This window comes from Colias croceus, chromosome 14, assembly GCF_905220415.1.
Source record: "Colias croceus chromosome 14, ilColCroc2.1".
NCBI lineage: Eukaryota > Metazoa > Arthropoda > Insecta > Lepidoptera > Pieridae > Colias > Colias croceus.
This window is the reverse complement of record NC_059550.1, coordinates 917,368-1,061,546: the sequence shown is the minus strand read 5'-3', so window position 1 is coordinate 1,061,546 and position 144,179 is coordinate 917,368. Positions and strand designations below refer to the sequence as shown.

General features: G+C 33.9%; 2 protein-coding genes across 2 annotated transcripts; both read right to left on the bottom strand.

Moving 5' to 3' along the window:
* Nucleotides 1-5,362: 5,362 nt before the first annotated feature.
* Nucleotides 5,363-22,393, bottom strand: LOC123697126 (neuroglobin-like). Its single transcript, XM_045643542.1, has 3 exons — nt 22,090-22,393; nt 10,462-10,693; nt 5,363-5,650 (listed from the first exon to the last, which is right to left on the bottom strand). The coding sequence occupies exons 1-3, from the start codon at nt 22,266-22,268 to the stop codon at nt 5,492-5,494; spliced, it is 570 nt and encodes a 189-aa protein (XP_045499498.1). The 5' UTR covers nt 22,269-22,393; the 3' UTR covers nt 5,363-5,491.
* Nucleotides 22,394-27,570: 5,177 nt separating this feature from the next.
* LOC123697127 (neuroglobin-like) lies at nt 27,571-123,154 on the bottom strand. Its single transcript, XM_045643543.1, has 4 exons — nt 123,060-123,154; nt 57,627-58,134; nt 29,543-29,774; nt 27,571-27,875 (listed from the first exon to the last, which is right to left on the bottom strand). Exons 2-4 carry the CDS (start codon nt 57,812-57,814, stop codon nt 27,729-27,731), a joined length of 567 nt encoding a protein of 188 aa, XP_045499499.1. The 5' UTR covers nt 57,815-58,134; nt 123,060-123,154; the 3' UTR covers nt 27,571-27,728.
* Nucleotides 123,155-144,179: the final 21,025 nt, after the last annotated feature.

The following is a 144,179-nucleotide window of genomic DNA, read 5'->3' as shown; positions in this document are numbered from 1 at the left end:
TGGCCATATCGTGAAACGATTTCTTATCATTGATCTGCCCAAACCACATCATGATGTGGCCAAACTAAATTGGCCATTTCACGATATGCGACCATTTCGTGAAATGGCCACTCATATCATGAAATGATCAAATCTACGATATGACCACGACATATATATCTTCTCAAAACGGCTTTTTTGAAGGCAAGTTTTTGTAAGGTAAGTAGTAGAAAGTATAAGGTAAGTAGTAGTACAATATTTCTTATTCATTAATCTATATCAATATGTAGATATGTATGTAAACAATCCATGTTTATTTAATTAAATCAAATGACATTTTACGTGTGTTTTATTGAGTTATGGATAAGCTATATTATTTTCATTGTTGATTATGTACCTATCCTGTGATGAGAAAAAAATAATTAAACCCTTTATGGAATTTCTTCACTTTGATTTTTTTAGAAATCCACTGTTTTTTAGAACAAAGTCAAAATAATAATGATATTTCAAAACATTAAACTGTATTCCGAATATATAAAAAAAAATTGTGTGCGTGTACTAAGTAGTGTACACACGTAAGAAGGGAAACTTCTTTATGACCTTATTTTTCAAAAAACAATTTACTATATGCAACTTTACAGAAATACGCGTGGTAGGGATACGAAAAAGATGGCGCGTAACGGAAAAATGTCACGCGTAACGAAAAAATGTTACACTAAATTTTTTTCCAACCCCGATAAAGAAGTTTCACTTCAAAAAATTATCTGTATCTCACGCAACGACATCTCTCCGACATTCATGCAAAGGCTCTTAGGATTAAAATATTTACGTAAGATATTGCTTTAAGCGAAAATTTAATTAAATTATTTTTGATATCTCGTTTAAGAAATAAACTGTTGCTTCTAATTAATTAACTTTTATAATTTAGAGCTGTTTGAATATTGATCTTTCTCACACACCACACACATGTACCTACCTAAATATCTAGATAATCTTCCAATTTATTAGTTTTACACAAATGTAGAGTTAAATGTATCTAAATGATAAAGGATTTAAATGAAAAAAGACAATTATATTTTTAATTAAAGACCTTCTATTGTATTAAAATACTACTTTCCCCCACGGATTCGATCGCGTGTTCTTCGTGTTATCACGACATGTCTTCAAATAAATTTCCACCCCTTTATTTCACGCCCTTCGACTTTTGATACAAACAAAAAAATAATCTTCACAAAACACCTATCTCTATATGTATAAAATTCACCGTTATCGGCTTAGAAGTTACAAACGTAATATAAAGACAGAGCCATTATATAAATAATTTGCTGTGCCCCGCGGTTTCACCTGCGTTGTACATAAGCCTTCTTCACTGAAGTACCAGTTCCCGAAATTAGCGAACTCAAACAAACTCTTCAGCTTTACATTATTATTTATTACTAGGATATAGGTATGCAGATTTAATTGGTGGTTTAAGTGTGAATTTTCATTTCTTCAACCAAGTGGAACCTATTACCACATCACTCGTAATTCGTAACCCTGCGAGAATCACATTACTCCAGTAATATATTGTAACACCTACCTTTACGTATCATTGAAGGATTTAATTACCATGTCCCCGGGAGGGGGCTATTTTTAGACTCGCTCGATAATTTGCACGCTATTCGTCACTGCATGATTAAATGAAGCTAAAAGGACGGTTTGTTTATAGATGCACTAGCTATTTAACGCGGCTTCGCCCGCGTAATCAAAAGAAACCGAAATTTCCGTACCCATGGGATTTTCGGCATAAAAACTATTCTATGTGTTAATCCAAGTTACCCTCTACGTGTGTCCCCAATTTTATGAAAATCGGTCAACAGTTTTTGTGTGAAGGAGCAACAAACTTTTAGAAACGCATTTAGGTATAATATTAGCTTCATAATAATTATTATGATTCGTGAAAAGAATGTGAAATGTTGTAGCTCCACTATACCCAAGGACATAAAAGTCCTGAGTTCCCTAGTATGGGTTATGCATTCTATATACATCTGTTTCGCTGATCGATTTTATTTAGGGACTTAAGTCTTGTAGGTGATCAGCCTTCTGTGTCCTGTAATTACCTGGAATTTTTTCTTCGTCTTCACGATAAAAATCGACCCCATGGCGGTATAAAACTTCTCATATATCTACTTAAACACACATAATATAACATTCTAATAAACTTTATGAGGAAACTGAAAATGTAGAATCGACGATAAATGTAATAGTCCAAACCGCCTTGGGCCGTGGTAGATTATGACCCAAACCTATAATAGACATGACAATATGAGTATTATGTAACCTGAAATATTCCGACCAAATATGTACCCATATAACATCTTATAACTGCTTGTCAATTACAACGGAAAAATAAATATTTCTTAAACAAAGAAAATGTAGCTTGTACCTTTAAAAGTAACAAAATTATCGTCCATTAGTTTTCTTCTCAAACTCGATATTTTAAATGCAATTAGCTATTGAGAAATTTGTTATTTATAGTGTAAAATACTAGATTGCTAAGTACGTAGGCAGGGCTTTATAGAATTCTAAGAAATAGATAAAAACAGACACTGGAACTTCGTCGAAATTGCTTCAATGCCCACGCTTAAGCTTTTCATGATGGAATATGGAAAATTATCAATATTTCTTTTGATGTTAGAATGTTTTAAAAGGTGTAATTTTATTTTCTTCTTAGTACTCACATTACTATTTAGAGATGTATTTTTTTAATAATTTGAGAAGGTTTGAAAATCGGTCGAGTAGGTAATTTTTGTTAAGCAATAAAAATACTTTTCTTATAATTTTCGTAAAGATTTAGATATAAGGACATCTTTCTTCTTTTTGGAGTTCCTTGTACATGTGAAATTTGTATAATTTTCAAGCTTTTACTATGGTTTTTTGTAAACAATGAAACAACATTTGTAAAATAAATATTATTATTAGAAATACTTTTATTTAATAAAGAAATAATAACATTACAGAATATCTTCTTCATAAACTAGTGTTGAATAAGTGGTGGTATTTGGTCAAAGGGTAGTAATCTTTTTAACGTTTTTATCGGTAATATGGCAGATTCTTATGTTAAACTATTATTTGGCTTATAATTATCCTAAAGCTTTATTCTCATAGTGCAGTATTATAAAAATATAAGATCAATCTTCACTCATACTACATGTGTAATAAATCTATGTTTCTAAACATATATCAATAGAGTTGCCATAAAACAACTAGAGTTAATAAAATCCCACCAAAAACATAAATGTAAAAATTGGAGCCGAGTTCAATCGTTGACTTAATTTGCCAAAAAAAGAAATGAGATCTAAATGTGTGCCAAGTTCTGCAGACAGTCCAGAAATTTATTTACAAAGATGTATTAAGTTCTTAGGTTGACTGAAAACTCAATTGTTTTATTTTCCCTTAGAGAACAATGTTTATTCCAAAATATAACTTTTTTAATTTGAATAATATAATTATTTTCACAAAGCAAACAACTAATGACCTATTGAACCCCATAATTTGATGAGGCTAGTTTTTAGAACCTCACAAAATATAAACAGTACCTATGTAAAACTAGCCTCATCAAATTATGGGGTTCAATAGGTCATTAGTTGTTTGCTTTGTGAAAATAATTATATTATTCAAATTAAAAAAGTTATATTTTGGAATAAACATTGTTCTCTAAGGGAAAATAAAACAATTGAGTTTTCAGTCAACCTAAGAACTTAATACATCTTTGTAAATAAATTTCTGGACTGTCTGCAGAACTTGGCACACATTTAGATCTCATTTCTTTTTTTGGCAAATTAAGTCAACGATTGAACTCGGCTCCAATTTTTACATTTATGTTTTTGGTGGGATATCATTACTTTTTGTACAGAAAATTACTCTGCAAATTTGATTTACTTTATAAATATAATACTTTTTATTATATACGATTTTTTTTTCTTGCGGTTTCTATGTATGGTTTGTTTAGTATTATTTTCTATATTTTCTTGTATGTTATGAATGTCAGCGCACATTGCCCCGTCATTATCTGCAATTTTTTAAACTCGTTTTCTGTTTAAAAGATTACATGATTTTCTAAACATCCAGCGTGAATTTGTACACACACTATTCTTCTTCTTCTTCTTTTTTTCAAATAGCAATTCCCGATCCTAGTGAGGACGGATTCTGCCAATGTCAGGTTTTGAACGGATGGTCAGTTTAAGTTAATGCTCATGTTAAGCGTGCTCTCACACACTATTACCAAGATGCAAAGATCGTTGTAGAAGAATCATCGCCTTACTCCATGACGTTACAGTATTGCCATGACGCGATCTTGAAATTTTACTCTAAACGCGCCTAAAGATGTTTCACTCATATTAATATTACGCAAATTAAATCATTTCGACCTTCGACGAAGCCTTCTTCCATTACACCATTTATGGTAATTATTTTTGCATGCTTGTATTGGCTAAACATGTTTGTGCTTTATTAATATAATTGTATCACCATTGAATACCATGTTTGAAGCAAAATAAAGATTTTATTTATTTATTTACACTGAAATTAAAACTAAACTAAACACTCATAAATAAAGAATAAATAAATGTGAATATGTAAAATTATATATTATTTTTAACTGTATGAGAAATAAAGGCAATATTTTTATTACAATTTTCTTTTATTTTACGTTTAATAACAGTTTTGAAAAAAGAAATCATGCAATCGAAGTAATCCGCCCTAGCGATACTAGCGCGAGTGAGTTTGATGTCAGAGGCGCTTCGAATCTACAGATGTTTCGTCCTAAAATATGTAAACTTCAATAATCTATATCTCAGTCATTTATTGATGGATTTCAAAATTTTTTTCGGCCACTGATTAGTTTTGATCTATTTTTTAAGACTAGTAAGGTGAATATACTATTTTCTTTTTTTTTAAACTTTTCCATTTTTCCATACAAACAAAATTTATGTCATTGAAAAAAAAATTAGGTACAAATAAATTCAGTATTTTCTGATTTTTTCCTTTGTACACTCACTATTACCTAGTTGATTACAAAATTTGAACTTTCTAGGACATCTGGAAGTGGGTTAGGTTTTGTATATGTCTATAAGTCAGTCAGTCTTAAAAATTGCGATTTTTGGATATTAATATCTACGCAACTGTTTAATCTGTATTTATGAAATTTAAGGTTCTTGTTTATCTTGAGGTCCTCTTGATATGTACCAAATTTGGTTTATATAACTTAAATAGTTTTCGAGTTATAAGGGGGTGAAAAGTGGCTCGAAATGGTTCGTGTAAATATACACACGGCTGCTGCTCGCCAGTTCTCTTCGCTTGAACTCGGCTTGACACGCTGCCGCGTGTCTAGATTATTATTAAAAAAAATTGCTTGCAAAATGACACTTATGACAAACATAATTTATTTGACAAAATTACATTTAGCAGAGGAGTGAAAGATCTAACCTAGGTATTCTATGCCTTACATCTAGAGCGCTATAATCCGACCAAATCAAGTTTCACTTGTGTTCACAGGGGCGGCGTCTTCGTAACCCTTCACCAGATTTTCCAGGATAAATCGGATGGTCAGTTTGTAGATATTTTCGATGTTTGGTGTATATCTATCGCCAAGCGTTGTTTTTGCTGCTTCCAGGAATGGCTGCTCTATTTTCTGTAAAAATTACATATTTTCTGTAAAAAAAATAGTTTTTATTTTTATTGGTATTGATGCTTAGTTTATTATGGTGATAGGTGAAGTATCAATAACATTGAGAAATCCTAAAATAACGAAAGAAGTAAAGAAAGAACCAGTTTTTATAAGATTTAAAATTATACTCTATGTAAGATTAGATTATTAAAAACTTGGCAGTTATTTTGAAAACTATTAAAAAGTTATATTGTAGCCGCAGTTTACTACTTCTGTAAGCAAAAGTAAATAATATATAAAACCAACTTTCCGCTCGCGGCTTCGCTCACATGCAAGGTTGCACTTAACGTTTAATCATGCAGCAACCTTTGATATAATAATTGTAAAATATTGTGCTTTATTTTAATCCTTTTAATATTATTTTCACGTCTACTGCTATGCTAATATTCATCAAAATCAGTTTCGCTATTTATTAATTCCCTCGTATACTTTCTGATATGTAATATTAGAAGAAACTTTTAGTAGTTTTTATACAACTATACCTAATTTTACTTGTAATTTATCCTTTAATTTTCAACTCGAAATAATTTTCTAAAATACCGAATACTGAACAAAACACGATATTTTTGAGGGAATTATAATTACGTTAATTGGGGATTACACGATGAATGGTTAATTAAGAAAACTGAGTATTTGAAACTCTTTCAAGTTGAAATGTTTTATAATTAATAAGGGTTATGTAAATATCATTTTCTATGTTTCGTTGTTCTATTGTTTGAATTTTCAATAAATATTTTTATATCCATAAATTAATTATCTAAGTACCTTTATCACTACATAGTATAAAACAAAGTCGCTTTCTCTGTCCCTATGTCCCTTTGTATGCTTAAATCTTTCAAACTACGCAACGGATTTTGATTAGGTTTTTTTAAATAGATAGTAATTTATTGGGTTTAAGTCGAAGCAGGCGAAGCCGCGGGTGGAAAGCTAGTTATATAAATCAAAGCCATGTTACACCATATAGGTAATAATATAAATAAAATAACTGCACATACCTACTTCCATTTTCATACAACGAATGCCTGTATTTTGTCAAACAGTTGAATTTTGTAATTAATTAGCAATGAACGACTTTACATAATAACTTTTCGAATATAATTAATATCGCATTCACAACAAAGGAAGTATCCATTGCTATTAAATTTGCTGAAATATTATCCGAACCATTTATTTTATACTCTATGAGAGTAGCGGACTTTTTAATTTTTGTTAAATAAGGCGAAAACTCGAGCCTTTGGCGGGTTAATTAAAGTCGTTCTTTCCGCTACATTTCGCTCGGTTTCATTTTACACTGTTGTTATAAGTCTTCTTAAGGACTTCTATTGGGTTCTAGATGCTTGAATGGATGTCTTAGAAGTTTGTTATCAGAAAAATTATATGTACAAGATATCTGAAAGAAAGAGTATGAATATCAACTAGGAAAAAATGTGTAGGTACTATAAGTTTTATTTATGACGCCTATGACCTACGCCCCGTGGTTTCCGGCATTGTCCCGCTTCTATATAGGTCATAGCGTGATGAAATTATAGCCTTTCACGATAAATGCTATCTAACACTGAAAGAATTTTTCAAATAGTAAGCATAGTTCCTGAGATTAGTGCGTTCAACCGACCAAACAATCTTTTCACTTTTCAGCTTACCTATATAATATTCAAACTCAAACTCAAACATTTATTTATTCAATTAGACTTCTTCGAGAAGCACTTTTGAAACGTCAATACATATTTTTATCATTTACCACCGATTCGGAAAGCAGTATCTATGGAGAAGAATCGGCAAGAAACTCCATAGTTGCTCCTTTAAATCATTTCAGTATTACAATTTAATTTTACAAAATATGTAAGTAACCGTACGTATATATTATCATAATATGCCAAAGAACTGTCCTGCGGTTCTCACGCGACAACCCTCCATGGGTTTTTATCTTCCATATATTCCCTAATGCCGTAATAGGCTCTCTGAACTAAGACGTTTTTTACATAATTCTTAAATTTAGCACTACTAAACTCTTTAATACTATGAGGAATTTTGTTGTAAAAAAGTATACCTTGACCCATAAATGAATTTTTAACTTTAGCTAACCGGTAAAATGGCATTTCAATTTTATTTCTGTTCCTTGTGCCATAACAGTGTCTATCTCCTACTCTTGTGTGTGAGTCTGCGTTTTTGTGTACATATAAAATATTATTAAATATATACTGTGATGGTACAGTGAGGATACCAGTATTCTTAAAGAGATCTCTTAGTGAGTCCCTAGCACGTAAATTATATATAGAGCGTATGGCTCTTTTCTGTAATATAAATATAGTTTCAATATCTGCAGCCCTGCCCCATAGCAGAATTCCATAGGACATAATGCTATGAAAGTAGCTAAAATAAACCAATCTAGCCGTGTCTACATCGGTGAGATGCCTTATTCTTCGAACTGCATATGCAGCTGAACTAAGCTTAGCAGCGGTGGCGGCAACATGGGCCCCCCATTGTAACTTCTCATCTAGTGTCAATCCAAGAAAAACAGTAGAATCCACAGGGTATAATACCTCCCCGTTTAAAATAATATCCCTTTTCACCTTTTTTACATTTGGAAGGATAAATTCTACACAATTTGTTTTTTTTGCATTCAATAATAAATTATTAGCAGTGAACCAATTGGATATGCGTAAAAGAGCAGAGTTTACTTCGTCAACGTTTGAGTCATGTCTATCCACATTAAATATTAATGAGGTATCATCTGCAAACAGTACTATTTCACACATATCCTGCAAATAATAAGGTAGGTCATTAATATATACTAAGAACAAAAACGGTCCTAAGATAGATCCCTGCGGAACACCTATGTTAATCGGCGCACCGCGAGATTTCTCTCCATTAACAACAACGGTTTGTACCCTGTTCTGAAGATATGAAGCTATGAGGTCCTGAGATAAACCTTTAATACCATAAAAATTTAGTTTCCGTAATAGAGTGGTATGTTCTACACAGTCAAAAGCCTTAGAAAGGTCACAGAATATCCCTAAAGCATTCTTTGAATTTTCCCATGCTTTATATATATGTGACAAAAGAGCTATTCCAGCATCAGTAGTAGAGCGCCCCTTTGTGAAACCAAACTGTTTGGCGTGCAGTAAACCATTTGATACAAAATGACTACATAATTGGTTTAAAATTAATTTCTCGAAGACTTTGCTCAAAGTTGGTAAAATGGAAATTGGCCTATAGTTATTACAGTCTTCTTGGTCACCACTTTTAAATAAAGGAATTACTTTACTTAACTTTAATAAATCAGGGAATATACCACAGTCACAACATTGATTAAATATAAACGCTAAGTGGTTGGCAATGTTTTCTATAATATTATTTACTAAATTTACAGACATTCCCCAGAGATCACATGTTTTTTTTAAGTTTAATGTTTTAAAAGTTTTAACAATTTCCTCTGCAGTCACATGTCGCAATTCAAATAATACATTACACTCAGCAACATGGTCCCTCAAGTAGGACTCCGCAAGCGCTGATGAGGAATTTAATTTTTCGGTAATACTAGCAGGGACACTACTAAAAAAGTCTTCAAAAGCAAGCGCAACATCAGCACTTTTGTCAATGACCCTACCAGCATTAACAAGTTTTATGGTACTATTTGATTGGCTTTTGCCCATTTCGCCATTAATAATTGCCCAAACCGTTTTAACTTTGTTATCAGAGTTTGTATTAGTACATAACATAGATTTATTATAGACTACCTAAAGTCCGTGGTTTCGCGTCGTACCTAGATATAATTTTAAAAGTCTTAGTGCAATTCTAGACTATAATTTAAGTATCAGAATGATTAATATGAAATTAATAGGAACCGATGACCTGTTTTTGCGTGAAAATGTAGGTAATAAACATCTATTCATCCTAAAACGATTATTTCTTACAAATTCTTGCGATTAAATTTGTATTCAGATGTTTGTCAAGTGATATGTTTTAATATTCAGTCTATCAATTTACCCCACAGGCATACATTATTATCTATAGATAAATTATTTCGGAAAATTTTGATTAAATTCACCAAAACAAAAGATATTAAATTTGTCGAGCCATAAAAATCGCCGTTAGCCCCAAGCTTGGCGAGGAGAATAAAATGAATAAATGAATAAAGATAACTGGTAAGGTATTCTTTATAATTCGATTCTTGGTTTCAATTTAAAGTCAAAATTTTGATGAATCCGAGTAATATGATTGGACTAATAAAACTGTTGGTATTATTTTTATATCCACTTATACATATTGTATAATAATAAAGTAACTATTTATTAATTATTAATATGTAATATTTATAATTATTTTGCATTGTTAAAAATATTAGAATAAATTTTATCAGTAGCTCTACATTTCACGGAGCACGCAATAGATTCACTTTCCACTATCTTATTTTAAAGAGAGAGATAATTCTAAAAGTTCCATCTGGCTATGAGTATGTCGCAGCCATCTGGTTAAATCAGCTGTTTTATTAATGACCTAGGCTCTTTATTAATCGGCGCACTTATTAGGAAATTATTTTGTGCTAAGTGTTACACATGTGAACGCAATCGTTCGGTTTATATTTCAGCAATGGTACTAGATGCTTTTGCCTTTGTTGTTAATGTTCTGTTAATTATATTTAACCAAAAATTTATACAAAATCGTTTTAACACGTATGTGTCAATGGGATATTTTTTTCAAATCATATTTCTTATTTTAATCAAAAATACTATTGAAACAAAACATACATAATTATATATTATATAACCTCTTACCATAAAATTCTCAGCTTTAAACCCAGGGACCTGTCGGTGCGTACTACCCACGTGTCTCACATACGCGAAGAACGAGTCCATATCACCCAGGCCCTTTATCCCTTCATCCAGGGTATGCATCACCTGGGTCGCATGTTCAGCCAGTTCTGCAGAACTCACGATAGCTTCCTTCGTACGAAGCTCCCGGAATTTCTCGAAGAGGTGCAGCAGGTCTTCGTTCTCTTCGAACAATCTGGAAACAGTGTTATATTTTAGATTCGATATTAATATTATAAAGCTTTGTTTGTTTGCTTGAACGCGCTAATCTCTGGAACTACTTATCCGATTTGAAAAATTATTTCAGTCGATTTATTGAGAATGCTATGCTGTAGACAAATGAGAATGCAATGCTGGTAAATCCGCAGAATACAGCTAGTAATATTATAGTACCAAGGCAAATGTGGTAGAAGGACTGATGGAAAGTGACTATATCATCGCTTATGTGGTGGAACGACTGATTTTAAGCTAATATCACCGCCCATAGAGGCCTACGCTTCTACGTACGAAACACAAGAAGCTTTGATATGAAATTATTTGACGTCGATCTCCGGTGGACGGTGGATTTGGTAGCTTGTTATGCTAACTATAAATTTAGATAATAAAAGCTGATCCGTACTATCTAAGTTTTATTCACATACTTTATAAATCATTTTATTTGCATCTACGGAATATGTAAGTTTTATTTAATTAGAGTGTAGTCTAGTATAGTATTCTGCGATTTAAGTATCTTTATTATCAAGAAGAAGTAAGTATCTTTATTAGAAGATTGGGCGTTCCAAAATTTTATAAATATATTTAAAAGCAATTACTTTATTAAAGTGTTTCGACGTATATTTGCATTTACAACATTATTGTTAAATTAATCAGTGAATGTACTGAATTATTCCCTTCGTTTGCATTGTAAAGCTCATTTCGACAATAAATAGTGTTCAATCTCAATAATATCGATAATGCTCATCTCAGTTGATGTTCAATAGGATATTGGACAGGCCTTTTTTGCATTGTAAAATTGACATGAAATTATCTTATGATATAAGCTATCTTCTACGAATCCCGTCAAAATCGATGCGCTCGTTTTGGAGATTACTTGGTACAAACATCCATATTGAGAAAGTAAACTAACAGTAGTAAAATAAGTAATAAGTAAACTATTTCGTAGTTTTTTAAGAATTTCATAAACATCCTGTTATTTAAGTTCTACAAACGAATATTTATTTTTTATTATTTATTAAATTATAGGTAGGTATAACATTTATTAAATAATTCATTCCTATTCATGAAAATCGTCTGGCAAAACAAATCAAGAACATTAAAATCAATCGTCAAACAATGTAGAATGGAAAATATTATAATAGATTCAAATTATTGTCGTTTTGCTCAACTGCATTATAGAGCTTCGATTGAAGCAAATTTCATTGAAATGTTTTCTAGAATGTTCTATCGGAATATTTTGTTTTCATATTCGCTAGAATGTTCTCAGCTAATTTAACTTTATAATGCATTCCTTTGATTAATGTTTTCAAAGAAAATACACTGTTATAAATACTACTACTTATATTAGCTTTTTGTTTTCGATGGAAGCGGAATTAATTGCACTAGTTAATAAACGATCGTTTATTTTTATAAATATGCTTTTATTAAATATTTATTGACAGAATTGTGAATAAAATAAATGAAGAAATTTAAAAAGTAAAATGTATTTGTTTTATAAATATACCAAATCAAATCACAAACCAACGATTTTCCAAACATTTTATTTCACAGACGCAATATTGAGACATACATAAATAATTTGTAAAAGATAAAATAGGTCAACGACCGATTATATGGATAAGAATGGTTGCAGAGCTTGACCGACCATCAGTGCGTACCGTCGGTCCTGACGATACGCATCAACAATGTGTATGACTATGACACTTACGCGTGCGTATGGTCGGTCTAGCTATGAACGGTTTTATGAATTGCCATACATAATATGAGTATATGACAAGCGCGACTGACGTACGCACTGATGGTCGGTCAAGCTCTGCAACCGGCCTAATAGTACTGTTCTAAAGTACGAATACACATTAATATCTAGTACCTACGCACTTCATACATACCTGAATGGGTCTAATAATGAGCACATACCTTGTTATAGGTCATTAGAGAGGTTCTATTACCCTCAGGTGAAACTCAAGTTTCACTCATAATACTTGAATTTCCCTTAATAATATTATTAGAAATGTCATGTTAAGGGAAGATAATCTTTAGGCTTTTGTGAAAGTAAGATGTATTAAAAGGTTATAATCGAAAGTATCTCTTAGTTGATAAATTGTTCGTCAATATTGATACCGTAAACAGCATAATATGCTAGAAATTTATATACGGTCCTTTTGTATATTTATTAAAACCGTAGTTCATAAACTGACGAATCGATTTTGGTGTTTTTTTTTTATAAATAGTCACTATCTCCCAGTTTGACGTATATTATATTCTATTTTTGCTAAATAATGAATCTTGAAGGTGGAACTGCTTATCTCATAAAACTTTAATAAAGCAGTAACTATTAAACTATTCGAATAAAAGACATCATCTTGGAATACACGTAAGTACAGTACTCCAAAATTAATAATGCGCATGCAGATCTTCGCTAATTATCGTATTTCCAGAAACACCCGAATCACCCCGAATCATTGAATCGTAAGTGCCCTAAACAATGCACTTGCATTTTGCACCTTGTTCAAAAGAAATAGGAGTCAATTCAGAATCATACACAATCGAAAACAATTCAGGCGATAGGTGACGGTAGCCTGTCAGTCAAATAATTCAAAAATCCGTCAGTCGTCTTTATATATTGGTGGTGACCGCACGTATTATCTCTGTATGGAATTATATAGAGCTGCTGTTACATAACCTTCTTAGTTTTGTTTCAAAGTTGAATTTTCCGATAAAATGATTATTTACCTCTACACAGGTAGCAGATAGCAGTGGGGAAAGTGAAAATTAATAAGAGCATAATGAAAGTTCTGATCATTCTACGATATCAAAAATAGAGATAATCCCTGATTCTGTAAATCCTTTGGACTGAGATTTTAATGATTAGATTTCTACAATTTAAATGTAAACCAGTGTTTGAAAATCATTTTTTTAAATATAAACTTTGTCTTATTTTAATCTTCCATACATCCATCATTACGCCAGCTTCAGTAAGACACTTTAATAGTTCTTAGTGTAGAATTTTCCGAGTAAATTAATACAACAAATATATATTCGCAATCGTGTGGCTTATTCTCGCTATTAACTTACATTGAATTATCGAAACAAATTTCGTTACTTATCTCTTTTACCATAAAATCACAATAAAACTCATAATTCTAATATACTATGCATGAAGAAAATAAATTTAACCACTCTATATACATATCATCTTTATAAAATACCAAATCTTCCAGGTGGAACTACAGCATATCCCATAAAACTATCATAAACACGTAGTTAAGATTCACCAACGAATTCCAATTAAGCTCACTTAATTAGTCCAGATCCAAGCTTCGTTGATACTAGATGGTCCGAAGCAATAACATGTATGTAACGAGCGAGTCAATCGTGTGACAAGTGATTGACAAGACGGCCTGTAGTGCAGCGAGCACGTGCTATTGAAAGTACAGGCAGCAGAAAAAGGTCAATAAGTATATTATTAATTAATATACATCAACAGAAAAGTTATGTAATAATAAACAGAATAAGTTAACCGGGTTGTTTAGCAAAAGGCCGTTAACTTGGTTATTATCTATACCATAAATATTATAAAGCTGAAGAGTTTGTTTGTTTGTTTGAACGCGCTAATCTCAGGAACTAGTGACGAGGCACAGTTACTCTACATAATATATGTATTTGTGAAAGTCAATTTTCCTGTCATTTATTCTTTACCGTTTAAACCTTCCCATAATTTCTACAAATGTTTACAGATCAAAAGATATCATATAGTCTTTACGAGAAAAAAGGGCCTCTAAAATAAATTACACACAAAAAACCATAACCTCAAATACATCACCGTTACTCATTTATTCGATACTCAGCTTGTGGCGAAATAATCAACATTCTCTTAGCGTTATATAAATTCAATCAGGATTTTGTATAACATGTTCGAGATCAAAAGAAATTTCTCCGCGACTGTACCTTGCAACTGAGTCCGCGCGTAATTGTATTCCAACCTCCCTCTAGCCAGAGATTCCCAATGTTTGTCTGGACAAAGAGAAAAAGTACGAAAATCGATAATTAAAGAGGTTAACTTAAAAGTCCGAACTATGTAAGTATTTAGAATTGTGTTAAATTAACAAGAAAACAATAAAGTTTCACTTAATTTTACATTCACTATGTTTTCTTTTGCCTTTCTAAAACAATAGAAATAAAGGATACAAAAGAACACTCATATTTATTATATTTAGATTTTGAAGTAAAAATACAGGATCAATATCTATTCACAATATAATCTAGATAAATCTAGGTAATCTAGATAATATTTGTTATTAGAATAACAAATATTATCTAGATTACCAATCACGCCAGAATAAACCAAAACATAGGATAATAATTAATATATAACCAATTTTAATTCTCAGTTTTACAGCATCAAATTGTTTAAAAATATGATTTTTCAAGTAACAAATTGTGTAAAGTTTAAGAACCACAATATCAAATGAAGGGATGGAGCGGTAGATACAAACAAGAACACTTAAAACCTACCTCTGAACACTCCTTTGTTCTTTCACTCTTTGTTTACGTTTTATAATGTTTCAATTTAATTTTAACGTGTATGACAAAGCTTGTATGTGCTAATTTATTAAGAAATACGCGTATAAACAAGTTTGTATTATTTAATTTTCAGAAAAAACAATCATGGTAATATGAGTGTATGTCTACACTCATACTAGATACCATAACATATAAATAAACAAGATTTCCGCCTTTGACTTCGCCCGCTGGTTCAGCTACATACCAAATTTCATTGTAATCGGTTCAGTAGTATTTGCGTGAATGCCAATCATCCATCCATACATCTTCCCATTTATAATATTAGAAGGATTTTGATAATTATTATTTTTATAAACTCTTCAAATTAATAAGTGACTTTCTTAAAATTTTATTACATCACACGCAAGAAACAATTGTATCCTATAAAGAGACTATTTGTAGACTCGTATATAACATCTCAGCTCAAGGCTATAAGATAAGCGTCTACCTACAGCTTAGCTCTATAGCCTACAATGTTTGAATACCAATAGCCAGTCATTTATAAGAAGGACTAGCTTACTGCCCGCGGCTTCTCCCGCTTTCTCTAAAACGATTTGAGATTTAAACTATCGCTATCTCTCAAGTTGGATCGAACTGCACAATATGGTGTGCGAATTTTATTATAATCGGTTAAGTGGTTTAGGAGTCCATTGAGGACAAACATTGTGACACGAGATAAATATATATTAGATTATATTTTAGTAATATAATAGTTTAAGTACCTATTTGCTTTAAGCAAATACTTAAACGCTGCTATGCTGCACTGGTAATAAAATTCGGCCCAGCTCGTTACAAATAGGCTAAAGAACAATTATAGCTGTAAAAAAATATCACCTACAAAATTTATGACCGTGCATACCGTTGTTTAACTACGATTTGTTTTATGTTCGTTGTTATAGAAACAGAAATACATCATCATCCCTGAAAATCAATCTGTTTATCTATCACGGTTCATGCGACGGACGGGCACACAGACAGACAGACGTAGTATCAGGAATAAGGTCCTGTTTGGACCCTCAGGGGTAGGGAACCCTAAAAATGTATTCGAGAATGCTATATATAAACATCGCTGATTTTTAGGAGCCGTACGCAAATAAAGTTTCGTTTTATAAAACGCTCTATGTGTATCTCAGGTTATTGACAGACTAATCGTTTCGATGCAAATGCAGCACAAAACAATAGTTTGAATGGTTTCGTCGCCATAAATGTCTACGAATTCATTGAGTGAACTAAACAAAGCGTTGGTATAATGCTTCATTTAAATGTATCGGGATGTCTCGCTTCCTGATGAGCTGAATTAAGTGGGAATAATTTTGTCGTTTTGAGGACTTGTCCTAGAGGATGTTTTATAATGAAGGCTCTTTACACGCAATTAAGTAGCACACGCAAGAAGGTTTTAAGGTTTATTTTTCCGTGTTTTTCTTAATACGCTTATAATTATTTACAACAATACTAGCGGTTCGCCCCGGCTTCGCCCGTGGTTTTTTTTCATAAAAACTATCCTATCTCTCAAGTTGGATTGAACTGCACATGGTATGCGAATTTTTTTATAATCGGTTAAGTGGTTTAGGATTCCATTGAGGACAAACATTGTGACACGAGATTTATATACATGTAATATTAAGATATTATATTTTGTAACCGCAGGAGAGGAGGGCTAAATATTATACCTATCTTTAATTTTTTATAAGTAATAGTAAATTATAAATAACATAGCAACATGAAATACAGGGCAATACAGGGATTCGATTTAAATCGTTTTCATAAACATGAATCACCTCTGACCGTGGACTAGTATAATTTATGAAGAGGTCAAAACCTCGCCGCAAAATATCCCTATTCCAATTCATTAATCAAACAAAAGCCGATTAAATTTCAGTGTACAAATGTGACTTAAAACCACTTGCGGTTTACGGTAATGTTATAAATTTTAATTATATTATAAATCATGTGCTCTAATAAAGTAGAATGAATTAAATTAACTCTACTGAAACTCAAACTCAAACATTTATTTATTCAATTAGACTTCTTCTAGAAGCACTTATGAATCTTCATTACAAAATTCGTCATTACTTACTACTTACATAGTATTTTTATACTATGCAGTACCTATGTAGTGATATCGCAGTAGTGTTTTTTATTTTGCTTTCAAAATCGCTATCACTCCCTGTCCGTGCCGATACAGTACGATTAGATCTTTAAAACTACTCAACGGATTTTGATGTGGTATTTTTAATAGAGTGGTTCTTAAGAAATGTTTTAATATAAATATATACTTAATTTGTTAAGTTTTCTACAAAGCGGACGAAGTCATACATACCTATATAGTTACTAATAAAATAGAAAAGTAACATGTTTACATATATGTGAAATGTGAATACATTCGTTACTCTTTTATGCAAAAACTAATGGATGGTTTAAATGAAATTTGGTATGCAGATAAACGAACAAACGTTGGCAGTTTTAATTTTGCTGCCACGTGTAAAACCGGGGGTTCAAGGATATCATGCAGCAAATGCTACATTGTCATTTGTCGATATTATAACTGAATAAATAATAGGAGCAATTCTGATTAAAAACGGTAAAAATATTACTGAAAATATTCTAATTTATAAATGTTAGATTATCGTTTTAATCGCTAGAAGTGTTATCCAATTAACGCAATTAATGTTTAAACTTATTCATGAGGAAGTTAACTGTCGAAGTTTTCTATCCTCACTGAGGAATGAAGAAAGCGGAGCGGTATGAATAAAATATTATGAACATTTCGCAAAAATGAAGCATAGGTGTCTGAATGCCCTGTAACTGCAGAATTTTCTCATTGTAACTTTGTAGAAAGCGCAGTTCTGCACTTTTACAGTTTTTGTACACTTTCGATTAAAACTTTTAAATCAAAACATGGCTGGAGATTCGCTGAACTAGAAATGGATTTTATGTTTCTGTTTTATTGTAACGTTACACGAGTCTTGGGTATTTATTCCATTTGATATGCTTTAAGCTTTACTTTATGCATTTATTTATTCAAGGATAAATGTTTTATTTATTTAATTGAGTATACAAACAAAGTGATAAAACTTCGTTAAACCACTGTAATTTCAACTGTCAATTGTAAAGTATTTAACAATGAAAAATGAGCACTTGGTGAATTTAGTTTTATTTCTAATTTTGATTCGTATCGTAATTAGTTATTCAACACATTCGTTCAGAGCGTTCGATACGTTAATTTATTTCCTCTACCGTAGACTACACTAAAAAGATTACTCCTACTGAAGTGAAATAGCAAATGTCACGTTGCATGTAATATACGTTGAAACCAACTCGACAGTTACGTCTTTATTTACATAATCACTAGCTTTCCTCCGCCTTGTTCTCTTTGAGTTGAGAAAATGCTAATTTCTATCCTCATTTTATGTATTTTAGTTTTATTTTATACGACAAAATATATCAGATGTCCGTCTTATAGATCTAATAAAAGGAAGGATTTTTCTATATTTTTTTGTTAACTGTAATAGTTATACGCAAAACTACAGTTTTTTCATAAAATATGTTCATAGATAACACATAAATTATTTACCACATCCTAGATAGAGATATTTTAATCATTAAAATGGCAACAACAATAATTTTTTAAAATGTAATTAAACCGAAAATTACTCCTCCCATATGTTATGAAACTACCTCATAAGTGTTACATTAGTTTAATATCGTCTCCATACTTAGTTCAGTGTAATCGATCATAAGGGTTTACGCTTGACTGTGATGGATGGAGAGAATCGGTTCAAGTTTTAGAAGTATGTGATGGGCATAGTTATGGGGTTTCCATTTCTTAGGATAAATAGGCTTATTATGCAAGATACCAACATCTGCGGAGGAAAATGACGTTATTTTTTTGTTTTTTTTATTATAAACTAGCTTAGTATTTTCTAGGGTTTGATTTTACGCGAGTATTATACATTTAGAAATTAAAGACTTTTTAACGACAGACTGACTGGGGAGTCTCCCCGTGACCACGCTCGCTGTAAAGTGTTCGAAACGTCGGGAAAATAATATAATGATTAAATCGCGTTTAAAATCCGTTAAAAAGTCTTTAATTTCTAAATAAACTAGCTTTCCGCCCGCGGCTCGCCCGTTTTGTCTAAAACTTTATAAATTATATACTAAAACCTTCCTCTTGAATCACTTTAATTATTAAAAAAAACGCATCAAAATCCGTTGCGTAGTTTTAAAGATTTAAGCATACAAAGGGACATAGGGACAGTGCAAGTGACTGTTTTATACAATGTAGTGATGCTATCTGTATAATGTCTGCCTTCTTCGCGCCTAAGCCAGTGAATCGATTTTGATGAAATTTGATGCAAATATAGTATGAGACCTGAGTTAGGACAAACAATAAGGGAAATATGCTGCGAACGGAAAGCCAGTTTTATACTCTTAATTTATTAAAACTGCACTCAAGTAAAAGCAATTAAACCAAAACTACAAAATGTGCCAAAGAAATAATTTTAATCTTGAAATTATTGAAATTATATGCTATAAAATCTGTCCACAATTTATAATTTATTGTATAAGAAAAATATTTTATTCATAGCTTGGTAAAAACTAATCTTGCGAATGAAATAGTTGAGAAGATGCCAAAATATTCCGAATAGAAAAGTAACCATTGTTCTAAACATACTCATATTTTTATTATACTTTATCTTTATTACTCCTTTTTATATCTCGTCTTTTATTGATATAATTTACTAGCTGTGCTCCGCGGTTTCACCCGCATTGCTCCGCTCCTGTTGGTCTTAGCGTGATGATATAGCCTGTAGCCTTCCTCGATAAATGGGCTATCTAACACCGAAACAATTTTTAAAATCCGACCAGTATAAATTTATAAAGAATAGAAAAAACTCGATCACGAGGCGGGACTCGAACCCGCATCCTTCGCGCCATTCCGAAGTGAAAGAACGAGTGGCTGAGTTGGTTAGGCATCCGCCCCGGAATGGCGCGAAGGATGCGGGTTCGAGTCCCGCCTCGTGATCGAGTTTTTTCTATTCTTTATAAATTTATATTTATAAAGCATTTGAATGCCATAAAAACCAAAAAATATAAATTCAAGAAAAGGTCGTGTTCCATCGTTACAATATTGTATTCACTGAAAAGTGCTTCATATTGGTTGAAATGGTTGTTAAATCATCTCAATAGATGGCGCGCGGTGTGTCCCTTAAGACACATAAAACTGAAAGGATAGAATAAATTCGATTGCTCAGGCGGGTCACGAGTGGCTGAGTTGGTTAGGCATCCGCCCCGGAATGGCGCGAAGGATGCGGGTTCGAGTCCCGCCTCGTGATCGAGTTTTTTCTATTATTTATAAATTTATATTTATAAAGCATTTGAATGCCATAAAAACCAAAAAATATAAATCCGACCAGTAGTTCCTGAGATTAGCGCGATCAAACAAACAAACTTTTCAGCTTTATAATATTAAGTACAGAATATAGATGAATCAACTAGCATAGTTTATAATGATACGAAGAAAAATTGAATAATTATTCAATAATCAGCTAATCCGGTTTTAATAAATTTTACAGTAAGTATCTTTAAACATCGATTTCGATCGAGAGATTTGTAAATATATGATGTAAGTACATTATATTATATTATACATATCGATATATCGTGATGTTTTGGGTGTATTTAATACTTAATAGATTACTAGCTTTCCGCCCGCGGCCTAGTCCGCGTTTTGAAAGAAAAACCCGCATAGTTCCCGTTCCCGTGGGATTTCCGGGATGAAACCTATCATATGTGTGCTAAATTTCATTGTATTCGGTTCAGTAGTATTTACCTGAAAGAGTAACAAACACACATCCTCATAGACTTTCGCATTTATAATATTAGTAGGAAAATAGATGACTTTGGGTAAGCTTTAATTAAAGACATACATAGCACTTGTAATAAATTCGGGTTAAATCAAAATAAAGTTTATAAAAGCACCGTTTATCGAGTTCCATTAGAAAGGTCTAATGAGTATCCCTCTGATCGAATTGCTAATTTCGGATAAACTTTGACGTGGTTAAAAGTTGGTAGACTACGTAACCATAACTAAATGGACTTACATTTTAGTCATTTATGAAAGTAAATTAAGTAAAAAATATATTATATTATATTTTTTTTATAAATGTCTAATAAAACAAAGTTATATAAAAAAATATAGATTAGATCTTGACGCGATTTTGCATAGAGTACTTTGTGAATTGTATGGAAAAACTAGTACGTACCTACTTACATTGTGAAAAAGTAATTAATCTACTGTATTTATTCCCCGAAGCATGAAACAATATCGGAAATTTTAAAGGTGGAAATTCGCTTGAATTAATTAAATATGATAAAATTGATAACGAAATGTTAAAATTGAATTGTTCAAAAGATTAACTTTTGTGAGTATGCAGATGATTTTTACTACTTTTTTTACTTGCACTTGGTCTTTTAACTTGAAATAAATAAATTACCTATACCTGATTACAAGTTAAATCAAGTAAGATCTTTGAATACACATAAACACAAAATAACAGTATTTTTTTCTGTCCTAACACAACAGACAAAAATGTGTATGACACATACAATTACAAAATTGTATTGTGGTCTTTCCAAATAGGATATAGTAGATACCTAAGTATATAGTCCCAGATCCCAGAGCGATAAGACATAACTTATTTTCTAAAAGATGAAACTTTAAGTTCTCAGTAGTGTCTCATGTACTGGTATAAATATTATCTAATGTTCGTTAATAGTATCTGTACATTACCAAAAATTCTCCAAACCTACTTGACAAACAAGATGATGCCGGTCCTTTCAATCTGTCTGTATATTCCCTTCCACGAAGCGAGCATGCAGTACTGTTGCTTGGTTGTCAAAGGTGACCGCGGATCTGAGGGCGGTGGTGGTCGGTGGAACGGGTCCGAATGGAACTCTGATGATGCTAATGCAGATAGCTTACAACCCATTGTATAGAAACGATGAAGCGTCTTAGAGATGGCTAATCTGTGGTTTTTGGTGGTCTATGGTCGATAGATTGTCTGTGGTTTATGGTTGTTTAAAAATGTTCGTTGTTGCACTTTTTTAATTTTTTTTTAATGTGTACACTATGGTTATTAAACTTTATACAAACACTATTATTTTTAATAAATTTAACACGTGTTTTAGCACTTGATTTAAAATTTTAGACGCACTCTCAGTGTGATACTTTTAATTGGATATTTCCAATTTAACAGGTTAATGTTATTTGTCATTAAGTTAATGTCGATATCGATAAAAGCCGTTATTCCAATAATCTTATTTTACGTGACTAGTGACGCGATCAGAGCATTTTTTATAACTGAATTTAATATCTAGAAGACTACGAAACCAGTGTTGTTCGCAAGATATTCAAATTTATCGATAAAAGCCTGACACTGATTATTTGTTTGATGGTATTAATTTTATTCAAATGATATGAAAATAAAATCCCATAAAATTAATATTATTATATAATTTAATACAGCCTACATTTATTCAGTTGCACTAAGCTAAGTTTTATTATTTTATATTTGAAGCATTTGTTGTAAGTATTTATTTTAAATAGTCCTACAAATTGTTTGTTTAATTTAGTTTAAGTAATACATAATTAATAATTATGTAGATTGTGATGTTTATAATTTTAGTTTTAAAAACGTTAAGGTATAAAATAAATAAATTTTATCAATGAAGCCACTAAAATAACCTATCCCCACAAAATTTCTGTAAACACGTGTATGCAAACTATAACAATTTGTTAGGTTTGTTATTCATGAACATTCACTTAACTAATAAATTAAATCAAAATTTCCATTACCTATTATGTTATCGATATTACAAAGCACGTCACTATTTCGACTCTATTCGGTTCATGCAATTATATGACGCACGGCAATTGTATGATAATAGTGATGTCCTTTTTTGAAATTATGGCTATCATACGTCATACTATTCTCTCCCCTAATTAGATTGTAGTCCCTATAACAATGGGATAAGGGTCATTTTTAAGCGACTTTGAAGTGCGATATGAATCAAAACTTCAATTGTTTTTTTAATTATCCGCCGCGTGAAAGTTGTATGTACCTACTATGGTTTTGGGCTAAATATAAATGAAACAGATGTCAGTGCAAATGGCTATTTTATATTTCTTTATATTTGATGCACATTATTTTAATAACTCAGGCCCCGGAATCACAGACACAATAGAAAATCTATTGTGTCGTGGACCGATCGGGCCGCTTGGAGCTCAATGGGTACTATTATTATGAAGATGTGCTATTGAGGGAGGTTATTCATGAAGGCTAAGTATATTATAATGACGAGTGAATAAAAAGGAATAGGTACTTACCTGAGTAATCTATACATATAATAAATCTGTAGAAGGGTCAATTCTGTACATTGAAAATATTGAAAAAATAAATAGCAGGGGGTGTTACTGGATCGATACCAAACCCAAATATGTGATTAAAAAAATTTTTGTCTGTCTGTCTGTCTGTCTGTATGTGAAGGCATCACGTGAAAACTAGCGGTTCGATTTCGATGAAACTTGGTATAATTATACCTTATTATCCTGGGCGTAAAATAGGATACTTTTTATCCTGGAAAAATACGTAGAAAAAAAATAATATTAATTTTTCAGTTTTATCCATAGACGTTGTTCCGTAGAACCGCGAACACACGTTGCGTATTATTATAGGCCTAGCCGTATTTGGGAATTGGGTCCAATAGATATTTATAAGATGTTATTGTCAGAGGTATTCAAAATGGATAAATAAACCATCCACGCGAAGACCGACATTCGCGCGGACGGAGTCGCGGGCGGAAGCTAGTAAAGAATAATAGGATAGAATGGAGCAAGAGATAATAAAGAACTACTAGTCGTTTAATTTACATCAAAATCGGTATAAACACAGCATTAAATAAGCCACACACTTTAAAATAATATTTATTTAAATTAAATAACATTTGATACACCAATCTTACTCATAATTACAAACATCCATCATTTAAAGTACTTGGTAAATACTGATTTATCTACTTAATTAGACACACATATATTTAAAATATAGGAAAAGATACTGTGAATTCGAAAAATAGTTCCATCGATTTTTAGGTTTTAGGTTAGGTTATAGTTTTAAATGGAGTTACAAAATGCATGTTTTTTTAAACAAATAAAAGTTATACATACAATATATGATTTTTATCATGGACTTAATATGTATTTGCTTCAAATATATAACCATGTAAAATACATACCTAGGTACAATATATTATGTGTTTTGTTGAACACATTTGCAGGAATAGTATTTTTAAATACATTATATTATTATTATGTTTTATATATTACATATAAATTGGCTTTCTTGTGTCATAAATAAAATTAAAAAATATTAAGTAATAGGTTTATGTAACAATATTAATAAGTTATATTTTTGACTGAAAAACAGTCATGGCGGCTAATCTTAACAGACTAGACAATACAAAACAATAAGACGACAGTTTTATAAATTATTCATTTCTTTACATCATTATTTGTATGTTCTAACTTGATTTACACATTGACTTTTTATGTATATTAATTTATTTTATAATTATTATAAATAAATTAGTTTTGTATACAGGCATGCAAATACAGGGAAGAATGCGCTCTACCTCTACTTTCGTGAACGGTTATAGTAAAGTAACAGGCAGTTAGAAATAAAAAAATCAAAACGCATTTTTAACCGACTTCGAAAAAAAGGAGGAGGTTATCAATTCGGCCGGTATATTTTTTTTTATAATATTATAAACAGTCGTCTTGACTTCTTAAACAATAAAATAATATAAGAAACGTTTCAATCCGTTTAAATTCTAGTATTTCGAAACGTGAAAGCATTCCGGAAAATCAATGACAAAAGAATGCTATTCGCGCGTCTTCAGATTTTCTGTAGGTGCAAAGATTCCTTCGATTCATCGACAATTTTCTTGTAATCATTCAGTCACTTTAAACGAACTTCTTATACATTTTTAAAGAATATAAAAATTCGATCACGACGCGGGATTTGAACCCGCGTCTTTCGCCAATTCAACAAAATTCTTCTCAACCACGTCACCAATTTTGATTATTTTTTGCGCATAATGTATTCTTTAGGTCGGAGAAGAGTTCGTAAAGTACCTATATTTATTCATTTCACTAAGTGTTAACAGAACAACGTTTACCAAGTGAATAACAATTGCATTAAAATCCTCTGTAAATACGAGATTTAACATGTTCTCACAAACATGGTCGAATAAGAAAATACGTTGTAAATCCAGCGAATTTTCAACTGTATTTCTTTATTCACAAAGTCTTGATCTTTCTCTATTTGAACGAACCAAGCTTGTATGAGTATATTTGTAAAACACACGAATCAAACTGAAACGTTGTAAATTTTCTGTAAAATATGTAACGTGTTTTTAGACTTGTAGTTATGTTTTTTATAATAAATAAAAATATTTAAAATGATATAAATTATTAGGTAAGTAGTATTTTATCTACTTTTTGACCATAAATATATATAAATCGTTTGATTGTTTTGGTTTAAATACATACCTATTCCTCCAATAAAAACAGTTGACAGTTTACTAAGAAAGATATTATTTTCCCTTGAAAAATAAGTTTTTTTATTCCCGATTTAAGTAGATATTAATGTTTACATATCATTGCATATAATATATCATAAATTTAACCACATGTTTATTATTTGTTAACAAAAATCACCGATGTTAAGTTGGCAAAGGAGGTCTATAAGAGATCAAATCCAAGTATCTAAAACATTCATATATTTACATATAAGCGTATTATCATACTAATTAACCGCACATTAACACATTTATTATTAAGTAGCTATTTTTAAAACTCATACTCAACTCATATCAGTTTATATTAATTTAAGTTGCTTTTAATAATTTTAATTTTACACAGAGTTAATTGAAAGTACGGGTAAGGGCTGATTTTTCAATCCTTGGTTAAAGCTTATTCATCGAATAACGTATTAAACTACCATTTCAAAAATGTATTCTAATTGTCCGTATATGACAGTTTACAGGTGACATTTTAAAATGTTCGTGTAATACTATATTGGACGGATAAATTTTAACCAAGGATTGAAAAATCGGCCCTTAATTGAATAAAAATTGGAAATAAATTATTACAAATAATGCAAATACATTGACACTGATGTATTTAATTCATACTACAAAGTTAACATTTATTATTAAAGTAATCGTTAAAATGTATATAATTACACCAGCAGTCCATTTTATAATCATATACTTACTTAGATATCATTGAAAATATTTAAACAGTATCACATCAAACATTTCAATAAATTACCAATCTACATTAAATAAATACACATTAAACGATTAAAATGCTTTTCTAAATAAGTTTAATACTTCTATTTACTTGCTTAATTAATAAATATGCAGATACCAATTATTTACTTAAGTTAAATTACAACATGATTTTAAATAAAAACAGCGCTATGTGAAATTATGATAGAGAATAAAGGAGAATAAAAGAAAAAAATTATACAATTTTATAGTTTTAAATGTTCTCCATCAAACAATTGTCACATATTAGTATAGAAATAATTTGTATATGGACTAACTTAGTGGACTAAGTTAGAAAATCTACACTCTACTTTTGGATTCAAAATATATTTTACACAACAATCTTTAAGAAAGCGCCTTACCTAAATTATATTGCAAAAGTACGTTGTTTTTATTTATTTGGACATATGAGGTACCTAAATTTTAAATAATGGACATATTAGACACCTAATCTTTTATTAAAATAATAGATTAGACTACACTCAAGAACCTTTTCAGGAAAACATCGCGAAAAGCAAAGCATACAATTCCTTAACAACTATCTATAGATACACGCTAACTTTATACAAATTAATTACACATACATCGACACCAAGAACTATAACTATTCAACATTTAATATTCATGAATATACAGAGTGTGAAACCAATGTTTATGTATACTAAGCTAATACATTTGCTTACCTTTTGGAGTTTTCAGAGCTCTATTGAAAGATGTTGAATCATATTTGCAATACGCAAGAATATCCTTTTTGATTCTTTTCGGCTATTATTTGAGCAAAATACATAATATATTAGTATTTTCATAGTTTATAAATAAATATAAGTTAGTATATTTTAGGTTATTGTACATTTAAAACACATACTTGTGACACGATAAGTTAAAAAATAAAACTTAATGTACATAGTGTGGCATGTCTCCAATGATACCAACTGCGAACGATATGGCTCCACGAAGAATAGTATAAAATTCGAAAGCGTACCATTACTTTACAAATACACACTGTATCTAAATTGACATCTGTACACGTATTCTAAAATACGAGATTATTTGCCAGTTCACGACGGTTTGGCTGCGTTCTCGTAGCCATCAACTAGGGTCTGTAAGATGAATTTTATGGTTATTTTGTATATGTTTTCCACGTTTGGTGTGTATCGGTCTCCGAGCGTTGATTCGACGGCCGCTAGGAAGGGCGCCTCGATTTTCTGTAACAATGGTGAATAGATGCGGTCAATAACTGTTACGGTTGTTTTATACTGCGCTATGTAGCGCACACTACGCTATTCTGTAGAGCAAAACTGAAATTAATTTTTATTATCTATACTGTTATTGTGTAAGGAGACTAGATATGTGATCAACATACTTATTGTATATCCCTATAATATGTACATGTACTCAGATAATTAGAAAACACAATTTTCTAAATATGTGTTGTGTATGATGTAATAAAGTTACTCATCAATAAGCAATCGGTTAAGAAACAGATAATATTTTAAATAGTCTATTAGCATTATTAGTTGAAACGTAATCTACCTGTTTCCTAAATATTTGTATATTTAAAATTTTATCGCTTTTACCCTATATGAAATTCTACAAAATATTGTTGTGTTGTTTCATTCTAGGCTATAAACCTTCTGTTACTACGTTTCATACATTTCTGATTCAGTTTTATTTACTGCGTGAATGACATGTCACTCGTGAATGCAAAATGTCCGTATAGCTACAGTTCATCGTAACGTTGAAAATTTTGTATCTTTTATTTATTTTACAATAATAATTAATTAATAAACGTAATTTGTGTTTGATGATAATTGATAAACCTACAGCTTTAATTATTCATTTAAAAATGTAACTACTTAAGGCCAGGATATACAAGGGAAATCCGATGAAATAACCGTAAAATATTTTTCAAATCAACAACAGTAGGTAAATATTTCATAAACAATAAAAGTTAACCCAATTAAGTTTTTCCTATCCACCAATCTTGGAAATAAATACAGAACCCAACAATTTGCGACAAAAACGTAGGCAAGAAATAAAAGAGACATAATCAGTAAGCGCACTACGTGAAAATATTGCAAATATTGTAGGTATGTATTCCTTTATATCATTTCACGCGTGACTCGTCCTCGATAGGTATTATTGAGTCGCTTGTGAAAAGACGCGGAAGATATTTATCATTTCTCTTTTGTTCTTAGATAATGTGGGTGGAGATCGTTACATTTTTCGGGAGTAAGGCTATAATATTATGCTATGAGGCTATTCTTAGTATAGAAACTACTAGATTTTATTTTAAAAGAAAAACCCGCATAGTTCCTGTATAGGCTTTCCGAGATAAAAAGTAGCTACATTATATACCTACATACCAAATTTCATTGTAATCGGTTCAGTAGTATTTACGTGAAAGACAGACGTTACTTTCGCATTTATTATAAAAGTTATTCAAAGTTATAAATGTAAGACTTTAATTAAAAAACTGAAATCTAACTTTGCAAGCAAGCATGATATGATTTTCTCAAAAGGCAAAGAGTTATTAAACTTTCTCTCGGAACTTACACTATTATTTTTAATAAGTCTTTACCAAGACTCAAGTCTTATTTTTTATACTAAAGATACCTCTCTTCTTTATAGTATTTTTTTATATCCATACTAATATACTAATAATATTATAAATGCGAAAGTAACTCTGTCTGTCTATTACTCAATCACGCCTTAACTACTGAACCAATTTGCATGAAATTACGTATAGAGATATTTTGATACCCGAGAAAGGACATAGGATAGGTTTTATCCCGGAAATCCCACGGGAACGGGAACTATGCGGGTTTTTCTTATACTATAATTAATACTCAAAAATATAAAGAGTACATACCCAAAAATATTCTACTTTAAAACCAGGTATTTTTCTATGACTGGCGCCGACTTGGTGTATATATTCGAAGAAGTTGTCCAAATCGTCTAGACCCTTTATCCCTTCGTCCAGGGTATTCATGACATTATTGGCATGTTCCGCTAATTCCATTGAATTGATCTGTTCCTCTTTTGTCCTGTATTGTCGGAATTTCTCGAACATATTCAGGAGATCTTGGTTTTCCTCGAACAGTCTGGAAAAAGATGGCGGGTTTAGAGCGTGTTTGATGGCCGGGTGTGAAGACTAATGTCAATAATTTGAGGACAGGGATTATTTTCCATTTTATGGAGGAATATGGAAAAATATATTCTGTAGTATTTGCAATATTTTTTAAATTACTTGTCTATTCTTGGTACTGAAGGTACTGGAATTTCTTAAATATATTAGATTGAAGTGATTACAGGAGGGTTTGACTTTAGCCTTCACATAGGAATATTAGTTAAGCTTATAAATAACCGTTAGTTCTATGTTGTTTAAAACAAAACATAAATCTATTCAGAATATATTCTGTGATTATTTCACAACTAATAACGTAAATAAATTAAATATTAGTATTTTTAGTCGCTCACAAAGAAAAAGAAATCCGATTTTATTTCTAAACTACGAGTTAATAATACCTAGGTTAAGAGTTAAAATAAACAAGGTATTATTATATCTACCATTAAGATTAAACAGTGCACAAAATATTGCTTTGTAAGCATAATTACGTGTTCATATTTATAAATTGATTTTTTTTTTTATTATTTTATATTATCTAATTGTAATTAATGTTTTATAGTCGTAGTGCTTTAACAGCTCAACAATTTCTTAGATTAGTTGCTCCTTAATTATTTATTTATTTAATATTAGATTTAGTATAATTCAATTATACTGGAGTACCCTGGAGTACCTATATCATTTAGCAGACAAATTAAAATTATAGCCAATGAGCTTTATTAATTTTAGTTATTAATGTGTTATCTATAACTAAAATTAATCAAGGGCTATTATTAATATAGATAAACCCTGCCTTATATTTATTATTTTAATCTTATTTAAAGGCATTTGGAATAAGAAGGAATTTTTTATAACTTTAAATTGGTTATTGGTTACTAAGTATTACTTTCTAAAGTAGTTAAGTTATCTATCTACTTTAAGTTTTAAAACAGTTAGACGGATTTAAATTAAAGTTTCGAAACTTAAATGAATAGAAAATAACTTATTTGGAATTTTACTGAATATAAATATTTGACATAATTTAAATCCGTTGTATTCTTTATTTAACTTTATTTTTTATGTTTAAGGTAAAGAAAACGTTTATATAGAGAATCATAAAGTTTGAATTTATACATTTTAGTGGGTCACACACAATCCTTTCTACTAAATGCCAATTATAATCGACTTACTTTTTCTATCGACATCGAAGTTTCTTTTCTTTCAGTTTTTTTTTGTATCTGTTGATTCTTCATAAAACTCTACAAAGTCAATTAGGAGTACATTTTATATAGAAGTTTGTTGTAATTTTTCTTCAAGAACAAGTAAATTTATATGAACGTACAAATATATTAAGGTCTTACCTAGAATACATATTTAATATTTATAACAAACGCCTACCACATTAACCATTAACTCAATAAATTCTAAAATTCCCTTACAAATTTCTAGATAAATTCCACCGGAGGTTTCCTATCCTATAATACATAACTTTAACACATATTATACGTCAGGTGTATTACTATATTTATTCAAATACATACCAAATTTCAGCGAAATTGTATTATAGAAGAGAGTAAATCCGTAATTGCAAATAAAGAGATTTATAATATAAAGAGAATTATCAAGTCTCATACAAAATAAGTATCTTCACATTTTGTACACAGAATCACAATCACAAAAAAAAAAACTGTAAATATTTTTATCCTCATTTTGTTATTTTTTCGTTTGATTTTCCGCTTGCTGTCTTCTGATTGTCCAGAACGCTGAACGAAAAACAAAATGTCCTTACTTTTATATTCACAATTGTGTAAGCTTTTTAATTATTTACAAAGTCTAAGGATTCTTGAACATTTGCATAAACTTTCATATCCCCTGTGGGAGTTTAAAATATGTTCCAAAACTGACTTTCATATCCCCAGGAGTGCAAAATACCAAAACTGTCATTATCCCATAGTTACCCTATTTCCAAGCTTTTCACACAACCATATCAACACTCGGTTAAATAGGCCAATGCCTACATAACCTCAATGTTTCGTTACATCTGCTACAACGCAACGATAGTTTAATGGGCGTCTCGTATGAAGTGTATAGCCGTCTCTATAAATTATAACCAAGAATACTTATTAAGCGCGCTGATATTTTCATATACGTAATATCGTTGTGTCTTTATGAAGAACGTGATCGGAAAGTTTTATTAAATTGATAGTGGTCTAGAATATGTTATATGAGTTTGTGTTGGATGATTGCGAACCAATTTGGTCAGCACTTTATTAGTAACTATGTCGGATATAAATTTATAGTTATGGCTATTTTTATAGCATACTAGTTATACGCTCCCAGTTTCGGCCGTGTTACCTAAAACCTAACAAATAATATTCCTTAAATCTTCCTCTAGATACACCATTCGAGCTATCAAGAAAGATGTACCTATAATTAACGCATTGTTTAAATTAATGAAAATTGATGACGTAGTTTTTTAGTTTATCGCGAACAGATAAACAAAAAAACGTGGAGGACTATTTTTTTAATAATAATATGCTGTGATGATGCTAATATAGATATTAAAAGTAATGATTTTCTTTTATTAACATTTCTTAAAATGGCTATTGTGTTGTTAAATCATTCATTATTCTAACACAAAACTGTTTGATACAAAAAACTCAGATATTGTTTGAGGAAAACACAAAGTTAAGTCCCCTTGTGCGTAAAACAATTTTCATATTATCTGTATCACTGATCGATTTCATGGGCAAGTAGGTTATTGATCGCTAAAGGGCCGTTTCGTTAAAGTATCGGTTGTAATTCTGCTCTCATAGTAAACACTGAATGAAAAAATCTAAATCACAAAAATATTTTATATGTAAATGTAAATAGATTGATTTTGAAGCGCTTTTCGTCATAATACATAGATTAATATTCATCACACAGCAAAAGCAGTTTCTAAAGAGAAGAGCTAGCAAGAAAATCCAAATAAAACCTGTAATGGCATGTGTAAAATTACAAATAAATAAAAAAAGCTCTTTTGAAATCATGCCAGTTGAAACCGAAGCTTTTCATAATATCAAGCACCTATATAGACAACATATTTACCAATTTTTGGTAAGCGAACTGTAAAGTCATATCCGCTACCTTGATGTTTTCATCCTATATTCCCGCATTAACTCAGTACGTACTGTGGAATGTACCTACCTATCTTATATCAAGTACGTAATTTGAAATATTATTTATCGGTACACTAATACATTGAGACGCTAGATATTATTTGAATTTTTATATCATACTAGTTACCTAGCATAAAGGTATTAAAATTAAATATTTAAAAATTAATTCATACGTTAAAAATTGTTTCACGTTCGGCTTGTGAGAGTTGGGAATTAAAAACAAAAGTTATTTTATTATAAAGATAATCAAATTAAATTCACGAAATAAAATAGAGCTCATGAAAACCTTAACAATAATATACAGCGACATTAACGTTTCAATAAAATTTTAACGAATCCAATTAAAAAATGTTAAACTTTTAATTGCTCTTTTATTATCCTCCATAAATTAACATTATCTACTTTAATTTCAGCTGTTAATAAACCCAAACACGAAGCTACTAATTAAAACGAGGCGTTAGATGCGGCATTAGGATGAGATACGCCGGTCAAATCTCCGTTTGCTGAACGGTCGTATCAGTTCAAATAGATGACGTTTTAGCGTTTGATAACCTATATTTCAGCTGTGGAATGAAATCTGAAGTAATATCTATGAAATCCTACTAATAGGTATCTAATATGAACGCGAAAGAAAGATGAATGTATGTTATTTACCTACTTGTTACGTTGTCACGAAAAAACGACGGCACGGATTTGGATGAAGTTTTTCAGTAATATAAACAGCAGAATAACAAATGAGCTATAGAAAAACTTTATTTTGCCCGTGGGTTCGTCTTTGGCTGAATCCGCGCTTTGAATGCAGTAGTAAATTTTAGCAGTGAAAATCTGGAAGTATATTTAGTACACTAATTAATATTGTAAACGCCTTGTTGTTCCTACTAATGATTGCAGTCGAAATAAATGAACTAAATTTTTAAACTCTTTTGCAATACGTGAGCATAAAAAACGACGTGTGGCACTCGGGGACTGCCGCGGTAAAGCTAGCATGCTATGCCTTCAAGCCACACCTCCGCCCGTCGGAGTGGAGAGCGTGAGGTTTTTTCGTTACGGAATTTCTCGATTCAGTCCCCGCGCTCAAGGCCCGCGATAGAAGCTATGCAATAGCTTAAAAATAATATTCTACTAATCCAAAAGAACTTATCGTATATAACCTCCTCAGTAGCGTACAAGGGGAAAACCAAGGGGAAAAATTTAAACCAAAACTAAGAACGTAAGATCTTTAATACATATAATTAGGTTGTGTATTATGAATCACGTAATTATTATTCAGGAAGATACATTTGGATTAAACAAAAGGAAAACGGGTCAACATCATAACATTAAAAGAACCCTTAGGACAAATTGTCAGACATTTTGCACAAAACTTTTCTTGTCAGAGACAACTTATTTACACAAAGATTAAACACGTGTATCTGTAGGAAAGTTAAAATTCATCGCACGTAATATAATATTCAATCTAGATAAAATACTGAATTCGTTATATCCGGGGCAAAATTATAATATTTATTGGGATAATTCACTCACACCTCGATTGGAGTGGAAATGGAATATCTGAGAGGGCTTTTTATATACCGAGTTTCATTATACTATGGCTATATAAAGTTAGTTATTTCTTTCTAACGAGTTGATTAAACCTCGGCAAAAGGAGCAATGTGTGTTTACCCATATCAATGTGATTGAAGCTCTGAATAGACTTGATTATTAATGTGGTTTTCCGTCTAAAGCCGTTTTATCTATTATATCATCGAAGTGCTTTCCAGTTTTGTTAAAATTACAAATCTAGCAACTTCATCATTTAGAACTGTAGCCATGTTACTCAGTACGTAAACCTAAACTTTCCGACATAAATCATATCAAGCACAAACAACTTTTCGATCGTTAAGTAAATTTTGCGATGAAATAAATTCAAAATACATTCATGTAAATATTCCATTCGGGGCACAGTAAAAACTCACACGAAATATTTATAAATTTATCTTATGCTATATACTTAAACAACATTACCTTCATAAAGCTTTCTCGGCAGGTCGTTTACTATGACCGCAGACAAACAAGACAGTCAACTTGATAATAAATGCTGTAGTTCTCTAAAGATATCGAAGATCAACCATATGGGACATAGTTTCACAAACTACACGTACAAACATAAGCCGTAATCAAATTGCTGTTATAAATTATATTCCGGCAATTAGAGAACTACGCGCAAGTTTGGATCAAATTGGACTGAATGTAAACTAGTAACTTTGCAACACACGTGAGGTGTAAAGACTAAAGATTGTACATAATATACATGAGCGTTTGATAAAGTTTTTCATTAGTTATATTATGACGATTTCATTGTATTACGGTTTGGAAAAGTTTACTTTCGTAGATGTAAATATATTAGAACTACTTAGTGATTTTTAGATGCAAACTGTTACTATACTGTTACTTTTCGTCCCATATTTCGTGCATAACATTATAAAACATGTATTAGGTATTGAAATTATTAATATTTCATTCTTTACATTTAAAACTAGCTTTCCGCCCGCGGCTTCGCCCACGCTGTCAAAGAAAAACCCGCATAGTTCTCGTTCCCGTGGGATTTCCGGGATAAAACCTATCCTATGTCCCGGGGTAAAAAGTAGCCTATGTCCTTTTTCGGGTATCAACATATCTCTATACCAAATTTCATGCAAATTGGTTCAGTAGTTAAGGCGTGATTGAGTAACAGACAGACAGACAGAGTTACTTTCGCATTTATAATATTAGTATGGATATTACTAGTTGTTATTGTTACTCAGATAATTGTAGTTTAAATGATATTCAGTGCAAGTAAAGTCCTTTCAAGCAAAAACATCTAAATCGATTTCGAGGAATTTTTCACAAAGTATTCAATAGAGTTATGCTAGACTCGAACTGAAAAATGGAATTATTATTTATACAGGAAAATTCCTAACAAATGAAACGCGATCAACACCTCAAGCGATACGTTAGTTACATAATAAATCCAACACTTCAAAGGATTATTTCAGTCCGTGGATAAAAATATGTCAAGTAAATATAAACGAGGTCATCGGGGGAATTTCACGATCGATTTAAAACCACACTAATATATACGATTAATGATATATTGTAGCAATTATTTATTGCAGAAAGTGTGCTTAATATGTATGATTACTAGCTGTGGCGTGCGGCGTTGTCTGTGTTATATCATACTAAAATATGTAAACGTTTATTTGTCTGGATTGTGTTAATAGTAGTTATTATTGTAATATGTTTAATTGTTGAATGTTTATGCATACACATTGTAAATTTTCATAAACAAATGATCACAAATAATGTAACGAATACAATATTTAACTTTTAAGCATAAATGAATTTGATTTTAACATTTTTTTTTACCTATGTAATATGAACATCGTAAGTCTATTTATTTATACATAGAAGGAGTTCATAAGTCAACATTTCCCCTAGAATATATTATCTGCTTTAAGGAAACATCTGGAAAACTTTTAAGTATAAGGTAGGGGTTGTTAAAAAACAAATTACCTACAAAATACGGTTCCAATGTTGCAGTTACTTAGCAAATAGTTTCGAGTAGTTTTGAAATATTTACTCGCGTCAGAATATACAAAACTTTTGCCCGTAAACTCCGTGTAACTACTACGAGTATTATTTGTTTTTTAAGATAGTTTACAAAAACGTTTGGTAACGTGTATTAAATTTTTTACCGATATGAGGATAAGAACGTGATTGGCAAATCGATACTAATTGTATGTTGATTTTTATCTGAAAATTATAAAAAAACATTCCCATTCAAACAAAATCAATATGGACCCGAATAAAAACCTTATTCGTTTTTACAGACTTGCTCACGAATAACACGATTTTACTACACTTTAAACAGTTTTAACTAATATTTAATTTGAAACATATTATATTCTAGTTTTAATAAAAAGTAATTATATTTTTAAGGAAAAGCCATCTAAAGAAAAACGGGTTTAACAGTAACATTTTATATAGGTACTATTAGAGATAGAGACGGAAGGCTTTTGTTGTGAAACAATCTTGAATGGAGCGTACAGTGCAGGGGTATAAAAAATTGTAAGGAAAAAAAGGAAGTGATAAACTGAAGAGCCGCGAACAAAGTTCAAAGTGGAAAGACATGTTTTATAGAATATGCTGCTATATTATTTTTTACTGTACAATTATATAAAAAAGGTTCAATTCAATCAACAAAGTTCGTTAGATATACTTCTCCGATGTATGTTAGACTTATTAATTTGGTTGTTCGTGTTTCAAAAACTTTTTCTTATTATATGATCCTACTTATATGTATAATAAATTCGAAAGTTTGTACGATTGTTTGTTAGGTTACCTAAACTAATTCACGAAAAAGTGCAGAACCGATTTTCATGAAATTTGTCACACACATAGATGCTAACTTGGATTAACACATAGGTTAGTTTTTATCCCGAAAATACCCCAAGGGAACGGGAACTATGCGGGTTTTCTTTTGACTACGCGGACGAAGCTGCGGGTAAAAATAAAAAGATAGTGATATAATCATACGATCACGTCCATAAACAATTTCAGATACTATAATAACCAATAATACTATAACGTAAAATTATATAAATATGCTACTTTGATGTACATAATATTTATTCAACATATTAATACAAACCGCTCGAAACTTCTACAATAAAACAAAAGCTAGAAAATCGAAATAAGTCTATAATGTTGAATCCACGAACACAATTACCAAGTAAGCCATAGTTCCCGCCTGTACGATATAATATATTCCATATTGAGTTAAGAACTTTGGATTTATGTTGGCTTGATGTTCACACAAGGTCCAAATTCACACTATAAACCAAACTAGTTTGGGACATTAGTTAATTGATTTACTTAATTACAGTAGGGGTTGTTGGAATTAAATATTTGTGATTCTGTTATCGATTTACTGTTATTTATGTTTTGCTGTGATTGTAGCTACATTCAAATAAACAACGTTATCTGCGTTTTTATAACTCGATTTTTATGCTATTGCATATAGCTTCTATCGCGGACTTTGAGCGCGGGGACCGAATCTAGAAATTCCGTAACGAAAAAACCTCACGCTCCCCACTCCGACGGGCTCGGAGGTGTGGCTTGAAAGCATAGCATGCAATAGCTTTACCGTGGCAGTCCCCGAGTGCCACACGTCTTTTTTTATTGTTATCAGACCTCGAAATTGAACGTAAGGTAATTTACATTTTACACTAACAACAAGGCCTAATCGCTAGCCTTAAATTAAAATTAAGTCGAGCTATTACAGTTTTAGAGGTTCTTTACTTACACCGAGTTGTTTTCCATAATATTATATAAACAATTATATATATTTGAACTCAATTATATCTTATATACGTATCTAATACCTTACAATATAATATTAGAAGTTATATAATTGTCATCCAATTTCCGTGTTTGTGAGGGGTGGACTAATCGGCTTCTGTCAAATAACGACTGCCCGGGGAAAGGGCAGTAATATTGTTTGAAAACGTGACTCTCCCGGGATATTTATGTTTGAAATCGGAGTGCCAAAAGGTACGGTATTGTAATCGAATTAGGATTACGATAGAATAGGTACTTTTCGTATAACTTTTAATGGAAACGATGGTAGACGATAAAGCTAAATTTTGTATCTGTAAATAAATAGATACCTACCAAAAATAGACTAACTTATAAAGGTTCAAAATATCATAGTAGCAAAATTTTGAATGATCGCATTAGTAGGTATCACCTAAAATATTTGAGCAATCAGACATTTTTGTTGTTTTGTCGAAAATGTAGAGCCGATATGTGATTTGTTTAATCAGTTAAGCATTGTTTAGCTACAAAAAATAGTTGTGCTAATTAAGTAATTGATAACTCAGTAATCTATATATATGTATATAAAACTCAAAGGTGACTGATATAGTGATCTATCAACGCACAGCCCAAACCACTGGACGTATCGGGCTGAAATTTGGCATGCAGGTAGATGTTAGGACGTAGGCATCCGCTAAGAAAGGATTTCCCGAAATTCTTGCGGGAACGGATAGAAACGGGGATGCACGTACAAAGTCGTGGGCGGAAGCTAGTAGTATAATAATATAGTAAGTAAGTAATTTTATTTAATAACGGTACCATAAAAGAACTGTATACATTTTATCAAACAACCAAAGATTTAGTTATACTAAAATCGCTCAGTGAAATTCAACCGTCCCATCCCAACCCTCCCGGGATTCAGTGCACGTATCACGTAATATATCGATTATTTACGCCAAATACCTGCCGCTCGTGCAAGTCTAAATATCCGATTTCTTGTGTGCGAATTGCTGAAAAGTGACAAGCCATTTCTGCTATATACTATCTTGAATAACGTCAGTGTATGCCAAGTGTATGCATATTGCAACTCATGGGAGCATGACTGATAGATATCTACGTTTACAAGAAAATTATATTTCTATTTTAATATATACTAATACATATTATAAAGTTGAAGAGTTTGTTTGTTTGAATGCGCTATTCTTAGTAAGTACTTGTCCGATTTGAAAAATTATTTCGATGTTAGATAGATTTATCGAGGAAGGCTAGGCTATATGTATGTCGTGGTCATATCGTAGATTTGATCATTTCATGATATGAGTGGTCATTTCACGAAATGGTCGCATATCGTGAAATGGCCAACATAGTTTGATCAGATCGTTAAATCGTCAACGTTTCACGATTTGGTCATCCACATTTGGCCAGATCGTATAAAATATAAAGAGTCCATAAAATATTAAAAAATTTCATAATAACTATATTCTAAAAACTTGTTTAATGTCATTTAAGTTAGTGCCGCGGCAGCGGTCGGCGAATGCCAGAAGCGAATCGTTTTTGCAATAGAAAACATTTAGGTTAGGTTAGGTTAGATTTTGATAAACAACGCACGAGCCGAGCGAGCAAAGCGAGCGTGCCGCGACAGCGGCCGGCGAGTGCCAGAAGCGGATCGCTTTTTAAAAACAAACAATTATAATAATATAGTAGTAGTTTCTTAAATTATTTTATTTAAGTCGCATTTTTTCTTAAATACATATAAGATATCCACATTTTCCATAGTACTCGTACCTCTTCGTCGTAAATTTTTTGCTATGACTTTCTTCATAATATTGTTATTAAACGAATTATGAAGTTTTTAACTGCGAATAATTTAATTTTCGCCAGCGGCCGCCATCTTATCACATAAACACAGAGCTTGCAGCGCCTCTACCAACGATTAATGTAACTATTTTACGATATGATCAAATAATTTTGATCATTTCATGAAAAAACCGTGCGTTAATTGGCCATATCGTGAAACGATTTCTTATCATTGATCTGCCCAAACCACATCATGATGTGGCCAAACTAAATTGGCCATTTCACGATATGCGACCATTTCGTGAAATGGCCACTCATATCATGAAATGATCAAATCTACGATATGACCACGACATGTATATCATTACGCTAAGACCAATCCGAAACTGCGAAGCGCAGCTAGTCTAGTTAAAAAACTTAATCAATTAAGTATTTAATAAGTTAATCAATTTAGTATTTTATGATTTTTCCAGTTATCAAAAAATTTGTCTCGCAAACGACGGCTTTGATACTATTACATAGACGAAATTTATAGACACGAAAAACTATTCACAAAGCTGCCAAGCTCTAATTATGTTAGCATTATGGGCTAAGCACACCTCTATTATGAAGTAATTAAATTTTTAATCTAGATCACAATATGGATCGTAAACTAATCAAGAGTGGAAACTAATTAAGGCTTAGTTGGCGTCACGGGGAAACAATTAAAACTCACCTCGATGGAAGAGGATCTGCTTTGTCACGAATTGAGCCGATTTAAAGAAACAAGAGGTATTGTCACGTTTGAAAATAATATTTTATCGATTAAGGTTAAGATGTTTACATTTTACTGTATGTACCTGTGTTACATACATACGTCACTACATAGTTTAAAACAAAGTCGCTTTCTCTGTCCCTAAGTATGCTTAAATCTTTAAAAGTACGCAACGGATTTTGATGCATTTTTTTAATAGGTTTAGAATATAATTTACTAGGTTTTAGACAAATCAGGCGAAACCACGGGCGAAAAGCAAGTATCGTATAAACCTATAGATTTTATTAATTTAACATTACATTATGTAAGGTAATGCGCTTAGTTAAATAAATATTCAGTTTTAATACCCCTAACTTGGGCAAACTTGTTGAGATATTTACGAGAACTCAAACAGCATTTGTATGTTTCTTGATGTTAAATCTTTACTTCAGTATCTTTGATCCGATGTTTATGAAACTTTCTAGAAGCGTACTTTACGTAAATACGTTTTGTAAATATCAGCGAAAACAGTTCTATAGAGGGTCTTAGAGGACTACAAATCAAATGAGAAAATATACTCGTGTATCATAAAATACTAAGATGAAAACTCAGTACCTAAATACTATTTGTGAAACATTGAAATATAAATTGTAAAAAGAAAATCCGACAAAAGAAAGATTTGTTTGTTACAATTATCTAGAGCGTAATATTTACCCAGAAATAGACTATTATGAATTCATTCTGGGTCAAGAAGCAAGTTTTGCAACATTTATTTTAGACAAAGACAATGTAATAATGTATATCATACATTCGTTTACACTTCGTTTTATATTATAAGCCGACCGTTATGTAACACGATCGTAAAAGCTCGAAAAACACAATTTTTTTAGTTTTTCAACACAACGCTATCTTACCAAAACAACCTATAAATAAAAATGTGTGCGTGTACTGTACGTGTACATGTACACACGTAAGAAGTGAAACTTCTTTATGACCTAATTTTTCAAAAAATAATTTACTATCTATGCAACTTTATAGAAATACGTCGAATCACGCGTGGTAGGGATAAGAAAAAGATGGCGCGTAACGGAAAAATGTCACGCATAACGAAAAAATGTTACACTAATTTTCCAGCCCCGATAAAGAAGTTTCACTAAGTTTTTCACTAAGTTTCACTCACTTTTCAAAAGTTTAGTAAATTTTGTTACCTTTACAAAAGCTATGTAACATAATCATCAAAATGACCTTTAAAATAATCCCAGAACTGTATCTCATTACCTAAATAGAGGCAGGCATGTCGTGTTCATGGCAACTTTATAGCACTCAAGGGATCTCATGTACGTCACATAATTGTATTACCGGCCTTTCGTAAAGATGGCGAGAGCTTGTGGTTGATAATAAGCTTTGTGCTTAGGAAATGTACAGTATTACTTATTAAGGGATTAAATTTGCAGTAATATATGTAGACTAGTGCGTCTGATATACATTTGAGTATTCAAAATTATTCCATCTGCACTTCTCCTCGCTGCTGTCTAGGTGTCGAAGTTAGAAACAATGCAGCTTTCTTCTATCTTTTTAGAAATCTCTTTATATTTTTCTGGTTTAATATCTATTATTAAATGATATAATTGTATATTTATATATGGTATATAAATCTACTACTAGCTGCCTCAGCATACTTTGTTATGCCTTCCTCGTCCTCGTGCCTTTACAAAAATGTTAGAGGATTTGTACGAGCTATTTTAGAGCTCTGCGTGGAGCAACACATACACTATGACGATGATAAACATACCTTTTCTAAGGTTCACATTCGTTTACGTTCGAAGAATTATATTGAAAAAACGTCACCTTTCATTTAAATACCACTGAAATAGAAAGAATAGATGCGGTAACAATAAACATTTATGCTATTCTGTTAATACATCCGTGATTAACCTCCCAGCAAATAATTCAAAACTTAAAACCGTAAAACACTTATCCATACTTATATTATAATAATGCGAAAGTAACTCTGTCTGTCTGTCTGTTACTCAATCACGCCTAAACTACTGAACCAATTTGCATGAAAGTTGGTATGGATATATTTTGATACCCGAGAAAGGGCATAGGCTACTTTTTATTGCGAAATATGTACCACGGGCGAAGCCGGGGCGGACCGCTAGTTCATTTATATGTCAAACTTGAATCTTTCGAATAGAAATGGAAATGAATTCAAACAGAATGGCGTACAATGCGCATTGTGTCTAATGCTAAAACGTTGAAATATTTTCCGCCGCGTTTTTGTGAAGGCAATACGAATGACAGGTATTGTATGGAGAATGAAAGCCACGTGACAAGCTGATGTGTATGGATGTATAGACACATTCAAACACAGCAATGTTGATGCTGTTCACCGGCATAGGATTGATATGAAGAGAGATTTTTTCACTATATATATCGCACGATAGTACATCATTTGATGATACCTACAGCTATTGAAATGTATAAAGTTAATGTTATTTATGTCAAGCTCATCCCATAAAGACAACAAGCCTTCGATGCTAAGTCAACCATATCCTTGGCTATCGCCATGTTTTGGCTTGTCTTTAAAGTATAATAAAACTATTTAATAAGAAGTTGATAGTTTAATTTTAAGGTATAAATAGAAGTTTACTAACGACCTTTCTTAAACAATAATAGTTATCTATTCTTCATTCAAAGCATCAAAATTATATATTCAAATTGTGGTTGTCCAAAAACTTTTAAGAGCGATGGAGCAATGAAAAATATTGGGTTTATGACGAAGTAGTCGATCATAACGTTAATTTTCTTAGGTAAATCTCATACTAAAGTGTGAACTTTACACATAGATTCGAAAATGTTTTATAAATATTGTTTGGCGCCCATTGTGTGTCCCGTTATAATCATTTTTTACAATCCCAGCAAAGGAACAGAAGCATGATTCATAGCATTAGGAATCCTGCGAAAGCGGCTTTTAAATACAGTATTTGTATACAGTTTATTTACTTACAGTTAAATTTAAAGTATTACATCTCGTCTTCATTCACTTCTAGTTCCATTAACTATTCCTTGTTCACATTGTGAATGGCTCAAAATTCAAACACAGTCATGTAATTAAGTTGATTCCGAGCTCAATTCTAACTGAATGCTCGATAGGTTAGCCGCAGACTTGTGGTGCCGGCTTTGACAGTTTTGTAAGGGCTCGGGTATACTTGTGCGTGTTCCCTTTGAACTTTGATCTGTGGACACTGGGCTAATATTGACATGGTGTCGGTAATTAGAATATTGAAATGTATGCAACTTTATTTAATATCGAAGTTAGAATGTTGATTTTAATTATGGGATCTGTTATATTTTGTACTAGCTGCGCCCCGCGGTTTCAGCCGCGTGGCTCAAATCAAACCAGGAGTTCCTGAGATTAGCGGGTTCAAACAAACAAACTCTTCAGCTTTATAATATTAGTATACGTATAGATTTATATAATGCACAATTTTTTCAGTATTGGAACAGGTACATGGTATACATAGAAGATATAAAAGGTATTTTCAGTACGCGCATAGTTTTTCCATAATATTTCATAATCTATTTATTTCAAACACATAACAATTGTTTAATAGGTATGTTCTTTGTTTCATGTTGCGATGTTATTCTAAATCTATCATATGAACATGAAATAACTTTGCGACATATTCAATTTATTAAAGTTGAACTTGATATCAGTAACAAGTTGGTCACATCTCTTGGGAAAATACATCATAAATTGGTTTACTATTACGGCCAAGTGACGTCTGAGAAAACTTTAAGGGTCCGTGTAACATATTATGTTTACAAATAATACTTGATAAACCTAGTTCGAAATCTGAATAGCGGCGTAGACATGAACAATTAACGCGCAGAGTATTTCAATTTTCAACATAAAATGTAGGTAGGTAAAGTATACATTGTTATTTAAACACACAGAGAGACCACTTAAAATATAGGCAAGTATTTTTTATTTGATACAGATATTGATTTTATTTCGCGTGGGCTTAATTCACTTTACAAAGAATATCAAAAAGTGAAAGAATAAAAAGCCTTCCACCGCATTTACTTAGTGAAATTGACAGTACGGTCTCGTAGAAATTGCTTTATAATTTTCTGAGGACGCAATATTTCTTTCAAGTGATACTTTATTGAGTCTCGCTTTATTGCGTGCAAATTATTTTACCGGAACGCCATCTCTATAGAATTAGGGTAGGTTACTTTGATATTCTGTTTCGACGGAAGTAGGGTTGACTGATGATACCGAGCCATGTCTTGTACAAATAATTTCTTGCTCTTTGGAGTAACAGACGTATATGTCTGTATGTCAGCAAGTAGAACAATTTCACTCGAACACACACACTTATTATATATAAGACTCGATATCTTTTAGTAGATAATACTTCAGTAAGTATATCGAGTTAATTTTTTATGTCCTTGATTAGTGTTTCTGCTCATGTTCTCTTGTGCGCTAGGCTGATGCTCAGCTGTACCATGATACTTATTAAAGTGATGGCGCTAGACGGCCTATATAATAGCGTTTTCATTTTTACATACAGGATGCTACTACTAATGCTACTGCTCAAAGATATCATGGTACGGGGGCAGTATACAATTAGTATTCGGGTTATAAAACGATTGTAAAAATTTAGCTACGTTTAAAAAACATAAATGGTTTGGCGTAATTTACTGAATAATGAGGTTACAATTTTCTCTTGAAAGGAGAAATATAAAACTTAAGTTTGTTCAAGCACGAATAAATACAAAAAGGTTCTCATTAAGTAAATTACGAAATAAAACTTTACCTCACCTAACCATACCTCAAGTATTATTTCAAAGCTTTTTGGTCATTATAATTCACTATTTTGATACAGAAATCAGGGAACTGTGACGTTTTAAAGGAGCGCTTAATCCTGTGTAGGAAAGTGATGGTACTAGGTGACCTATATAGCTCTATCATTTCCACACACTGGTATTAGTACTGCTTTAAGCCGTCACGATAGCCTCTAGGTAATATCAAACTTTAATGATTGTTTTGGAATTATCACTCACCATTTATAAACATATCATACTAACAAATTTTCTACAACATTTCACGATTATGTTTACTACGACCACTGACAAAAACATCAATAATATATACGTTTTCGATTATACACACAGTGAGGATGTCAACCTTGATTCGGGATCGATACCCGTAACACTGAAGAGGTTTTATAACAAAAGAACGGCCTTGAAACCAACTCCTTAACTTTTTTAGATAGTAATCTTTAAAACCTGCGATGAAATTTTCTTGGGGCTTCGGTTGTTGCATCATTATTTTTGAGGATGTTTTTCAGTGTTATTGCTTCTTCGTCTTGCAATGTTTTGCTATTTTGTATTTTTTTAATTAATGCAGTAAATCTGTTGATAAAATTAAGACAGATAATCACAACAAATACAGCAGAGGTGAATAAAAAATCACAAACTTTTTGCCTTAGTCGGTGTAACACATGTATCCATACGAAGTCAATTCGTTTCACAACTGAAATGTCATTTTCATTGTTATGTATCAAATACAAAGCAAAACGAAAAAGTACTTTAACTTTGAGAGGCAACGGTTCAAAATCGCATGTATAATAAAATTCATGCTGTTATGAACATCGGCCTTGAATTTTCACAATGAAAGCTAAAAATAAAAGGTTTAACGTGGTGTACCGTTTTGACCTCAACTGTACCTACGTTTAGAAGTGGGTACTTGAATAATTTGAGTAAATACGCCCTTGTTTTAATGGTTATTAACGCTACCTTATATTAGTTTATATTTTTGTTTTCATTATATTCAAATAGTTTGAAATTTGAATGATATATATTACAGCAAGATAAATATAACAGGATTATTACCGCTGTAGTGAGTTATGTATGTAGATTGTAGATATTTTAAAATACTAGAACTCTTCAAAAGCAGAAGTTTTAATTTGCTTGTGAAGTCCATGTCCCCAAGTGGGGTAAGGGGCAGATGCATTATACATCTGTTTCACTGATCGATTTTCTTTAGGGACAAGTAGGTGATCAGCCTTCTGTGTCCTACCAGACCAAGACATTTTTTTTCTTCGTCTCCACCGGGAATCGAACCCAGGACCCCTCGGTGCTACGCTCACGCGTCAACCACTGTTCCAAGGAGGCGGCGGTCAGAAGTTTTAACAATATTCGGATAATCTTTATAGGATCAGCGTTATTCCTTGCAAAGCATGCTTACGATATTAATTTCTACTTTTCTGGTACCTAGGTATGTATTTTAAGGATTATTTGCATCTTATCAAAGCGGTTTTTTTTACTTGTATGTTTTCTATTTTTATGCATATTTAAGAGTAGATATTTAAACGAAATTTATTTAATTTAAAGAGCTACCGTAGTAACAAAACAAACAGTTAATTGATGCTTTACCAGAGATTCTAACGAATAAGTAAAAGCTTTTAGGTTACCTGAGAATTTTCCGCAATCGTCGGTGGTTTACTGTGTAAGTACATTTCGTGCTCGGATCGCTTTTTCAGGGATACAACAATATACAATTATGTAGAAACTTGCATGTGAAGTTGTTTATAGCGAACTGCGAAATCAACAAGTTTATGATTGAATTGATCTGCCAATTTTCGGTGTAAACACAGGTGTAAACGTGGATAACTTTTACAATAATACTTTTTCATAATCCACAATTATATTAATTTAATAAGTACCTTCTTATTAAACCTGTATTATATCTTTTATATGTGTATTTGTCTATCTTAAACGTATTTTCTTTCTTTCTAGTAGGTATGCTTAACAAATCTACTAAAGTGTCATCTTCAAACCCCTTTGTTCCAAGTACCCCATTCTTTTACAAACAAACGTTCGGATCGACCCTTCGTAACAGCTATATAATAAAAACGAGGAATTTCCTCCATACGCTACGATGGAACTGCCTTGCTCAACCGATAGATATGCAGAACTAACCGTAAAAGCATAAAAATCTATACTAATATTATGAAGCTGAAGAGTTTGTTTGTTTGAACGCGCTAATATCAGGAACTACTGGTCCGATTTGAAAAATTTTTTCAGTGTTAGATAGCGCATTGATCGAGGAAGGCTATAGGATATATCATCACGCTAAGACCAACAGGAGCGGAGCAATACGGGTGAAACCGCGGAGCACAGCTAGTATTGCCATAAATTGTATTTGTAGCCTTATGGATTCGCTTTATACGTTGTAAAAACAAAGAGGCTTATCGACTTCTAGAAAGTTGTAAATCTCCCATTAAAGTGGAACACTTAGCGTGTCCTATAAAAGACTCGTAAAGTTGCATTTTTACATAAACCCTAACGTGCTTTAATGGGTTTAGTCGTTGAAAGAAGCGTGCAATGCTTGTACAATTTTTCTTCATTAGTTTTCTGTATCGATACTAGGTAAATAGTTTCCTTTATAATATATACTTTAGTAATCCTCTCAAAACTACCGCCTATGAGCATTCACAGAGGCAGGGAATGTGTAATCAGCTTTTTTGTAATAACTTCATAGCTATTTGGATAAATTTGTATTACGAAGCAGAAAATGACGAGAATTTTTCAACGGAATCATTTTAAAGAAATGTTTTGATTATTATATTTGCATTTTAAAATACAGATGTTTTTGTTGACCATTACAGTTCTTGAAGAGGATTCTTTCTGTGTCATTAGCGTCTAGTAGCTGATATTGAAATGTTTTGAGAAATAAAGTTAAGAATAATCATTAATTGAAAAATTACAACAAATAATAAATAATGAAATTATTGTTGTTTTGAACTACCAATGTACCGCAATTTATGTTACAAACTTTACAAACAACATTCAATCGATCATCGCAAAGTGACGCGTCGCTTGTCGCCTCGTATTAAAACGCAAATTCTAAAGCTAAAGGTCGTCCCATGAAATAGAAATGATAATCAATGTTCCCCTAACGAGACTATACAAACTGTTCAAAGGATTTCAATAAGGGATGAAAATATTCCAGGTAGAAGCTACAGCGTCGCACGATTGATATTTTTCAAATATCCTGGCGATTTTATTTGAACTGCGACATTTGCGTTCGGAATATTGTCATACAACAAATCCTTTGGTATAATATTTTAAATTGGATCGTTTTATGGCAAGCAAAAATATGGGCTCTTGGGTCACTATGCTAAGTGATAAGCAACCTATAAAACCTTTTTTGTGACCTACAGCACCTTTTCTTCACATATATGTATTTTTCTAGGATGATGATATGTGACCCGGTCGTAAAATCGGCGCATCGAGCGACCGTGATGTGATGTGAAATATGAAATTCTGGAATAGTATCAAAATAATTTAATACTTACTATAAAAACTTAAACGAGAAAATAAACGGATTTCGAGGAAAGTATTTAACAGACTTTCTAAACTGAATTATGCCATTCTTAAATGAATAAAAGTTAAATAACACAGTTATATTTACAATAGTTTGAACCTAGAGTTTATAGCAAATTAAGAAATTTCAAAACATCTTCTGAATGGGTGCCAATTCTTATATTTTTGTATAAACAATAACAAATTCGTCATAATATTTGTGCTATAATATGTGTAGTCTAAAACGAAATAGTTGATCGGTATAAATAATGTATGAGCTTGCTTCATACTTTTTGGATTATATTTTAAACTAGCTTTCCACCCGCGGCATCGGCACAAACCCGCATAGTTCCCGTTTACGTGGGATTTCCGGGATTAAACCTATCCTATGTCCTTTCTCGGGTATCAAAATATCTTTATACCGAATTTCATGCAAATTGGTTCAGTAGTTAAGGCGTGATTGACACAGACAGACAGAGTTAAATTATTATTAAATTCGCATTCGCATTTATAATATTAGTATCGATGTGTCTATTTATCTGCACACCTACTGATTTTAATTTATACATTGCTAGATTACAGTTTTGGCATGTATAGGTATTGCATTTATGCCAAATTGTATAATTCATTAATCAATTCATATTTTTTTTATTTGCCATTCAAACATTCATCAAAAGTGGTAAAAAGGTATCAAGGCTAAGTAAATAAATCATTCAAAATAACCTCATTTTGTCGAGTACTCGTACTCCATAGTAATCAGAGAATCTACTCATAAAGATTGTTTAATGTATATCATGTACCTCAATAATTCCTACGTTTAATGGGCATAGCAAATAGGTTAACGGCTTTATATAGTACTAGCGATCTACCGCGGATCCGCCTGTAGGTATTGATGCGAAATAAAATAACGTTATAGGTATCTGAGGAAAAGCGTAGAAGTGTAGTTAAATAATTATTTGCGTTTAAACAAACTCGCAAATAATTTATTAATAAAACCTTTTATCCTTTACCCACTACGGTATGTAGTAAATAATTTTCTATATAAGTAGGTAATGTGCATCGCTAATTCCAACATCTAATGGGCATAGCAAATGGGTTAATCGCAGTACATAATATGAGAAAATTCGTTCATAACATCTCGCGCAGCTTATCTAGGTCATATGATAAACTATAATACTACGTACCTATTCAACTATATTGGTTGAATTCGAATATTTTATAATGAAACAAAGAACAATACAAACATGGTGAAAAAATATTTCTTCGAGTTGAGTACCTCCGTCGATTCAAAATAAAGGACGGACTAGAATGAGATTAATGTTATACTTAATATTCATTTTAATTTGTGTTAATTTTAAAATATAACAACATGAATGATTGAATTTCTGCTAAAGTATTTAGAAACGAAGAAATCTGTTGTGTAAATATAATGTACCTACCTATAGTACATATCTATAGTGAAATCATGAAGAAAATATTTAAACAATAAAAATTCTTCCGTCACGCTTTTTCAAGTGTCTAGAAAACCGTTTCGCACAATTTCAATACCTACCATTAGAATAAATAAATTTGTCGAATCAGTATATATACAGTACTAGCGGTCCGCCCCGGCTTCGCCCGTGGTACATATTAACGTTTTCTCTACATAAGAACCATCCTCGTACTTCAAGGAATATAATAAAAAAAGAATTATCGAAATCGGTTCAGCCGTTCTCGAGTTATGGAATTACAACGAAAAGTGGCATTGATTTTTATATATTAGATATATAGTACACGCGCACACTCTCACACACACACACACACACACACACACACATATACTCACGCTTGTCCACCTATCCAATTCATGTATCGTCATATATATTATATAAATTATAATTAACTAGTAATTTTTATTCTTTAATTGCTTTAATTGTTATTAATCTGTAACTATAATATTCTGTTTACGTATTTAATAATACTTGTATGAACTCTTAAGGGAAGGCACTGTTTTCTGAGACACAGGTAATAACCTAGTTCAGAAGGCAGAGCAAAATTGTGAACTGAATATGTAAAATTTGCTAATAAATATTATTTTATTTTTATTTTATTTTATTTTTTTATATCCCGTTGATTCCCTTGTTCACTGAATAAAAATTGATAGCTGCACAATAAACATCCTGACGGTATAAAACTCAACTTCAAATATTTGTCTATACAAATAGGCTTATTTTTTCCAGGGTTTATTCACGTTTGTTTAGTTAAGCAATAACACCAAACTTTTAAAATAAAAATGTCATTTAAAAGGCAATATAAATCTAGTCTCATATTTGGATATAGGTAGTCCAATGTTGAAAAGTTACATTTGGGGTTGCATTTCTTAGAGGACGCAATTTTATTTTTTTGATGTGTAGAGGGGGTTAGTGTGAAGCTATCACCAAGTTTGTGGGGTCGCCACCCTTGTCCCACGGCCGCCATCTTGAAAATAGCGGAAGATATGGTTTATACGATATATCTCTTAAACTGTTTATCTGATAAAATAAATTTGTTGACATTATTTGTTGCAAATTAAATTCTCTACAATTTTGGTCCAGTAACTTTTTGTCGTAGAACTATAAATAAAAAAGTTATAAGCGAAAATGTTCAGATAATAGAGATATTTATATTTTTCAATAAAACTTTTTTTTATCATTTTACGAAGAAATGATATCACACCATTTTTGTAGATTGTTTTTCGAGGAACAACTTTTACATACAACATTGTTTCATAAAGTCAATAGCTAAGGTTTTAAAGCGCTCCGAAATTAGTACTATTTTTCAGTACTCAGAGACAGAATTTCAATGGACTTGTGCTTCGTGAAAAATCGCGGGAAACTGTCACATACACACATTACATGTCATATACCTACATGAAACATGATGAAAACCATAGAAAGCTCGATATGATACCGAAAAAAAATTTCTGCATTTTTCTAGTGCTATTTACACAAATCTAAAAATAAGTATTGCTTTTTTATCTCTTTCAGACAAATTGTTTGAACTAATTTCTATGTAATATCTATGAATCATAATAAGAGTGGGATTGAGGCAATTTCTTTATCTGGCATGTAGATAACAAATTCGTTATTTTATGAGCTACCGTCACACAATGTTGCTATAACCTATAAACTTAGAAAGTCTGTTTGTATGAAGGGAGATATAAAACCAATAAATTATACTACAATTACTGAAATAAAGTAGATTTTGTTGAGTGGATTAATGTGTATATAACCCTTTAATAATCATCACTACAAAGTATAAAACAAACTCATGTATGCTTAAATCTTTAAAACTACGCAACGGATTTTTATGCGTTTTTTTTTTAATAGATGGAGTGCTAAGATGGAGTGATTCAAGAAGAAGGTTTTAATACATAATTTATTTGGTTTTACACAAAGTGCGCGAAACCGCGGGCGGAGAGATAGAATTATTATATTTTGAGTATTGACGGCTTCGTTATTTATTTTTAAGAATTTACGAAACTGTATTTGGTTTGAAATGATCGAGAATTTTCTGCAAAGCGGGATTACCATTTACCGATACATGGAATTGACTGCTTTTTTGTGAAACGTTTTGCTTTTCGCTTATGAATATTTCCAGAACATGTTTGGTACAATCGGTACCGGATTTTCCTTTAATATTGTTCGCAATATTGTAGAAGAGAAGTAACTATATATTCTTTTTAATGTCTCGTTGGTAACGGAAACAAAATTTTGTCTCATTTGTTAGTAACTACCTATCTAATAATATATCCTTTTTAACCGACGTTAGCAAAAAGGTATACCGTATATACTGTTTCTTTTTTTTTTAATTTTTTTTACTCGATAACTACGTGGGTTTTCAATCGATTGACGTGATTCTTTTTCAATTAAAAAAGGTTAGGTTTTAGGTCCGATCTCCAATTAAGGTTAAAAATGTTGGGGCTGTCGGATTATAAAAGGACTTTACCTATAAGATAAATGCAACGTTATCAAAGGCCTTTGTATAATATTGAAAATAACTTTATTGTTAAATTGAACCATAACTCAATGAAACCTTACTTTTAAGCAAATAGTTTTCGGTATCTAATAATATCATAATAATATTCTACGCACTTGATTTGTTAAATTTAATATTCACCATAAAACTTGCAGTAAAAAATATACAATTTTCTTAGAACCATTAATCAAGAAAAGCAGACCGTGACATTTTTTGTTACGAAATTTGTAACAACATAATTCTCTTATTTAATCGAAGGATAACAATGAAATAACTCATAAAGTACAATGGAAGGGTTATTTGTACAAAGAACTTTACAAAGGGACTTCATTATGAGGAAAATCATGAATATCTTTTTTTATTTGCACATGTCTTTGAGGAAATCTACGGAAAAGACACCGGTAAATATTCATTTGTCAGGTTCATCGAAAATGCGTTGTGGAAACACGATAAACACATTTATTTCTTGAAACATGAATTCTAGAATAAATTGAGTTTTGTTAACTTAAGACAGCTACATTGTTTAAGTTCTGCAATACCGCTTGATAAGGGTTGGCAACTCATTCACAACTATGTATTAACAAATGATTATTTAACACTAGCTTACCGCCCGCGGCTTCGCCCGCTTTGTTTAAAACCTAATAAATTATACACTAAAACCGTCCTCTTGAATCACTCTATCTATTAAAACAAAACCGCATCACAAACCGTTGCGTAGTTTTAAAGATTTAAGCATACAAAGGGACATAGGGACATAGGGACAGAGAAAGCGACTTTGTTTTATACAGACTACTATGTAGTGATTATATTCCACCAGATGGTCTTAAAAAGAAAACACATTGTATTATGCAATATTCAGTTGCAAATATCCAACTGCATAACGGTATTAGATTTTAAAATTGCATATTTTAAGAACTTAGTTGTTGAGGAAAAAATGAGAGCACATTATGAGTACCCTTGAGTATTCTTGACCTGTTTGCAAATGCATACTAGAAACGCAATTGGAACACGCTTCTGCAACCAATGGGTAATGCTATTTACTGTCGTGTAGGTACTAATATCTCAAATTTATAGTACAAACATACAAACAATAATTATATAATTAAACAATTATTATAATATAATTAAGTATTAAAGGTTGATAATCTTTATACTTTAATATCATTCACACACAACATTCTATCTTCAAAAACGGCACATTTACGCACACCTAGTTACACACACGTCGAAGATGGCGTGTTTCAACCATCGTGAGCAAAAGGGACAACTGAAGTGAACTGTGGCTAATTAGCTACATCTCGACGTGCCACTACCAGAACGCAAATCATAGTCTATCCGCCGTTTTGCATAAAGTATTATTGGTCATTTATATGTATAATTTATTTATTATTTATTATTAATTTATTATTTAATTTTTCAATCAGAGTTACAAAGTCATAGTGACCTCGAGGAATATGGTGTAAGGGCATGTCTGTTTTTGTCATGCAAATTTTTGGCACAATTCAGGCAATTTTGTTGCATGGAAATGTTTTGGAGTACCTACAACAGGAATGATTAGGTACAATGTCGAGTTAAACCATGGCACAATCCGAGGTTACATATTTTATTATTTGAAAATATGTCAATATTTTGTTTCTAAAATACTCCTATTTAAAATAGGAGATTTTACGAACACGAATTTTTGAAGGTAAATTATAATATTTGTATTCTTCTCATTGTATAAATGTTATTTTTATTTCTTTTAACTTACAAATTAGGAATAAAATTAGAATTAGGGCATGTTAATTTTGCAAACCGAAAAACATTTGGTGAACGACATTTTCTCTTCGAAATTTAGATGACTTCTTATCAAATAAACTTTCTTTATCGAGTTATTTTCTTTTATGTCTCGTCTACGTTAACAACTGTAAGACATTTTTCCATTAAGCCTTATAACAAAGCAAAAGTTGTTGAACTAAAATGGTCCCTTGAAGAACTCCGTAATGGAATTTTTACCGGACTGATTGAAATGTTATTATGTAGCTTTTCATTTATTACCTGGCCCTTAGGCAATGGTTTGAATCGGAATCATTAATGTTTCGGTGGCAAAAGATTTCGTAATAGACAAGAATTGCCCACAGTGACTGATACTAATTATAGAAAGCTTATTAAAGAAAACGGGAAATACCACATATATATTTATTTCCATATAATTTTTGAATAATATTTGTCTATTGCCTATTTTTATCACTACCTATGGTCTGAGAGTCAGAGTGGTCATATCCTGTTATTTGCTTCGTAAAATATCAAGTCAATATAATAAATAAAATATGTTCTTTCTGTTTATAAATTTATTAAAAAGTATTTAATTCCCAGAGTATAGTACTCGTTTAAAATCAAACACAAGAAAATTAACATTTAAAAAAAAAGATTGTACGTTTAAAAAGATTTCATTGAGTTTGATAAGATCTTTAGAATTTATATAGTTCTGAATATCAGCTGTGCAGATAGCGATTAATGTGAAAAATTATACTAAACTAGCGGTCCGCCCCGGCTTCGCCCGTGGTACATATTAACGTTTTCTCTACATAAGAACCATCCTCGTACTTCAAGGAATATAATAAAAAAAGAATTATCGAAATCGGTTCAGCCGTTCTCGAGTTATGGAATTACAACGAAAAGTGGCATTGATTTTTATATATTAGATAAAACATAGTAAGTGATATACTAAAGATTCTACTTTATGTTCCCTTTTATGATGACCACTCTCCTTATTGAGGTTTTAGACTCATGAGTGATAAGCCAGCTAAAGTAGCAGCATTTGACGACACTGTCGTAAAAAGGTAACTTCACAATAGCCCTTAAAGTAGTATAAACTTCAAGAATAACTATCACTTCAAAACATAACGAATCATATGTACTTAGGTATTGTTAAATTACCGTACTGTGTTAAATTTATAATTTTAAAGCTAGGCAAACTAACTTTTCAAGGTGTAAACTTGGTAGCGGATAAGAAAACTAATTAAGCTTCTATTATTTAAAGAGCTTGGGTTCTATCGACTTAGTTTGTTGGTCTTATTAATTTTATAAACGAAATTTAATAGGCCATAGAATATCGGTGTTTTAATCTCCTATATTCTAACATTAAAATGGTAAAGAACGAGCAATTATTTTTAATCCACTCGCCAAAAGCGTTCACTTCAATCAAAAATTGGAGAAAAATAAACAAGTCTGGATTTGGCACATCACACAAACCTATTTACCCGTAAATAAAATCTATCCGTGTGGCAGTTGTGAAATACATCTATCCCACTACAAAGGAACAATAAATAATTCTGAAATGATATAAAACCACTTAACGGATGAATTATGTTAAAGAAAAATAAGATCATAAAGATGTCCTAGCTACATTCCAATCACTTTTGTTCTAATCTTGTTTATTTGTTTATACGTAGAGCTTAAAGCGATGAAGCAAACTCATTAGTTCTAATGATATAAAGTTTCAAGTAACTCAACTAAGCAACATTGTCTGGAACTAGACCACGCGTTACCTCAGCGACTTCTGAAGTCGAAGAAAGTTCTTGTGGAGTTGTATTTGCTATAGTTGAATCACGTCGTGAATAAGAGGTGTTTGTTGTCCTATTTATTAAAATGATAGAGAAACAATAGACTTTATCGTCCCTTATGAATTTAGAACACACAAAAAGAATTAATTATTCTTTAAAAAAATCCTGCGACTAAAATATCATCTTGTTTCATTTGGAGACGAAATTATTTCTAAAATTCTTTATAATAGATGTTTATGTTGATTAAAATGGTAACATTATGTAAGTAAAAACAATTTCAGTGGTATAGAAACAATTAATATTATGATAAAAATATGTCTTTTTCATGAGGATGAAAGTCCCTTCGCAATGAGTAACGTTTAATTTGTCACAAATTACAATAAAGTTAGCAAGAGACCAATCTGTAAGGTGCTTACCAACAGGAAAACTTGGATATCAATTTTGATAAAAAAAATACCAGTGCAATTTGCTTTTTTGTGGCAATTCCTACGAAATCAGCTTTTTTCATATTCCTGGCAAAATATCGTCGTATTATTTAAAGAGCGATATTTCCTCGTCCTTAATTGAAATATTAGAATAATTACGATTCGATTTGTACACAAATTTCTTTTGGCTCTGTCTCTGGGGTTCGTTTTAATTGTAACTTAATTTTTCCTTGAGTTTATAACTATACCTGTAAGTAAATAATATAACATTGTCGTACAGTTTGTTACATTGAATACTGTAATATTTCCTTAGTTAATTTTGCACAACTAACATTTTGAATATCCTAATGATCATCCTAAATATCACTCCGAGGGTAATATTGCTATGCAAACAAAATTATTTGTACGAGTACTCATATATGATACGCGAGCGTTCTTAAACAAACGACTAATTAACGAACAAACATTCTCATTACTTACTTAATGAACATGCAAATTCCAGTTTTCTCCATCGCTCGTGATATTCCCTTCCACGAAGCTACCATTGAGTACTTTTGTTTCGCCGTCAACGGTAGCCTCGGGTCTGTTTTCGGTGGAGGGCCATCACCCAGGGCCTCTGTCCCCGCTCGCCGTTCAGAAGCCGCCAACTTTCCCAACTGACAACCCATGTTTACTTTTTCACTTCACTTCACTACACTATCATTATCTTCCTCCTCACTGAATGTTTCATAGCACTCCCATAATTGATTATACCACTCGTATAACGTTTAACATTTTATCAACCTAATTCATGACCTCGTTAACCACTTCACTATCTGTTACGTTTATTTTTTTATGAACACGCAATTCAGAGATTTTAACACTAGATTTATTTTTAAAATCACGAACTCAACATCTATTATCACCAACTGAAACTTCGTTCGCGTCTACAAGTATCCAATGTAGTGGAGCGTCGCATCCTTATCTAATCTTATCTCGTCCATGCTACCTGAAAAGAGAAAATTGTATTGTAATAAGATTTGAAAGGGACTGGAAATTGGATCAGTCGCGACTCGCGTCGCATAATTTTTATACTCTGAATTAGAGAATGTGGATTTGATAATGAAGTTATTATGTGAATAGTATTTGATAGATTGCTTTAATCAAATATTGAATGTAATATATTCATCCTATGGCTTATATTACTATAAATTAATCTTCAGTCGATCTATTGTCCAGACACTAGAACAAGAGGTATAGCCAAATGCTTAACCCTTCCCGAGTTAATTGAAATAGGTTGGAACCTCGCCAAGATTGCTGGCCAGGCCAATATTAAAAGCTTTACTTAAATCGTTTGGAACTATCTCCGCAGATTTTGTAGATTTCTTAACTTTTGCTCCGATTTTTCTTAAGTTGCTTGGGTAAAGTAAAATGTATTGAAACTGTTACATAAAGGAAATGTCCTTAAATAATTGCATTAATATATTTTAAATCGGTTCTCATTTAAATACCTCATATCTTTGTTCATATTCATACCGCATTCACATTTTACATGTACACCACAAATTGTTTTACTCCAGGGTCCTGGACGGTAATGAAATTACCCCAGAATTTACGCTAAAAATCTCGTCCCCGAGGCCGTAAACATGAATAACTTCGTAATGTCCGGAAAGCTTTGGAGTTTCGAAATGTAATTATACTTACGTGCGGATGACAGCATTTAGGTGACGTGTGTGTGTATGAGAATTAATTACAATACATGCGTTAATATTCGCAGAAATCTTCAAATTTTGGGTTATACTTAGATTTTCATTTTCAACGAAGAAATTTGAGTTTTGATTTATTGTGGGTGCCATAATGGTTTTGTTTTATAAACATTGTTTCTGTAGAAAACAACAATTAGTCTCGCTGAAAGGTTTGGCGTATACACAATTAATTAATTACGCTAATTGTGGGAGTGTTTACCTTTATCATTAATAATTATTATCAGAACGCGACTTGGCTTTTCGACATTGCCACGACAAGGCAACGACGCATTGTGAGCGTTTTTATTAGAGTCACAACATGAATTTCGCCCTTTTACTGTGACCACAACGCGTAGTGGGCCTTTTTTCGCTCAATGAGCATTTTCTGCCTTGAGTATGACATAAAAACAGACACAGACTAACTACACTAACATAGAGCTACGAAACGTTAAACAGGCTAATTCCTAGTTGTATTTAAACAAGCTAATTCCCAGTTGAACTTAAGCTTAAACAATCTGCAGGCTTTAACAGTTATCGCATTACACATTGCACACGGCCGATTCTCCAGTGAATGAGCATCAAATGAAATGTGTGCAAAAGTTGTTCATGCGAAAATGTTTTATCTTGCCTCACCAGAGCCTCGAACTCCGAGTTTCGGAGCAATTTCCACTAATGACAACATTTAACACACTCCAAATGTCGGGCAATTCATTGCAAAACTTTTTACCATCGTACTTGAGGAACGCTTCACGGGATCTATTGTTTTTATGTTCAGGATATATTTTGGACCTTTGAAAACACGTAATTTTTGGACGAAATTTGTAAATATTGTTTTGATGTTTGGGGGTCGTCAGAAAAATAGTTATTCGTTGTAACAAGGTAATTAAATGGAATTAATTCCATTCCTTTTGATAAAACAGAAGAATTCCATTTATTACGTTAAATTATTCTAAATATTAGACTTATAGCGTTTGTAAAACGCTTTAATTTACATAAAATTTGTTTCCCTGTAGTTAACTTTCTTCATGACATAACCCACGGCCCCTTCCCCGGAGGCCGTGGGTATCTATGCAAGATTTCCCCACTTAAAAAAAAAGGTCAAAAAATGTATTTTAAAAAGGAGCAAGGTTTTAATGAAAAATATCAGTGTACTAGAATTGAAAACATCGGCTTAAAATACATCAAACGCTGAATATTAATATTAATTTATGAAAGCGGACCTAAAATTGACGAATAATGGATCTCACATAAATTGTTTATTTTTATTGAAAATTCAGTTATATTTTTCATTCTGGGATATAATTTCACGTGATTTTGTTAACAGTATGTTTGTGGGCGGGAAAATGTAGTGTACCTGACTGATGGTGAACTTATAAAGAATATAAATCAACTTTTTGATTGGATTTATTCGAATTTTGTTGAAGAGCAGTCTTATACTTTTTAATGAGAAATGAGTAATACTTTAATCAAAAATTCATGCTTAAACGGGTAAACAAATCTCAACAGATTTATTATATCCTAATGATCTATACATATAATAAAATCGTAGGAAAGTCAAAACTGTACATTGAATATTTTTTTAAAAGAATACCTGGGCCGTGATCTATAATCGATATAGAAGCCAAAAACATAGTTTTTAGAATTTTTGTCTGTTTGTCTGTTTGTCTGTTTGTCTGTATGTTTGTCCGAGCTAATCTCGAAAAGTACTGCATAGATTTACTTCAAATTTTGCATGAATATTACTAACAGGACGGGTGAGGCTATAGGCTACATATTATTAAGCTATCACCTACGGGGGAGGAGCTGTGAACCTTTATTTTTCTTACGTATTCCGTGTATTACGACAGCGTACAATCTAAAGACTCATGTTTAAATGTTGGTTTCGAGTAAGCCTATAAAATTATTATCTAGCTTTACAAAATAAAAACTATGTCATTTACGTAATTTGGGCAGAGAAACAGTTTAATGAATTTAGTAGTATAATAAAGACAAATTAGAAACAGCGCCATCTATTAAATGTTATAAAAATCAAATCAATTTACACGTTAACTATTGGAAATTAATAATCAAATGACGCATATATAAATGTTGTTTGACAATATCTAGATTGACACTATAAAAAATTATGCCATTTAAGTAACTTGGGAAGAGAAACATAGCTTAAAGAATGTAAGTTGTATAATGTTAATTTTGTAACAGCGCCATCTATGAGATTTCGTAAAAATCAAATCAATTTACATGTTAACACTACTGAACACAATGTTAAAAATTAATAATTTAAATATAATTATGTTATTTATTTATTTAACTCTTTAACCCATATCTTCCGTTCCCTATAAGATATATTTCGTGTAAATAATGAACTACATTTTTTTTAAAGTGAGGGTAGATGTTTATTATTTTAAGTAAAAATAGACACCATTATCTACAGTTAATCTAATGATTGTGTTCCAAAGAGTATAATAATATATTGTTGTGTTCATTAGTTACAATTTTAAAAATCTTCGTGTTTTATAAATTTACTAGCTTACCGCCCGCGGCTTCGTCCGCTTTGTCTAAAACCTAATAAATTATGTACTAAAACCTTCCTCTTGAATTAGTCTATCTATTAAAAAAACCGCATCAAAATCTGTTGCGAAGTTTTAAAGATTTAAGCATACAAAGGGACATAGGGACACAGAAAGCGACTTTTTTTATACTATGTAGTGATATTTATAAAGCAATTGAATGATATAAAACAAAAAATAACAAATGCAATCTTCGTGTTTTGTGAATTTTCACCATCATGCGTTCCCACAAAAGGTAAGTTGTTGTTGTTTGTTGGTAAGTTGTTAAATGAAATGAAATGAATGATTCTTTTATTATTTTGAGGTGCATTGGGAACAGAAGTTTTTGATAAAATTTTATTTGTAAGTAGCTTTTTTTATAGATTTACAGTTAACTTTTGATTTTTTTATTTACAGATTCAATGCTAATAAAATTATATCGCCTTTGGAAGACGATTTCTGCTGATATTTTTACTACACCACTTGAAAATTGATGATTTGATGATAAAGACAGTAGCAGCGAGGATTAAGTGGAAATTAGTAATCATCCGCTTCGTCAATTTTTGACTGAAGTTAATGTCCAACGTCCAATGGTTCAATCATTGGAAGTATCTCGGGAAATTTTGGAGGATATTTTTCAGGAAGGAGAGGAGGGGCAGCCAACCACATATCAAACAGTAGTTTGACGTAGTAACGTTTTAGTACCGAAAAAAATGTTATTGCCAAATGAAACGTAAATTTTGCACTCACAACTTTACAAGTAATGTTTTAAGTTATCAGATAACCGCAAAGTCAAAATTTTATTTTTATTTTGACTTTGCGGTTATCTGATTATAATATTTATCGTTATGGCTATCGACGTACCGACCGTACTGGGATCAGAGTAGGTACATGATATACAGTTCATCATCCAGGATTGCTTAGAGCATTTTCACACTGAAAAAGATGTTTTCTTTGAATCGTAGTTGCTTCATTTATTTATTTTTAATCATTTTACATAATATGTTTTATATTTTATAAATATATCATTTTCATTATTTAAGTAGATAAAATAAATTATGTAACGGTTTTATAAGAAAACACATTATATTTGTTAGGCGACGGTGATTTCTTCCAGGCAAAAGATATTCATCAGCTCAATAAAATTGAACAGTATGTTGTTAGTTATTCTTTAGATTCACAATTGTAATGAGCATTTCCGCATACAAGTTGTATCGTAGTTTAGATATATCATAGTTTTTACATATTAAAGTTCCAACAAAACCCTCAAATTTTTTAGTAGAGTTGAGCAAGATAATTTGAAAAATGTGCCGTGTTAAGTATTATAGAAAAGGTTAGTACGTTGGTAATTATTATTTCTTCTTCATTTACATGTTGTTAGTAAAAATAAACTTTAACTTACAGTCAAAGTAGTCAAAGTATATTTTAACTAATACTACTTAATATCTATTATACTTATGTTCAGTATTTATCTGTATTATTATTGCTTGACAATTAATATATTTTCATGTCGTATACCAAATTATAAACATAAGTTTAATGTGTAATTAGCTGGATTTATTTTTACACACTCACAGACTTATATTTTATGTTAAATGATAAAAGAGTGTTAATATGTAGTGTAAATCATAATACATTTTTTCACAATTAAAAACTTTACTTACTCAATATGAAGACCGTTTGACAAATGATAGGGTGCATCATAATAAGATGAACATGAGCATAAGCAATGACTAGAGTAGGGACGCGAATATTACAATTATATGAGACAAGAACGATTAATAAGTTTGTTTAATGAAAGATTAAGAATTGAAACTATTCGGTCTCTGGAAACGTACGAATAGCGAGAGGCCCGTCTTACTGCAGACAGATTTCGTCATAGTCTTAATGTCTTGAGGTAAACAATCTACGAATTCGGTGGTGTGGTCTGACAAATATAAAAGTGGGTTTGCTTATAACCTCACAATTGATTACAGATCATCTTCTGTATAGACGATATTAACGTAGTATGTTCTTTTTGTAATGCTTTAAAGTTTAAAGTGTAGTAAGGCGAGTCGGCTTTCGTTTGAAGATACACCGGAACCTTTGAAATCACTACTTTTAGAGGAACATACTGTGCAATTAGCGTTTAGCTACTATTATGTATTCTGTGGTGCAATGTAAACTGTTATTAGACAATATTCGCTCTTATAGTAGTGCGTTTCAAATGATCCTTTGGTGCTCAATAATTATCAGAAGATCCGTTCATGCTTACTTTTAGGGTCAACTCACACCAAAAGAGCGTCGAAGCGCGGCGAAGCGGAGCGCAGTTTCCGTGTCATATGAATTTTAACTTTATCTTCATTACTATAATACTTATTATCGCATGACAAGCTCGAACGAGTCGCGCGGATGCCCGCGGCGCCGCTGGAATTCCGTGGAATTCCAGCGGACGGACCGTGCGACTGCGCGAGAAGTCGCGGGAATTCCAGAGAATGCTCGAGCATTCGCGAGCGGCCGCTGGCAATATCCCGCCCCTCGCGCCCGCTCCCCGCACGCGTCTGTGCGCGCGAGCATTCGAACTGCGCAAAGAGCGACCCGTGAATTCATCGCGGGAAGGCGCGCGGATTCCCGCGACTGCTCGAGAAGTCGCTGGAATGCTCGAGAAGTCGCGGGCCTCCGCTACTCCGCGCTTCGCCGCGCTGCGCTGCGCTTCGCCGCTCTTTTGGTGTGAGTTGACCCTTAAGATACAAGGTCAAGTTTACCATTTGATAGGATCCCTTTTGCCTGAAGGCCAACCTAAGTTTGTTTAAATATATTTTGTATTCGACTACAACGAATAGTGGAATACAAGAAATCAATATTTCTCAAATTTAAAACTGAACTCATTTCACAATTTTAGAACAGGTTAATTCGTATGTATGCAGTTTTAAATCGACATTAGAAGCTTTTCCTCAAGATGGTGATATCGGCACTCAGGAACTCCCTGGACGTGTTATAACGCCCAGGCCACAGTATCACAATTTTTCCTACAGTAAGGCGACGAATGTATTTTCGCATAGCAACGGAGGGGAACTCGCGGGGGGTCAAGTGACGCGGGCAACGTACCACAAACATGCTTAGTTTGTGGTATCGAGCGCGAAAGATAGTCATCGTGTTTTTTTTTAAATTACGTTAGTTACTATGTAAACTAACGTAATTTAATACTTAGGTACATATTCTATAATGGTGTGCTCAAACTGTTAATCTACATTTAATTTAAGTAGATTATTATTTGATACTAAGTAATGTAGAATTTAAACCACATTCATGTTTTCTTCAGATTTTAAGATTTTCTTATCAGAGTGTTCAATTTTAATGTAGTTAAATTTTATAAGAGACAATAGGTAATTAAGAAAATTTTAAAATAAAGTTTCACGTATTTTTTTTAAACGACGAATGACGAAAAACGACCTAATCGCGGACGAAGTCGCGGGCAACAGCTAGTATTTTAATATAAATTAAAGCAGGTGTATTGTTGAGGGCTCAACCACAGAATAATTTTAAGATTAGTATAATTGGATTAATTTCGAGGCATTACGTGTTATCCATTGTTCCTGGGATAAATTCAACTGATGATAATTATCAGTATCATTTGTGGGATTCATTTATTAATTAATTAATATTACAAATCCCTTTACAAATCCTAATTTTAGACAAAATCAAGGAGATTTAGGTTAATAGGAACTGTATTATTGGAACGTTAAATACGATTTTATATACCAAATGAAATTAAATTTTCTTCTAAAACCAAAAATAAGTACCCTTGTAAAAATAGTAGCTTTAACTTCTCTATGTATTCTAACTTTAACAAGAAATGTAAAGACTAATATAGAAACTAGAAAGGCCAAATTAAAAGTTTATTCCGTGGAATGGAATCGCTAGAAAATATTATGAATGATTCAAAAAACAAAAAGTGTATATTTTTTCTTTATATAAACACAGTGAATTTAGGAAATAAAAAAGCTTTGCCGTATATAAATTCATAAGGAAAAAACAATAATATATCGCTATTCCCATGGAAAGGCGGTATAGGAAAAGTTTTTTAATCATTCTGTGCTACCGTAACAATGTTCGCAGTTGTATGGGAGTTAGGGCTTCGTAAGGAATGCTAAATCGTTTTATTGGTTATATTTTTGTGAAATTTAAAAGAAATAGTGACTTTATACTTTAAACATTTAAATAAATTACGTTTAATAAACAATATCTACTCACGTTGATTCATCATCATCAGCCCATATATGAGGGTACAGGCCATAATCCACCACGCTGGCCAAGTGCGTGTAGGCGGATGACACAATATGTCGTCGAACTTTTTTTTTAGTTCTTCGACATGTCGCGTCGGTTTCCTCACGATGTTTTCCTTCACCGTTCGAGCAGTGGTGATGTTACAACATGCGCAGATAAACTGAAAAATCAATTTATTTCCTGCGCACTCGCCTGGTCTCAAACCCCGGACTTATCGATTTGAAATCCGAGGTCTCACCACTGAGCCACCACTGCTCTCTAGCCACCACTGCTCTCTCTCGTTGATTAGATATTGTTTAATGTTTATCCTTCCTTTTAATAACACTGCACTTAGTTAACTATGTAGGTACATTTACATTTATCAATGAAATAATGAAATAATTTATTTGCAGGAATTGTGGTCTACAAGGTTTTACAATATATTATATTAAAGTCCGCACAATTCGCCAGCAGACTGGCATACAAATATTTATGTGTATTTAACTAACTAAAATACAATATATATTTAGATTAATTTTAAAATTTTACATTACAGTTATTATTATTATCTACCTTTTCTATCTTTAGTGTTTACAAGCAAAGAACTCATTTATATTATAAAAGCAATGAGATTGCAGCCACTTTTTTAATTTAAGTTTAAACAGTTGCATGGGCAATTCCTTAAATGCCATTGGGATTTTATTATATATCTTCGCACTCATAACATGACTGTTTTTGCTACATAAAGCTGTGCGACAAATTGGAAGTTGCAATCTGTGAGGATCCCTGGTTGGGTACTGACTGTTTTGACAACTTTTAATGTCAATCGTACATAAACCGAAATATGGAAATGAATACATGTTAAGATATAAAAGAAACACAGCGATTGTTAACTTATTATCAACAAAGTTACAATAAAAATAACTACGTTAAAAACAACCTACTTCTTCTGGACCTTCTTCATTACGTGTTCTGGCTAATTCTATAACATACAGATATTACTTTTATTGTAACGTATCTGTATGTGCTACTTAGCTACACAATCTAGCTATTTTATCGTACCTGAAATGAAACCGTCAAAAACCGTAAAGGATGACGAAAAAAAAAAGAAACCTGGCGTCAATAGCTGTCATAAATTTTGCCGCTTGAACGCGCAAATTATCGTGAAAACAGCCATACAAATTCTTTAAACCTACCACAAACATATTTAGCCCTAACTCCATATACAATACAGCCTAATACCCCTTGAACTATTTGTTTTATAGCATAAAATGTATGTTAATTTCGTCAAATACGTCGCGTTTTGTCGTGACAAGAGGAGTGGTGTTGACAAAATTATGACAGTCGCGCGGAAAAGGGCTTTTTATATTTATTTTGTATGATGATTTCGTATAGACGAGTTATTATGGGACTATTTATGACGGGTGATATTTATGATGCACCATACCTACATTTTGTATCGTTGGTAATAGAACAGTTAACAATAAGCAATTATTTTAATAACTCTATATTTCAATATCACGCCTAAAGAACCATAATTTCTCATGATGATTTTTATGTAATATAATATCATGTAAATGAAATGAGATAGCATACATTTTTGTATAAAACAGTACACGAATAATTTTGTAAATAATTAATGAAAATGTGTGTTGTAGTGTATGAAACCACTACTAAAGTCAACACCATACGGGTGAAAAGTCAGGATATTAAATAATTATAATTAAACCTTGTCGAATTATTTAAGCTTAGCAGTAGAATTTCGAAAATACATAAACCAAACCACATGTAATAATATATGAGGCAGCCGTTGGGATGTTGGCGTCTGTGTCATGGATAAGGCTGTGTTTCCATCAGAGATAGGATGCGTACTGTGTAGCTAAGGATGTGTTTGTAAAGAACCAAACGCTTTAGCGTTTGACGCAATACCTACTAGTGCAATAGGTACCTCTGGTGAAAAAGCAACCTAAGCTTTTAAGAGCGTCATCGTTAATTAAATTCATTTGATATACATTAAATTTTTATTTATTATAATATTTGTATCACTAAAAATGAGATATTTAACTTTTATCTGTTGAATAAATTAAAATGTCAATCGGCCTGTGGTTTTGCGGTAGGTATGTGAAAAACACGTTATAAAACCGCACGAATGACGGAAAATGATGTATGTATTTATTTATAATAACTTTCTATCTTTAAATTCGCTCACGTAGACTTCATGTTATTATCTCTTATTGTGAATGTTTCATACATTTTCCCGATACATGTGTAACATGATACGGATACAATACATCAAGTATCATAAAGCATACATACAAGTTTCAGAATTTGAAGAGACAAACTTTTATCTTCTTATGTATAATTTGTTAGCAAACAAATTTAATTTAACCATTTGGGCACACATATCTTAAAACAACTTTAACATAAGTTACGTAGTTGACAGTTGTGATGTAAAAATAAGATTTTTACGTAATATCTGTAAATGAGTTATCCACTCGACTGTACCGAAATCCGAGCAACAAAACGACTATTTTAGTCCATAAGAAGTGTAAAATAGACTTTATGTAAATCGTTAGCCATGAAACCGTGACAAAGCAATTTATATAACACTGAGAGAGAAAACTTGACATTTTCGCTACCCATTATTAATGAGTATTGTATCAATTTACAGTAAAAATTGATTTAGTAATACCATGACCTCTATAAGGCATGGAGCTATACAAATAAAAAAAATACAACGAATTATTCCGATATGTCCGAGGTTCAAAATGCTTTCTTTTTTTTAATATTTACCAAACTTAATTGCGTTGTATTTGAGAATAATTTACTCATATTCAGGTTCTAAGATCATTCCATAATTAAATAAATAAAAAAAAGACGCGCAACCCGCACTCCGGGAGTGCCGGCAGAAGTGAAAACTTGATTATTAACGTTCAGCATGTTTGATATTTTGGAATGGTATCCGACTATACTCTTTGGGTATCCGTCTTACGCATGGAATATAAGGGCTAAAAAAAAACATCCGTCTTACGCTTTTTCGATCAGGCCACGTGCCCTGACGCGAGTTTAAGATTTTATACCCAACGCCGCTAAAGAAGTTTTCACTCCAAAAAGCGGTTTTAGTTCTTCATATTACAGCTGTTCTCATCTTTTTCATATTTTTTTCTTCATTCTTTCCATTACATATTTGCGGTTATATCCCATACTTATAATAAACGACCCGTAAAACAATGGCCACCTTAATCTTTTACAACAATTTTCAATATAGCAGGAAAACATTAGGCTTTGTGGTTGGTGACGCGGGTGACGCTGTTGTCAATGTGTCGCCCCTTGTAATAAATGTTACGTCACGTCCGCTTAATTGCTTTGCCGTTTATTAATGTTTGATACAAAAAATATAAATTATCTTATGCATAGGTTATTACCTACTTTTTTTAGTTTTGAGATAAATAAATTAATAATAAACAAGTGATAACTGCGTTAAAAACAACCGACTTCAAACTTGCACTTGCAACATTTACAAATACAGACAAAAATGCTCATAAAATAAAAACTACTGGGCCTATCCGAATAAAATTTTTATGGGACCAATTCGACACCATCCCGCATCGAACAAAAAAAGAATCACGTAAATCGGTTTAGAAACCTCGGAGTAATCGGTGTACATACATATAAAAAAAAAACATACCAGCCGAATTGATAACGTCCTCCTTTTTTTGAAGTCGGTTAAAAAATGAACGCAAAAAATATACCTATGAAACATTCGATCCGTTACACTTAAAAACAACATATGATGCAAGTATTTAGAAGGTAAAATTATCATAAAAATATTTATTTACATACCTACATTTATTTCACCCAATAGAATCCTACATAATAATATTCTATGGAAAAATTACGCGGACGGAGAAATTTTCACGGGACATAATTTCGAAAAACTACACTGTCTCTATTATTATCAATGAGATACTAATTATTCTATTCTTTAATAAATCCATAGTCTCGTATTTGATTTCGATCCTGCTCCTGGTTGTGAAGATTCGATTTACAAAAGTGTAATAAATATTCTCAAAAAGAACAAATTAACATACCGCATAATCCACGACATTCGTTCATTCTCATTGTAGTAAAATAATTCACTTACATTAATTTTCACTCACATATTTAACATAATTAGGTACTCAATATAAAAATCTTTTTCCATAAAACAATGTCATTAAAAAAAGAACAAAAGCAAAATGTTTGGCGCGTAAAAGCATAACTCGCCATAGACAACACAAAAGCATACTGTAGTAAGGCATTGTCTTTTTTCCATACAGCCTAGTTTGGCTTTATGGAAAAAAGCAACGCATATTTTGTGCAAAATATTTTTTTGAAATATTAATAATTCATGTTTCAATAAAAATAAGTTATTAATAAATAGTTTATTGCGTTGCAGTTGTTTACATATTTTTAGTTAGCTATTTACTAGATAGGTAGGTATTTCTACTTCATCATCATACTGTTTGTATTAGATGACTATAGTTCCATGAGTTTATACGTAGGTATTTCTAAAGAGAAGCGATTAGTGTATTATCTACAGTATTAATTATTATATTATCTGTGTGTATATTATTAATAGTAAGGTGCTAATACCTCTCATATTTTGGGTTATAGTAAATTTGCCACAAAGTTAATTCGTCACCTAAAAAAGTATGTGTAAATTTGCCACACTTTTATTTTTTTAAAGTTAATTTGTCACGATTTAATATCAAGTATTGTAAATTCGTCACATCGATAATTTAAGTACAGATAGCAAAAAAATTAAACAATAAATTAATTTAAAATGTTTATTTCTTAATCAGTTTTAGATTTTCAACCTTACATGTAAAAAAATCACAGTCAAATTGGATGACGATGGACTTTGTAAAAACATAAGGAAAAGCATAACAAAGATAAATTTTGCTAAAAACCAAGGAACATCTATTTTGTATATGTTCTAAAAATTCACAGCAGTTATAAAGAGTATTACTTAACATCTACATTATTCTACATAGGTAATGGTAAAAATCACAGTTCTCTCTATAAATATTTTTAAAATGTAATGAAATGAGAGCGGCTCTATAATATTTATCACAATCGTATAAAAATAAGGATAAAATATTTTTCACCTATTTTGTATACAGGGTGTAAGGGACAGCCTCCCGAAAACTTTAACCATGGAATCATTCTGAGCAACTTTCCCAAAGAAACCATATTGCGGAAATGAAAAAAAAAAATTCGGTTTCCCATACAAAATTTTCAAGTGAGATGCTAATTTTGTATGGGAGGTTGAAATTTTTTTTTTCATTTCCACAATATGCTTTCTTTGAGAAAGTTGCTCAGAATGATTCCATGGTTAAAGTTTTCGGGTGACTGTCACTTACACCCTGAATGTTCTAAAAATATACAACAGTTATAAAAAATATTACTTAACATCTATATTATTCTACATAGGTAATCGTAAAAATCACAGTTCTCTCTATAAATATTTTTAAAATGCAATGAACTAAAAGCGGCTCTACAATATTTATAACAATCCTATAAAAATAAGGATAAAATATTATTCTTTTATTTTAACAAGTAAAGATATTGCTCTTACTTTACTTAAATCATATCCTATAATATTAGAAAAACACAAAGCAAATAAAAATCAAAACTCAAACAGACTAGCGCGTTTCATGATCATGACACTTAATAAATCACAGTTAAAATAACATTAATTATTTTTATAATTCAACTTTCGTTTTCCATAAAAATAAAAATTCTAATACATATAAAATCATTTCAAACTTTTAAAAAGCGCAAATCAATTTGACTCAATAATGAATTTACCTTATGTTATTGATGAATTTACCTTATGTGAATGATGACTGTAATATTAAAATGTAAATCATTATATTGCTGGTTTCATCGCAGGCTGAAAGGTATAATTCACTTGCCTTGCTTGCTGGCGGTACTTTACTACTTGTGGCAAATTTACAATAACCCGAATATACCTGTGACGAACTTACACATACTTTTTAAGGCTTGTGACGAATTTACTTTCAATGTATGGAGTTTTAAAAACGTGACGAATTAACTTTGTGGCAAATTTACAATAACCCCATATTATTTTGAGGCTTTACCAGCTTACTGAGATTTTTAATGTATTATAAGATTAAATATGATCTCATATAGGTAGTTAAAAATGTAATCATTGTTTTTTTCTTACGATTAATTTTTGGAAATCGTTTTTTGAAATTATTAATTCATTTTATTAATTAATACCTACATTTTATATTTATAAAATATCCCTAGCAACTTAATATTATAGTCTAGTCTATGGTCAACTTGATTTTTTTTAATGCAATACTTGTGAGTTTTAATATAATATCGAACGTACGATAAGACGTATATTTTAAAAACTAAAATATTTACTAATTTAATTTAAATATGTACGTTTTTATTTTAATACCCTTAAAAATTGCATGAAATATTTAATCACGACACAGATTCTGCCATTTATACCATAGACTAAACATAAGACCACGTTAATCTTTGGCCAAATTTTTTTTTTGAAGGAAAAAAAAAGCAACGCATTACGCAGGCGATGATTCGACATTGAAGGTACATGCTAGATAACATTTAATCTAATCTTAAATACATCGTCAGCTCTTTTTGTCTCACTAAAATAAAGCAAAAATTGGAAATGGAATATTATGTCTTTCCGCTGTTAGTTCATTCGTGAAAAAATATATGCGTTGCGCAGAAGAAAATATAGAAATTTTACCTGAAAATAAAATTTGTATTATGTTTCCTAAGACGTCCGTAGTCCATTATGAGGAGAGAGTACATCGCCTTTTTCCCCGTGAAGTCGCTAGATGGTGCTAGTTTTAAGCCCGTCACGTGGTACCGCCGCCAGCGCCGCGAGTGGTGGGGACAAAACTCACCACAGTTCCGGCAAGCCACCAGAAATATCCTCATTGTTCGTCTCATAAATGATACGGTAGCACTGGTGCAAAAATAACACCAGGAAGACCTTATCTGGACTACGGACGTCTTAGGAAACATAATACAAATTTTATTTTCAGGTAAAATTTCTATATTATGTGTTCCGTTTGACGTCCGTAGTCCATTATGAGAGAGTTGTTTGTTATCTCCTGGTGGCTTGATAAATAAAACGCAACAATGTGATAGAGTAATGCCCCAAAAAGGTTATAAATATCCTATAAACAAAGTATATACTTAATGTATAAAATCATGACTTTGATAATTATTGAAAATTTGTCTCAATACCTTATACATGGTACATAATACATCATAAATATACTACAAGTACCTATATCTTGTCAACATTTTAATCAGTATATGCCTTTCAACCTGAGTAGGCTGAAAAATCTCGATTGTGATTACTAATGACTTCTATTTTGATTAGCATTATATACACTACGACAATATAATAATAATTCCACCATGTGGCGGAAACACGGGGGTTCGAATCCCACCTTGTGATCGAATTTATTATATTCTTTAAAAAATTTGTATGTAAATACTAAATAATAATGTTTATAAACATCTCTCTAGTTTACTTTTGCAAGAATGTCATTAACTAGATATTTTTCCAAATAGATTGATGATGCTACTATAACTATGTAACATCACCCAGATTTCGACCTCGACTCGAAAACAGCTCGCTTTACCCTGCCACCTATGATAGCCGCTGTAGCTGGTCTCACCGGATGCTGTGTAGTAATAAACAAATTAGTCAGAGAACCTCTTATGGATTGGAAATGCAAAGAAACGTTCTTATGTGCCTTGAAACTGGATTTATATTTACATAATAATTGCTAGTATGTGGAAGAATATGTTTTGAAGCCCAATGCGGAATGCGAGGTTAAAACGCGTCTTCACTATCGACCCATTGTTTTGAATTGTAATGTAAACAGGAATAAATAGAGAACACGTCCAAAAGCTAATAACAGTAATCACATAGCTGCGCGATAATAAATGCAAACAATTTTTTGTTTATTTTATTAATCACATAGATAAATAATTATTATGCTGATTTATTTGAAAATTATTTCGATAAGAGTTTTTGAATAATCTTCCTTGCCTTCCGGATTTGTAATTTTGAAAGATTTGTTCTAGCTAAGGAAATACCCTGAGGTAATGTTTGCTTAAATGATCAGATGAAATTTTTATATAATTTTATTTTAATACAAACTGACTGATTTTATGTATAAGAATAGTGTACTAAACCGTCAGTTATACATAATTTAGCTAAGCATTTAGCATCCTTTTATAGCCTGGTCAGTAGTTACCAGCAGTCTATGTATGTTTCTATTTTTTTTTTTTTAAGCTGTCCATCAAGGTGTACAACAGATTGACCTATCCAAAATGAGCCAGACTTTCAGCTGTAGGTTCTGTATTTGAGTTGGTGCTGAACCTGTGCGTGTTTGTCAGTGAACGATTGAGAAGACTTATCCTGATAGTAGCACGGCTTTTGAGGTCTGGGTGCAAAGACCGGTTCTTCCACTTGGGTAGTATTATAATGAACTCGAGGCAATAGAGCCGGTTGTTTAAGTTTAAGTCTGTCTTACTTGAGATGACGTAAGCTGTTTGAGCTGTGATTAAAATTTATTTGTAGAATTCCCCTCTGAATGGAAATGTTTGTGTCGACTGTTCGAGCACGTTGCATTAGGAGCCGGCGCGATTGCGCGAGGATTCGGCTTCCTAGCTGTACAGCTTGTGAAGTGTTCAAACGTTCAAACTAATAACTCTTGTCGAAGAGATCTCGTTCTGCCTTTGAATGAAATTTTTTCTTACTACCTCGACTGTCAAGGTTAGGAAAGCTATTACTGCAAACATTTCAATTTCCATACCAACTTTTTTGACACTGGGTCCAAGGTCCTTTCATTCAATGCTTTGACTTTCCTGTGAATTGGATACGGCTGGTAGATATACTTGTTTTTACACTTACTTGCTTTTAAAAGATGTTTTTGAACTAGATCTTTAACAAGTGCGGCAGTTCATTCTTCCCCGGAGGGAGACAAAGGTTTCAAAGTTGATTAGCCCTAAGAGGCGTTCCTGTAGCGCTGTGGCGTGTGTCAGTACATCCTTCCCCGGAGGATGATAAAATTTGCAACGATGACAAACCTTGATAGGCGTTCCTGTGGCGCTACAGCGTGCGTAAGTGCATCCTACCCCGGAGGGTGATGAAGGTTTCAAAATGAAAAGCCTGAGAGGCGGTCCTGTACCGCTGCAGCGTGCGCCACTGCATCCATCCCCGGAGGGTGATGGAGGTTGCAAAAATAATAAACCCGTGGGGCGTTCGTGTAGCGCTGCAGCGTGCTCCAGTGCATCCTTACCCGGAGGGTGATAGAGGTTGCAAAAGTGCTAAGCCTGTGAGGCGTTTCTGTAGCGCTGCAGCGTGCGCCAGTGCATCCTTCCCCGGAGGGTGATGAAGGTTGCAAAGGTAATAAGCCCCGAGAGGCGTTCCCTTGGCGCTATAGCATGCGGCAGTGCATCCTTCCCCGGAGGGTGATGAAGGTTGCAAAGTTGAGAAACCCTAAGAGGTGGTGTGCCTGCTTGAGGGACCAACTGCCTGCTATTAAGCCTGTTTTTAGGCACTGACACTTTCAATTTACCATTTCCATCGCCTATTTCCAACTTGCTTCCGTGCTCCAAACCATTCGTAGAAAATCTTAAACGCTCGGGTGTCAGAATAGATTCTATCGGATTGATATTCCAAAGTAGGTTAGAGACGAACTTTATTTCGAATTGAGTTGAATTGCAATTCCAAAGTCTCTGCAAGCCAATCAATTGGCGATTTGTGCTGAACAATGAAACAATATAACATAATATGTAAATTTTTTACATTTCTTGCAAAATAAATAATTTCATTTCATTTCAATGTGGTATACATGCTGTTCTGGTGAATGCAAATCATTGCCCACGTAGATCACCAAGTAAAGGCCACAGTCCCTTGGTTCTTGAGCAGTCCAGTTTGTGACTGTCGCAAACATTCTATGAGCTGACGCTAGCCCGAAGGGCTGATACGTTATCTTAAGTAATCGACCTTCGTTTATGATGTATTTATAATATCGATATGGTATTCAATAGTGATACAAGGATATAGGAGGCGTCGATACGTACGGGTAGTCGATAGCCTCGCAAATACAAAAATTATAATTTTAAGTAGAGTATGTCATGTCACAGTTAACAGTGGGTGTGAAATTGAAAATTACTCTGTATTTGCAGAACTTGCTTTTCTTAATTATAAAAAGGGGTGATTAACAATAGAGTCATGGTGTTCGATTGACGAACCCCTGATGTTCAATAGTGGCTTGAATCTCCAAAGACATAAAATATGATGTCCGAGAATAAATAAATATTATTACCTCTAAGTGAAAACTATGGCTGGTTTTCGAATTACATGGTATTCGAGGGTGATGAGATTAATTTGAGCTTTGTTTGTTGAAAATCTCTCCCCCCCCCCCTTTTTATTCTTTTGGTGTTTCCCCTGATTCTAACTTTTGTATTGATGAAATGATTTGAAACGACTTAAAAAGTCGATCTTAGCGGTTATTGAATGTACTGGTAAAAACTGATTGTGACGAGTTTTAAACCAACTTATCAAATCCGCCTATCTGCGTATGCAGATAGGCGGATGGCGTATGCCATGATTAGTAAGTTAAAAAATACATTCCACAGCGGGAGGAATTTTATATGAATTTAAACTTATCAATAATCTCCTTCAAAGCATCTCTATTAATTCTTAAACATTTGTATAGAGAATAGAAATCGCATTTAAATTTAGCAGTAATTAGGCACAGAGTCGCGGACTAATTTAATACGTCAGGCAAAAATTATTATTTATATATTTGTAAGAAATTGATAATAATAATTTACCTATTTCTATTGTGCTTACAAGATATAGGCAACTTCATTCTACTTGATTCGACTCGTATCGGATGGATTTTCTAATCTAACGATATTAAGAAATCGTTTTTTTTTTTTTTTTTTTTTAATATTTACCCTCAATTCGGAAAAGGAAGGCACAATTCACATACATTTATAATGTCCGCGTAGCGAATACGATTCAAGGAGGAATAAAATCAAAAGATCGAAACACGTTTCCGATCTGCTTTCGGCAACTAATACTATCTTAAAACCGATATTTGTGAAAATGGATTATCTAACGTGTAACATCCAGTAATAACCATTCACGTTGAAAGATTTGTATTGAAATCATCGTAAATCACGTATAATTTATTAATAACATGACTCACCGTGTTGAGACAATATCTCAAACCTGCACACGAGCGGCTGAGCGCGCGCTGGCGGCGCCATACAGCTGCGGCGGTTCCTCGTCGTCGCTGGACCCCGAACAAGTAGAACTCAGCTCGGAAACACGTAGAAAGCGCACTGTTAAGACGCTCAACACGATTCGGTAGGCCCTTGGCCTGCGCTATAGACCTATGGTCGCGATGCCACGCTCGTGGTTGCAGATTTATACTTCATACTAGCTGGTGCGTTGTGCGCGGGCTGCAAGCAGCCCGCGAGCCCCTTTTGCCCCTGGGTTGAAGCAATAGGGCAGTCATTAGAAAATGTGTTAGAATTCCCAGTCCATTTGTAATTCTCTAACAGCGATTCCACAGTCAATCGGAAGTGCTTATAAATTCCCAATTCAAATATTTTCTATTCTGGAATGCTGTCGACCTTCGAGGGTGCGTTGTGCGCGGGCTGCAAGCAGCCCGCGAGCTCCTTTTGCCCCAGGGTTGAAGCAATAGGGCAGTCATTTGAAAATGCATCTAAATTCCCCGTCAATAATTTATTATTATCTGCTAACAGCGATTCCACAGTCAGTCGGTAATGCTTATAAATTCCCCATTCAAGTATTTTCCACTCCAGGAGGCTGACCACCTTCGAGGGAGCGTAGTGCGCGGGCTGCAAGCAGCCCGCGAAGCATCCCAGGGCAGAAATCTTCAGTCATTTGAAAATGCATTCGAATTTCCTATCCATTTGTTACATCTCCTAATAGCGATTCTACAGTCAGTCGGTAATGCTTATAAATTCCCCATTCAAATATTTTCTATTCCGGGGGGCTGTCCACCTTCGAGGTTGCGTGGTGCGCGAGCTGCAAGCAGCTCGCGGCTCATCCCAGGGCAGAAATCTTCAGTCATTTGAAAATGCATTCGAATTTCCTTTCCATTTCTAATTTCTAACATCTGCTAACAGCGATTCTACAGTCAGTCGAAACTGCTTATAAATTACTCAAATGTTGTTAAATTTTTGAAACGTCTTATCGATAGCGGGCAGTGACTTTTCATAATAAACTGTTCAAGAGTTAACCTAACACGCTCGTCGCTTCGCTCCTCGCTACCTATTTGAATATTTAGGCCGGCCGCTGCCGCGACTCGCTTCGCTCGCTTGGCTCGTGCGATAGGTAGTTCAAAAGTTAACCTAACACGCTCGTCGCTTCGCTCCTCGCTACCTATTTGAATATTTAGGCCGGCCGCTGCCGTGACTCGCTCGCTTCGCTCGCATGGCTCGTGTGGTATTTCAAAAGTTAAGCTTATACGCTCGTCGCTTCGCTCCTCGCTACCTAAACTGCTTATAAATTACTTATTCAAATATTGGTAAAATTTTTGAAACGTCTTATCGATAGCGGGCAGTGACTTTTCATAATAAACTGTTCAAGAGTTAACCTAACACGCTCGTCGCTTCGCTCCTCGCTACCTATTTGAATATTTAGGCCGGCCGCTGCCGCAACTCGCTCGCTTCGCTCGCTTGGCTCATGCGGTAGGTAGTTCATAAGTTAACCTAACACGCTCGTCGCTTCGCTCCTCGCTACCTATTTGAATATTTACTCTGGCCGCTGCCGTGACTCGCTCGCTTCGCTCGCTTGGCTCGTGCGGTAGTTCAAAAGTTAATAAATATTTTCTACTCCAGGAGGCTGTCAACCCTCGAAGTTGCGCGGTGCGCGGGCAGCAAGCAGCCCGCGGTGCCGTCTTTTGCCGATGCTATTCAATTACCCTTCCTACTATGGAAATTTCCATACAAAATTTTCGAAAAAAAAAAATTTCGCTTTTTAACAAAAAAAATTGTATGCCTGGAAGCGGACCAAGTTTTCAAGCATTTTTTACTTTGGCGACCCCGACCTAACTGCCACCGGTTCAGAGAGCCGTTGAATTTCGTGATGTATGGAAAATGGAAACCGGGGGTCGGAGAGAAAGTCTGAGTATGCAGTTTTGTAAATCTGGCCGATTAGAGCACAGAAGCCAATTTTCAGACCGATCGTAAAGTAACCGGCGCCACCATCTTGCTTTGAAAAATTGGCCATTTTTGAAAAAAAAATTGCGTACAATTTGAAATTTCTCGATTGCCCTGGTAGCACCCCATGTTTCTGATCATTTTTTAGTTCTACACCCCCCAGCTATCTGGCGCCGTTTCGGAGAGCCGTCGAATTTTGCGTTGTATGAAACTCGGAAACCAGCGGTGGAAACTCGATTATGAGTATGCCAACTTAATGTGCGGCTCGATTAAAGCCCCTATGCCAAGTTTCAGCGCGTTCGAACCAGCCATGGCCGTTTTGGAATTTGTATGGCGGCGGCCATTTTTTCCGCCATTTTGAATTTTTTTCACTATCTGTGGTAATTGCTCAAGGTCTACTCCAAGTTTAGTTGGAGCACCCCAGATGTAGCTGTTACCGTTTGCGCGGGCCGTTGACCGTCTCCGCGGGCTGTGAGAAAGTTCAGGATTTCGGATTTTTCTGGATATCCTGGGAGCTGGGTGAGTATGAATGCGTCATTGGTGTGTTTCTCCGTCGTGCCACCTTGGCTAAATTTACGTTTTTATGTTTGCGCCAAAAATGGAAAAATTCCAAAATCGAGCGTCCCACTACGGCTCCCTGGTAGCGTCCCAGGGTGATGATCATTTTTAGTTCCGGGACCCCCCACCCAACTCGCACCGTTTCCGCGGGCCGTTGGATTTTACGTTGTATGGAAGTTGGAAACGGGAGCCCGGAGCCACTCGAAGGGGGCACCGATCGATTTGCCGGCTCGAACAGAGTACGTGTGCCAAATTTGAGACGTAAGGATTCATAAACGGCGATTTTGGCAAAGTACGGCGGCCATCTTGTTTTCGCGAAAATCCCCATTTTTCCACCACCCCTGGTAATCGCCACCAGTTCTGAGCATTTTTTGTTCAGACACCCCCCCTCCAGGTATCACCGTTTTTGCGCACCTCCAGGGGTCCACTCTCTTGTCCAGGGTGTTGGAGATGTCAATATTTTTCCGGTGGTCACTCGCCGCACCTCTACACGATCACGTCGAAATCCCCCCAACTTTCCGCGTAGTTTCCGAGAAACCCGATGTCAGTCAGTCAGTGGTAGTGTAGCTTTATATATTATAATAACTAGCTGGTGCGTTGTGCGCGGGCTGCAAGCAGCCCGCGAGCCCCTTTTGCCCCTGGGTTAAAGCAATAGGGCAGTCATTAGAAAATGTGTTAGAATTCCCAGTCCATTTGTAATTTTCTGCTAACAGCGATCCCACAGTCAGTCGGTAATGCTTATAAATTCCCCATTCAAGTATTTTCCACTCCGGGAGGCTGTCCACCTTCAAGAGAGCGTAGTGCGCGGGCTGCAAGCAGCCCGCGAAGCATCCCAGGACAGAAATCTTCAGTCATTTGAAAATGCATTAAAATTCCCCGTCAATTTGCTATTATCTGCAAACAGCGATTCCACAGTCAATCGGAAGTGCTTATAAATTTCAAATTCAAATATTTTCTATTCCGGGGGCTCTCCACCTTCGAGGGTGCGTGGTGCGCGAGCTGCACGCAGCTCGCGGCTCATCCCAGGGCAGAAATCTTCAGTCATTTGAAAATGCATTCGAATTTCCTTTCCATTTGTAACATCTGCTAACAGCGATTCTACAGTCAGTCGAAACTGCTTATAAATTACTTATTCAAATATTGTTAAATTTTTGAAACGTCTTATCGATAGCGGGCAGTGACTTTTCATAATAAACTGTTCAAGAGTTAACCTATCACGCTCGTCGCTTCGCTCCTCGCTACCTATTTGAATATTTAGGCCGGCGCTGCCGCAACTCGCTCGCTTCGCTCGCTTGGCTCGTGCGGTATGTAGTTCATAAATTAACATAAAACGCTCGTCCCTTCGCTCCTCGCTACCTATTTGAATATTTAGGCCGGCCGTTGACGCGACTCGCTCGCTTCGCTCGCTTGGCTCGTGCGGTAAGAGTTCAAAAGTTAATCTTACACGCTCGTCGCTTCGCTCCTCGCTACCTATTTGAATATTTACGCTGGCCGCTGCCGTGACTCGCTCGCTTCGCTCGCTTGGCTCGTGCGGTAGTTCAAAAGTTAATAAATATTTTCTACTCCGGGAGGCTGTCAACCCTCGAAGTTGCGCGGTGCGCGGGCAGCAAGCAGCCCGCGGTGCCGTCTTTTGCCGATGCTATATTCAATTACCCTTCCTACTATGGAAATTTCCATACAAAATTTTCGAAAAAAAAAATTTCGCTTTTTAGCAAAAATTTTCATATAGCTGGAAGCCGACCAAGTTTTTAAACATTTTTTACCTTGGTGACCCCAACCTAAGTGCCACCAGTTCAGAGAGCCGTTGAATTTCGTGATGTATGGAAAATGGAAACCGGGGGTCGGAGAGAAATTCTGAGTATGCAGTTTTGTAAATCTGACCAATCAAAGCACAGAAGTCAATTTTCAGACCGATCGTGACGGAACCGGCGCCACCATCTTGCTTTGAAAAATTGGCCATTTTTTGAAAAAAAATTGCGTCCAATTTGAAATTTCTCGATTGCCCTGGTAGCACCCCATCTTCCTGATCATTTTTTTGTTCTACACCCCCCACCTATCTCGCGCCGTTTCAGAGAGCCGTCGAATTTTGCGTTGTATGAAACTCGGAAACCAGCTATGGAAACTCGATTATGAGTATGCCAACTTAATATGCGACTCGATTAAAGCCCCTGTGCCAAGTTTCAGCGCGATCGGACCAGCGATGGCCGTTTTAGAATTTGTATGGCGGCGGCCATTTTTTCCGCCATTTTGAATTTTTTTCACTATCTGTGGTAATTGCTCGAGGTCTACTACAATTTTAGTTTGAGCACCCCAGATGTAGCTGCTACCGTTTGCGCGGGCCGTTGACCGTCTTCGAGAGATGAGGGAAAGTTTAAGATTTCGGATTTTTCTGGATATCCTGGGAGCTGGGCGAGTACGAATGCATCATTGGTGTATTTCTCCATTGCACCACCTCGTCTAAATTTACGTTTTTATGTTTGCGCCAAAAATGGAAAAATTCCAAAATCGAGCGTCCCACTATGGCTCCCTAGTAGCGTCCCAGGGTGGTGATCATTTTTAGTTCCGGCACCCCCCACCCAACTCGCACCGTTTCCGCGGGCCGTTGGATTTTATGTTGTATGGAAGTTGGAAACTGGGGCCCGGAGCCACTCGAACGGGGCACCGATCGATTCGCCGGCTCGAACAGAGCACGTGTGCCAAATTTGAGACGTAAGGATTCATAAACGGCGATTTTGGCAAAGTACGGCGGCCATCTTGTTTTCGCGAAAATCCCAATTTTTCCACCACCCCTGGTAATCGCCACCAGTTCCGAGCATTTTTTGTTCAGACACCCCCCCTCCAGGTATCACCGTTTTTGCGCACCTCCAGGGGTCCACTTGGTTTTCGAAGATGATCGAGATCGCTATATTTTTCCTCTGGTCACTCGGCGCACCTCTACACGATCACGTCAAAATCCCCCCCACTTTCCACGTAGTTTCCGAGAAAAGCGATGTCAGTCAGTGAGTGGTAGTGTAGCTTTATATATATATGACTAGCTGGTGCGTTGTGCGCGGGCTGCAAGCAGCCCGCGAGCCCCTTTTGCCCCTGGGTTGAAGCAATAGGGCAGTCATTAGAAAATGTGTTAGAATTCCCAGTCCATTTGTAATTTTATGCTAACAGCGATTCCAGAGTCAATCGGAAGTGCTTATAAATTCCCAATTCAATTATTTTCTATTCTGGAATGCTGTCGACCTTCGAGGGTGCGTGGTGCGCGGGCTGCAAGCAGCCCGCGAGCCCCTTTTGCCCCTGAGTTGAAACAATAGGGCAGTCATTTGAAAATGCATTCGAATTTCCTGTCCATTTGTTACATCTGCTAACAGCGATTCTACAGTCAGTCGGTAATGCTTATAGATTCCCCATTCAAGTATTTTCTACTCCGGGGGGCGGTTCACCTTCGAGGGTGCGTGGTGCGCGAGCTGCAAGCAGCTCGCGGCTTATCCCAGGGCAGAAATCTTCAGTCATTTGAAAATGCATTCGAATTTCCTTTCCATTTGTAACATCTGCTAACAGCGATTCTACAGTCAGTCGAAACTGCTTATAAATTCCCCATTCAAATATTTTCTGTTCCGGGGGGCTATCCACCATCGAGGGTGCGTGGTGCGCGGGCTGCAAGCAGCCCGCGGTACATCCCAGGGACAAAAATCTTCAGTCATTAGAAAATGCGTTAAAATTCCCCGTCAATTTGCTTTTATCTGCTAACAGCGATTCCACAGTAAATCGGAAGTACTTATAAATTCCCCATTAAAATATTTTCTATTCCGGGGGGCTGTCCACCTTCGAGGGTGCGTGGTGCGCGAGCTGCAAGCAGCTCGCGGCTCATCCCAGGGCAGAAATCTTCAGTCATTTGAAAATGCATTCGAATTTCCTTTCCATTTGTAACATCTGCTAACAGCGATTCTACAGTCAGTCGAAACTGCTTATAAATTACTTATTCAAATATTGTTAAATTTTTGATACGTCTTATCGATAGCGGGCAGTGACTTTTCATAATAAACTGTTCAAGAGTTAACCTAACACGCTCGTCGCTTCGCTCCTCGCTACCTATTTGAATATTTAGGCCGGCCGCTGCCGCGACTCGCTCGCTTCGCTCGCTTGGCTCGTGCGATAGGTAGTTCAAAAGTTAACCTAACACGCTCGTCGCTTCGCTCCTCGCTACCTATTTGAATATTTAGGCCGGCCGCTGCCGTGACTCGCTCGCTTCGCTCGCATGGCTCGTGTGGTAGTTCAAAAGTTAACCTTACACGCTCGTCGCTTCGCTCCTCGCTACCTAAACTGCTTATAAATTACTAATTCAAATGTTGTTAAATTTTTGAAACGTCTTATCGATAGCGGGCAGTGACTTTTTATAATAAACTGTTCAAGAGTTAACCTAACACGCTCGTCGCTTCGCTCCTCGCTACCTATTTGAATATTTAGGCCGGCCGCTGCCGCGACTCGCTCGCTTCGCTCGCTTGGCTCGTGCGATAGGTAGTTCAAAAGTTAACCTAACACGCTCGTCGCTTCGCTCCTCGCTACCTATTTGAATATTTAGGCCGGCCGCTGCCGTGACTCGCTCGCTTCGCTCGCATGGCTCGTGTGGTAGTTCAAAAGTTAACCTTACACTCTCGTCGCTTCGCTCCTCGCTACCTAAACTGCTTATAAATTACTTATTCAAATATTGGTTAAATTTTTGAAACGTCTTATCGATAGCGGGCAGTGACTTTTCATAATAAACTGTTCAAGAGTTAACCTAACACGCTCGTCGCTTCGCTCCTCGCTACCTATTTGAATATTTAGGCCGGCCGCTGCCGCAACTCGCTCGCTTCGCTCGCTTGGCTCGTGCGGTAGGTAGTTCATAAGTTAACCTAACACGCTCGTCGCTTCGCTCCTCGCTACCTATTTGAATATTTAGGCCGGCCGTTGACGCGACTCGCTCGCTTCGCTCGCTTGGCTCGTGCGGTAAGTAGTTCAAAAGTTAACCTAACACGCTCGTCGCTTCGCTCCTCGCTACCTATTTGAATATTTACGCTGGCCGCTGCCGTGACTCGCTCGCTTCGCTCGCTTGGCTCGTGCGGTAGTTCAAAAGTTAATAAATATTTTCTACTCCGGGAGGCTGTCAACCCTCGAAGTTGCGCGGTGCGCGGGCAGCAAGCAGCCCGCGGTGCCGTCTTTCGCCGATGCTATTCAATTACCCTTCCTACTATGGAAATTTCCATACAAAATTTTCGAATAAAAAAATTTCGCTTTTTAGCAAAAATTTTTATGTGCCTGGAAGTGGACCAAGTTTTTAAACATTTTTTACCTTGGTGACCCCAACCTAAGTGCCACCAGTTCAGAGAGCCGTTGAATTTCGTGATGTATGGAAAATGGAAACCGGGGGTCGGAGAGAAATTCTGAGTATGCAGTTTTGTAAATCTGACCAATCAGAGCACAGAAGTCAATTTTCAGACCGATCGTGACGGAACCGGCGCCACCATCTTGCTTTGAAAAATTGGCCATTTTTTGAAAAAAAATTGCGTCCAATTTGAAATTTCTCGATTGCCCTGGTAGCGCCCCATCTTCCTGATCATTTTTTAGTTCTACACCCCCCACCTATCTCGCGCCGTTTCAGAGAGCCGTCGAATTTTGCGTTGTATGAAACTCGGAAACCAGCGATGGAAACTCGATTATGAGTATGCCAACTTAATATGCGACTCGATTAAAGCCCCTGTGCCAAGTTTCAGCGCGATCGGACCAGCGATGGCCGTTTTAGAATTTGTATGGCGGCGGCCATTTTTTCCGCCATTTTGAATTTTTTTCGCATTCTGTGGTAATTGCTCGAGGTCTACTACAAGTTTAGTTTGAGCACCCCAGATGTAGCTGCTACCGTTTGCGCGGGCCGTTGACCGTCTTCGAGTGATGAGGGAAAGTTTAAGATTTCGGATTTTTCTGGATATCCTGGGAGCTGGGCGAGTACGAATGCGTCATTGGTGTATTTCTCCATTGCACCACCTCGTCTAAATTTACGTTTTTATGTTTGCGCCAAAAATGGAAAAATTCCAAAATCGAGCGTCCCACTACGGCTCCCTGGTAGCGTCCCAGGGTGGTGATCATTTTTAGTTCCGGGACCCCCCACCCAACTCGCACCGTTTCCGCGGGCCGTTGGATTTTCCAATGTATGAAAGTCGGAAACCGGGGCCCGGAGCCACTCGAACGGGGCACCGATCGATTCGCCGGCTCGAACAGAGCACGTGTGCCAAATTTGAGACGTAAGGATTCATAAACGGCGATTTTGGCAAAGTACGGCGGCCATCTTGTTTTCGCGAAAATCCCCATTTTTCCACCACCCCTGGTAATCGCCACCAGTTCCGAGCATTTTTTGTTCAGACACCCCCCCTCCAGGTATCACCGTTTTTGCGCACCTCCAGGGGTCCACTCTCTTGTCCAGGGTGTTGGAGATGTCAATATTTTTCCGGTGGTCACTCGCCGCACCTCTATACGATCACGTCAAAATCCCCCCAACTTTCCCCGTAGTTTCCGAGAAACCCGATGTCAGTCAGTCAGTGAGTGAGTGGTAGTGTAGCTTTATATATATATGATAACTAGCTGGTGCGTTGTGCGCGGGCTGCAAGCAGCCCGCGAGCCCCTTTTGCCCCTGGGTTGAAGCAATAGGGCAGTCATTAGAAAATGTGTTAGAATTCCCAGTCCATTTGTAATTTTCTGCTAACAGCGATCCCACAGTCAGTCGGTAATGCTTATAAATTCCCCATTCAAGTATTTTCCACTCCGGGAGGCTGTCCACCTTCGGAAGCATCCCAGGACAGAAATCTTCAGTCATTTGAAAATGCATTAAAATTCCCCGTCAATTTGCTATTATCTGCAAACAGCGATTCCACAGTCAATCGGAAGTGCTTATAAATTTCAAATTCAAATATTTTCTATTCCGGGGGGCGGTTCACCTTCGAGGGTGCATGGTGCGCGAGCTGCAAGCAGCTCGCGGCTCATCCCAGGGCAGAAAGCTTCAGTCATTTGAAAATGCATTCAAATTTCCTATCCATTTGTTACATCTCCTAACAGCGATTCTACAGTCAGTCGGTAATGCTTATAAATTCCCCATTCAAGTATTTTCCACTCCAGGAGGCTGTCCACCTTCGAGGGAGCGTAGTGCGCGGGCTGCAAGCAGCCCGCGAAGCATCCCAGGGCAGAAATCTTCAGTCATATGAAAATGCATTAAAATTCCCCGTCAATTTGCTTTTATCTGCTAACAGCGATTCTACAGTCAGTCGTTAATGCTTATAAATTCCCCATTCAAGTATTTTACACTCCGGGAGGCTGTCCACCTTCGAGGGAGCGTAGTGCGCGGGCTGCAAGCAGCCCGCGAAGCATCCCAGGGCGGAAATCTTCAGTCATTTGAAAATGCATTCTAATTTCGTATCCATTTGTTATTACATCTCCTAACAGCGATTCTACAGTCAGTCGGTAATGCTTATAAATTCCCCATTCAAATATTTTCTATTCCGGGGGGCTGTCCACCTTCGAGGTTGCGTGGTGCGCGAGCTGCAAGCAGCTCGCGGCTCATCCCAGGGCAGAAATCTTCAGTCATTTGAAAATGCATTCAAATTTCCTTTCCATTTGTAACATCTGCTAACAGCGATTCTACAGTCAGTCGGTAATGCTTATAAATTCCCCATTCAAGTATTTTCCACTCCAGGAGGCTGTCCACCTTCGAGGGAGCGTAGTGCGCGGGCTGCAAGCAGCCCGCGAAGCATCCCAGGGCAGAAATCTTCAGTCATATGAAAATGCATTAAAATTCCCCGTCAATTTGCTTTTATCTGCTAACAGCGATTCTACAGTCAGTCGTTAATGCTTATAAATTCCCCATTCAAGTATTTTACACTCCGGGAGGCTGTCCACCTTCGAGGGAGCGTAGTGCGCGGGCTGCAAGCAGCCCGCGAAGCATCCCAGGGCGGAAATCTTCAGTCATTTGAAAATGCATTCTAATTTCGTATCCATTTGTTATTACATCTCCTAACAGCGATTCTACAGTCAGTCGGTAATGCTTATAAATTCCCCATTCAAATATTTTCTATTCCGGGGGGCTGTCCACCTTCGAGGTTGCGTGGTGCGCGAGCTGCAAGCAGCTCGCGGCTCATCCCAGGGCAGAAATCTTCAGTCATTTGAAAATGCATTCAAATTTCCTTTCCATTTGTAACATCTGCTAACAGCGATTCTACAGTCAGTCGAAACTGCTTATAAATTACTTATTCAAATGTTGTTAAATTTTTGAAACGTCTTATCGATAGCGGGCAGTGACTTTTCATAATAAACTGTTCAAGAGTTAACCTAACACGCTCGTCGCTTCGCTCCTCGCTACCTATTTGAATATTTAGGCCGGCCGCTGCCGCGACTCGCTCGCTTCGCTCGCTTGGCTCGTGCGATAGGTAGTTCAAAAGTTAACCTAACACGCTCGTCGCTTCGCTCCTCGCTACCTATTTGAATATTTAGGCCGGCCGCTGCCGTGACTCGCTCGCTTCGCTCGCATGGCTCGTGTGGTAGTTCAAAAGTTAACCTTACACGCTCGTCGCTTCGCTCCTCGCTACCTAAACTGCTTATAAATTACTTATTCAAATATTGGTAAAATTTTTGAAACGTCTTATCGATAGCGGGCAGTGACTTTTCATAATAAACTGTTCAAAAGTTAACCTAACACGCTCGTCGCTTCGCTCCTCGCTACCTATTTGAATATTTAGGCCGGCCGTTGACGCGACTCGCTCGCTTCGCTCGCTTGGCTCGTGCGGTAAGTAGTTCAAAAGTTAACCTAACACGCTCGTCGCTTCGCTCCTCGCTACCTATTTTAATATTTACGCTGGCCGCTGCCGTGACTCGCTCGCTTCGCTCGCTTGGCTCGTGCGGTAGTTCAAAAGTTAATAAATATTTTCTACTCCGGGTGGCTGTCAACCCTCGAAGTTGCGCGGTGCGCGGGCAGCAAGCAGCCCGCGGTGCCGTCTTTTGCCGATGCTATTCCTATTACCCTTCCTACTATGGAAATTTCCATACAAAATTTTCGAAAAAAAAAATTTCGCTTTTTAGCAAAAAATTTTATGTGCCTGGAAGCGGACCAAGTTTTTAAACATTTTTTACCTTGGTGACCCCAACCTAAGTGCCACCAGTTCAGAGAGCCGTTGAATTTCGTGATGTATGGAAAATGGAAACCGGGGGTCGGAGAGAAATTCTGAGTATGCAGTTTTGTAAATCTGACCAATCAGAGCACAGAAGTCAATTTTCAGACCGATCGTAAAGTAACCGGCGCCACCATCTTGCTTTGAAAAATTGGCCATTTTTGAAAAAAAAATTGCGTCCAATTTAAAATTTCTCGATTGCCCTGGTAGCGCCCCATCTTCCTGATCATTTTTTAGTTCTACACCCCCCACCTATCTCGCGCCGTTTCGGAGAGCCGTCGAATTTCGCGTTGTATGAAACTCGGAAACCAGCGATGGAAACTCGATTATGAGTATGCCAACTTAATATGCGGCTCGATTAAAGCCCCTGTGCCAAGTTTCAGCGCAATCGGACCAGCGATGGCCGTTTTAGAATTTGTATGGCGGCAGCCATTTTTTCCGCCATTTTGAATTTTTTTTACTATTTGTGGTAATTGCTCGATGTCTACTACAAGTTTAGTTCGAGCACCCCAGATGTATCTGCTACCGTTTGCGCGGGCCGTTGACCGTCTTCGAGAGATGAGGGAAAGTTTAAGATTTCGGATTTTTCTGGATATCCTGGGAGCTGGGCGAGTACGAATGCATCATTGGTGTATTTCTCCATTGCACCACCTCGTCTAAATTTACGTTTTTATGTTTTCGCCAAAAATGGAAAAATTCCAAAATCGAGCGTCCCACTATGGCTCCCTGGTAGCGTCCCAGGGTGGTGATCATTTTTAGTTCCGGGACCCCCAACCCAACTCGCACCGTTTCCGCAGGCCGTTGGAGTTTACGTTGTATGAAAGTTGGAAACTGGGGCCCGGAGCCACTCGAACGGGGTACCGATCGATTCGCCAGCTCAAACAGAGCACGTGTGCCAAATTTGAGACGTAAGGATTCATTAACGGCGATTTTGGCAAAGTACGGCGGCCATCTTGTTTTCGTGAAAATCGCCATTTTTCCACCACCCCTGGTAATCGCCACCAGTTCCGAGCATTTTTTGTTCAGACACCCCCCCTCCAAGTGCCACCGTTTTTGCGCACCTCCAGGGGTCCACTTGGTTTTCGAAGATGATCGAGATCGCTATATTTTTCCGGTGGTCACTCGGCGCACCTCTACACGATCACGTCGTTATCCCCCCCACTTTCCACGTAGTTTCCGAGAAAACCGATGTCAGTGAGTCAGTGAGTCAGTGGTAGTGTAGCTTTATATATATATGACTAGCTGGTGCGTTGTGCGCGGGCTGCAAGCAGCCCGCGAGCCCCTTTTGCCCCTGGGTTGAAGCAATAGGGCAGTCATTAGAAAATGTGTTAAAATTCCCAGTCCATTTGTAATTTTCTGCTAACAGCGATTCCACAGTCAATCGGAAGTGCTTATAAATTTCCAATTCAAAAATTTTCTATTCTGGAATGCTGTCGACCTTCGAGGGTGCGTTGAGCGCGGGCTGCAAGCAGCCCGCGAGCCCTTTTTGCCCCTGAGTTGGAGCAATAGGGCAGTCATTTGAAAATGCATTCGAATTTTCTGTCCATTTGTTACTATCTGCTTACAGCGATTGTACACTCAGTCGGAAATGCTTATAAATTCCCCATTCAAGTATTTTCTATTCCGGGGGGCTGTCCACCTTCGAGAGTGCGTGGTTCGCGAGCTGCAAGCAGCTCGCGGCTCATCCCAGGGCAGAAATCTTCAGTCATTTGAAAATGCGTTGAAATTCCCCGTCAATTTGCTTTTATCTGCTAACAGCGATTCCACAGTCAATCGGAAGAACGTATAAATTTCAAATTCAAATATTTTCTATTCCGGGGGGCGGTTTACCTTCGAGGGTGCGTGGTGCGCGAGCTGCAAGCAGCTCGCGGCTCATCCCAGGGCAGAAATCTTCAGTCATTTGAAAATGCATTCGAATTTCCTTTCCATTTGTAACATCTGCTAACAGCGATTCTACAGTCAGTCGAAACTGCTTATAAATTCCCCATTCAAATATTTTCTATTCCGGGGGTATCCACCATCGAGGGTGCGTGGTGCGCGGGCTGCAAGCAGCCCGCGGTACATCCCAGGGACAAAAATCTTCAGTCATTTGAAAATGCGTTAAAATTCCCTGTCAATTTGCTTTTATCTGCTAACAGCGATTCCACAGTAAAGCGAAAGTGCTTATAAATTCCCTATTAAAATATTTTCTATTCCGGGGGGCTGTCCACCTTCGAGGGTGCGTGGTGCGCGAGCTGCAAGCAGCTCGCGGCTCATCCCAGGGAAGAAGTCTTCCTTTCCAATTGTAACATCTGCTAACAGCGATTCTACAGTCAGTCGAAACTGCTTATAAATTACTTATTCAAATATTGTTAAATTTTTGAAACGTCTTATCGATAGCGGGCAGTGACTTTTCATAATAAACTGTTCAAGAGTTAACCTAACACGCTCGTCGCTTCGCTCCTCGCTACCTATTTGAATATTTAGGCCAGCCGCTGCCGCGACTCGCTCGCTTAGCTCGCTTGGCTCGTGCGATAGGTAGTTCAAAAGTTAACCTAACACGCTCGTCGCTTCGCTCCTCGCTACCTATTTGAATATTTAGGCCGGCTGCTGCCGTGACTCGCTCGCTTCGCTCGCATGGCTCGTGTGGTAGTTCAAAAGTTAACCTTACACGCTCGTCGCTTCGCTCCTCGCTACCTAAACTGCTTATAAATTACTTATTCAAATATTGGTAAAATTTTTGAAACGTCTTATCGATAGCGGGCAGTGACTTTTCATAATAAACTGTTCAAGAGTTAACCTAACACGCTCGTCGCTTCGCTCCTCGCTACCTATTTGAATATTTAGGCCGGCCGCTGCTGCAACTCGCTCGCTTCGCTCGCTTGGCTCGTGCGGTAGGTAGTTCAAAAGTTAACCTAACACGCTCGTCGCTTCGCTCCTCGCTACCTATTTGAATATTTAGGCCGGCCGCTGTCGTGACTCGCTCGCTTCGCTCGCATGGCTCGTGTGGTAGTTCAAAAGTTAACCTTACACGCTCGTCGCTTCGCTCCTCGCTACCTATTTGAATATTTACGCTGGCCGCTGCCGTGAATCGCTCGCTTCGCTCGCTTGGCTCGTGAGGTAGTTCAAAAGTTAATAAATATTTTCTACTCCGGGAGGCTGTCAACCCTCGAAGTTGCGCGGTGCGCGGGCAGCAAGCAGCCCGCGGCGCCGTATTTGCCGTTGCTATTCCTATTACCCTTTCTACTATGGAAATTTCCATACAAAATTTTTGAAAAAAAAAAAATTTCGCTTTTTAGCAAAAATTTTTACATGACTGGAAGCGGACCAGGTTTTGAAGCATTTTTTACTTCGGCGACCCCGACCTAAGTGCCACCGGTTCAGAGAGCCGTTGAATTTCGTGATGTATTGAAAATGGAAACCAGGGGTCGGAGAGAGATTCTGAGTATGCAGTTTTGTAAATATGGCCGATTAAAGCACAGAAGTCAATTTTCAGACCGATCGTAAAGTAACCGGCGCCACCATCTTGCCTCAAAAAATCGGCCATTTTTGAAAAAAAAATTGCGTCCAATTTAAAATTTCTCGATTGCCCTGGTAGCGCCCCATCTTCCTGATCATTTTTTAGTTCTACACCCCCCACCTATCTCACGCCGTTTCAGAGAGCCGTCGAATTTTGCGTTGTATGAAACTCGGAAACCAGCGATGGAAACTCGATTATGAGTATGCCAACTTAATATGCGACTCAATTAAAGCCCCTGTGACAAGTTTCAGCACGATCGGACCAGCGATGGCCGTTTTAGAATTTGTATGGCGGCGGCCATTTTTTCCGCCATTTTGAATTTTTTTTGCACTCTGTGGTAATTGCTCGAGGTCTACTCCAAGTTTAGTTCGAGTACCCCAGATGTAGCTGCTACCGTTTGCGCGGGCCGTTGACCGTCTTCGAGAGATGAGGGAAAGTTTAAGATTTCGGATTTTTCTGGATATCCTGGGAGCTGGGCGAGTACGAATGCATCATTGGTGTATTTCTCCATTGCACCACCTCGTCTAAATTTACGTTTTTATGTTTGCGCCAAAAATGGAAAAATTCCAAAATCGAGCGTCCCACTACGGCTCCCTGGTAGCGTCCCAGGGTGGTGATCATTTTTAGTTCCGGGACCCCCCACCCAACTCGCACCGTTTCCGCGGGCCGTTGGATTTTCCAATGTATGAAAGTCGGAAACCAGGGCCCGGAGCCACTCTAACGGGGCACCGATCGATTCGCCGGCTCGAACAGAGCACGTGTGCCAAATTTGGGACGTAAGGATTCATAAACGGCGATTTTGGCAAAGTACGGCGGCCATCTTGTTTTCGCGAAAATCCCCATTTTTCCACCACCCCTGGTAATCGCCACCAGTTCCGAGCATTTTTTGTTCAGACACCCCCCCTCCAGGTATCACCGTTTTTGCGCACCTCCAGGGGTCCACTTGGTTTTCGAAGATGATCGAGATCGCTATATTTTTCCGGTGGTCACTGGGAGCACCTCTACACGATCACGTCAAAATCCCCCCAACTTTCCCCGTAGTTTCCGAGAAACCCGATGTCAGTCAGTCAGTGAGTGAGTGGTAGTGTAGCTTTATATATATATGATAAATCCGAATTTCGTTCTTCGTTTGAAATAACGATAACGCAGGTAACACTTGAATATTCATTTCACTATGAAACGTAACGGACTTTTTATAAAACTATAAAACTATTTAAAAATAAAAAACTGAACTTTCTACTTCAATCTCGAAAGTTCGTTTAAAATTGTTACTTAAATTTAATTTAAATTATGAATATATGTATTTTAAAATACAGTATTTTAAAATAACATATAATCTAACGACTTGCGTACGGTTTGAAAAACGACGCAACAATGAGGATATTTCTGGTGGCTTGCCGGAACTGTGGTGAGTTTTGTCCCCACCACTCGCGGCGCTGGCGGCGGTACCACGTGACGGGCTTAAAACTAGCACCATCTAGCGACTTCACGGGGAAAAAGGCGATGTACTCTCTCCTCATAATGGACTACGGACGTCAAACGGAACACATAATATGTATATCGGAATCGAAATTAAATATGGAGAACATTTTTGAAATTTTATATTTGTGATATATTGTGGATTTATTATATTAATTCATAAAATAAGAAGTTCGTTAATTATTACTGTCAACTGCAAATTTTATATTCGTTTTCACGGGATTATCGTGCATGTCAATTTCGAGTTAAATTTGAAGGTAAATTTTATTATATCTTAACATTTTTATTTTTTATATGCATTGATGGCGACGAAGTAAGACCAATTTCTAATTCTGTTTGTTTGGAATGTTTTTAGTTAGTTCGATTCCCAGTCGTGGCGAGTGAATTATGGAATTACTTTATATGCAGCTATTTCTTTTAAATAATATAGCAGGAAAACGTTTGGCATTATATTATTATTATTTTATTAATTAATGTTTTCTTTCAACAAGGTGTGAAATCATCAGTACCCAACCCATAAGGTTATAACCCATAGTATTACAATAGGAAAATAATATTGTAATACTGTGGTTATACACTAAAATGGGTTTTAATCTATGGCACATATAATATAATACTATTCTTGTATTAATATCTATGAAGTATAAAAATATGTTCTCCCGCTAAAAATGGATCAACGCGCCTACAGCTAAACTCTGAACGTTTCAAGAATTTTATAATATTTATCTCGTTTCTCACGTAGGTAGTATTCGATACAAAATTCCGATTAAAGCTCATAAATCAATATTTAAAATAACTCGAGTACACACGAGTTGTAAATATGGCGCCGTTGTATCAAAATTTTGAAGGCCCTTGAGTTATATTACGTCAAATATATTTAATCTGTGCCGCGGATTTTGCGCGGGAATTTCAATTATGTTTTATTCTGTGGTATATTGTTTGCTATCTGTAAAGTGTAAACATATATTAACTTCCGTTGAACTTAATAACCGATTAATTAGTGTATTATATTTCAAATTAAATTAGAATTACAATACATTATAAGCTATTGAAAACATTTCATTATAACTATGAAATAAATATGATTGTTTGTATATTATCTTCTAACATCTATTGACGATATTGTATGAACAAACGAATGAATTCAGAAAACAAAGCACTACTTCATAATATTAATATGAAACTTTTGAAAAGGTAAGTTGTAAATTTCAAATAATATAAAAATAATTCCATGTCTCATTACATAAAGCAAGAGAATAAACATATTTAATATATTAGGTACCGCGAGCGTGTTTTTACAAAGTTGAAATGAAACTTTTTCACTCTCAAAGCAGACTCAACTTTTTTATAAGTTATTTCATTTTATATAAAAAACTTTCTATGATAAATAACGGATTCAAATAAATTATAACATTACGCATTGTGTAATATTTTTTAGCCATATCGATTCAAGACCTATTAAATTGGATTTTAAATCTTAAAACGATAATAATTACGTGGTATGTAATTATCGAAGGTATGTATGTATGGAATACCTTTGTACTTAATTACAAACTTATGAACAAAAAATACATATTTACATGAAAGCCTTGAATCCGCAGAAGGCAGAAGTTACATAGAAACCCTGAAAAACGCCCATATGAAATATAGTTCTGACTCAGTAAATTGTTTCTTTTCTTTCATACTTTTATTGAAGTGAAACTTCTTTATCGGGGTTGGAAAAAAATTTAGTATAACATTTTTTCGTTACGCGTGACATTTTTCCATTTACGCGCCATCTTTTTCTTATCCCTACTACGCGTGATTCGACGTATTTCTGTAAATTTGCATATAATAAATTATTTTTTTGAAAAATAAGGTCATAAAGAAGTTTCACTTCTTACGTGTGTACACTAGTACACGCCCACTTTTTTTTAATACAGTTAGTCATGTTTTCTAAACAAATGTTTAATCTACCTTTCGATAAAGATCAAACCCAATATACCTACTCGAACCGGAAACCAAACTAATTCTTGTCCGACGAAAGACAAGAACCTTCCTCGAATTATTTTTACACAAACGCAGGCACTCAAATAATCGCTAACATAAATAAATAAAGTACGAGTAGTTTACGGTATGTATGTTTATGTAAAGTATTTTTATCTTGACCGGCTAGAACGATTTTGTATAAAATGTATGGAAACAAATTACAATCGCTTTATATTTCAACGTACGAAATTATTTTCGAATGGTTATTTATATTCATTCACTTATAATAAACTTTCTCCGTGAATTTTCATTCCCTATAACAACCACGCAAACGTTATTCGCAACAAAAACTAACGTATACTTGATACTTCGATATTCCATCAATTTCCATCCAAAAACTTCAACATTTATACAAACTGTTTTCCTTAAAAGATAGAAGAACAATCAATCATCAACTCATACACACACACACACACACACACACACACACATATACACATGACGCATAATATCTACTTAAACACAAATACACATAAAGTTTTGACAATTTTCTTTTCGCGGTTAAAAACAGACAACGTATGAAATTTTATTATCTGTGGCATGGCTCTGGATTCTAGAAGGTTCTAGAACAAACGACTCTGCTACACCTGCGGACATGCATCATAAATACCTGATGCTATATTGCGTTCTCCTTTATAAAAATAGAAACACTTTCATCCATTTCAAAGGTGGGCGCTCAATTTTATCTAGAATATTCCTTCATATCTGATGTAAGTGATTTTATATTGTTGACCTTTTACTAGAAAATACACTAAATAGACTGAATGGAATGTTTGTTGATGATAGATATTATGACAAAATATTTATATAGTGGAATCTTCAGGAATCTTGAAATAAATTTCCAACCGTTTATATATTTTTTTACTGAAATAAATAACAAATCTTTCAAATATTTTTACTTCTGTCCGCCCATTAAATCAGACCTTGCCCTAAAAGTTCTTAGTAATTTGTTACAATAAATAAAATAAAAGTTTATATTATTATGAATAGGTTTCTTTCAAGCTTTCCTTTTATCATAAATTATTAAATTTATACCTATTATGCGTGATAAAATAAAATAAGTGTTAGAAATAAATAATTTTGTTACATAATCTATTTTTATTTTAGCGATTTTCATCACCTTGCTCTATTCCACTTTAAGAAAATTTGTTTTCCTTTTATCAAATCATACATCATTAAATTTATAGTTAATAATAAATCATTATAAAAAATTGGATGGTAATAATTTTGTTATTATAATGTTATTTTAAATTTTTTTCAGTACCTGAATTCTGCTATAAAATGTACCAGAATTACTTCGAAGTATCTTTTTCCTCAATATTGAAAGAGCTCCATTGCAGCCACTAATCTTGAAGAGAAAAACAATAAAAGCTCTTTAGTTGTTCACAAAGGAACTGCATGTTTTCCGGTTTAAAAGTTTTCCTCCACTCTTGGGAGGTGTAATGTGTTTCTAATAGGGTTTAGGTGGAATTATTTGTATGTATTATAAAACATATTATAAGAATGTAAATCAAAATGTTTGTAGCATTGTCGTCTTTTAATAGCAGGAATTTAGATTAATTTATAAAAAAACTAGATTTCCGCCTGCGACTTCGCCCGCGTTTTCAAAGGAAATCCCGCATAGTTCCCATTCGCGTGGGATACCCGGGATAAAACCTATCCTTTGTGTTAATCCAAGTTACCCTCTATAGGTGTGCTAAATTTCATTGTAATCGGTTCAGTAGTTTATGCGTGAAAACCATACATACATACATACAAACCCTTCCTCTTTATAATATTAGTATAGAATATATAGATATGATGCCTAATAATTCAACGAAGATATAGATAGTAAAAATGGCTGTACAGATTTGTAGAATTTGTATCCAAAACCATACATAAGTTTATCGTAGTTATTTTATAAGAATATGAAAATATGGATTTCTAACGACCAAATTATCTCGGAACTAAAATTTCACTCATTAGCCTATATACATATTTTGCTCCATCAGAATAAAAACTAGGTTAATACTAAGCTGAAAACCTAGTTGAATTAATCAATGTGAAACAAACCTTATATTCAACGTACATAGTTGAATCTTGCATGCTTATTCCTGTGCTTATTCCTATATTGTATCCAGATAAATGTATTTAATTTTGAACTTTATAGAAATGTAAATAAAACACATTTTTCTCACAGTAACTATTTTAAGTGTATGATTAAAACAGAGCTCCCAAACACTCGTTAACTGATAACAGAGATAAATTCCAAATTATTTTGTGAGGGTTAACTTATCTTCTATCGAAGGATTAATTTCGGTAACAATCCATTATTAATTATTTCCTTTAATACAAACTACATTAATGTTCTAACCTACTTTACTTTATGATAACTATTTAGTTATATATTATGTGCTTTAAGGCGGTAAACAGAAGAAAATTCGATCAATGTAGAGAGAATGTTTGTTTGCTTAATGGCGTCAATCTCAGTAACCACTGCTCCTATTTGTAAAATTATTTCACTGTTCGATAGTCCATTTATCGAGGAAGACTTTAAACTATATAACATCACGCTAAGACCAACAGGAACGGAGTAATGTGGGTAAATCCGTGCACAGTTGCATGATAAAGTAAACTCAAATTACACATAGTCTATTTTATTCAAATAAATGACTCACTAACAATGAAATCTCGACGTTTCCACTAAGTAATAGAAATAGCATATAAATTATAACAACGATACATTTAAACACGATAAATATATTGATTTACGTCCACTTTGCATTACGTTTATGATAATTTATTTTTCCTTGAAGTACGAATCATCTGTCTATTTTACAGTTTATTCTGTGAGGCGATGAAATGGTGAATTCATTGGATGGTTTCACTTTGAAGTGTGAATTTTGTAATCTTATTCATAAAGGTTGCAGGAAACTTTGAGCGTAGATGATATTTGGAGATAGCTTGGAACAAAGTCCGCTGACGTTGTATTTTGTCAATAAATTATTCTGTATAAAAATTCGGTTGAGGCAGTTTCTTGATGAATTAATTAGTATAAGAAGCTTTCTAGATCAATTAAATGTAACCTTTATATGGTGAAAACAAACCATCAGTATTTTAGAGCAACATGGAAAATATTATTAATATTTAACGGAACCCTAAAATAAAAATATCACATTTTGCCGCAACCGGTGTTCAGAGTTAAACCTAAAAATGTTTTGTCTTGGAACATGACAGTGAAATCCGAATTCAATTAGGTACCTACATATTTTTTTTTTCGTAAAATTCATCTGTCTAATTTGCGGAAAATGGGATGAAAATTACCTTAGCTTATTTTCTGAATTAATGTTCAATGGACGAATAAAACCTTCAACGGTTTCCACGAAAACATTTCATGAGAAAAACGTCGTATTTTCATGAAATAATTCTTTAGGTATTTTTGTCTGATGACAGTCAATTATGAACAGTAGAATTTAGGTCAATCGTGAATAGGAGAGATTTATTTGCATATCTTGCAAAACATATCATAAAGTATTTTATGATATGTTTTTTTAGATACTTATTTATTAAAATATATTATATTCCTAGAATATAACTAATATAATATTTTATACTACCTACTCCTGAATTTCGGCCACACCTGCCAAATGAGACAATCCAAAGCGAGATAATACTGTTCAATATCACTTTATTTACAAACACAAGTAAGCTACGATATATCCATTATATCCCACGGGGATAAAATACCCACAATTCATTAGATCATTGTCAATAATACCTTATATTACGCCCACAAGCTCTAATCCATTCACGCACACATAATATTATAATATGACTTGATGGTAGGAACTTATGAATATATAATGACGTAAATATTTAGTAACTAGCTTCCGCCCGCGACTCCGTCCGCGCGGAAAAATTAAGATTTATTTTTTTCTACGTATTTTTTCGGGATAAAAAGTATCCTATTTTATGCCCAGGATAATAAGGTATAATTATACCAAGTTTCATCGAAATCGAACCGTTAGTTTTCACGTGATGCCTGAACATACAGACAGACAGACAGACAGACAAACAGACAAAAAAATTTTTAATCACATATTTGGGCTTGGTATCGATCCAGTAACACCCCCTGCTATTTATTTTTTCAATATTTTCAATGTACAGAATTGACCTTTCTACAGATTTATTATATGTATATAATCTGTGATATAATATTGTAGTTTACATAAATTGATAATATTAATGTAAATCTTTCTCTTTAAAAGTATCAGCAATGCATTAGAAATAAATAGAATATAAGAATCACTAGTTTTATAGTTTTATCAAGTCCTTAATCATTTTTTTATATAAGGGCAAGTCACACAAATAATTTATCCTAATACCAATTTGTAGCTCTATGTAAATAACAGAACTTAAGAATTCTACCATATATTAAATTCCTCTCAACCTCCAGATAATGTTAAACACTATTTTACCAAGCTACATCTTTACCAAACAACATAGGCTATTTTTATCAACCCGTCCCAGCCGAAGGCTCGTTTCATACATATTTTAGTTTCCCAAAGTACTATTTAATACTACAAAGACGTTCAGTTATCATACACATCGACCCTACACTCGAGGCCAAATTCGGGTCAAGACCGCCGTATCGCATCTGTGTACTGAAAAATTTAAATTCTGCATACAGTAAAGTCTAGTTTTGGTAAACAGTGAAAAAACAGACATATGGATGTATGAAAAATAAATGTATGAATATTAGACTATGGTTTGACATCATTATGATTTTTATAAATTATCACTACATAGTATAAAACAAAGCCGCTTTCTGTGTGTCTGAATGCTTAGATCTATAAAATTACGCAACAGATTTTGATGGGGTTGTTTTTAAATAGAAAGAGCGATTCAAGAGGACGGTTAAAATATGACGTAGACATAGCGGGCGAAGTAGCGGGCGTAAAGAAATAAATTTCTCTACCAACGATATAAATCGCATTTTATTGTTTACCTTTTTAAATTTATCGCAAATACTTTTTCACGTAGATAATTATTGCCTATTTCCACGTATGTAGCACGCTGAATTAATTGTTAAAATGTAATGGTTAAATTCGTGTAGTATGTACATTAAATGGTTTTGAAGTTAATGTACCGTTCCTCTAAAATCTAAATAGTACGGTTGAATTACTTTTAACTAGAATTTGAAATTCCATTATTTAGCCTCCATCTATCCATGAATACATTGTTCGAAAGAAATGAAAGCAGCACGTGCACTTAAATTATCAATTGATCGTGTTATTTTATTCCCTAGGTAACGGTATTTCCACTAACGCCAAAAAAATGTTGTGTGGTTTTATGAAACCACGGTAAAAGTGAAACTTTTTTTCACACTATAGACATTTAACTAAAAAAAATTTTTCGAATAATATTCCTCGAATGTACGGTCTACTTGGTCTACTCGGTAATAGGTTTGGTCTACTCGAATGTGCGGTCTACTTGGTCTACTCGGAAATTGATGTAGACTACTCGGAAATTGGTGTGGTCTACTTGGTCTTCTCTGTGAAGGTGCGGTCTACTTGTTCTACTCGGAATTTGGTGTGGTATACTTGGTCTACTCGGAATTTGGTGTGGTATACTTGGTCTACTCGGTGAAGGTGCGGTCTACTTGGTCTACTCGGAAATTGATGTGGTCTATTGGTGTGGTATACTTGGTCTACTCGGTGAAGGTGCGGTCTACTTGGTCTACTCGGAAATTGATGTGGTCTACTTGGTCTATTCGATAATAGGATTGGTCTACTTGGACTAATCGGTGAAAGTGCGGTCTACTTGGTCTACTCGGTAATAGGTTTGGTCTACTCGAAGGTGCGGTCTACTTGGTCTACTCGGAAATTGATGTAGTCTACTCGGAAATTGGTGTGGTCTACTTGGTCTACTCGGTGAAGGTACGGTCTACTTGGTCTACTCGGTGAAGGTGCGGTCTACTTGGTCTTCTCTGTGAAGGTGCAGTCTACTTGGTCTACTCGGAAATTGATGTGGTCTACTTGGTCTATTCGATAATAGGATTGGTCTACTTGGTCTACTCGGTAATAGGATTAGTCTACTCGAAGGTGTGGTCTACTTGGTCGACTCGGTAATAGGTATGGTCTACTTGGACTAATCGGTGAAGGTGCGGTCTACTTGGTCTACTCGGTAATAGGTTTGGTCTACTCGAAGGTGCGGTCTACTTGGTCTACTCGGTAATAGGTATGGTCTACTCGAAGGTGCGGTCTAATTGGTCTACTCGGTAATAGGTTTGGTTTACTCGAAGGAGCGGTCTACTTCGTCTACTCGGTAATAGGTTTGGTCTACTCGAAGGTGCAGTCTACTTGGTCTACTCGGTAATAGGTATGGTCTACCTACTCGGCCTACTCGGTGAAGGTGAGGTCATGGCGACATATCCAAGGGTGTGGTTTTATGAAACCCCGGTAAAATGAAATTGTTCGAACGGTTCGGAACACTGCTTTGTGTAGCGCATGTCGCGTGCCGAGTAGGTAATACCTACTCGGTTGCCGCGATACACGCGACATGCGCTACACAGACCAAAAAGTTTGAGGCGATGTAATAAAAGTTTCACTTTAAAAAGTTTCATTTCAAAAATAATATGAATGTATATGAAATAGGCAGTCAGATTGTTGGCGACTAACCTCAATACTGGAAGACTGAAAATTTGTGCCTTTTGACATCCTTTCCTTTTTTTTCCTTCATACTACTTTTTATTTTTTACTAGCTAACCGCCCGCGGCTTCGCCCACTTTGTCTAAAACCTATCACTCTATCTATTAAAAAAACCTCATCAAAATCGGTTGCGTAGTTTTAAAGATTTAAGCATACAAAGGGACACAGGGACAGAGAAAGCGACTTTATTACTCTTTTATTCTATTCTGTTCTTAATAATATTGAAATCGTCATAAAATATTTCTAAACTAAATACCTTTGTTCAAATAATTTCCGTCCAATATAGAAACCATTTGAGGTAAAACTCGAGGAAATCAAACATCGATGTACGCTGGACTTGGTTACATGCTCGTAATATCAATAGAATGGAAAGTGGAATTAAAAAACTTTTTAATGCATGTGTTTATTAGTAATATAAAGTAGTACGAAAATGTGAGTCTGAGGCCCTATGCTTCTCGAGGAGTTAAAGGAATAATCATCATCATATTTGTACCTTAAATATGTTTTATGTAAATCTTCAAAAGGTAAAGGCAAAAACGTGAGGCAAACGTAATTTTTTAGGACAACTATTTTTTAAGTAATTTTATTATTATGTATTAATTATTATAATCTTTTCTCAAGTACATAAACTCTAGGTACTCTTTGTTGAAGTGAAACTTCTTTATCGGGGTTGGAAAAAAATTTAGTGTACCTAACATTTTTTCGTTACGCGTGACTTTTTTCCGTTACGCGTCATCTTTATCCCTAGTCCCTACCACGCCTGATTCAACGTATTTCTGTAAAGTTGCATATAGTAAATTATTTTTTGAAAAATGAGGTCATAAAGAAGTTTCACTTACACATTTTTTATTTTTGTTTCCTCTGGAGGTAAAATATAAGAATTAAAGATTATAAAATTCATATAGCAACCGTTTTAAAAATACTTTAACAAATCAGTTAAATGTTCTCATACATTGAATATTGGTACAAATGTGTAACAAAGGCCAAGGGTTTTGCGAAAATAAAAAAAATGCTACAAATATTTTCATCTAATATGAAATGTAAGGCTGAAGTCTCTAATGCAGGGATGCACAGACTTATTAAGACTAGGGGCCACTCGGGCAAATTATGAACTGATGGCGGGCCACGGGAAGTATAGGTAATTAAAGACAATAAAGAATTGATAATAATATATTAAAATTGAAAAATAATTTATTAATTTGAAGCGTGGCACTGCATAGTGCTTACAATCTTTTTTATATTTGGCTCAAATTTACTTGTAGCGACACGTAAAACTGCTTCCAAACTTTCATTTGCAAGGCGGTTTCGATTTTTAGTTTTATTGTTATTTAATATTGAAAATGTTTGTTCACATGTATAGGTAGAACCGAATAAGCTGTGGCACATTTCAGAGCGTTTCTTCGCAACTCTTTGTACATATTTTTGTCAATACAGCGGTAAAAGTTCAGCAAGTCTCCTTCATTGAATTTGTTTCGTAAATCTTGGTTGTTTTGGATGTCGATAATTTCCAACTGCATTGACTCTGGCGCATTTTCGACTGAAATTGTGAAAGGATTGCTGAATATGTCCAACAGAGGTTTCAATTTTTTAAACTCTCCAAATCTGTCTTGAAAAGATTGAATCAAAATATCCAGCTTTTCTACATAACTGGAATTAATCGCAGTTTTGTTGAATTTTTCAGCCATTTTCTTATAATTCTGAAAATGGATGTAATTTCCAGAATTCAATTGCGATCTGAAAAGTGTCAGTTTGCATTGAAAGGATGATACATGAGCGTAGAGCTGGGATACCAGTTGATTTTTGCCTTGAAGCCGTGTGTTCAAGACATTCAAATGATTTGTTATATCAATTAAAAAAGCCAAATCACACAACCAATCAGGATTTTTAAGTTCCTGTACATCCCTTTGCTTTTCCGCCAGAAATATTTCAATTTCTTCAATTAAATTTAGAAATCGTTCCAGTGTCAATCCACGACTTAGCCACCTTACTTCTGTATAATACAGTAAATCTCCATATTCGCTTTCGATGTCATCAAGGAATTGTTTAAATTGCCTGTGATTGAGTCCTCGTGATTTAATGAAATTTACAGTCGAAACTACCACTTTCATGACATTTTGAAATTCAATTTTTTTAGAGCAGAGGGCTTCTTGGTGTATAATGCAGTGAAACTGCATGAGATCTTCAGCGTTTATGTTTTTTTCTTGCAGATGCTGTTTCAGCAAAGTAACTAACCCAGAATTGACACCAATCATCGAAGGAGCACCGTCCGTCGCAACTCCCGATAATTTTGATAAGTTCAAATCAGATTTAGAACACTCATCCAAAAGTACATTGAGTATATCAACTCCTCTGGTTTGACCTTTCAATGAACACATTCCTAATAACTCTTCTACGACTTCAAAGTCTTGAGTAACACCTCGTATGAATATGAGAAGTTGAGCGGTGGAACTAATATCAGTGGATTCGTCGAGTGCTAATGAAAAAAATTCAATGATCTTAGCTTTTTCATTTAATTGTTCTACAATATTACCTGACAAAGACATAATTCGTCTTTGGATAGTCATACGATTCAGTTGAATTTTCTCAAACTTTTTTGCTACTTCTGGACACATTTTCTTAGCAGCAATTTCTAGGCATTCTTTTACAAAATCCCCATCATTGAAGGGGCGACTTCGCTTTGCTATCATTCGAGAAATTTCATAACTAACTTCTGTAGCTGTTTCTGAATCTTGAATGGGTTTTGTAAACATAGCTTGCTGACCAATGAGCTCCCGTTTTAAAGACAAAATTTTTTGCTTTCTTAATTCGCCTGTAAACTTGGTAAAAGTAGGATGCTGCGTTTCATAGTGCCTTTTTACATTATATTCCTTTGGAATCGCAACAGACTGCTTGCAAATTAAACAAACGACTTTGTTATGCGACCATACAAATAAGTATTTCTCAGTCCAAATTTCTTGAAACTGCCGATTTTCATCTTTAACCTTACGTTTTTTACTAGGCCCTGGCTTATCCATGTTGCGTTCTAATCCTGGCTAGGATTAACACAGCACCTAAAACAATTACAGTTCCTACTTAAATTACTTATTCTTTTTTAAATTACCTACCTAAATAATTTAGAAATTATATGTAGGGAAACACTTATTAATAAATTAATTAACACCGTTTTACTTACGATTTCACAACACAATTATACACGGCACTTGACGGGAGTTGAATAACTCAATTCTTGTTTGTATGGTACTTGTACTACGTTGAATGTAAATCGAAATATATAATTATTAATTATGACACCTAGACAATTAACACTTCACGCAATTAAAACAGAACTGTCGATATCGGTCGCTGCGGTTAGCGTGACTTTTATTACATGCGTATAGAGTCGAAAACTGACTGGAGAAATCTCGCCGGCCGCGGCGCGCGCTTCCTCAAGAAAACGAATTTAACCGTGTTCGGCACGAACATTACCGACCGCTGTTACCGACGCATGCAAGGGGCCAAGCAAGGGGCACTAGAGAGCGTGCGCGCGAGATTCAAATTACTTTTCGAACATATATTTTTTTTTTATTTTATTCTGGAACATAATTCAATATTTTTCGAATGTACGAGAGTATTATATTTTATGCTGTCGGCGGGCCACCAGTATTCGACCGGCGGGCCGCATGCGGCCCGCGGGCCGCGGTCTGTGCATCGCTGCTCTAATGTAATAAATGTGTTACTGCTCTCGTATCGAACATATTCGGAATAATAATGTATTAGAAAATATCTACATTCTACAATGCGAGTACAAATTGAAAGTCGGTTTATAATGTAAAAAAAAAGCTTGTAATTATATTATAAATCGAGAGTTTTCCCGCCTCGTAATTGTTTTCTTTGTTAAAGCAGTGGTGGCTCAGTGGTGAGACCTCGGACTTCGAATCGATAAGTCCGAGGTTCGAGACCAGGCGAGCGCGCAGGAAATAAATTGATTTTTCAAATTATCTGCGCATGTTGTAACATCACCACTGTTCGAACGGTGAAGGAAAACATCGTGAGGAAACCGACATGTCGAAGAATTAAAAAGTTCGACGACATGTGTCATCCGCCAACACGCACTTGGCCAGCGCGGTGGATTATGGCCTGTACCCTCATAGGAGGCCCGTGTCCCAGCAGTGGGAACGTATATGGGCTGATGATGATGATGATGATGAATTGTTTTCTATTCTTCTCGGGTGGAAGAAATAGGCAAACAGCAAATTTTTGTATCACTTGATATCTGAAATAGCTGGACGAATATCTATGGGACTTTTACTTGAAGGCAGCTACAGTAAAGAAAGTAGAAAGTAAGGTAAGTAACATCTCAGTTTTAGTTCTAGTACAGTTGCAGTAATAAGGTTTTAATAGTAATAAGGAACAAAAATTTGTATAGATAATAAAGCTGAAGAGTTTGTAGATTATTAGATAGCCCATTTATCGAGGAAGGTTATAGGCTATATATAATTACGCTACGACCTGTGCTACGACCAACAGGAGCGGAGCCACGCGGGTGGAACCGCGCGGAGCAGCTACTTATTAATAAATATCAACAGTTACATTATGGAAATTTCTTGCAAATTAAAATTTACTTACATAAATTAAATAAAAGTACTCTGTAATTTATAAAATGCTTGTTACTTTTCGGCTAGAACTTTTTTGTGAGAAAGTTTTAATAAAAGACATTCCCTTAATTTGTCCGATACACAATTTACCACTTTAAATTGAATTAGGGGTTACTTATTTAAATTGAATTGTACCTTTTCTTTACATTAACACACAAAATATATATTTTTAACCTCTTTATAAATTTATCTTACGTAAAAAATTTCATTTTAATAATACAACATTTCAATAATCAGATAAGTTATTTTTAATAAATAATAACGTTTTATTATATTACAATAGGTTTTGCCATTTGCAAATAAAATTGTTGTTTGTTTGCATAAAAAAAACTCGAAAACTACTAAACCGATTTTAACATGAATTATTTCACTGGCAAACTACTATAACCACTTTATTCTTGAAAAATATCAGGCTATATTTTATTTTATATTCCAGGACAAACCGGTATAAGCGGCTAGTTACGAATAAAATAATTATTATAATTGCTAAAATTCTTAAAAACGTCAACGCAAATTACCATTAATTTGCTTACCATAAAAATATAAAATTTTATTACCATAAATGACATAAATTATCACAAAATATGAAATTCAATAAGTATTTTATCTTGTCTCGAACAAGAATTACTTTGTCTAAAAATTCTGAATTATGGGTCATATCTTGGTGAGGGAAAATTGAATTTCTCAAATGACAAAGAATCCACGATAATAGGGGTTTGGGAACGTATTGGGAAATATTTTGACCAAATGGCAGCTGAATAGATTTAAAACGTCTATACAATGGTGTTTTTTTGTTTCTTATAGTGATACCACGTGATACTGTGATACTATAATACACAAAAAATCAAATGCTAAAAACATAATCACAATTTTTTGTTGAAATCTTAAATAAGAGTGTTCTTAGCTATGTCACAGAATACATAATAGTAGCTAAACGCTACAGAACGGACACTCTCCGCCTCCCGCCAAAATTAAACACTTACCTCACCCCGCACGATCAGACATGTTATGGTACCCATTTCCCCGCAAGGACGATACCAACGACGTCTTAAGACGAAACGCAACGAAGATTGACAACATTAATCAAATTGACTTAAAGCAATTTTATTATTTTGGATTTGTGATTATCGCTTTTCGTAGAAAATGGTTAGATATTGTGCTGTTTACGGATGTATTTCATCAGAAAAACGCGAATTTTTTTTTACGCTAGTCACAAATGTGCCAACCATAAAGAGTTTACACACACATTTGCAGTCTCTACAGTGTGACTGTCAAAACTATAATTTTGTATGGAGTGTCCGGGGTGTGGCTATGTTTTAATAACATCTGTTCAACCTGAAAGTCATCAGCTCTTTTCCGGCGTGATGTAGTTGGGTTTATTTTATTTTAAATTAAATATTATCTAGTTCGTCAGTTTGTATGGTATAAGCTCCGAAACTAGATGCATAATTGCTGTTCCACCTCTTTTTGTATGTGTTTTAGAATAAAAAATCTATACGAATATTATAAAGCTGAATAGTTTGTTTGTTTGTTTGAACGTGCTAATCTCAGGAGCTACTTGTCCGATTTGAAAAATTCTTGGGGTGTTAGATAGCCCATTTATCGAGAAAGGCTATAATAGGCTATATATTATCATCACGCTTAAAGCAACAGGAGCGGAGTAATGTGGATGAAACCGCGAAGTGCAGCTTGTAAAAAAAATGTGTGCGTCTACACAGTGTACACAGGTAAGAAGTGAAACTTCTTAATGACCTTATTTTTCAAATTAATATTATATTATATCAATAATTTACTATATGCAACTTTACAGAAACACGTCGAATCACGCGTGGTAGGGATAAGGAAAAGATGGCGCGTAACGGAAAAATGTCACGCGTAACGAAAAAATGTTACACTAAATTTTTTCCAACCCCGATAAAGAAATTTCACTTCAATAAATAAAAAGTACATTAAGCCCCTCGCATTGTATCTATAGGTAGAATTTTCCTCACAAATATCAAGACAATAAAACTTAAATGTGAAGTCTGTTACATTTTTATTAGATCCATTAAATATCTTTTAACGTACGTGCTCTTAGCTTAAATGGAACGGTATAGGAAAAAGCTCTTCCTTTGAGAACGTCAAGGCAATATTTTAAGAAACTGTTTAGGTTAAGTGTAACTTTAAACGTAAGAGATACGAAGAGTAGAAAATAAATCTATACTAATACTAATAATGCTTTTAAAGCATTTAAAGCATGCAGCTAAAAAAGCTGAAGAGTTTGTTTGTTTGTTTGAACGCGCTAATCTCACTTCTCAGGAACTACTGGTCCGATATCCGGTGTTGGATAGCCCATTTATCGAGGAAGATTATATGATGGCTTATATATCATCATGCTAAGACCAACAGGAGCGGAGCAATGCGGGTGAAACCGCGGGAAACAGCTAGTTCTTTATATATAGAATTTGTCGTAAGTATGGAGATAAATTTTACCTATAGTCCGTTCGCGTTAAGAAAATAGTGAGTCATCAGTGCAACTACAGGATGAGGGTGTATTCACAGTGGAGAAAAAGTACAAACATTTTTTTAAACATTAAATTATTATTAATGGAAAAAAAATGTCTTAAAATTACTTAAATCACTATTTAGTATCGCTAGATTCTTCAGTTTTCAGCCGGCGGACAACGATGACTCACTATTTTCTTAACGCGAACGGACTATAGTCGTTTCAAGCACAGGTTGAAACGTAGCTGCAGAGGCGATGGTCGACTTTGAATTGTGTTATTTCAATGTATTGGTACCCAATAAATGATTTTTATTATTTTTGTATTATTATTACCTACTGATAAACTAGCTGGAGCCTACGGAATCACTCGCGAAGTACATCTGTAACACAATATACAACCAGTAGGGAAATATTCGTACAAAACGTTGAAAAACTATCGCATTTATAAGTAGCATAATAATAGTAGTATATCTTCCCTTCTTGGAATTGTGGTTAGGGCGCGAAAAGGTCTCAATCGGTTCGAACCTTTCCTTCAATATTGACGTTAGAGCAAGAATATTGAGCCTAAATCAATATCACGTGATGAATTATTAAGCTATCGTATCTACGTATAGGTATGGTTATGGAAGCAATACCATCATCATCATCATCATCATCAGCCCATATACGTTCCCACTGCTAGGACTAGTGTTGCCCAAATTCAGTCTTGGTCTTGCAGTCTTGGTCTTGCGTCTTGCGTTTTTGCAAGACCAAGACCAAGAACAAGACCGCGTATTTTTAGCAAGACCAAGACCAAGACTGACCGTGCAAGACTTGAGCAAGAACAAGACATAGCCTGCAAGACTCTTGCGTCTTGCAGCTAGAACTTAGCGCTATTTCACTGAGTAGTTAGGTGTAACAGTTCGGTGTATAACTAGGTAGGTACGCTTAGGAATTCTATGAGACGCAAAAAACTGTATCAAAGAATATGAAAAACTGGACCTATGCGCATTACTAGTTATTTATTAATCTGCTTGATCTTTACTATGGCTATGATAATTCAAGCTCACAATGTTCCAATTCTAATACGTTTTTCTAAGATTTAAAGTAAACTTTAATAAATAGTAATAGACTAATAGGTAATTGCAAGACTTGCAAGACTCTTGCTGCAAGACCAAGACCAAGACCAAGACTGGGAGCGCAAGACCAAGACCAAGACCAAGACCAGGTGTATTGGCGCAAGACCAAGACCAAGACCAAGACCAGATGTATTGGCGCAAGACCAAGACCAAGATTGGCTAAGTCTCGTCTTGTTCTTGCATTTGGGCAACACTAGCTAGGACACGGGCCTCCTATGAGGGTACAGGCCATAATCCACCACGCTGGCCAAGTGCGTGTTGGCGGATGACACATGTCGTCGAACTTTTTAATTCTTCGACATGTCGGTTTCCTCACGATGTTTTCCTTCACCGTTCGAGTAGTGGTGATGTTACAACATGCGCAGATAAATTGAAAAATCAATTTATTTCCTGCGCGCTCGCCTGGTCTCGAACCACGGACTTATCGATTCGAAGTCTAAGGTCTCACCACTGAGCCACCACTGCTCACTAGGAAGCAATACACTAATCCTGAATATTATCGTTTAGAAGCGCTTTGGAATGGACAAAATACAGAAAATAATGATTTACATACGCGCGGTTGAGCGTGTGTTGCCGCCTATAATTTGCTAACCACTACAGCAACGATGTAATCACCATTTATATAAAAAAGGTAATTAAGGTAAATATAAAATACGCTTACAGATAAAAATAAACTACAAAATGGTGTAGTAATACAAGATAGGAATAAATACATTGAATATCGATAAAAATGCTTTCGCTCTCTTAAATGTAAAGAGTTATAAGTTTGTTATGATTTTTCATAAAATATTCCGAGAAATAACTATGAAATAATATTTTATGAGTTCGAGTTTATCTATTAGTTATACGTGTTTGATGTTTAATGGTTTTTGGTTAGCTAGTTTGTGAATTATTATATCTATAAATATTTATAGTTTTTATGCTGTTGTGGTTTTGCGGTTTTAGTTACGTTCTATTAAAATAGATTTTCAGTACTAATATTTAATTTAAAAATTCTTATCCTATCCTACTAGTAATATTATAAATGCGAAAGTTTGTTTGGATGTGTGTGTGTTTGTTACTCTTTCACGCAAATACTTCTGAACTGATTACAATGAAAGGAGAATGGCGAAACTGGGCCTAACTGTTACAGAAATCATAATATATTTAAAATTCATTATATTATTTTTAGTAGTTCTTGGTAAAATATTTACTCCTGATTCTATGGGAAAACAAATCTTTGAAAAAAAAGATAATGTGTTCACTACCGGCATTGTTATTTAGATTTCTATGACTACCGGTCTTATCAAGCAGAGATTGTCAGTGTTGACAACACTAGTAAAAAAGTCGAATATATCGATTAATACGAATGAATGTCTATATTTTATTTTTAATTTTATTGAATTCAAATGCTTTATAAATCAAAAGCAAAACTTAACTTATTTTTAACACATATCTTAATTTATTTAGATCATTCTATAAAATATAAACATGTTTTACTTAATCAATAATAATTATAACATTTTTATTTAGATAGCTGGCCACTAAGAGCAATTAACCTATAGAGTTCTTATATTAAGACAGAACAAAATACATATTTTCTAATCTACTTACTCTTAGTCAATAACAGCATAAGCCAGATTGAGATAGCGATAGAGTATCTGCACTGTCTTCAAACGTAGCGCGCCGGCAGTCAGTTTGTTTTCCAACCAGCTGGTGGGCTCAGTGCGTCAAGTGTTTTTAACGAAATATTTAGAAAATATAAAGTGTACAGTGTTTCTTTTTATTTGTCAGTGTGCTAAAATAACTATTGTATGTTTAGCAACCGGCTATCACTAGTCGAATGGGAGTTTTGGATAAAAACAATGTAAAAATATCTTTCCATCGGTAAGTGATTTTCAGCAAATTGATAAATATTTATGTTTTAAACCTATTTGAAGGTTTTATCAAGCGCTTTTTTGTAATTTTATGTTGTAACTGTAACATTTACCCACTTTATGGGGTTGTGGAATATAAAATAATGAAATAATTTTTAAAAAACGTCACAATAATATCACGTTTGGCATTTTGTTTACCACCGTAGTGTTGTAACACATCTAGCGTATATTATCGATTTATGACAAAAAATCTATTTCATATTAACGTTGATTTATTTATTTTGTTTCATAAATCAGATTTATATGTAGTTGTTGTTGCAAATAATAGATGTAAATTTTTTACCGCAGGAAAATAAAACATACCACGTGGTTGTTTTATTTGCCCTATGTGTTTTAGTTTTCGTTTGTTGTTTATTAATTTCTCTTTCAGATTATTAATAAATTCATTTTGTTTTAGATTTCCAGAGCTAAATAAAAAATGGGTATAAAACGTGAGACATGAGTTGATTGGACGCCGCCACAATTTGCAATATTGTGTTCACTGCATTTCGAGCCTACGTGTTATCAAGATGGATACTCTAGAAGAATTGTGCAATCTTACGCTTACGTTTTTTTTTTGTTCCTGTAGATAATAAATACATTTGATTAAAGAGAGTGAATTTTTATTTTGAAATTTTTTACACATAAGTTACCTACTTTAAATGTGTAACTATGTGAAAATTAAACGGTTGATTAAATGATAGTTCTCATAGATGAGAAACTACTATTGAAATACATACTTAATATACATGCGTTTTCAAAGAAAAACCCGCATAGTTCCCATTCCTGTTGGATTTACGGGATCAAAAGTAATTTTTCCAAATTTCATTGTAATCGGTTTAGTAGTATTCGCGTGAAAGAGTAACAAACATCCATCCTCACAAACTTTCGATTTATTAGTAGGATGTTAGGAAAATGTTTTCATTAAGACTGTCCTTTTATTAACTTGTTAAAATGCTGCATGATTCCTTCATGCTGACTGTGCCTTTCTCCTCACTCCTTTAACTTTATCATCATTTCCTTCTTTATTTTAAATTACATTTCAAGTTTTAAAATTTCTTTTATAATGTACTAACTTTCCGCCCGCGTTTTTAAAGAAAATCCTGCACAGTTCCCGTTCACGTGGGATTTCCGGGATAAAACCTAACCTATGTGTGTATGTACAAAATTTCATTGTAATCGGTTCCGCAGTGAAAGAGTAACATCCCTTCTCACATAATTTCGCATTTATTATATACGTAGGATTAAACAAATAATGTATTCAACTGAAATTAATTATAAGTTTTGTTTTTTTATTATTTATTATTTCACGAAACCGTAAATGCAAAATAAATTCACGATTTTATCGATTGAAGCACATCCCCTCACTATCACCTTCTATCTATCTAAATACGTACCTATAGTAAAAATGGTGCCATGACTATGTTGAAACGTAGCTTGTTGTCTATAGCTGTCTCATTCTTTCATACGACGTTTTCTTTAGATAGAGAGAAACAAATATATGTAAATTGTATACGCTCGATACAAGTACTCTATAGGTTAATTGCTCTTAGGCTGGCCATTAATAAAATGTCAAATTATTAATCATAATAGTGTCAGTTATGAGTGATTTGTTTATGTTTGTTGTTTGACATTTGAGTGAAGTTTTAGGCCCTTCTCCCATTACGATACGCATAGGCGATTCAAGTATCCTGCAAGTCTCGGAGACTAGTCGCCGCGGAGTATCTCACATACATTTTTATGTAGGCTCGCACACTACGCTACTGGTATCCTACACGTCCGCGACTAGTATAGCACTACTCACCGTGTTGGTCGCTTTTGCATCGCGTCTCGACTCTCGCGCGTATCTTTTCGTTAGAAAGATAAAAATATCTAATCATCATGTTGTAGTTCTCGTTCGGCTACAAAAACTCTACAATTTATGTTTCTTTCAATATATGGATGAATCCAGTACTTCTTACTCTTACGTTGGCGTCTTCTATTTCTATAAAAAAGAAAAACTGCAAGAGCTTCTTCGTCACTGGAATTGCTGATTGCTCGACATAACGACGTAACTGTTGTTGCAATAAATAAATGAATTATTATTATTATAACGTCGGTCCACAAAAACGAGGCACAATAATGATGAATTTAGTCGCATAATATGCGAGCATCGGGTAGCCAGCAAATATCTAAGTAGTATTCTACGCGAGTATCGTATTCTAGAAGTATCGTACCTAATGGCAGAAGGGCCTTAGTAACGTTATATTCAAAATTGATCTTAATCAATATCCCAATATCTCTGCTATCCCATAGAAAAGATCTATAATTATTATATTCATAGAGTCTGTATATTTTTATCTATTTAATCACCCATAAATCATCAGTGTAACGATCAGGCCCAGAGTCCTATGGGAGTTTGCCATTCTCCTTTGGCACACATATAGAGGATAACTTGGATTTACACCCAGTATAGGTTTTATCCCGGAAAACCCAGGGGAGAAAACGCGGGCGGAAAACTAGTTCTATAATAAGTTTAAAATGCAATAAAATGGAAAAGCAAACTAAAGCTAAGAAATAGGAGTACGTAATTTCTAGAAGCAAGTCGTGTTATTTCTGAGTTTTCTTCGTTTCATTTATATAGAGACGGTACTTCTCGATAGATCGTTTCGCGATAAAATTGCTTCTTCTCTTTTGTAATTTAAAATTGTTGACTAATTGCTTGGAATTGAATTGTATGAAATAATAGGTACTGAACGATATTGTATACAAACGTAACTGTTAATCTTTAATCAATAAAAATAAATGTAGATAAATAAATAAATAAATATTTCAGGACAATTTTCACACACGGCACGATCTGATCCCATACTAAGCTTTCGCTTAGTGTTATGGAAACCAGATGGCTGATAAACATACATATATAAATAATAAAATATAATAAATAATAAACATATACAATTTTAAATAAATACTTATATAGATAAATAACACCCAGACACAGAGCAAACATCTATGTTCATCACACAAATATTTGCCCCGGGTGGGAATCGAACCCACGACCTCTGTCTAGGAAGGCAGGGCCACTACCAACCAAGCCAACCGGTCAGTCAAATCTAATGAATACGTATGAGATGACTCTTTGGTCCTAATTTTTTAATAGGTTAAGAAACAAACTTGTTTTTTCCATGGTTTTTCCTAACAAAATTTACTGAGTAATTTACAACATTTGGCCAATGATGTCGCTTTTCTATTAGTTGATCTGTGATATAAGGCCTTTAAACTTGGGTAAACATATGAGACCCTGAGATCAGTTCCTACAATCTAACAAACTTCAGTTTTATAATATCAGTATTAGTAATTTGATTTTATCGGAACTCAAACAAACAATAATTCATAATGAATTTCCACAGAATCCATAGAGAACCAACTAAACTATATCCACTTCAAGCTTCTACCGAGAAAATAGCTTTACTCTGACATGCAATACTTTCAAAGAAATCGCATTATACATTTATCTATTTAAACTAATATTGTAAGGCTGAAGAGTTTGTTTGAATGCGCTAATCTCAGGAACTACTGGTCCGATTTGAAAAATTATTTCGGTGTTAGATAGCCCATTTATCGAGGAAGGCTATGGCTATATCATCACGCTAATACCAACAGGAACGGAGCAATGCGGATAAAACCGCAGGTACAGCTAGTAACTCAATATTAAGATTAGTCCGTGGATACATTAGCAGTTTTATTTCCAGTGTGGGAAAGAGATGGCGCTACACAACCTATACATTACAGGGTTACTTGTAAAACACCAGAAACCTCGCAGGACATGATAGCGAACATCATAAGTAACAACATTTGTTCTATGACTTTTGATAATTTGTTAGATTTTATTTTCATACAAAAATAAATATTCATTTAATTTTCCGTTTGAATGTTATAAACTCTATGCGCATCCCAAAAATTACGTAAACAAGAAGCGAACGAGAGGGGGAAGAAGAGTGCGCGGGTGTCGCGTCGTCCTAATTCGGTAATGAATAGAACTATTACAAAATATGTTAGGAGAGTACACTATAAGCTTAAAAAATCATTCAATAATAATTTATTACGTTATGCCAATAGTCGTAGAACAAATGTTGTTACTTGTGATGTTAGCTATCTTGTCCTGCGAGGTTGCTGGTGTTTTACAAGTAACCCTGTATAGCGCTGTCATTTTTCCACGCCAGAAATAATACTGCTTTGAGATTATAGTCCGGGAGCTGGACGTGTAATCCAGTTAGCAACTCTGAAAGGAATACTAATTGAATTAAAAGCCAAGCTTGCATCTCTATAATGGTTTTATCCGTGAGGAATATTAAATTGATTAATTATTTAGAAGGATTTAGCTGATACGTGGAAGGATTAGATTGCATGGAGTGAGCCGGAATATGCAATATACTTGTATTTAATTAATTTACTACCGAGAATAAAACCTATTATTGTTACTTATTATTACCTACCTACCTTAATTTAGGTACAATTGCTAAACTAAATCAAAATAAATTTAACATTACTGATTACAAATATCATTAGATTAAGATTAATATATTAATATTCATCTTATGATATTATAAATAGAGTTTTTAATAGGAAGGAAGGAATAATAACTGGCGTAATTCCAATATTTGTGGCTATAATTAAATAGTTACTTTAGTCACAGAGATAGACCTTGGAATCTTGGAATGGCGTCCTTGGAGCGGGCGAAGAAATGTTGGACGTCAGCCTGCTAGCTAGGCTGACGATAGAGATCTTGGGAAGAAAATGGATGCGGGTGGTGAAGAATAGAAAAGAATGGCGTGCCCATGAAGAGGCCTATATTAAACTTTGGGTTCAACCGGGCTGAGAAAGAAAGGAGAAGAAGAAGGTGGTCACAGAATACCTAAAAGCAGCTAACTACGCAAAATATTGATAACGGTGTAAGTTCATTATTTCAGTTTAAAATATGTCATTTTTTTATTAATTTATTTCTGAATTATATAAAAGCTTCACATTTATAAGATTGTATAAGAGCAGTATTTTATGATAACATTACCTATTTAGGCAAATATCCGAACATTTATTAAATTCATTGTCGACCTTTAGGCGTTTTTCGGACAATGAAAACATTACGCCCTTAATGTTATGAGCCTTTGTTCTATTGGGGATGAAATATATATTTAAAAAGGTATAATTGTTACTGACAATAAAGGATTTTGATGATACTCATCAAAAAAGAAAAAAAAATTGTACCAAACTTAGTTAGCATCTAACAAGATATAACTACAAGTGATAACTGCGTTAAAAACAACCGACTTCAAACTTGCACTTGCAAAATTTACAAATACCTACAGACAAAAATGCTCATAAAATAAAAACTACTGGGCCTATCCGAATAAAATTTTTATGGGACCAATTCGACACCATCCCGCATCGAACAAAAAAAGAATCACGTAAATCGGTTCAGAAACCTCGGAGTAATCGGTGTACATACATAAAAAAAAAAAAAAAAATATACCGGCCGAATTGATAACCTCCTCCTTTTTTTTGAAGTCGGTTAAAAATAAACTAAATATTATAAGTTAAAATATACTAAAATAAACAAAATAATACTTCATATCTTTATTTATTACTAGCTCTACACGCGGCTTCGCCTACTTTGTAGAAAACTTAACAAATTATTGTATACCTACTAAAACCTTTGCTAACAACCACTCTATCAAAATTCATTGCGTAGTTTTAAAGATCTAAGCATACATAGGGACGCGACAGACAGACACCTACAGCGAATTTGTTTTATACTATCTATGTATACCTACAACCTGTAAATTGTATAATTAATGTGTATGAATAAACCAGGTTTATCGCTCGGAACCGAAACAAATAAATTATATCTAATAACGGCATACGTTGTTCTGTCTTACCCTTATCACTTAGGGGAATAAAAAATACTTTACGACTAATTCTCAGAACAATATTTCATAAAAATCGATAGAGCCGTTTCGAAGAAGTTAGGGTAAAACTCTGAATTATGTATGTACCCTTGTATTCATCATTTTGACATACCCAAAATTTATAATATATTGATTTCATACAGCTAACCAGAAGTACCAGAAAACTATTAGTATTATGTATGAAAAATTAATGAAAAGCACATTATTTGAAAACAGCAATAACAGACAGTGCAGTGTCCTGTAAAGTGTCCAAACCGTGGTATGATTAATCTAGATGCTAATATTATAAAGCTGAAGAGTTTGTTTGTTTGTTTGAACGCGCTAATCTCAGGAACCGTCCGATTTGAAAAATTCTTTCGGTGTTAGATAGCCCATTTATCGAGGAAGGCTATTATAGGCTACCTATATAATTATCATCACGCCAAGACTAACAGGAGCGGAGCAATGCGGGAGAAACTGCGGGGAACAGCTAGTGTAAGTATAAAATCATGTTTTGACGACTCAAAACACCTTTTAAAATAGATCTATTTCACAAGTAATTGTTTAGGTTTGACTTGAACAACAGTTTCACTTTTCACAAAAAACACGACCTTTCTAATAGGGTAATAAATAAACAATAAATCCAACCAATTGCGAGAGACACCTCTATATCCCTAACACGTCGCTACCGAATCTTTACATATAGATTTTACGAGCACAATTTATTGGTTCTGGATCAATTTATTTTTTATTTCATTATACAACGGCTAGAGTTTATAGATCTTAACATTTAGCATTAATTAAATATTCAGATAATAATTTTTAATGATAAAATAAAACTTACTATCATTTTCGAGTAAAAACTTTTACTCGAGTGTACGCGAGCGAAGCCAGGAGCAAAATATAGTGTGGTAATCTTACTCTCATTTCACTTTCATTGTTAAATACATCTTCTTTATTGTCGTGATTATTAAATACCCTTTGAAAATATGAAGGTACTTATAGCCAACCTGTGACAGTACTTTAGTAATAAATATACATATATATTATATATATATATATCACACGATTTCAATATTACATTAATCAACAAACTTAATCAAATATGAATTGGGGACATGCTCTATATCAAGCCTTTAAACCCACATCTACAATATGTCTAAGAAATTTAAATAAACAACCTATATAAACCAAATCGAATCCACATCAATATCAAATATTACCTATTTGAAATTCAAGATACATATTATTTACTTCCAAAACAATGTAAATTTACTAAAACAGATATAGAATATTGCGTGTATTTTATATTTACGCTATCACAAAATTCGATTACTCAGCCACATGACAAAGAACATCGAATAAAGTAAAAATTGAATAAAATATTTACATATATGTATAATGTATAATTTATGTTATAACGAAACACAGAGGTCACGAAGCTTCAGTTCCCAGGGGATGTTGCCACAAACACGTTCTGTTTCTTCAGATTTGTATTATATTTCTTTTACAAGTCATTTTGTTGGGGTCAAAATATGTAAGAATTGAAAAATTGTTATCAAACTCAAACTGAAACATTTATTTATTCAATAAGACTTCTTTTAGAAGCACTTTCGAATCGTCAATACATATTTTTAACATTTACCACCGATTTGGAAAGCAGTATCTATGGAGAAGAACCGACAAGAAACTCTTTTACGTTTTAAATATGCAGTAAATTATGATTCTATTCATATTTCGTAACATCTCCATGTTTTCTTATGAATTGAGTGTTATTGTGAACGAATTTAAATACTGTTTACTGTGAACAAAAATTTAAATAAAAAAATTGATATTTATGAATATAGGTACAAATACAATAGAGTACAATGTAAACAAAAGTAATTTTACCGAAGTAAACATTTCTATGCGAAAAAACATGCTGAGTTTAATACTTTGATCTATGTATTAAGATTGTTGCTCTCTTAGGGCTGATTTTTCAATCCTTGGTTAAAACTTATTCGTAGAATAACGTATTAAACTACCATTTATGAAATGTATTCTAATTGCTAGTATTTGACAGTTTACAGGTGACATTTTAATATTATCGTGTAACTTTATTGGACGGGTAAGTTTTATCCAAGGATTGAAAAATCGGCCCTTAATTATTGTTATCTTTTTTAAACTAACCATTTCTTATTCCATAGTTAAAGCCGATTTAAATTGTGTTATCGCGTACACTTAAAAGTGTAGAGTTATTCAATATTAAGACACTTTATAATCCTTTATCACTTTATAAACTTACAGCCTTGACATTACTTCGTCACAATACACAAATAAAACAATAAACACTTCGAGAATTTTCCACACGTAAACTGTCATAACCAATTGCTACTTTACAAGAGCCTTGAATTTACAGACAGTGAAAAAATCCAACAAAAACATTACACTAATTGTTTAAACCTTCTTTCATTGCAGTAAAATACTTTTAAATACTGCTCTTGCTAATAAAGGAAAAACTAAAAACCATTTAAGGTTGCCTTCTTCTAAAGATATACTGTTTAAGTATATTGTGCTGTTTAAGATTTAGAATGAAATAATAGAGGACAGTATGAGTATGAGTAATATCTGATAATTCATACTAATATTCTAAAGCTGAAGAGTTTTTTGTTTGTTTGCTTGCTTGAACGCGCTAATCTGAGAAACAAAAGCGACCAATATGATAAATTATTTCACTGTTAGATAGTTCATTTATCCAGGAAGGCTATATACCATCAGACTAAGACCAATAGGAGCGGAGCAATGCGGGTAAAACCGTGGGGCACGACTAGTAAGTTTAAGTAAACAAGAGTTTATTTTTTCTTACCTTTCAAGTAGTTCTGTACCTACTTTGTTGGCAATTAAGTATTAAATAAATCAATTAGTAGGTACATATTTTATAAAGAATCCAACGACGTATGTATCATTACTAAAATTTTCATGAAAAGACAATTATGACGAGACTATACTTGGTATTTTGCGTAATTATCTTAATATTATTTAAATATGTTACCGGAAATGTATGTAATCCGTCATTGTATACAATTCCTAGGAAATGTATAGAATTCCTAAAATCGCTCGGAAATGTGTGAAATAAATTATTTTATACACATTTCCTAGGAAATCTATACATTTCCTAAATAGCTATCGGAAATGTAAAACATTTAAGATATTGATATGTCGCAGGTAAATTGTATATAACCTGGCCGTTTACAAATGGTCGGCATTTTGTAGCTATAGTAACTATGCCGATAATTCGTAATCAAAAATTTTTGGTTTGGATAAGGGGATGGGTTAGGTTAGGTTCGTGTTTTTTAAAACAACACAGAAATAGGAGCCCCACGAAGTGGGGCTCCGTCGGCTCGCGACCGTCTTTTTGTAGAATTTTGGAAAAAGACGAACTTTCGGCATGTTAAAACAGCTAGCCGTAATGTAATACGGCGGATTATACAATTCGACTGCGCCAAATATACGCGGGGACAGCGGGACGAGGGGATTGATTACTTACCAAATGAAAATTTGATTTTATAAGAATAAATAGGTATAAGTTGATTTTGTGATATTTACCTTAAAAGTTAGATAGTTGATTTTTAAAATGTTAATTAGTAAGATAATAATATGAACATTATTACAATTTTACGGTATGACTGTTACTCGATTGTATCAATAAGAGCTATAATAAAAAAAAAATAACAACGTGTTTTATTACAGAAAGCATTTACTTTACACATTTCCTAATACGATATTGGAATTGTATACAATTCCTAGGAAGATTATATATTTCCTAGGATATGCATGCATTAAATAGTTTTTTAAACAATATTTTATACATTTCCTAAATGGTATCGGAATTGTACACATTTCCTAGGAATTGTATACAATTCCTTGATTTCATACATTTCCGGTAACATATATAAATCTCGTGTCACAATGTTTGTTCTCAATGCACTCCTAAACCACTTCACCGATTATAATAAAATTTGCACACCATGTGCAGTTCGATCGAACTTGAGAGATAGGATAGTTTAAATCTCAAATCGTTTTAGTGAAAGCGGGCGAAGCCGCGGTCGGTAAACTAGTAGTACTATAGTTACTAAACTGTCCTTTATCTATTTCAATATGAAAACAGCAAAACTAAACATTTTACTTTGACCTTAATACCGATAATTGATTTTAAATTATCCTTTTCTATGGCTCTATTTTCCGAAGCAATCCATTTATAGAGGAAAAGAAAACACAGTAAAATCTAATCGGTCGAACGACTTTGGAGTTTTTGCGTAGTACTTTAATGATTTCTATAGTTTTTATTAGTCTTGTTTGTGGATAAGGAATAGAAATAAATGAATGTATGGAAGTATTTCCAAAATCAGTAACAAGGTGGAGGTAGAGACATGAGTTTTAATAATATAGTTTTGCATAAAATAACAATCTACTAAATAATAATCTACATTTCCACTAGTAATACTTTAAATTCTAAAGAATATTAAAAGAAAAATGCAAAAAGTTTTAAACCAAGCGAATTAAAATTAAAACCCCAACCTCACTATTCACATAAAAGCTTGTACGGAGGTACGTAGCAAACAAACACGCATGTTTCATCAAAACAAATGGACTCACCCCTACTACGACACACACTTCACTTGTTACTATCGAGTTAGCATCGAGTTCGTATCGAGTTGTAGCGCACGATCGCGACGACTGACGGGTCGGCCCTCACTGGCCTGGAGACTAGGAGCTGCAAAGATTATGCGACTGAAACTGAAATTATAGACGCGGTAGTTCAATCGTTTATCTTTTCAGTAAGAGCGAAAAATTCAGCTAATTTATAAGAAAATCCTTAATACGTAGAGCGTCTGTTTTACATGATATATGTCAAATTGAAGTAGAGAATTACATGATTGAAAATTTGGATTTTATAAGAGTAATAAAAAAAATAGTTTACCGTAATTTCACTAAGTATTATGCACAGAAGCAGTTTACAATATTGTGAAATGTAAAATAGAACAGAAATGAAGCATTCTGTTAATTTACGTAAAACATTTATAATTTATGATTAATTTCCCGAATTTATTATAAATAGTATCACAATCAGAACCGCTTCAGTCAGAAATACTCCCAACACTATAATTAACCCATTTCAAAATAAATTAAGACAAGATCGTAATAATTTTAAGGCCACGTGTGAAAGCGTAATCCATTATGATCTTATGTAAATAAACATACCGCGAGATATATGACGTAGGTTATAAAATATTATGAACGTTGAAAATAAACAAAATCTTTCAATGAAGATGGTCGCGGATGCATCGAATCTGCGTGGGGCATACCTAACGTTTTCAAAATAGATAAAAAGAGTAGTACCTATTTTTGTACAATGATACTATGTATATTATGATTTATGAGTAGCCTTTAGTTTCATTTACAAATAAAACTTGTATTACGTAATGTACGTTAATATCGAAAATTTTAAAATAAAAAAATGATCAAAAATTCAGTCATGAATGTCGTTTCATCGTCGTGGTCTTTGAAAAAGTAAAAAATTATTTAGCCTTAAAACTATTCTTTATAATAAATAAATAGTAAATACATACACAATACACTTAATATATTTCCCTATATATTTTACTATTTGCCGCGTCTGTTTTACCGCCCCACCGCATAATCTTTGACCGCGTTTCCATCCCGTTTTCCCAGCACATTTTCCGCACCTATCTCTTTCGCGTTTAATGATGACGTATACGGAAAGCTCAATCAAAGTTCTTGTTTTAAATGTCAAGTCAGCTATTTCCCAGGTTTTCTTACTATAATGTAATAAGAAGTTTACCTTTTTATGCCAAAATACGACCTTGATAAAGTTACTACTGTTTTGTAAGCTATGGGGCTTATAGGGTAAATGTATTTCACATCTATTTCATTGATCGATTTTGTTTTATCAAATATAAGTAAGTATTTTGAAGCTTTAGGAATTCTGGCAGATCGAAACAAGTTTCCTCCCTGTATAATATTAAAATCTAGCACCACCGCTCTAATGATTCGCCGTTATACACCAGAAATAGGGCTCGAACTCAAACTTAACATTTCTGAAATAAAAAACAGTATTGATTGATGATTCCTCTCCAATATTCTTACAGGTTCATTTTGTGCATGACAACTTCACATAAATATTCATCGATGAAATATGGAAGCGGGTACACAACAATTTAATAATTTGATAAAAATTATATCTAGATTCTAGAACAAAGTAAGCTTGATTAAACTAAAACAGAAATACGTCTCTATGACCCACTTGGGTATTCGAGTTTCAAGTTAGCTTTAATCAAAATGTATGCCGATTGAAACAATATTAAGTACAATACAAGCAATCCAAGCAATCCTATCATTTCATACACATTGCTATGTTAACGCACGCATTCTGGTTATTTAGTGATATAATCTTTACTAATATTATATAGATGAAGAGTTTGTTTGTTTGAACGCGCTAATCTCAGGAACTACTGGTCCAGTTTGAAAAATTCTTTCAGTGTTAAATAGCACATTTATCGAGGAAAGCTATAGGCTATATGTCCGTATTTAAGCAAAAAGGAACCAACCAGCAAATACACACTTCTGAGATATCAAAGGATTTACAAAAACATTTGCAGCTCTGTTAGATGAAGTAAAATTAATATTTATTTTATTTAAATTCATTGATAAATTACTTATTTAAGTATGTGTATATAAATTTGTTCTGAATACTCTTAAACTTTCTAGATAATTAAGAAAATGTGCATGTGGTTCCTTTTAACATTTATCAATTGATAGGTTTTCTCTTATACAAAAAAGAACCACAACCCAGGGATTTAATGATATAAATGAAACTATGTATTTATAATATTTTAAATACATATAAAGGACGTTTATTCGACGTTATCATCAAATTGGATTTCGAAATCCACCTTGTCTAGTCCATCTATGTGGTCTTCTATTGCATCATCACTAATGAGATTGTTATAAAAACTCTGTGCATATTGTGGAATGAGATGTAATATGGCCTGAATATCGCTTGAAGGTGAAGAAAGCTTCTCCAGAGGCATCGACGTATAAGGTTCTTCGTTATCTTCTGTAATAAAAAGAAAAAAAGCTTTAAATCAAAACAATAAAGCCGCGTGGCTTTTATACGTAGATATATGGCGACAGCAAAATATTATTAGTTCTTATAAAGCCGTGTCCCTACTAGACGACTAAGTATGTTGTAGGTACATGCGCTATGTACAAAAAACTGGCTAAGTGCGAGTCGGACTCGCGCAACGAAGAGATTATCTATAGAAACGGCAAAAAATCACGGTTTATTGTATGGGAGCCTCTTAAATATTAATTTTATTCTGTTTTTTAGTATTTGTTGTTACAGCGGCATCAGAAATACATCATCTATGAAAATTTCGACTGTTTAACTATCACAGTTCATGAGACAGAGGGACAGACAGACAGACGGACAGCGGAGTCTTAGTAATAGGGTCTCGTTTTACCTTTTGAGTACAGAACCCTAAAAATCACACGCAACAGTGACCAAACCTAAAAAAAAATTAAATAAACTTGTTAAAATTTTCAATTTCGCGGGCTAGGGCCTTGTTCCGGTCAAAACAGTGGCAGCGCGACTTTTAAAATCAAACAAATTATTATATGCGCTGAATGTACTGTACTGAATCTGAATCTAAACGTATTTTACCAAAATAGTAGGTAGGTACCTAGATCATCGACAGTTGATTTTAAAACAGGGTTTAGTAGTTTCATCTCACAATGACAGATGAATCGTAACAAAATGACTCTTAATAATTCGACTCGCCTTCGTGAACAACAACAGTGTCGTTAAAATACGTAAATCCACACAGGATTCCTCTTGTACTTACTAATTCATGAACTATCTTTTTAAAATCACTCCACAATCGGGAATGAATCAAAAGTGGATAAAGCGTACATAACTGCATCTCATAGATTCAATAAGTACCTACTTAAATGCATTAAATAAAACTACTTACCCGTTGTATCTCCATTATTATCTTCGGTGTTCGTCTCCAATGCTTTTCTTTCCAATTGCTTCCTTATTTATTTATTACTAAACATTTTCACATTTAATTTTAAAGGTAATTTAACAAAAACAATAGAACTTACTTCGCGGAGAAAAAAAACGGCCGTCACGTATTCGAAATACTTCGCTGAATGTCACCTATATTGACAGATGTTCGACGTTTTACTTTAAAAATTGGAGTTTTGCACTTTGAGCTATATAAGACGTAATGAAATACGTTGTTTAAAGATGAGAAGCATTCTGCATTGTGCACAAGTCAAGGCATTTGGTACCGTATAGCGATGATGGGTTTCTGGATGTTTTACAATATTTATTTATGCATGATAGAACCGAATGCTTGTGGTTTTATTTTGCAATAAAAAATTACAATTAAATTATGAATTTATTTTACGCATAACCATACCATAGAAACCTGGTTCCATTTTGTGTATTAAAAATAATTGTTATTAATAGAAATATGTGTAATGTATAATGGTACCAAGTATCTGCGGATCTGTTTTGTATATAATGACATGATAGTAATATCGTTTATTTGTTTGAACAAAGCAGTCCCGTGGTGCTGTGGTTCGGTTTTGCTTCATATGTATTATTCGTTGTTGCTGGTGGTTCCTTTCTGCTTTTAGTATACCTTGTTTCCAAGGTAAAATTCATGTGGTTCTTGCTTGTATAAGAATTTAGACCACTTTTAAATGAGTATTCTTCAAGAAACGGAAAAAAGCAAATTTGTCGAGTGGTTCCATTTTGCATAAATACGGACATATCATCTCGCTAAGACTAGCAGAAGCAGAGAAATGCGGGTAAAACCGCGGGGCACAGCTAGTTTTTCTCAATATAATTATATTACTCTATTACTATGGATATTGGTCAAATAAACGAACATATTTTATAGATAATGAGATGAAAGCTCTCTTCGTTGAGAAGATCGAATATCAGCCGAGCATTATAATCTCTAATTTATTCCCATTAAATAATAGTAACAGGGTTTTTCATAAAAATATGAACTGAATATCCGTGAATATGATTAAAATTGATTGATACGTGGTTCGAATCAAAACCCTAAAGCATCTTTACTCTGCTTCAGCACCGCCTTAATTTAATTCAAACGGAGGTCTCTTGAGTGTACTCAAACCTAAGGGTCACTTGCAACGGGGAAACAAAGTATTTATTTATTTATAGAAAAGGTGTTGAAAAGATGTCGAATAATATAAATTCTGGGTGAAGTGTGAAGTCTTTATATATATATAAGTTTGGTTAAAAATTTCACTGTATTTTTGTATTAAACAATTTTTATTTACGTACTTATGTATATCATTTTTTTTATATTTAAGTGCCTAGCAGATAATAATATAGGATGAAGAGCTTTCTGTACAATAGACTGAAATGTAAATATTTACTAATTTTATGAATATATGTCTTTATAATAAGTACAATAAATGAAAAAAAATACGTGTGGCACTCGGGGACTGCCGCGGCCGCGGTAAAGCTATTGCATAGCATGCCTTCAAGCCACACCTCCGTGCCTGTCGGAGTGGGGAGCGTGAGGTTTTTCGTTACGCAATTTCTGAATTCGGTCCCCGCGCTCAAGGCCCGCGATAGAAGCTATGCAATAGCCTAAAAACTAAAAAAAAAATCTACAAAAAGCACCATCTGTACTTGTTTAATAATACACGGTAATCACTCAAACTTTTTATTATAAAATTATTCCCTAAAAAGTTAGAGTTATCCATCACGGTTGTTAAAAAACAAAAGAGTTCCGTAACTTGTAAAGGATTACACGAAGTTTGTAAAGTATCGCCGAACGTAATCCTATCAAAAGATTCGTTTTAACAAGCTGCTACAATTCGGTGCTTCAAGCCGATCATTCGGCACAAATTGGGTCACACCAGTATTGTATCACTACGTAGTATAAAACAAAGTCGCTGTCTCTGTCCCTATGTCCCTTTGTATGCTTAAATTTTTAAAACTACGCAACGGATTTTGATGCGGTTTTTTTAATAGATAGAGTGATTCAAGAGGAAGGTTTTAGTATATAATTTATTAGGTTTTTGACAAAGCGGGCGAAGCCGCGGGCGGTAAGCTAGTTGTATATAAAACACATATTCATATAAGTATGTTTTTTTTTCATTGAATAAATACGCACGAAGGCTGCATAAGCTCCGTAATAATAACTAGGTACATATTATGTTATTAAACGAGGTCTTCCGCGACTTTGTGCTTATCTGTTCGGTATAAACTATTGCTCTGATTTTCATTTTTGGTTAGCGTGATTTTCGAGGAATGTCGCCATAAGGATAGTGGGCCAATTTTAATTACTTGTGTGCATTAGCTTCTATAAAATTGTTTCACGTGCATGAAAGACTTCGATTTTCATCTTCTTGACGCATTTTCATTTTCAAAACCATTTATAATAGCAGCTGATTTTGCGTGAATAAAATATACCTAAGTCGAAACATTATAACTTTCAACATAAAGTAAGTATTTTTCTATAAGGGGTGTACAATGTATATGTTTCGATTTGCAACATTCGTGTTGCCTATATTAAAAACGAATTTGTTATCACGCGATAATGTTCACTATATTAATTTGAATACGGTATAATTTCGTATAACAATATTTAAGGAACAGGAAGCGTTTGTGAATCAACGTAGTTCGTACTTCGTAGTAATCCATGTTATGTTTTGTGATAATTTGGTGGTACATTTAAAGCTCTATATTGTTGAATATTTGATACAAATGAGAATAAATAATACGTCATAATCAGTTTTATTGGGTTAGTAGGTTAACAGGGGTGGAACTATAGGAAGGCAAGGCTTAGCTGAAGTTGGTACCATGGTGAAGGCATTGAAGGGCTATAATGTCAATGACGAATGCACAATACATAAATAAATGTTACATAGTCAGTTAGTCAAGACATCCTGAAAAGTGGAATCCTGAAAGGTGGGAATCAAGGAATTTCATAATTCTATATTTTTAAAGCGTGTTTTTTTAATGTTCACAATTGCCTAGTGTATAGCTAGCCTTAAATGTAAATTAAATTGACTGTAGGTCTCTCCGGGTTGAATTTAAGGTATTTTCATTAGGTATATTTAGGAAGGAGTTAATTTTGGTATTAAGATTGTCTTTGATAATACTGTAAAATAGGTCTATTATAGAGTTCTATGTCATTTAAATAATAGATATTACCAATATATTATATCTATACTAATATTATAAATCAGAAGAGTTTGTTTGTTTGTTTGAACGCGCTAATCTCAAGAACTACTGGTCCAATTTGAAAAATTCTTTCGGTGTTGGATAGCCCATATACCGAGGAAGGCTATATATCATCAGGCTACCAACAACCAACAGAAGTGAAACCACGCGGGTGAAACCGCGAAGCGCAGCAGCAGTAGTACCCGATAAAATTCATAAAGACTAAGGCCCAATTTCACCAAGCTCTGTTAGTTAGTTTAACACGCTGTTAACTCTTTTAACGGGACATCAATGTAAGGGAGTGTCCCACCATGACCTAATCGAGGTTTAGTTTCCTTAACACGGCATCATATTTAATTACTGGCATAGAGGCTCTTTAAATTTTTAACAAGCGATTAGAAAAAATGATTTGATGTTTTCTTGCTGTCAAGATGGACTCTGCATACTATTTTATTTTTGAAAATGAAGTTGTGTTGGATGATTTGTATAATTTGGATTATATAGTGCGACCGCGACGGCCCAGAATTAGTGTTGCCCAAATTCAGTCTTGGTCTTGCAGTCTTGGTCTTGCGTCTTGCGTTTTTGCAAGACCAAGACCAAGAACAAGACCGCGTATTTTTAGCAAGACCAAGACCAAGACTTACCGTGCAAGACTTGAGCAAGAACAAGACATAGCCTGCAAGACTCTTGCGTCTTGCAGCTAGGACTTAGCGCTATTTCACTGAGTAGTTAGGTGTAACAGTTCGGTGTATAACTAGGTAGGTACGCTTAGGAATTCTATGAGACGCAAAAAACTGTATCAAAGAATATGAAAAACTGGACCTATGCGCATTACTAGTTATTTATTAATCTGCTTGATCTTTACTATGGCTATGTTAATTCAAGCTCACAATGTTCCAATTCTAATACGTTTTTCTAAGATTTAAAGTAAACTTTAATAAATAGTAATAGACTAATAGGTAATTGCAAGACTTGCAAGACTTGCAAGACTCTTGCTGCAAGACCAAGACCAAGACCAAGACTGGGAGCGCAAGACCAAGACCAAGACCAAGACTAGGTGTATTGGCGCAAGACCAAGACCAAGACCAAGACCAGATGTATTGGCGCAAGACCAAGACCAAGACTGGCTAAGTCTCGTCTTGTTCTTGCATTTGGGCAACACTACCCAGAATTTATAAAGACGTCGTCATTGTTTCGTAGAATATGATGGATGTTGATTTTAGTACAAGATTTCGTTTATCAAAACAATCAGTTTTGGAAGTATTGCAATTTATTGAAGATAAACTTGAATAACCGTCGGATCTGTAAGTAAAACTATCTCGTGAGGTAATATTTATATAGTTTATGTGCATAAAAGGTTCCTTCCTACATACTGTATCATTTTCAATTAAACCATAATAATCCTGTGAGTCATGTCAAGTCTAGTATTGAATACCAATATAGGTACTTAAAATGTAAACTTCACCACTACTCAGGTAAGGCTCAGGCCTCCTCATGATTATGAAATGTACTGATCTTAATTTTAAATTCTGTTTTAGGAATCAATCAGTTTCACCTACAGACCAACTGCTTATTGTAGTGCAGTGCAGTGATGGCTCAGTGGTGAAAAACATTGTGAGGAAACCGACATATCATAAGATAGCGTGGTGGATAATGACCTGATACCTTACCGTGTTTAAATTAAGTGAGCACTACCAATCCCATTTTCTAGCAGTGAGAACGTATATGGGCTGACGATGATGATGATCCTAATTTAATTTAAATGTGACATTGTTATAGAAATATGTAATTTTTCATGTTACTTAAATAAATAAAACTTGTGTTTTTATAAAACATTTTTATTGTACCCTTAGATTGTACCTATCAACATCATTCAATAAATTGGTTATAACAACTAGATACTAGGTTATTACGAACAAGAATTTACTATTAATTTACTTTCTTTTATCTTTGTCTTTATTTTTCTTTTTAATTGCTCTTCTTGTATGAGATCTCTCCACTTTCCTTCGGACTCCGAATTTTTTTTCGTAATTTCAACCAGATCCAGTTTACCTTCTACTAAGTGAAATTGAACCGCGATTTTTTTTCAACATTATTGTATTTATTCAACTCAAAATAAAATTAAAATAACACAAGAAAAATCACAACAAAACAATCTCCAAATAACATCAAACATTTGTAACCATGGTAACGACCAAATCGTTTGACATATAAACCAGTAAACGTAAAAGTTACTACATGATTATTAAATTTTATACTGTATTAGAACATCTCAATTTAATCGAATTACCAAACATGACAGTTATTATACAACTAGAACAAATAGCCCCAACGTGCGAAACTATGGCATTGTCAACTATGACATTTTGTTTCGGGCGGTTTAAAATACGAATGAATGATTCGTGAGTCGCTCAGTTAAAGGTCGATTTGTTAATGGTCTTTTAAATTTCCTTCGTGGAACCTGTAAAGTTGACAACGATGTTAAAATACATGTTTATGTTGAAGCTCGATTAATAAATCTCTGATTTAGAAAATATTGGTGAAACTGGGCCTTAAATGATACAGTTTGTGTGTACATGATACATGAAAATGGAATATTATTTGAAAATTTTTCGATCTTTTAGTGTTAGAAGAATTTAGATATTTCAACATTTCTAGTTTCTACTAATAAAATAACGTCAGACTTTGTTTGAAAAGATTTATCTACTTCTTAAAACGGCTAGATATAAACATCTGGCGTTTGTTTTGACTATGCTGACAGACAGACAGACGAAGTAAATATCCGCGATAACTAACACTGCCCAATCGATATCTTATTTATATAGAAATAAAGTTGCATAATCTATTTCATTTTTAAATAGCTCATAAAATATTTATACATTCGCAAAAGACAAAAATATATTACCCATTAGAAAAGTTACTTGATCGTATTTTTACCGACTACGAAAGAAGGTGGGCTCTATTTTTCAAGTGTGTGTATGCCTGTATGGATGTATCTTTCATTGGCCGTAACAGCCAAAACTGCTTGACCGTTGCTTTCGACGTCATTGTAATCATCAGAATTGTTGTTCAGTGAACAGTCCCTGATTACCACCATCGATGTCTCATGATAAGGGCACTAAACATCCAACATACATATGTAATTGTTAGAACTTGTATGTACAAGTTCTAACAATTCAGTAAAAGCAAGACAAAACAACCAAAATTTAAATTCATATTTGCCAATAAAACAAGCTCAAATTATTGGCTAGTTGTATTCAATGATTGTCAAACACAAACAACATTAATTGGATCTAGTAAATTTGAGGATTGCCAAACTACATTCTGCATAATGTGAACATATTATTATATTGTTATCCGAGTTATCTGTCCCATTATCTATATCTATACTTATCTATACTAATATTATTGAAGAGTTTGTTTGTTTGCACGCGTTATAGACGTGGCCATATCGTAGATTTGCTCATTTCATGAAATGGCCAACATAGTTTGATCAGATCGTTAAATCGTCAACGTTTCACGATTTGGTCATCGACATTTGGCCAAATCGTACAAAATGTTAGGTTGTTATGTAATATGTATGTTGTTAGGTTAGCTTAACCTAACCTAACCTATGATAAGATATCATCATATTTCTGTTATATATTTACAAGAATTAATATAGGTAAATTTTCAGACTTTTGAATCACTATATGATTAGAGTCATGATACTGCATCATCGCTGGATCAAATTTATACAACTGGTAAATCTGCAAACGTATTTGAAAAGTATTTTTACAAAGAAAATCCACTACTTATTGTTCTCTACTAATATAATAAAAATAAAATTCTCAAATACATCAAGCCGATGATAATACAGAGCTTTCCAAATAAATGTTCTAACATACATACATGTTATTACGATTAGTAGATAATATTATCTAATCGAAAATACGATTACTCCCATCCCTTTTCCCCACTCCTCCCACACTTTCATTAGCAAATGAATTATTCGATAGTTTAAATACAACGTTACCTAGAAAGCCGCTCGTATCCGAAAACTATAAAGGTCCAATTACTTTCCCCGGTGGGAAAACTCAACGCTGTAAAATTTACTTACAATAGCGTTAACATGGATAGTGTAACATGTACATTATGAGATAATCGTGCCTTTATTTCTCATACTTTATAGTAGTAACTATGAAATAGAGGTTAAATTCAAAATCCTGTTGCGGAGATGTATAGGATACTAGCTTACCGCCCGCGGCTTCGCCAGCTATGTCTAAAACCTAATAAAATACTATATACTAAAACCTTCCTCTTGAATCACTCTATCTATTAAAAGAAACCGCATCAAAATCCGTTGCGTAGTTTTAAAGATTTAAGCATACAAAGGGACAGAGAAAGCGACTTTGTTTTATACTATGTAGTGATTTTGCTCACTCTACAATTGTTCATGTAGGTACATATAATTATTATCTATACTAATATTATAAAGTTCAAGAGTTTGTTTGTTTAGATTAACATGCTTATCTCAGGAACTACTGGTTCGAATGGAAAAATTTGTGTCGATGCTCTAGCGAGAGGAAAGCTACGAAAATTTTGCCAAAACAATAAAGAATATGAGTGAAAATTGTTGCAAAATGGGAATAAAATTATATTATTCCTTTTAGGAGCAGATGAATATGATTTCTTCAGTCTTAATAAAGTACATATTACCTTTCTCAAACATTAAATATCTCATAGAATCACAAAAAAATATCACGTTCACGGAAAAATGCCATTCATACCCTTGTCTTACTGTTACTTCAACGTCTTCACAAATTTTTATTCCAGCTATAATCCATTTAATTTCAGTAATAAAAACATTTTTCTAGAGTATTTAATATCAGGGAGTAATGTAACTTTTTCAAATTTATACGAGCCTGCCAAGTTAATTTATTGCTGACCCAAAGTTTGGAGATAAGGATGCCCTTTTGAAATGTTACCCTAATTTTAGGGGCATTACTTTCTTCCTAATACCATGTGATTTGAGTATTAATTTGTAACAACTGTTTATGATTATTCCTATTAAAGGGACTTTTGATAATTATACTACTACAAATTATTGTGGTACCTATGTTAGTTGGGAGATGCTTTCTTAAGCTGGAACTTGGAAACAGATAGATAAATGTGACCTTTGATATAAAGCTATTCTTTATTCTCCTTCATAAACTATTTTATCTTTATTTATATCACATCGAATCAATAATGGATTTTAACTTTCAAATGAAAGATCGTCCTAATTTTTACAACCCTAATTCTTTTAAAAAGGCCCTGCTATTCTTTTAAAAAGTAAAAATGTGTACATATATTTCGAGGGATATCTATAATCAATATATAATATTGAAAAAAAAAATCAAAAAACTTCATGAACGTTTCTAATAGAACTTTCATAGTGTGACTGATAACGATTATGGAAAAAATGAAGCCGCTATTTATATCAATGCAATTTCGTTTCTCAGTTATGCAGCCTTATATCTGACGCACTATGTGAATAACATGTTAGCAATTTCAATAAGAAGTGCTAGTTACGGCCTTCGCACGTGCATCTCTGTTTACCTCAACTCAGGCATATATTTATAGAAATCTAGAATTACTGAGGCGTCTGTTTATTGAACTTTGTTATTTATCTTAATCTATGCGTCATGAACGTAAATAATCTGAAGCGTATTAGGGTGCTTATTGAGCCGCCTATAACATCTTCCCGGTCCTGTGACTGTCCTGCCCACTCTGGGTAGTCGATACTGAGGCAGGGAAGCCACATAGTCTGGCATATAGCTGCGGGAGCTGCTGGTGCGTTGAGAGATCCCGGAGTCCCCGCTACCATGCTTTGGGTTTGGCCATCGAGGAGGTTTTAGTGGGTAAGAATCCCACATGCTCTCTATTTCCCCCAAAAGAGAGTAGTGCTTTTCCACCAATAATGTACCTACGATGTGTAGCAAGGACTATGTTTTAAAGAACCAAACATATCGCTTCATTTAGTTGGAACTTGGAAGTATGAAGCGTTTTATATTCCTCGCTACATATCCTCACACAATATTGATGGAAAAGCACCCTTAGTCAGCAGGTTTAGTATTCATTAATCATAACTTCGTTATTGGCACTTGTCACATTAGATACAGATTTTTCTGTGTCTTTTCCTTGAAAATGTAATAAATTGGAATCCGAAAAAAGTATGAAATATATTCTATGTAATCATTTGTCGCCACGTTTAAAATTGGTACATTTGTATCGCATCTATTTCTCTAATCGATTTCACGAAAGCGCCGTTAACCTTCAAATGTCCATCGGTTATAACCTTTTACTAAAGGTTTTCCCTGGTACACCAGACTCTCCCCTTCTACTAACTTGTCAAGCGGAGTTTTATGAAAAATATCAAATGTCCTGATTATTTTAATTGAAAATATTCATTCTATGATTTAAAATATTTGAATAATATGCAAAAATGCTTATCCAAGGAGAAAATTCAAAATATCTATAGAGTTGTAGAGTCGCTTGCTGTAGTTACGAACATTACCGTCATGGTTTGAATTACTTCGTTACTATTATAGAAATACATAAATCCATATTATTAATAACTAGCTGTGCCCTGCGGTTTTACCCGCAGTACTCCACCACTGTTGGTCTTAGCGTGATGATACATAGCCTATAGCCTTCCTCGATAAATGGGCTATCTAACACCGAAAGAATTTTTCAAATCGGACCAGTAGTTCCCGAGATTAGCGCGTTCAAACAAACAAACAAACTCTTCAGCTTTATCATATTAGTATAGATTAGTAATCGTTCTTGACTAGGTTGTTTCTAAAATTTATTTCAATATTAACACAACCTACACCTAGATTACTCAGAAATTCGTAAGTTCGTAAGGACCAAAGATACAGGCCTCCACCATTAATTTTAATTTAGCAACAAACTTCCACTCTACAATCTACATTAATGAAACAAAATTAACGTTTTACTGAACCCATAAAAGTTACTTTATAATCGTTTTTCTCAATGGAAAAGATAATATAATTTTACCAAACGCGCAGTAAATGGTTTTATGAGCAATCGTTACATTTTTACAATTGTTTATCGTTTTGTTAATGCCTGAATTATCTCGATACTTTTTGTACGCAGGTTGATGACCTTTGTCATTGGTTAGGTAATTCAGGAAAAACATGCAATATAATGTCGATGTTTCTTTTTTCATACTTAGTTTTTAAATATGCCGTTTATTGCCGGTTTGAGGACAGGATTTAAATATGACGAAGTAATACAAGAATTCACTTTGAATCTACATTAAATATTTTTAGATCCCTGACCAATATTTCATTGCTTTAAAATGTAAATTATAGGAATTATATAGTTGTCGTACCCGTACCCGGCTTCATCTGCAATCATGTGGTCTAGGAACATTCCCATGGGAATGAGGTTTTTCACCGCGATTAGTCTACATCATTCTTTAGCCACTTTACTGTCTCTAGACACAGGAATACGTACGTAATACGTATATAATATTATAAAAACAAACAAACACACTTTCGCGTTTATCATATTAGTATGGATTATAAGGAATTTAAAGTAAGTTTGTTTTATTATTTTCTCATGTCTGAATAATGAATTATTCTATGTTATCTATTTACAAATATACTAGTTCGTTGCAACTATGTATGACTTTCGGGTTATGAAAAATCGAACCGCAAAACGGCCATAAATATCGCCTTGTAATAAACATAAGGCTATAAGGTACTAAAATAGCTTTAACTATCAATAAACAAAACAATATTTTTGCTCGTTACGTTTCAAGCGGTTCACTTGAAAATATTCAAGGGTATATGCTAATAAATATTATAAATTGGAAACTGTGAATAGAAAGGAATTCATGTAAAAGTACGGAAAGTATTTCGTTGGAATTTTTATGTACTTTACTGTAAATATAATACTAGGTTTCCGCCCGCAGCTTCGCCCGCGCAGTCAAAGAAAAACCCGCATAGTTTCCGTTCCCAGGGAATTTCTCTGATTGAGTCATTTTCCCGGGATAAAAAGTAGCCTATGTCCTTTCTCGGGTATCAAAATATCTCCATACCAAATTTCATGAAAATTGGTCTGGACCAAACTACTGGTAGTTTAGGCGTGATTGAGTAACAGACAGTCAGACAGAGTTACTTTCGCATTTATAATATTAGTATGGATGGATTATAATATAGGTGTACAGTGACTAAATAAGTTTGAAGAGTTTTAAATTCACAGTTTAAACCGTTCATTACACATACAATTTTAACTCCAATTTATGTCTGTGGATATGAAAATATACCTCCATAACCTACTGAAAATATTATATGAAAACGAAAATTACAATCTTTTAATTTCTAAATGTAAAATAAAAATATATGGAAAAAATAAACTGCTTTTATATGCGTATATACCTATGTTTTGGGTTAAACCTAGAGCTAATAATAAATGGTTAGTACCTATATAAAACAAAGATAACCTACAAAGCTTATCCCAACCAGCCTCCAAGGAGAGCTGATCTATTAATCTTCTTGTGACTGAGATCGAAAGTCCTAGGTTGTATAACATATATCTAGATCTCTTATCTTACAAATATAATGCTGAAGTTTGTTTAAATTTATGTAAAAAAATAATTAAAAAGCAATGAATCAAAGCTTATTTATTCGATATTATACACATAATTCTTACACCTTTTTTAGTTAAATCCTTAAAATAACTATTTCATAAATCTTTAAGGCGGGAATATTTGTTTATTTAAACATTTAATTAACTGGAATTACAAAAACCAAAATCTATAAACTTCCATTAATTTTGTCTTAGTTCTCACTATATTTTATTTACGTTTAAAAATACTATCTTTATTCTTTTCCCATTCCGTTACACGAAGATCTTCTAAAATTCTATCGAAAATCACATTAACTCCGTCTCCATTAACGCTCCGTAAAAGCCTTCGAGTCAAAGAAAAACACAAAATAGGAGAAAGCAATCCAATTATACGTTATGTTGAGATATAGCTGAGTAATTACAAAAGTATGATAACGATCTGATTTAGGACCACTGTAAATATGTACGTCTTTGGTACAGTTAGCGTAGAACCCAAGGGTCCTGGGTTCGATTCCCTGTGGGGACAAAAAATGTATTGGTTTAAGACAGAAGGCTACCTACTTGTGATTAAAAATCGATCAGTGAAACAGAGTCATAATGTATCTGTGCTATCTATTTAAGAACACAGGAATTTACGTTGTAAGTTAATATCATAAGCCTGCTCTAAGATAAAAAATAACTAAAAAAATCTAAAGGTTTTCTTGCCGGTTCTTCTCCATTTGTCGAAACTGTTTTTCAAGCCGGTAATGAATTTCTTTCTCTGCTTATGTAAACATTTTTTTAAAGAGGAAGTGTTTGTGTCTTTGCGTTTGTTTGTTTGTTTGTAATGGATAAACTAGAAAACTGCTTTATTTATATTGAAAATTCTGTCTTCAGCAGAACGTTTAATTAGTCCTGAATGAATTTTTATAAAGTTAATCAGGTAAATTCCTTTAAAAACAATAAGGCAAGAGTACAAAATATAATGTCCGCTTAATGAAGCGATAAAGCTCCACCAAGTTGGTCCAAATGTTGTACTAATAGTATTATATATTCGATAAAAATTAGTCAGTATATTTATCTATCATTGTCAATATAGATCATCGGTATTAACTCTACATTTTAAATCTAATACTTATACACAACATAATTATCATATCTATTACTGAAATACATATTATATTACAAAACAAAGATACTTACAACACCATAATAGTGGATCCAATACAAATATCACAAAACGTCCACACACAAAAAGGCATCGCCACACGTGCGGCGACCGCTCGACCGCCTCACTCACTGAAAGTGAGTTTCAGACGAACTAAGGGCGGTGGTACAGTGGGTTATTTAATTTACCTATATTTGTGTGGTTAAGGAAAATCGTGAGCAAGCCGGCATGTAAAAGAATAAAAAGTTTTACGACATGTGACATCCGCCAACCCGCACTTGGCCAGCGTGGTAGACTACGTTGTGATCCCTTACGGGATGCCCGTGTCCCAACAGTGTGATTCTAATGTGCTCATGATGATGTTGATGTATGATAACTATTATTTGTTGAACATCTAAGATATAAAAAAGTTGTTGAGTTTGAGTTTGCATAACTTAATGTTATGTGTTTGTGATTTTCGACTGAATAAATCCTTAAAAAACCAATACAAGAAAACTATACTTTATTAACTTACATAAACGCATTGGTACAAGTTTTTTAAAATCTTAGTTTATAATTTACTCTATCTCATAAGCTCTTTCAAGTACCGCGCAGTTTGAAACTAATATAATGTATAACTCTAACAATAAACAGAATAAATGATAACCCATTGTGTTAACAGCCTAATCATATGCATAATGTGAGGTGTGAGAATGAAGGCTCATTGAATACGGTCTAATACCACATATAAATATTTAGACTTGTTATATAAGAACGTCTTAACAATTTCACTTTTTATGATGTCACGTGTTTAATTACATCATTTATTTATTTTTACTTTGTTTCATAAAAAAAATACTATTATCTATAGAAAATAATATTAATTTCAACAGTTATATGGATAATGAAAATAAATTTTATAGAGAAATCTAAGATATGTCAAAAGATTTTATTTATTGATCTTAGATAATTATTTAATTTCTCATTATATTAAAAGGATATCTATTTCACTGTTTGTAATATGAAAATGATGAGAAATAGTTCGCTGTAATAAGGAAAGTCTGCAATATACCGTTTTATTTATTTTTCTGTATGTTTTGACATATAGCTGCAACGGCTTTATAAATAAAATAAGTGTTAGCCTGTCAGCTAGAGTTCCACAGAATTAAAATGATGTTACGAAAAATAATTAATTTACTTAAATTTATAGAATTTAACAAATTCTCAAAGCTACTTTTTATGGACTAATATTTACGCAAATGTTGCAATCTACATTGAAATAATATTATTTTCAATTATAATACAAGTAAATAAACTAGGTTGTTGTAGTGACTGTTATTTAAGCTTAAATAACACATACCGTTTGTCAAGATTCTTGTACTTTATGATAGAGATTTGGCAAGGTTTGGGATGTACAGTACAAATTAGTAGAGCAATTTCACAAATGTACTCTATTTATTATTATAAAAATTACTATTGAGGTTGATATTAGAGAGGAAAAATCTAAATCTCTATATGTACAATTCAGGTTCATAAAGGAAAGGAAACTGGTCGCAGTTTATTGTCATAAAAATCGAAATAAAGTGGAACTAGTATTTTGTGTTTTTCTTTTATAGAAAATGTTGTTCCATCAAGGTAACATATAATAATATGATAATAAACAGAGGTAATATTATTATATATTTATTTGTATTTATATATATTTATATAATACAAATTGAATTCAGGTTTAATTTACCCGAACTGAAACCACTTTGAAATTGTATATTCGTGAATTTTTTTATGTAATGGTTTATTTTACGCTCTACAAAGTGTGGTAGAGCCGCAAGCAATTGATTAATATGGTGAATATGTGATAATACCAATAAAATAATTGCATTTCGAAGCTACAAGATAACTTGACAAAGCAGCTAAAATTACAACTAACATAACCTCAACGTCAAAACTAACTAAAGCAGACATACGCTTGTAAAAACCTACACTCCAACTTTATTTAATACATACACACAACTATTTCTTTCTAACCCAGCAATTTATATAATCTCTCCACACATTCCCACAGTCTCAAGAAACATTACCTTCATTACCTCAAAGTAATTAAAGTCCTAAGATAACTCCGTTCTCATACAAACGGCTATTGTGTCGAATCTTACGTCTAGATCTCTGCAAATATCTTGATTTGATTATTTTACTTTCTTTTGTTTTAGTATTAGAAACATCAATATTAACTTATTTTACTATCGTTGAAAACATTCATTATTAACGTCTAAAACCTAATCACTACAAAGTATAAAACGAAGTCACTCTCTATGTCCCTTTGTATGCTTAAATCTTTCAACGGATTTTGATGCGGTTTTTTTAATTTATAGAGTGACTAGCTTTACGCCCGCGGCTTCGCCCGCGTTGTCAGAGAAAAACCCGCATAGTTCCCGTTCCCGTGGGATTTCCGGGATAAAACCTATCCTATGTCCTTTCTCGGGTATCAAAATATCTCCATACCAAATTTCATGTAAATTGGTTCAGTAGTTTAGGCGTGATTGAGTAACAGACAGACAGACAGACAGAGTTACTTTCGCATTTATAATATTAGTATGGATTCAAGAGGAAGGTTTTAATATATAATTTACCAGCTTACCGCCCGTCAAAATCAATCAATCCGTTGTGTAGTTTTAAAGATTTAAGCATACAAAGGGACATAGGGACAGAGAAAGCGTCTTTGCTTTATAGGTACTATGTAGTTGTAGTGAAGGTGATAGGAAGTGTAGATAGCGTTGGTAAAAATATTTTGTTATTTCAAATGAATTCTTTAAAAATTATTTCCAATATCTCTTCGTATTCTAACAATACAGTATTGTGTGCGTCGAAATTTTAAATTATTCTGTTGAAAATGTTCTTACGAACTTGATATATGGCGTGGAGCGTCCCTAAAGACATTTAACAAGTAAGAATAGAATAAATTCGATTACAATATAAAAATATATTCTTTCAAATAACAACCTTCCTGTAATCGAATTATATTCTCTGAAGGATTGCTATCAAGATATTTTGTATTTCACAAAAAAAAAACTAAGATTTTTCAAGATATAAAAGCTAACACTTATGCTATTTTCACTAAAAACTATGAATAATCACAATTTGAAACGAAAAAACAATTGTTTTTGCAACATTTGATTAACAGAAATGAAACTAACTAATATTGAAATTTTATTAACATTTTCAGTTAAGTTGACAATAAAGCTATTTGCTACGTCGCATGATCGAGAATAGTAAAGAGCTGATTAGGTAATGGACCGAGTATGGGATTTATCGGCCATTTTGTAATAAATATTAATTGAAACTATACTTACAAGTTTGATACTTTATACTGATGAGCGTGGATGCAATTGATTTACTAATGCAATATATATCTTGTTTGTTGTCCAAATTCTGGTTTAAATTTTGACAAAATTTTGTTGATTGAACAATTCTTATCTTCTTCTTTTTCCTTAGTTCTGATTTCTGACGTAATGATGAATTGAGATGATAATTATTGTTATGAAAATTTTGCGTATTTTCCCGAGAATTTAGGATAGGCTGGTTACGTAATTTATTGTCTCATCTGAAGTAAGCACAAAGAAGTCAATTCTTTATAATTTTACTTTATTTATAATATATTTTCGGCGGTATGGCAACCATTTGGAATCGTCCGAAAAGTATGGCATGGCGATTTTCGTTAATGGCTGCACGACGATGGTTACCTGTGCAAAAGTTAGCCTGGTACAAATGGTTGAATTGTTTTTTTTTTAATCAACACATTCGCGTCGGTATGGCGGGCTGTAAGTCACACCGCAAAAGTATGGCATGACACTTCCGCCTACTTCTTTTTTATGGGCTATCGGTAAATTCTAAAATTTTTGTGTTACAAATCGTTTGACATTTGCTATTTTTCCGACGAGTTCGACTAACGCCCACGCGACTAAGCCGCCGGTACCAGCGTTCACACCATCGTTTTTCTTTTTGTCATTGCGTACTAAGACCCCTGTAGAACCGCCATCCTGTTACAAATGACTCGAAATTTTGTGTCAATATCTCCCGGTCTATTAAGCTACCTGGGGATATTTGTTCTACAAATACGAAATATTTAAATTCATACTTTTCTACATTAATAATACTGGTACAAGAAAAGGATCGAACGAGTTTAATGAAAAACACCTTTATCTATTGACGATTAGATAAATGTATAGTAGAACGTTTAGAAATAAGAATTGATAGGTACTTAATAACATTAAAAGAGAAGACGCACACATTTAAAAGAACCAGTAAACATTATGAAGCTAAAAGAAGTACATAGTATTTTACTTGCTTTATATGTCTTAACTTGACTCTAACGAATTAAATATAACAGAATTGATCTTCGTGGAAACCCAAAACGTCGACAATATTGTCCCAAACACGTTCAGCCAAGATTGTGGAAATTGTGTAAATTGTGTAAAAACAAAGTGAAATAAAGTGGCGAAAGTCATTGAATTTTTCCCGTAAACCCAAATACTGAGTGTTGGTTTAGGACACTATTTGACCATCGTGAGGAAAACACTGTTTTGTTTAACTTCGGATTATAGTAATCGACTTTTTATTTTTAGACTTTCGTGGTATAGGTATCAAGATGTAAAAGGAAGCGCACGAAATGGTTATCTAATAAATACACGAAAGAATGTAGAGAGAAGTAGTTTACATAACATGTGTAAAATGTATCTAT

Excerpts from the sequence above, each read along its gene's own strand:
- LOC123697126 (XM_045643542.1), bottom strand. The coding sequence starts at position 22,268 with ATGGGTTGTAAGCTATCTGCATTAGCATCATCAGAGTTCCATTCGGAC. Across the intron at positions 10,694-22,089 it reads GGCATCATCTTGTTTGTCAA|ATTGTTCGAAGAGAACGAAG; the intron begins GTAGGTTTGGAG and ends CACTGTTTCCAG. Across the intron at positions 5,651-10,461 it reads TTAAAGCTGAGAATTTTATG|AAAATAGAGCAGCCATTCCT; the intron begins GTAAGAGGTTAT and ends TAATTTTTACAG.
- LOC123697127 (XM_045643543.1), bottom strand. The coding sequence starts at position 57,814 with ATGGGTTGTCAGTTGGGAAAGTTGGCGGCTTCTGAACGGCGAGCGGGG. Across the intron at positions 29,775-57,626 it reads GGAATTTGCATGTTCATTAA|ACTGTTCGAGGAAAACCAAG; the intron begins GTAAGTAATGAG and ends ATCTTTTTCCAG. Across the intron at positions 27,876-29,542 it reads TTAAAGTAGAATATTTTTGG|AAAATCGAGGCGCCCTTCCT; the intron begins GTATGTACTCTT and ends CCATTGTTACAG.